Source organism: Phascolarctos cinereus, unplaced genomic scaffold, assembly GCF_003287225.1.
Source record: "Phascolarctos cinereus isolate Bilbo 61053 unplaced genomic scaffold, phaCin_HiC Scaffold_1;HRSCAF=81, whole genome shotgun sequence".
In the NCBI taxonomy this organism is placed as follows: Eukaryota; Metazoa; Chordata; class Mammalia; order Diprotodontia; family Phascolarctidae; genus Phascolarctos; species Phascolarctos cinereus.
Window position 1 is genome coordinate 12,070,593 of NW_027555514.1, and position 144,179 is coordinate 12,214,771.

Sequence of the window (144,179 nt, forward strand, 5' to 3'; positions counted from 1 at the left end):
TCAATCCATACCATGAAAGATCCTCGATTTGTAGTTCATCCTTCATTTTTGTTTGTTTGTTTTTGGTGAGGCAATGGGGGTTAAGTGACTAGCCCAGGATCACACAGATAAGTGTCACTTATCTGAGGCTGGATTGGAACTCAAGTCCTCCTGATTCCAAGGCCAGAGCTTTGTCCACTGTACTATCTAGCTGCCCCCAGCCTTCATTTTTGAAGAGGACCAATGACATCACAGGGTGAGGTCTTGACTTGTTTGTGAATTGGATTTCAATGAGGCTGACTTGGGAGAAGTTGTCTGCCTCGTTCCAAGACAGAAAGGCACTGAATCACAGTTTTAAGTTATACAAGAACAAAATGGCCCATGTTTCCCAACTGACCTGTAAGCAAGACAGGGAACATAACAGAGGCCTAAAATGACAAAATCTCAACTTGGAACACTGAAGGATTCTAACAAATATTGTCATCAATCTTATTATAATTAGGGTGGATGGGTTGGGGTGGTGCTTGCTTTATATCATCCTAAAATGCACAGATTTTAATGGATTTGGGATCTCTTCAATCTGGGTCTCCCTTCAATGGGGCAGATGGAAACCCATCCACATTTTGTTAATCTGAGCGGCTGCTCTCCATATTTTCATATAAATCCTCAATAGTCGTTCCAAAATGAAGGGAACCTTCTTCTGGGTTCATTGACATTATTACAATGAAACAATGGGACTGTCCATACACGATCTCTATATTTATTTACATGTTGGTCCATGACCTTTCCCAACCATATATCACTTTGACATGTTTTATGTTGATTCTTGCAAGCAACTGGTCATTAATAATGTGTTGTAGTTTGTCTACACTGGCCTTTGGATGACCTATAATTTTGTTTCTTTAGAAATGGGGGTATTCCCAAGAAACAACAACATAGGGCAAATTGGTAAATTAAAAGTCAAATCACAGTTTGTAAATTGAAAAAAAATTACCTAATATATCATTGGAATGTATTATTATGAAACCTCAAGGCCCGTGTATACAGCTGTGTTTGGAGGATTTAATTAATTCTTCCACCTCCTTGCCAAGGTGGCAGTGGGGTGAGAATTCAAGGGTGGGGTTTAAGATACTATTGTATTATTAACATCACAGACTATATTTGTTTCCAAGTCTAATTTGTGTAAAACCTAGGTGCAGTGTTCAGTAGATATAATTTTGAGTGCGTACTCATATGTTTATATGTTCTTGGAAAGGGATCATATTCTGGGTGTGTGGCCTACATTCAAAGGCTCCCTACATTCAAAATGCTATGCCAGGCCTGCTGATTTCACTTCTGCAGCGTCTATGGAATATGTCCCTTTCTCCCCTCTGACATATTCCCCCCTCCCTGGCAGGCCCTCGTCACCCTGACCTGGGTTACTATAGTAATTGCTGGAGGGGGAGGTCTGCCTGTTTTCAGTCTCTCCCCACATCAGTCCACCTCCACTCAGCTGTCACAGTGGTCTTCCTAAGTGGCAGGTCTGACCATATCCAGTCCCTTTAGTCAATAAATTACAGTGGCTCCCTACTGCTGCAGGGAACAAATATGGAATGCTTTCTTTGGATTTGCAATCCCTTCAGAACCCAGCCCCTCCTTACCTTCGCAGTCTTCTTGTACCTTCGTCCCCTCCTCACACTCAACATTTCAGTGACCCTGACCAAGTTGCTGTTTCTCACAACAGATACTGCCTTTGCCTGCACTGGGCATCTTTTCTGACTGTCCTCCAAGTTCTTCATCTCACCCCCTGGCTTCCCTGGTTCCTTTCAAGTCTCAAGTGAAGTCCCACTATCTACAAGAAGCCGTTCCTAATCCCCCTCCATGCTAGTGTTTGCCCTCTGTTAATCATCTCCAATTTAGCCCATTATCTGTAACTGGCTAGATCACAGCTGTTGGCTTTTTCGCCTCCAATAGATGGCGAACCATCTGAGGCCTTGATTAGCTTTTTGTTTTGTTTTGTTTTTGCCTTTCCTTGTATCCTCAGTGCTTAACATACTGCCTCCTACACAGGGGGTGCTTAATAAATGCTTGTTGACTTGCCTTGATGAACCCCCTAGAATCTATCCCTCTCTTGTTTGGGTTCCATAGACCCTTGCTTAAGGACTCCTGGGCTAGAAAACATCTGAAGTCCCTTCCAACTCCCAGTCTCTGAGCTTACAGCACATTCCCAAACACCTCCTGACATGGTAAGCTGAAGAGAATCTTTAAACAAAAGGGAGAAGGTCATTAATAACTTGGGAAAATCCAGGAAGACTTCTTGGGGGAGATAATATTTGAGTTAGGCTCTAAAGGATGAGGATTTCAATGGGGGATAGCTTAGGTCGATCCATGAAAGGGATTATCTTGAGCCAAGCTACAGAAATGGCAGGCCTGGTGTAGGTGTGGTATATGGGGGAGAGGAGTTAACAAGGGAAGGCCAGAAAGGTGTCTTTGTGCCAGGTTGAGCAGGGCTCAGGACATCAAACTGAGGTTTGGAATGTCATTCATTTGGCACTAGGGAGCTGTGGAGAGCTTCAGAGCAGAAGAGTGGCATGAGAGGAAAGAGAATTCTTGCCACAGTGCAAAGGGCAGATTGGAAGGAGAAGAGAGGGCATACGAGGTAGAAGGCTACTGCCATAGTTCAGGTGGGTGCCAGATAGTGCAGTGGATAGAGCCCTGGGCTTGCAGTCAGGAAAACTGGAGTCCAGATCAGACCCCAGATACTTACTAGCTGTGTGACCCTAGGCAACTTGTCTAACCTCTGTTTGCCTCAGTTTCCTCATCTGTAAAATGCAAGCATCAATAGCACTTACTTGCCAGGGTTGCTATGAGAAATAAATCAGATAGTGTTCGTAAAGCATTTTGCAAACCTGAAATGCTAGCTGTTATTACTATTACCACATGCCACGTTCTGTGCTACATGCTGGCATACAAACAAACACAGAAGCCAGTCTCTCCTCTCAAGGAACCCACAGTTTAATAAAGAAGACAACATGCAAACAGCTACACACAAAAGAGACATGGACAGGCTAAAATGGAATGAGGCACCAAGATGGACGGGGTCTGGGATGGGCTTCTGCAGAAGATGGGGTTTAGTGGAGACCCAAAGGAAAGCCAAAGATGGGCATGAGGGGGGGAGCATTCCAAGCATGAGGCCAGCCAGTGGCAGTGCAGCCAGTAGAGAGACGGGCTAGTACCCTGTGGGGGGTACTGCAGGGAAGCAGTGTGTGTGTGTGTGTGTGTGTGTGTGTGTGTCTGTGTGTGTTTGGGGGGCAGCGTAGGCTATTATTACAATCCCTCATCCTTCAGGATCCACCTCTGACACATACTGTGTGACCTCGGTCAAGTCACTATGATCTCAGTTCCCCAGAGAAGTTTGTAAGATGATAAGTTGCAGAACAGCTTCCTATCTGAATTAGCAGAGGCTTTGGCTAATTGCTTGTTCTTTACATCAATAAAATCACTGGTTGGGCCTGGAAAAAAAATGACTTGTACTAATCAAGTCCACTTGTGGTGGAGGTCAGCTCACTCCTTGCCTCCTGACAGATGCCAAAAATCAACATTAAAGTAAGTAGCTATAGGAACACAAGTAGGTCACTCCCCCACTCTGGGACTCACTTGCCACATCTGAAAATTGGGAGCATGGGTTTATATCTTCAAGATTCTTTATGACTCTAACATCCTTCCAATCTATAAAAAAAAGAGTCATTTTAAATGTTGCATTCTTCCCCTGACCCTTCCCAAATGTTTATACGTGTTAATCTCTCCCATTAGCCCAAACCTTCAGAACTATTCACTCAATGCACAATCAATTAAGTACCCTGTGCCAAATACCTTTGGATTTATCTGATGATAAATTCAGAACTAAACAAACAAGACCGTTTGGTTGAACAGCAGGGGCCCTGGCATTTGAGCTGCTTTGAAATTGTACTTTGTCACTCCCTTAGGACCTAGATTAGCCTATATGGTCTCTGACACCTCTTCCATGGTAGCTCCAAATCTTGTGATCCTAATTGTTCTTTTCAGTCCCACTGACTGTAACTTACTCCATACACCTCCATGGCACCCTAGTGACCTTGAAAGGTGAGCATACCTGCCCCAGTACTTTCAGTAACTTTCATTTAGGGAGTGACCCAATGGGTTCCCAGGGAGATTCTTTCTTACTAACTTTTCAGCTGATGGTTTGCATCCCAAATATGGAAGTTCCAAAGAAATACTCCAAGAAAACCCCAGTTTTATTCCTGCATCAATTGATGAAAAGCCAGAAAGACCCACTGAGCTTAGAGGAGCTTTGTCTAACAGAGTTTTGGCATACTTGGTGATGTCAAGACCTTTGTCAAAATTCCATTTTAATTCCTCTGAATTATATTTAGAATAAACAGCTAATATACTCAAGGTAATTCATAAATACAGAGTTAATCCACTCTGATTAGGAAAATCCCTTACATGAGGAAGAAAGCATAAAAATCTGGAGTAGAAGTGGTCAGTATGTAAAAAGACAGGCCTAAGTTCCACACACTCATTTCGACATGGTTGAACATTCCTCTGAAAAGATTTGTCGTGAGATTAAAAGTGATCTTTGTCATAGATTAATATTTAGCCGAACTACTGACACTCTCATAGGTGCCACCCCACCCCAGGCCTGCTTTTCTCATTCTTTAACCTAACCGTACCTATAAACGCCCTGGGCACAGAAAGTTACAGCATCCAATGTTGTGGAACCTGAGATGGCTTTAGTTTTTCACAATATCCTGAATCAGCTATCAAGATTGCTTTTCTTCTAACATGCAGAAGCCTGGGGGAAGAAAGAGAAACAAAACAAAACAAAACAAAACAAAAACAAAAATACCACCCTGTGAACTCGGACCTCCTTCCCAGGCTTTCCTAGGTCTCTTGAAATGTGAATAAGATTCAAGAATGTTCTAAAGAAAACAAAATCTCGGCTGGAAAGGACTTGTTTGTGTTCTAAGTTCACAAATCTTCCCCTCAACCCCAACCTTAAAACACTTTCATCTAAAATAAATTCAGTTGCCAAGGCAAGCCATATTCCTTTATCACCAAATATAAATATGGAAAGTTATAAGGAGCTCGCTTAAGCCCTCATCCTGTATTTTGTTCTCCAGCTTCCTACCCACCCAAGACAAGCTTCTTAAAACATCCGAAATACTCTTAAATATACTTTTAAGCCAAATACACATAGTTTATTCAGAAACTAAGAACACAGCCCATACTCAGGGGGGCCATTTTACCTGGGGAAGTGGGTCAAATTTAAAAGAGAGGATTATTGGCAGGCCTAGCACTAGCTCCGAGAAATAAGGTAGCACAGGCTTGATACTCTAGCTCTTGTATTTTTATTACAACGAATATAAAAACCATTCCTAAGTCATGGGACTACAAAATAGGTGGTGGTCCAGATTTGGCCTTCAGGCCACTGTTTGCCAACCTCTGCTCTATTTGAGGTCTAAGTAACTATAGAGTAACTCTTTGTCAACATCAGCATCAGTGGTTAAAATGTTACCTGACTCATATTCCACAATGATTGTGTAGCTCTTCATCTTTGGACTGTGTCTATGTAGTTATCAGAACTTTTGGTGTTCAAAGACTATTCCTTCTATTTCACTAGAGAAGTAGACTGTTGTACAGGCAGCTGCTCACATACAGATCTAGGGTAGTCACCCTTCACATATTCAGCTTCCAAAGACCTGATTTCATGGATTGGGGGGACAGTGGGGAAGTACAGGCAGCTTTAATGAAATCCCCAGACTCTTTAAGGTATCCTCAAAATCACGTGTTCGATGTAGCCAGAACAGAGTTAGCATCTTTCCAACTAAATTCCTCCTCCTGGTATTATGGATGGCTGTGTCAGGTATGCTTAAGATTTTAAAGTCAGCTGTGACTTTTAGTATCATAGATTTAGAAACAAAAGGGACATTCAAGGTTTCCTAGACCAAATCTCTCATTTTGCAGTTGAGGAAAATGAGGCCCAGAAGAATAAGTGGAATCACCTAAGGTCATATGGGGGAAAAGCTAGGACAGCACTCCAAATCTAGAATTCCTTCTACTATACAGACATCACTCCCATTCCCCTCCTTTGTACATCCATTCAGACACTAAGCCTTATCAACTCTATTTCTGTCATAGTTTTCACACCCATTTCCACTTTCTGATTTCCATGGGTGCCACCTTACTACAAACCCTCATCTCAATCATATTGAGAGAAAAAGGAGAATCACAAAACGCATAGGACCTTTTTATTGGGGGGGGGAGGTGGCTGAAATAATAATACATGGTAGATAGATAAAGGATACATAGATAGATAGATAGATAGATAGATAGATAGATAGATAGATATAGATAGATAGATAGATAGATGGTCAGATAGATGATAGATAGACAGATGGGCATATAGACAGAAGAAAGATGGAAGGAAGAAAGAAAGGGAGGAAAAAAGGAAGGAAAGAATGAAGGAAGGAAGGAAGGAAGGAAGGAAGGAAGGAAGGAAGGAAGGAAGGAAGGAAGGAAGGAAGGAAGGAAGGAAGGAAGGAAGGAAGGAAGGAAGGAAGGAAGGAAGGAAGGAAGGAAGGAAGGAAGGAAGGAAGGAAGGAAGGAAGGAAGGAATGTGGTAGAACATATATTATTTACTCTGTTCCAGGTATTATGCTAAGCATTGCATATACAAATATAAGCAAGACAATCTCTATTATGAAAGAACTTATATTCTAAAGGGGAAGATGATAGACAAAAGGGAGCTGGAAATTGAAGAGGGAGGATGTGGGAAGGGTTCTGGAGTGAATGCAAGGAAGTGGGTAGGGAGGAAGAAAAGAAGCCCTGAGAGTCTAGTCATAAGTGAAGTAGAACGTGGATGGTTCTATCATGAAATTGTGGGGAGGAAGGCAATGACCAATCAGGAAAACTACTCACTTCTTAATGTATTTCTGTTTTCTCTGAAAAGGAGAATGACTTTGACACTATAAAATGAAAGAACAAAAATACAAACATGGATTTGATTCTTAAGGAAGAAGATAGTAAGACAGCACACAGCCCTCTCCCCTGACTTGAGGAACTCAGGGCACCTGGCCCAGATGAATATGAGGGATGGCAGATATAACTGCTGAGTCACTAGAAGTGATGCTTGAAAATCACGGCAAATGGGAGAAGTACTCCAATATTGGAGAAGGGCAAATGGTGCCCCTAGTTTCAAAAAAGGAAGAGAGGTAATCAATTATTAAAGAGAGGGTGGTGGATAAAATATCAAGAAGCAAACAGTGACCACAAAGAGCAAGAAGGAATTCATCAGGAACAAGTGAGGCTAGAATACATTCATTTCCTTGGTTAACAGTACGAGTGTTACTAGTGGATGCAGAGGAAAGCTACGCATACTACAGGCTGGTAAGCTCACCTGTGATTCCTGGGGAAGATCTAGAAGTGATCATTAAAGAGATGGATGGGGAGAGCTAAGAAAGGATGCAGGGATTCTCAAAGAGACAGTGTGGCTTCTTCAAGAGCAAGTCACACCAAAGTAACATTTCCTTTTTCTGATGGGATTATTAAACTGGCAGAAGAGAATTCTGTGGATATAGTTTATCTATATTTTAGTGACTTTTGATAAAGTAACTGATGCTGTTCTTATGGAAGAGATGAAAAGACCTGGATTAGATTTTAATAAGTCAGATGGATACAGACTTGGTGGTATGGCTGAACTCAAAGAGCAGTTGCTAATGGGTTAATGTCAATAATGTCAGCATCACAGGTATCCAGTGAAGGATACCTGTCCTTTAACATTATCAGTGACTTAGATAAAGACATATATGGTATTGAATTGACAGGTGGCACCAAGCAAGGAGACATAGTTAATGCAGTGGAGGACAGTATCAGGAACCCAAAGCAGTCTGACAGGCCTGAGCATCAGGCTGAATCTAATAAGTGAACTTCAATGGAAATGAAATCACTTGGGTATTAAAAACCATCTTCACAAATATAAGATGGAGGGAGGTGTGGGTAGACAGCAGTTGTTCTGAAAAGGGTCCAGGGGGATTTTAAGCTCCGTGTGACTTAGCAGTATGATATGGCTGCCAAAAAATCTAATGTGAACTTGAGCTGCATTGAGAGTGTCAGAACTCCCAGGAATAAGAGAGTGCAGCCCCACTGCTCTGCACCGTCACCAGACCTTATCTGGAGTACTGTTAAGTTCTGGGCACCACTGTCTAAGAAGGACATTGATAAGCTGGAAAGTACCCAGAGAAGGGCAATCGGGATGAAGAAGGGCCTTGGTTCCATGATATATAAGTCATTTGAAGGAACTGGCCATGTTTTCCCTGGAGAAGAGCCTACTGGGGTTGGGGGGGACTTACAATAGCTGTATTCAAGTGTTTGAAAAACTGTTATGTGGAGAAAGGATTAACTTGTTTATGTTTGACCCCAGAGGGTTTATATGGAGCTCATGAACAAATGTGTGGAAATCACAAAGTGGCCAGTTTTGTCCTAGGCAGTCTTCCACATGATCTGCAATTTGAAGTCAGGAACTACTTCCTAAGAATCAGAGCTGCCCAAAAAGCAGAATGGGCTGCCTTCAGAGGGGGTAGTTTTTGTCTTGGTGGTCTTCAGTTGGAGGCTAGATAGATATTTATTAGATATGTTATCCTAAGTATGCCTTTGATGTACAGTCTGGACAAGATGGAGCTGCCTTCCCTTCAACTTTAATATTTGGGGTCCCATGGTCATATGATTCTTTCTTGGACTTTTTATTGCAGTTCCTCACCAAATCTGCCTCTTCCACTGTCAGGCCATCCAATGCATCAACTTGATCATCTTAAACATGATGTTGGCATTCAAGACTCTCCACCAACAAGTTCTGTCTTTTCTTTCTAAATTTGTCTTCCATGATTCCTCTTTACACCCTATAAGTATAATGCTTTAAATGAATACACCACTTAAAGGCAAGAGGGCTGAAGTTCAGTTCAAAGGCCAGTGTAGACTCCAAAGGAATGACTTCCTTCCTTCCTTCCTTCCTTCCTTCAATAACTCTTCTTTTTTGCCTTTGTATCTCCAGTACCTAGCACATGGGTGGGTACGTAGCCAGCATTGAATCACTGTCTGTGAATTGATTAAAAATTGCTGTGAAGAAATGGTCAACTATTAAGAGTACTCAATGTATATGTCACAGGACAATGGCGGAGATCTCTGTCTGCTGGAGAACAGGAAGTCTCCATCAACATCCTGTTACAAGTGAAAAGCTTCATGTGTGCCCTGAGTCTCAATAGCTGTGTGCTGAGAGGGGTAGTGGTAAAAGCCACTGTCAATGTATTTGAAATATCATGGAAAATGGGGAAAGGGATCATGGGATTGGAGGAGGTCAAAGGTCCTAATTTTCATAAAAGGGAATAGAACAGAATCTGTTAATATTGAGACAGAGAGCTTGACTTCAATTCTTGGTATAAAAAAAAGAGGTAATCAATTATTAAAGAGATGGTGGTGGATAAAATATCGAGAAGCAAACAGTGACCACAAAGAGCAAGAAGGAATTTATCAGGAACAAGTGAGGCTAGAATACATTCATTTCCTTGGTTAACAGTATGAGTGTTACTAGTGGATGCAGAGGAAAGCTACGCATATAGTTAGGTTAAGTTCTGCTGGCCTTGGAATCAGAATTTCACTTCTGATGTTTTATACCTACAGAAGTGTAACTGGGGGCAAATCACTTGGCCTCTGAATCCTCAATTTCCTCATCTTGAAATCTGGGATGAGAAATGCTACAAACTACTGCTCCCCGAGCTGCCGTGAGAGATGGCGATGAAGGAGATAAAAGGGCCCTAGAAGTAGAGAGGAAAAGAAGCTGGGGACATTGAATGCAAACTCTTTTGGGTAGTTAAAGAAACTGAGGTCTTGAGAGGTGGTGATATGAGTGTGTATAGATGATTGTGTAAATGTATGTATGTGCAGGTATATATACACATACCTCTGCACACACATATATAAATATGTGTAAATGTATGTATATGTATGTATGTGTATATATGTGCATATATAGAAACATCTTAGGGTATAAGAGATGTGCTCATAAATAATTACGTATAGTGTATATATGTGTAACATGTGCATGGATATATTTTTGATGTACACATTATATATAGACAATCCATTACATATGATTCATACATATGGATCACTTTATCCACATATTTTGTTGTTATTCAGTCATTTTTCAGTTGTGTCCACTTCTTCATGATCCCATTAGGAATTTTCTTGGCAAAGGTCCTAAAGGAGATTGCCATTTCCTTCTCTAACTCATTTTATAGATGAGGAAACTGAGGCAAACATTGTTCAGTGACTTGCCCGGGGTGACACAGCTAGTAAGTGTCTGAGACCAAATTTGATCTCACAAAGTTGAGTCTTCCTGACTCCAGGCCCATCACTCTATCCATTACACAGGCACTAGCTCCCCTTATACATATATAGGTGTATATATGTATATGCATAGGAAATTCATTGTTTTTCATTTATGAATCAACATGTGTCTGTATATAAACATATATGTTTTAATTTAATTATATAAGATTAACATATATGAATTATTTCACATGTGTATATATCTATCTCTACATTTATAGAGATTTACTTGATAATTGTTAGCTATCAGACATAGATAGCATTACTTAGCTATTTTAAGTACAACAGGAAGGTTGTATTTTATTGGAAAACCATTTTTCCATACAAATAAAATGCAATAATAAATATGTTTATTGTTCAGAGATAGGAATACCCAGGATATCCCAAATTTGATGCAACATGGAAGTAAGTCATTCCATCAGCCACACAACCTGGGTCCACACTCTTAGCAGGAAGATTAAAAAGTGTGTTTTGTTTTTGTTTTTAAAGGAAATGGGGTCTCTAGAGATTCTTATTTGGAGTGAAAGGAAAAATCTTTTCTATCTAACAATGACAACCAACCATGCATTGGACGGCAAGTAATTAAAATAGTTTTATTTGTCATGTCCTTGTTAAGAGAACAAGATTTTCTCCCAAAAACATGAAAAAAATAAATCAAATATTTGCACACGATCAAGCCCACTCTCCCCTGCCTCAAAAACAAAAGAAGACTACTCTTCCTCTGAGACATGGAAGGACATTTCTCTCAGAACCTCCAAGCAGTTCACCAAGATCAAGGCCCCAGTTAATTCTCGCCAATGCTTGGTCACAGGGTTTTTCATTCTGTCCAAAGCCAGTTGTAAATCTTGCAGCACCTCCCGGTAGCTTTCTCCATAATGTGCTCCCCAAGTATAGAGGAAATCATATGCAGGTTTCCACATCATCTGCAAAGAAAAAATGGAGAAGTTGTTGAACGGAAGCCCAGGTACCAGTGGGAGTAGAAGAAAGCAAGGCCTCTTGGGAGACTTGAGAGATGGAGACAAATTAAAATTCTAGCCAACTGGAAATGTCTTTATCTTCTAAAAATGGATGATTTAGGAGTAAATAGTGGCCTGATACAGCAGAGATACTAGAATTACAGCTTTAAAGAGAGCCTAATATATATACATATATATATATATATTATATATGGAGGCTATTTCTAGCTGATATATCTTTGTGCTTATCCAGAGACGGTAGAAATTCTCCAATCTGAGCGTGGCCCTGTGTTGGAGGGTCCTTTGAGTCAGAATAGCCTGGGCTCCAGTCTTGCTCCTGCTACGTGATCATTGTGTGCTTATGGCCTTACCTGTTAAGGTACTAAGCACTCCTCTGTGATTAGACTTGGATTCAAGTCCTCCTCTGAAGCATAGCAGCTGTGTGAGGCTGGGCAAGTCACCCATCCTCCCACTGCCACTGGCAGGCACATCTCTAGAATATAACAGACATACTGCCAACCTGCTTTTCAGATTGCAGAATCGAAAGGTCTCCACACAGATAGATATGCAGGTCAAGAAATAAAAGAAAAAAAACAGTAATTATGTGCACCTTGCATGTCCATGTTTCACACGTAATAGGGCTTCATAGGGGTAGGTTTGATGGATGTTAAGTGCAGCTTTTATGTTATTCAATCATTGGCTTTTGAAATAGGCTGCTTTTGTGATGTCGTGTCTTGGACTGTCTAGGAGCCCTGCTCTTTCCCTACCAAATCTCTTGAGGGTGCTATGTAAAGGTACTTAATATTTCACATCATTTTATCCAAACACAATTCAATAAATAAAGTAAACATTAAGTTGGATTTGGCCAAATGAAAGCAATTCTCTGATTCCCTGCTAACAAGCGACGGATGCCTGTTATCCCAGAGGGGGATCAAAGGATTGCTTTGAGCCCCCTCCCCCTCCAGGGGGCTCTAGGCCAGCACCTGACCAGGCCAATGACATCATAGTTTCCATAGTGATCTGATGGCGTCAAAGAAGAACCTCTCACACCAACTGAGGATGTCATGGTAACCACGGTAACCAGACTTACAATGAGGAGAGAGACAAAGACGGGCCAAATAAGACAAATTGTAAAATATGAAAGGAAAAATTATTCCAAACGCAAGTTCAAGGGACAAGGGCTGAGTGACAGAAAGATCCCACAAGCCAAGTAATTAGGATGCAAACTTTATTACTGATGCTTCTTTGGGGTCACTCATCTAATTTGCAGATGTTTGTGCCACTTGCAAAATACAGACATTCCAAAACCACAGAAGCCGAACTATGTGAGGCAGCCCCCCCACCCCAGAACAGAGGATCCCTTAACAGAAAAGGAAAACAAAAGACATAAACCATAAACATCACTGAACCCTGGACCCAAGGGTCTTGCAGACAGTCTAGCCCACTAGATCCTCACAGCTGCTTCCATGATTTAGAGGCAAAAAAATAAGCCACTCGGTCTCACTGCTGGTGTAAATGGCAGGACCTGGGTTCTTCAGCTGACTGTTGATGCACCACAGTCAATGGCAGTGTCTCTGCCCCACAGAAAGCACTGATGCCATAGGCCTCGCTCAGAGCCCATTTGGAGAGATGAAGAGAATAGTGGACAGCAATAAAAAGTCATCCCACTAATTGAGACCCCATCTAAACAGGCCATCTTGTAACCATGATCTTCAAAAGAACAGTACATGACCATAATCATTCATTAATGTTAGATGAATTAAATTCAGTGGTTTAAATCAAACTATAGGTATAAAGAAATTATAGTATTACTAAGTATTTTCTGTATTTGCCAGGGGTCAACATTGGGCCATATTTTCTCGTTTGTTGATTTTGCAATTATCCCATTTGACTACAAGAGGATTTGAGAATCTTCCTGTCTCCAACTTGAAGGCAGTGTCCTGAAGAAGTTAGGCCCTTCTCTTTCTTCTTTCTAGATTTTTTTTCTAGAAGTAGCCCTGAGCAATTTGATTAAAGCCACTCATCTGGATAAGGACTTGATGGAATAATTTAGAAGAGAGACACAACTCCCCAGGGCTCAGCACAGTGCCTGGGCACATAGGAGGCACTTAATAAACATTGATTGATGGATGGATGGATGGATGGATGGAGAAATTGCAGATGAGTTGCTCAATTGCATTAGTAAAGGGAATATCCCCAACAGGAGCTCCCCTATTCCAATGAAAATACACAAACAAAAACTGTAGTGATTCTGGGTGTACTGGTGTGGAAGAGAGACATACTACCTTAGCTGGTGTAGGTGGGGGAGTCAATGTTCTGTGATCATGTTATTATTTCAATTTTAATATTCTTGGGCCTAGAGGGGTACAATGGTGGTGAGTTTAGTGCCTGTGGTTTTGTGTTTTCTACATGGATTGTTCAGTGCTCTGTACAATTGGACAGTACAGTGGATTCTGGTAGGAGGAGCTGCCTCTGCAATAATGTGGCAGCAGCGCACATCAAACTGTGCCCCTTGTGTGTTTGGGGGGTGGTATAGTGAGCACTGCATGACAGGAAGCAAGGAGAGATCCTGGGTTCAACCTCTCTGAACCTCAGTTTCCTTATCTTTAAAAAGGGCATAATAGTAGCACTTTCACTGCAGAACTATTGTGAAGACCAAAGGAGAAAATAGAGATAAAACACTTTTGTAAATCTGAAAGAGAGACAGAGAGAGACAGACACAGGGAGAGAAATAGACATCAAGAGAGACAGAGAGACAGAGACAGACAGAGAGACAGAGACAGAGGCAGAGAGAAAGAGGAGAGAGAATGGGAGAGACAGAGACAAGGAGAGAAAGAGAGAGAGAGAGAGAGAGAAACAGAGAAGAGAGAGATTGAGAGACAGACTGAGACACACAGAGACAGAAAGACAGCAAGAGACACAGAGAGATGGAGACAGAGAGAGAAGACACTGAGATATACTGGGGAGATCTGGCTCTGTGATGATATCTGAGTCTATCTTTCTTACTGGATCTTTCCCAGTTTTAGGTGCTGAGGAATACTAAGATGCTTAGTGACTTGCCCGGGACAGCACAGCCAATACATAGCAGCAGCAGGATTAGAATTCAGGTCTTCCTGACTCTGGGGCCAGTCACTGTCCATGGCACCACACTTCCATGCTATATAGCTAGGAGTCATTATCATTATCACTGTTGTATGACACGGATATAGAGATCTTAACTAAGGTTTTCAAATCACAATATTTTCAAGTTGGAAGAGATCTTAGAATCTGTCTGGACCAGAAGTTCATAACCAGAGCTCTGTCAATTTTTAAAAATATACATTTGGATATAGTTTCCTTAGCAATCCTACTTATATATTTTGTTTTGTGCAATTCAAAGTATTGTTTTCTGAAGGGCTTCATAGGCTATATGAGACTGCCAAGGATTCCGTGACACACAAGAAAGTTAAGAATGCTTGCTCTAGCCAAACCCAAGCTAATAAGAGTCCTCTCTACCATCCTGAAGACAAGCAAGCAAACAGCAGCTGTGTGAAGATCTCCAGGGCAGTGGAGGAGCCATGACCACCAAAGAGGCCCATTACACTCACTTCTAGGAGGTCTTGTCATGAGAAGGATTTTTCTCCCATCAAGTACATGTCTCCAGCCTCTCTTTAACTTCCATTCATGATCTTAGTTAAAGGGGACAAATATGCCATCTGTTTGCTTGTAAGATTATGTTTGTTTATTTTCTCAAGAGCACTGTGGGGTAATGTTTGTGATATTATGCCTAGGGAGACAATGTGACTAACGTATCCTCCTAAATGCCTGAAGAGGTTATTTGAAACCCCTTACAGGAAGAGTTCAGTAATAGGAGAGCCAAAGATGGGGATGAGACTGCCTGGTCAGCCTCAAGAATCCCACCTACTGCTCAGAGATGTTGATGAGGAGGAGAAGGAGGAGGAAGAAGAAGGGGAAGAGAAAGAGAAGGGAGGAAGAGGAGAAGTAACATTTATAGTAAGCATAGTAAGGTCTTCAGAGAGCTTTACAAATTTCATCACATTTTATTCTCACAACAAAGCAAGAAAGTAACTATTATTATCATCCCCATTTTATAGATGAGGAAAGTTAGATTGAGAGAAGTGTCTTGCCTAGTGTCACACAGTAAGAAATGCCTAAGGAAGGATTTGAACTCATTTCCAATGCTCTAACCACTGTTCACCCTATCTATCACCAAGAACAACAGGAACACGTAATTTTTAATTCAGGTATCGTCTTATTTCTCTTTTTCTTGTGTCCCCAGTGACGAGTTCAGTGGCTGGTGTACAATAGGTACCTAAAAAGGCTTATTGAATTAAAGGTTGCTAAAGTTCAATGTGATGTAAGAGCTCTCACTGGTCCTGGTCCTTACAAGGTATTGATTTCAAACGTCATCATGTATAACCAGATTACACTTTTTTTTTTAACCTTGGTGCTATATAAACCTAAAGGTAAGAAATCTACTCCAGTAAAAGATTTTGCCTTTCTTCTCTGAGGGCCTCATGCTACTAAGAGATATTCTAAGACCAATGGAGTACTGTAGAGATCAGGCCCACAGCACTGTGCCAAGGTGGCAGCTTCATAATCATGCTTCATCATCTCTGACATGAAAGATCTATGTTGTCCAATTAGTTCCTAGTGTGTGCAGCCAAGATTGCTTCAGTCAGAGGCACAGGAGATGACCACAGGTGACTTCCCATGGGGAGAAGGACTTGACATCCTTCTCATTGCTTCCACAGCTGCTACCGGAGTGGCTGAGTATAGAAAGGCCCTGAGGCTCCTTCCCTCCTGCAATGGCCTGAGCCTCTGGTCCTTCCGTGAAATATACACGGGTGATATAGATGATGAAAATCCTAGATTGGGGAAGATCAGATGGCCATTTCTCGATCTCGCCATTTCCAACAAAGGCAACAGGAGGCTCTCAAACAACATAGCACCCCAGGGGGAAGTGTCTCGACTGGCATCTGGCTGATTCCATGGGTGATAGAGCTGTGTGGACACCAATCTGAGGGACACCCACTGCCCAGACCAGCTCTGGGAAGCCCAAAGGCTGACGGATGGGAAGATCAGATGGAGTCTCTGAGGGGGTCAGAAGCCCAAGAAGGACCCAACCTCTGCCTTACTTTGGGTCATTCAGAGAAGGAATCATCCTCAGCTGAGTGCCTCAGATGATGAACCTCATTATCATTACTCATAATTGCATCAAAGTCAATCACCTCAGTCACAGCATAACCTCCCCCCCCCACCACCTCACCAAATGTACATGTGCTGAAATTAGAATCCTAATAGAATCTCATTATGTTTCAGCTGGAAGAAAACTCAGATGTCTTCTCATTATTAGGAAGTCTTTCTTTACTCCAAGCCTAAGTCTGCTTCATCGTCATTTCCACCCTTGGCTTCTTATTATCCCCCACTAGATACAAGCAGAATAAGTCCAACTCCTCTTCCAAGTAACATCTCTTCAAATACTTGGACACAAATATCACATCCCCACCCCCAAGTCCTCTCTACTTCAAGCCAAACATTCCCCTTCTTTTTCCTAATGCTCCAAGGTCATTATCTTGGGCCCTTCAGCAGCCTACCTGGCCTCTTCTAGACTCTCTACTGCTTATCGTTATTTTAAAAGATAATAATTATAGCTTGCATTGATGCAACACTTACCATGTATCAGGAACTATGTGCTAAGTGTTTTACAACTATTATCTCATTTTATCCTCACAAGAACTCTGCCAAGTAGGTGCTGGAAGGAAACTAAGGCAAACAGAGGTTAAGTGACTCATCCAGTGTTGCACAACTAGAAAATATCTCAGGCTATAGTTGAACTCAGGTCTTCCTGACTCCAGGCCTTGTGCTCTATCTGATGGGCCACCTGGCTAAAATCTAAGGCACAGAACTGAACCCAGTATTCTGGATTACAGCCTCACCAGGGCAGAGCACAATGGCTACCACTTCCCTAGTCCTCGATGTTATGACTCTACCAGTCCAGAACAAATGGCACTGTATCTCTTGGCTGCCACATCTCATTGTTCACTTATATTAAGCTCACAGCCTGTTCTGTTAGCCAAGGAGACAAAGGAGATAAGGTGAGAGAAGCAGGAAACCTAGACTAGCATGGCAGCACAGAAGCCACATGGGGAGTGAATTTCACGAGGAAAGAAAGCCAGTTCCCAATGCTTCAGGGAAATCAGAGAGGAAAAAGCCTGAGAAAAAGCTATGGGGATTAATAATTGGGTTCAAAGAGGAAGCTGGGTAGCACAATGGATAAAGTGCTGGGCTTGGAATAAGGAAGACTCATGTTCATGAATTTGAATCAAACCTCAGACTAGCTGTCTGACCCTGAGCAAGTCACTTACCCCTACTTGCCTCAGTTCCTCATTTGTGAAATGAACTGGAGAAGAAAATGACAAACCACTCCAGTATCTTTGCCAAGAAAGCCCCAAATGGGATCATGGAGAGTCAGACATGACTGAAAAATGACTGAACAAGAACAACAACAATTGGGTTAAAGAGTCTAGAGGTCACAGGTGACCTTCAAGAAGCAGGAGTAAAGCCAGGCCACATATTGAAATAGTTGGGAGGACACAGAGGCAGCAAAGACAGATGCCTCATTATACAAGTCTGGTTATGAAAGGAAGATGGGAAATAAGACAAGCAGGGGCAAAGGGCTTACAGAAAGGCTCTGCTTCCAGCCCAAGGGAACCTGCACATTTGTACACGAAACAGAAGGAAGCAGGGAAAGCACCTTCTTGAGTAGCCAAAGTCCCAGAGATAGTAATGATGGTGATAATAGGTATTATTCTTTAGTAATTTAATGAACAATAATAACTAACAATATTAATAATGTTGTTAATGTTAATTATTGGTAATAATAAAAAATAGTTTCAATAATTTTTCATTGTTGTTATGGACAACATTTCCATATCACTGCACAGAGGAGTGCTAGAGCCAACTCTGATGGGCTTGCTAGAACTGAATGCTAAATTTTCAATGTGAGAATTTATACCTCAGATCAGGGCTTTATTTGTTTTTGATTTATTGTTCTGTTTTTTTATCTAGATGTAAGACAGTATTCCTAATGCTTGCTTGCTAACTATTTACCAGCACATCCCTGAGGTACATGTATTATCTTGCTTCACACAGTGTCTCATATTTAATAATTGCATATCAATGCTCTATTTCATTTGATCCTCCCAACAACCTTGTGAAATAGACCTTATTACCTCATTGTACAGAAGAGGAAACTGCATCTGAGAGGTTAAGTGATGTTCCCAGCATCACACAGGCTCAGATTGCCTCTGAAAGGAGGCCCAGTCCATACTTCTCCTAAACCTCAGGTTTCAAACACATAGCCCTGAGTGCTGCCTGTACTGGATTAAAATATAATTGAGAAATGAACAAAATAAATAAAAATGCACTACAACATAGATAATGTGGTATTTAAAGTCAAATATGTGGCCTGGCAGGGATCATCATATTAGCAAGTCCAATTTCTATTTGAGTTTGCCTTGTTCTAAGCTACATAGCTAAGTCAAAGCCCATGCAGAGGCACTAACCTTGGGGCTGAGATTGGGACAATGAAGCAGGGAAGGGAGATGATGACTCCATCTTCCTCATAACCTTGTGGTCAGAACCAGAGGCAGTGAGGGTGAATTGGAATATACTTTGGAAGACAAGAGTATATAAATGAAGCCATCAGAAACAATACAAGAGAAGCTACTTCGGTGCCAAAGTATGAGGTGGAGATAAGAGCCCCATGTAGGCAGGGTATGCATCGGTGGTAAAACAAAGAACTCCATGAATACCTGCAATTCTTTGGAATCATGGCAAAACACTTGGCTTCCTTCTGTTTAAACAACATTCCTAACAGACAGTTTGGGCGCTGAACTGCATTGGTTTGAGTCATGTCTGAACTAGGAATGAGGAATGTTTACCCTGAAGCAAGATGCAGCCATGTTAACACCTCACTCCCATCGTGTTTTACAACTTAGAAAATACGTCATCCTGAGACATTGGATGCAACATCATTATCACTATTTTATTTATAGTCTTTGGCCCCAGGCTATCTCAGCATTTCTTTCCCAGTTTCTTGGATAAGGACATAGATGGAGTGCTCATCAAATGTCCCTGTGGCACCAAGCTTGGAGGATGAGCTAACATTATTCTAGGACCAGAGATTTAGGGCTGGAAGGAATGTCAGTCTCCAGCTGTTTCAACCCCCTCATTTCATACATTAGGAAATTGAGGCCTAAGGTTTGTCCAAAGTCACACAGAGAGTAGGTGGGCAGAGCTGGGACTCAAACGAAAGTCCCCCAACTCCCAAACTCAGACTATTTTCCATTATGCCATGCTTTCTCCATTGAATGGGATGGAGAATGGAAGCTCTAAATATTGAGATAAGCTTAGACATGGGAACAAATCCAATATAGGAAATTTAAGCAAATACTTACAGATTTGTGATTTCTTCAGAGCAAGGAATTCCAAATGGGAAGCAGGGTGGCCAGATTCCCATCACTAATTCAGAACATGACCTAACTGCAGCTCGGTGAATAAGTCCAAATAGTTTCCTGAGCCAAAGGACGATGAAGTGACTTGCCCAGAGATACTTCCACAGGTACTAAGTATTAGAGGCAGGGTTTAAACTTGTCTTCCAGTCTCTAAGCCCAGATCTCTCTCATGCACTCTGTATTATATTTAGAAATAAATACAAAATTCTACCCTTGTATTTAAAAAAATGAAGAAGGTACAATTGGACATCCATGTGAAAGAAATCTAGGAGTTTCAAGGGACTGTAAGCTTAATGTGAGTCAACAGTGTGAAATGGTCATTGAAAAGCTCAACCCTTTGCACTGGAAAGGACAGAACAAGAGTAATTAACAAATAGTTCATGGCCAAGCTAAGTAAGCAGCTCTTAAGAGTTGATGATTATCTCACCTGGATCTGATGCCCTACATCATCAGGACCTGAAAGAACTGGCAGATGTGATCACCAGGACACCACCAGTAATATTTGAAAAATCATGGAAAACAGGAAAAGTACCACAAGAATGCAGAAGAGAAAATAGTGTCATGATTTACAAAGAAAAAAGAACAGGGTCTACCAACTATAGCCAGAGAGCTTGATTTTGATTCCCAGGAAAATTTTGAAAGGATCATTAGAACAATGGGTTGTTGAACGTCCAAAAAAAGGAAGCAGTGATTGCAAAGAACCAATTGGGCATCATCAAGAGCAGGTCATGGCAGACGAACCTTATTTTCTTAGGGACAGTATTATTCCATTAGTAGATGAAGGCCATGTTGTACGTATAGTTTTCATAATTTTCAGCAGAGCTTTTGATGAAGTATTTCATTCTATTCTCATGGAGAAGATGGAGATGTAGAGGCTAGACAGTACTATCAATCACATTCAGAGCTTGTCCACCATTAGAATGTCATCTCAGAGGGCAGAACTAGGACTGATGGATGGAAGTTGTACTGAGCCAGATTATAACTTGGCACAAGGGAACAGTAAATTCCTAACCATCAGAGCTCTGAGGTGTAGGGAAACTGAGGCTCAGCAAAGTTCAGTGACCCAAGCTCATATAATTTGGTGATCACAGAGTCAAGAGTTGAACCGAAGTCTTTCAATTCAATGTTCAGTGCTCTTTCCACTGAAACATGCTCTCTCTGATGGTAATTTTAGGGCATAGGGAGACTTAAGATGAGTTCTTTGCTCCTTTCCAATGTTCCTATTCCCCATTTCCCTTATTACCAAAAAAGGAAGAATCAAAAGCAAGATATAAGGTTTAAAATGAAGTGGCACTAATTACCTGCATGACTTTGAGTCACTACAACTCTCTAAGCCCTTTGTAAAATGAATGACCTGAGTTCTACAGCCTCTAAAGTCCCTTCTATACGTGATGCTGTCTTGGCAAGTTGGTGGGCTGCAGACAGGAATATGCCAGGGTCAGCTCAAACCATCTCATGAGAGCCCATTTTTCAATGTTTAGTATTGGCATTTATACCTCAGAAATTGGCAAATGTCACAAGTCAAGGCTCAACTTCTTTTGTTGGTTGTCTAGTCTTCAGAAAGCGTTGGGGAAAAAGAATACTGCAGATTAAACTTGAAAACATGTCATGTGCACAAATCCTTCTCCCCTACTCCCTGCCACAAAGATCTGGTATTTAAACATACACCTGCTAGAGAAGTGTGTATGTTGTGGGCAAAGGGGGGATGAGTGGGGAAAGAGGGAAACTTTTTAAGAAATCTAATATTTTATGAAACCCCTTCTAAAGCATGGCTTCTTAGTGTGTGTGTGTGTGTGTGTGTGTGTGTGTGTGTGTGTGTGTGTGTGTGTGTGTGTGTGTGATGTGGGATGCTTTGGTAGTCAGGTGAAGTTTATAGACAATTCTCACAATAATAGTTGTAGCCCTAGAAAATAAAATAACAAATGATTACAAAGTAAGCCAATTATATTGAAACAGTTATTTAAAAAAGCTATTAAAAATATTGATGATCCTTTGCCTAAGTTAGATTAGATATACTAAACTACAATGATTCTGAACATGTTACCAGAAGAAATGTAGAGTCTTCATCTGGAAAAATGTATAAGAATGGAAAAGAAGAAATATTCATTTTTCTATTTGGTTTAAGTTTTGTCCTTCCAGACAGTGGAGACATGGGCTGATGAACTTTGGAGAGCTCATCAATACATATATTAAACTGTAGCCATGGTTCCAAAAAAAAAGTATCTTACTTCCTACCCAATGTTGTGATTAAAGAAAATTATGCACAGGACAGCTAGGTGGCACAGTGGTTAGAGCACTGGTCCTGGAATCAGGAGGACCTCAGTTCAAATCTGACTTCAGACACATAACATTCACTAGCTGCATGGCTCTAGGCAAGCCACTTAACTCCAATTCACACACACACACACACACACACACACACACACACACACACACCCCTATATATACACAAAAAATTATGCAGAAGACAGCTTTGGAGAAGGCTCCCAAAACTGTAAAGGTCCTGGGAGATTGTTTTTTTGTGAAAATTGGTGGGAGACTGGTTTTGTGGTCTTTGTCCTTTGATCAGTAACCATCATGGTGTTTTCTGCCTATATCACAACAGTACTATTGTCAGGAAAGTTTCTTGCTACTTTCTTTTTAAAAGTGATGTAATTATTGTGAGCATTAAATGGAGTTCCTAGGACTTAGCCTTTATTTACTTCATTTTCATATTAGCCACAGCAAAAAAGAAAATAAAACAACCAGTGGAGAAAAAAATAAAAGAAAGTTTAAAAAGTCTTCTTCAAACTGCATCCAGAGGTCATCAGTTTTCCCTCTGGAGGTGGATAGCATTTTCATTATGACTATTTTGGAATTGATGTGGAACATTGATTTGATTATAATATCTAACTCTTTGGAAGTTGAACATCAGTATAATATTGCTATTCCTTTTATGTGATGTTAGCTAATATGATGGATGTGATGTCATATCTCAGAATTGTCATAGTTTGTATTTTTCTAATCAGTAGGGATTTATGGCATTTTTCCATGTGACTATTGATAGCTGTGAGTTCTTCTGGAAACTATCTGTTTCTATCCTTTGACTACTTATCAATTGAGGAATGGCTATTATTTTTATAAATTTGATTCAGTTCTCTATATATTTGAGAAATGAAACTCCACCCCTCAGTTCATGTTTTCATTCTAATTTTAGCTGCATTTGTTTTGTTTGTGAACCTTTTTGATTTCATATAACCAAAATTATTGATTTCACTTCCTGTGATCTTCTGTATCTCTTGTTTGGTTATGAACACTTCCCTATCCATAGATCTGATAGGTAACATTTTCTGTTCCTAATTTATGTCTGATATCACCCTCTATGGCTAAAACAATTATCCATTTTTATCTTATCTTGGTTTTGGTGTGAGATACTGGTCTATGGATAGTTTCTGTTGTTGTTGTTGTTCTGTTTTGTTTTAGTTTTTTTTCTAAACTCATTCCAATTTTCTTAGTAGTGGATAGAGCACAGGCCCTGGAGTAAAGAGGACCTGAGTTCAAATCTGGCCTCAGTGTGACCCTAAGCATATCACTTAAAGATGTTTGCCTCAGTTTCCTCATATGTAAAGCCAGAGAAGGAAATGGCAAACCACTCCAGTATCGACCAAGAAAATCCAAATGGAGTCACTAAGAGCTGAACAAAACTGAAAAAAATAACTGAACTCAGTCATCGCTATATTTTGTCAAAAGCTTTTCCTGCACCTATTGATATAATGATATTTGTTCTTTTTGCTAGTCCTGTGGTCAATTATACTGATATTTTTTCCTAATATTGAATCAGCCCTGCATTCCTTGTTTAAATCCCACCTGGTCATAGCACATGAGCTTTGTGATATATTACTGTAATATTCTTGCTAATATTTTATTTTTAAAATGTGCATTAATATTCATTAAGTAAATTAGCCTATATTTCAGCTTCTCTGTTTTTCCTCTCATTGGATTAGGTGTCAATACCACATTTGTGCTATAAAAGGAATTAAGACTCATTCTTTGCCTATTTTTTTCAAATAGTTTACATAATGTTGTGATTAATTGTTCCTCAAATGTTTAGAAGAATTCACTTACAAATCCCTCTGGATCTGGGGATTTTTTCTTAGGGACTATTTGAAGACTTGTTCAATTTCTTTTTCTGAGATAGGGTGTTTTGAGGATTCTGTTCTATCTTTGGGCAGCTAGGTAGAGTGGTGGATAGAGTGCCAAGCCTGGAGTCAGGAAGACTCAGCTTCCTGAGTTCAAATTTGGCCTCAGACTCTTATTAGCTGTGTGACCCTGGGCAAGTCACTTAACCATGTTGACCTCAGTTTCCTCAGCTGTAAAATGGCCTGGAGAAGGAAATTGCAAGCCACTCCAGTATCTTTGCCAAAAAAACAAATGGGGCCAGAAAAAGTTAGAAACAAATGAACAACAATTTTCTCTTTAGTTGACCTGGGCTGTTTATATTCATAAATTTTACTTAGGTTGTCAGTTTTACTAGCATATAATTAGGTAAAAATGACTCCTAATAATTGCTTTAAATTCATCTGCATTGGTAGTATATTCACCCGTTTAACTTTTGGTACTAGCAATCTGATTTTTTTTTTGCTTTTTCAAAATCATATTAGCCAATGGTTTATGTATTGTAATGTTTATTTCTCATAAACCCAGCTTAGTTTTATTTATTAATTCAATATTTTTTAACTTTCAATTTTGTTAATCTTTCCTTTGATTTTCAAGATTTCTATTCTGGTGTTTAATTGAGAATATTTAATTTGTGATTTTCTAGGGGTTTTTTGTTATTGTTTTTTATTTGTTGCATTCTCAAATTATTGATCTGATCTTTCTTTTATTCATGTACACATTTAGAGATATACAATTTCTCCTAAGAACTTCATTGGCTACATACCACAATTTTTGGAATGTTTTCTAATTGTTGTTACTCTCTTTAATGAAATTATTTTTGTGATTTGTTCTTTGACTCACTCATTCTTTAGGATTATATTATTTAGTTTCCAATTAATTTTAATCTACACTTCTATGGCCCTTTATTGACTGTAATTTTTGTTGTATTATGGTCTCAAAAGGATGCATTTAATATTTCTGTTTTTCTGCATTTAGTTGTGAGGTTTTCATTCTCTCCTGGCTAGGTGGTTCAGTGGATAAAGTACTGGGCTTGGAGTCAGAAAGGCCCGAGTTCAAATCTAGCCTCAGACACCTATTAGCTGTGTGACCTTGGGGGAGTCGCTTAAATAACCTCTGTTTCCCTGATTATCCATTTTAATATTTTTGCTCTTGCTTTGCCTGAGATGACGATTATTATCCCTGCCTTGCTTTTTCAAACTTCAGCTGAGGCATAATAGATTCTTCTCCAGCCCCTTATATTAACTCTGTGTGTGTCTTTATTCAAGTTTTTTTTTCCTTGTAAACAACATATTGTTGAATTCTGTTTTCTAATCCATTCTCTCTGCTTCCATGTTATAGGTGAGTTCATCCAATTTTCATTCACAGTTAAGACTAATAACTGTATGTTTCCATCCATCTTATTTTCTTCTGTTTATCTTCCCCCCTTATCCTGTCCATCCTCTAAAATCTGTTTTGCTTCTGAACACTACCATCTTTTATTTGTCCTCCCTTTTGTCAACCCCTCTTTCTCTGATTCCTTTCCCCTCCTACTTCCCTTTTGCATAACATATATTTCTATACCCAGTTGTGTGTGTATGTATACTCACACACATACATACATACATACATATATACATACATACATACATATATTCCTTCTGTGAACCAATTTGGATGCCAATGAGGTTCAAGTTTTGCACCATACACACACCATTTACCCCTCTACTGTAAAAGCTCTTCTTTGAATGCCTGTCTTATGCAGATAAATTTTTCCTCTCCCTTCCCTCTTTTCCCAGGTCATTACTCTTTCTCTCCCATCATTTTTTTTTAATATCATCCCAACATGAAACCAGCTCTTAGTTTTATTAGTTCAATTTTTTAACTTTCAATTTTGTGAATCTCTCCTTTGATTAACTTTATTTTATTCAGTCTCTTTTGATTTATCTTTCATGCTTACCTCTTGAGTCTTATATTTATAATTCAGATTTTCTGTTCAGCCCTGATCTTTTTATCACGAATGATGATGGTGGTAATGGGCAAATTCCTTTCATTTCTATTTTATCCTGTGGTTCTAGGATATCTGGACAGTTTTCCTTGATAATTTCTTAAAATATGACATCTATGCTCTTTCTTTGGTCACAGCCTTCATGTAACTCTTAAAATTCCTCTCCTCAATCTATTTTCCAGGTTATTTTTCTGATGAGACATTTCATGTTTTCTTCCATTTTTTAAATTCTTTTGATTTTATTTTATTGTTCCTTGATGTCTCATTGAGTCATTAGCTACTATTTGCCCAATTCTAATTTTTGAGGTATGCTTTTCCTCAGTGAGATTTTGTGCTTCTTTTTACATTTGTCAAATTCTGCTTTTTACACTTATTTTCACCAGTGAATTTTTCTTCTTTTTCCTTTTGGCCAATCCTGTTTCTTTTCATTAATATTTTTGTACCTCTTTTGTGAAATTTTTAATTGTCTTTTCATGTGTTTTTTTCCTTTGGAGGCAGAGCCAAAATGGTGAAGAAAAGGTAGGAAGTTGCCTAAGCTCTCCCCACTTTCCCTCAAAACAACTTTAAATATAGGCTCAAAATGAATTTTGGAGCTATAGAACCCACAAAAGGATAGAGTGTTGAGCAGGAGACTTCTATCCCCAGCATGAACCAGCAACCTAACTCAGCAGGCCAGGGGCACATGGACCAGCTCTGAGGCCTAAAGAACACATATAACTGGTAAGCCACCAGCCCCAGAGCTCCAGCACCACAGGTAAGCCACTTGAAGCTAGCCAGTACATGGCCCCTGGCACCTTGTGCAAGAAGCTTGAGACAGTGCCTTAGTGACTCAAGAGCAAACCTCAACTTTAAAAGTCACAAAATAGCCTGGAAAATGACAAATGAAATAAAATAAAAAACCTTGACCATTGAAAGCTAACATGGCAAAAGGGAAGCTCAAAACATAAAATCAAAATAGGACAACAATATCAAAACACCTACATGTGAAGCCTGAAAGGGAAATATGAATTGATCTCAAGCCCCAAGAATCCCCCTGGAAGAGCTCAAATTTAAGAAAAAAATCAAATCAGAGAGGCTGAAGAAAAATTGGGAAAAGAAATGAGAGTTATTCAAAAGAATCATGCAGGGAAGCTAGGTGGTACAGTGGATAGAGCACCAGCCCTAACAGGAGGACTTGAGTTCAAATGCAGCCTCATACCAAAGACTTAACACTTACTAGCTGTGTGACCCTGGAGAAGTCACTTAACCCCAATTGCCAAAAAAAAAATCATGAAAAAGAATCATGAAGTTTGATCTAAATAACTGGGAAAATATCAGTTGCATGGGTAGGCTGAGCTAATATAATAAAAATGACTAGTCTACCTAAATTGATTTACTTATTTAGTACCATACCAATCAAACTTCCAAAAATATTTTATACAGCTAGAAAAAATAATATCAAAATTCATCTGGAAGAATAAAAGGTCCAGAATATCAAGGGAAATAATGAAAAGAAATGCAAGAGAAGGTGGCCTACCTGTTCCAGACCTAAAATTTTATTATGAAGCATCAATCATCAAAACTACTTGGTACTGGCAAAGAAAAAAGAGTGGATCATTGGAATAGGTTAGGTGCATAAGACACAGTAATCAATGACTATAAAAATCTGTTTGATAAATCCAAATACTCTAACTTCTGGGATAAGAACTCACTATTTGACAAAAACTGCTGGGAAAACTGGAAAATACTATGGCAGAAACTAGGCATAGACCAACATCTTATACCACATACCAAAGTAACATCAAAATGAATACACAATTTTGACATAAAGGCTGATGATATAAGCAAACTGGGAGAGCAAGGAATATTTTACCTGTTAGATTTGTATAGAATGGAAGAATTTATGACCAAACAAGGGATAGGGAACACCATGAAATGCAAAATGGATAATTTTGATTACATAAAATTGAAGAGTTTTTGCACAAACAAGGCCAATGCAACCAAGATTAGGAGGGAAGCAGAAAACTGGGAAAGAATTTTTATAACCAGTGTCTCTTATAAAGGTCTCATTTCTAAAATATATACAGAACTGAGACAAATTTATAAGATTACAAGTCATTCCCCAACTGATAGTCAAAGGATATGAAAAGGTAGTTTTCAGATGAAGAAATTAAAGCTATCTATAGTCATATTAAAAAAAAAGTTCTATATCATTACTGATTAGAGAAATGTAAATTAAAACAAATCTGAGGTACCACATCACACCTATCAGATTGGCTAACATGACAAAACAGGAAAACGGTAAATGTTGGAAAAGATGTGGGAAATTTGGAACACTAATGCATTCTTGGTGGAGTTGTGAACTGATCCAACCATTCTGGAGAGCAATTTGGAACTGTGCCCAAAGGGCTATAACTGTACATACCCTGTAATCCAGCAATACCACTTCTAGGTCTGTATCCCAAAGAGATCACTAAAAAGGGAAAACAACTCACATATACAAAAATATAGCAGCTCTTTTTCTGGTTGCAAAGAATTAAAAATTGAGGGGATGCCCATTCATTGGGGAATGGTTGAAGAAGTTGTGGTAAACAACTGTAATGGAATACTATTGTTCCAAAAGAAATGATGAGCAGGCAGACTTCAGAAAACCCTGGAAAACCTTACATGAACTGATGCTGAGTGAAATGAGCAGAACCAGGAGAACACTGCAGAGTAACAGCCACATTGTACAATGACCAACGTTGATAGACTTAGCTCTTCTCTACAATACAAAGATCTAAGACAATTCTAAAAGAGTCATGATGGAAAATGCCATCCACATCCAGAGAAAGAGCTATGGAGTCTGAATGCAGATTGAAGCATACTATTTTCTCTCCTCTTTTGTTTGTTTCTTCTTTCTTGTGGTTGGTTTTTCCCTTTGGTTCTAATTCTTCTGTATAATATTATTAATGTGAAAATATGTTTAATATGATTATACATACAGGTGGAACCTATATCAGATTGTTCACCATCTTGGGGAGTGAAGGGGAGGAAGGGGGAGAACATCTAGAACTCAAAATCCTATAGAAGTGAATGTTGAAAACAAATAAAATTTTAAAAATAAATAAATATTGCTCCCCACCAGCAAAAAAAGAGAACCCTTTTTTAAAAAGAGTTAATAGCTTGGCAAAGGAAGCATAAAAAGTGGCTGAAGAGAACAACTCCTTAAAAAGTAGAATTGGTGGGGGAGATAGGTGGTGCTGTGGATAGAGCACCCGCCCTGAAGTCAGGAGGAACTGAGTTCAAATGTGGCCTCAGACCAAACACTTGACACTTATTAGCTGTGTAACCCTGGGCAAGTCGCTTAACCCAATTGCCTAAAAAAAAAGAAAAGAAAAGAAAGAAAAAGAAAAAGAAATTATCAAGGAAAACTGTCCTGACATCCTAAAATCAGAGGGTAAAATAATAGATGAAAGAAGCCACCAATCACCTCCTGAAAGTGATCGCAAAATGAAAACCCTCAGGAACATTATAGCCAAATTCTAGAACTCTCAGCTCAAGGAGAAAATACTGCAAGAAGCCAGAAAGAAACAATTCAAATATTAAAGAGTCACGGTCCAAATTACACAGGATTTACCAGCTTCTACATAAAAGGACCAGAGAGGTTGAAATATGATATTATCGAAGGCAGAGGAGCTATGGTAACAACAAAGAATCAACTACTCAGCAAAAGTGAGCATGATCTTTCAGTGTAAAATATGGACATTCAATAAAATTGGAGATTTTCAAACATCCCTGGTGAAAAAACAGGAGATGAATAGAAAAACCAGTTTTCAAATACAATACTCAAGAGAAGCATGAAAAGGTAAACAGGACAGAAAAAAAAACCAAGTTATTCAATAGGGTTAAAGTATTTATATCTCTACATAGGAAGATAATACTTATACCTCTTCAGAACTGGATCTCAGAACTTACAGTGTTGGTGGAGTGGGCAAGGAACTCTTTGAAGTCCTCCCAAATTCTGAGCCTATATACCAATAATCATCGAGCCTTTCCTAGAGAATTTACCGCGACTAAAACATTCCATTCTACTGTTAGGCAGCTATCATCATTAGGTTATTTGTCTTCTTTGTATTTGTGTTTTTGGCTTGTTTTTTGTGTTAATGATGTTGTATGTTTTTGTGTGTTCTCAATTGATGTAGCCAAGGTGGTGTGGCAAATAATGTGTCCCATTAGCTCTTTGAGGGAAGGTACTTTTTTCTCTCTCTCTTTATAACCCCAGAATTTAGCACAGTGCCTCACACATAACAGGCCCTTAATAAATACTTATTAACTTAATTAATTTTCTTACCCTCAGTTTCTTCATCTGTAAAATGGGGCTAATATCACTATGCTCTCAGGATTCTTACGTGGATCAATTAAACTAACATATGTAAAGTGCCAAGCAATCCTCAAAACTACCTATTATTATTATTATGTTAAGCCTAAATATATCTCCTAGTAATTTCCATGGATTGTTTCAAACAGTACCTTCTGGAGTAAAGCAGAATGTGTCCAATTTCTTATCCATATTGTAATTCTCCCTCAGACACTTACTAGCTTTGTGACTCTGGGCAAGTCACCTCATCCCACTTGCCTCCATTTCTTCATCTGTAAAATGACCTGGAGAAGGAAATGGCAAACCACTCCAGTATTTCTGCCAAGAAAACCCTAAATGGGGTCATGGAGTGCTGGACATTACTGAAAACAATGAAACAACAACATATTCATTCTTCAGCTACTTTGAGCCCTGCTAGGATGGAAAGTCTACTGGACTGGACTTAAGAAACTGAGTTCCAACCTTGGCTTTGCTACTTACAACCCCTGTGACCTGGAAATTACACTTAACATCTTTGGATCTTTGCTCATCTATAAAATCAGGGGGTAGGAATATATGACCTCTAAGGTAATTTCCAGGTCACTGACTATGATAGCATAATACTATGCCTCCTAAGTGTTCTCTTATCCAGGCCAAACATTCCCAATCCTATCAATCATACAGCATAAAACTCTCTCAATGTCATTCTCTGGATGCTCTATTGATAATTAATATACTTCCCCAAATTCAGGGCCTAGATGTGATCCTGATATTATGGATATAGTCTGACTAGGGTATAGACTTCAGATTCCTCCAATCTACCTTTCTTAATGAAAATCAAGATCGCACTGGACTTTTGATTGTCAAATTATATTGCTGTCTCATTTTGAATTCATTTAGACTTAATCCACACATACTCCAGATTAGAACTCTCTAGCCATGACTTCCTCATCTTATCCTTGTATATGTGGTCTAGCTTAAGAAGTTCCATCTTATTAGAATCATCCCAATATATTAGCCTGGTAAAATCTCTTTAGATCCCTTCTCCATCATTCAGTATGCTAGGTAGCCATCCCTGCTTTGCATCAGTTACAAAATGGAGGAAAATGTCTTTTATGACTTTAAATGTCAAACGGTACAGGGAAAAACTCAGATTGCTGATACCCACTGTAAACCTGCTTCCAAGTCGCCATTGAACTATAAATAATAATTCTTTGGGTTCAGTTAATTCAATCCATTTGAAATCCATCTACCTTCATGTGTTTCTAGCCTATACTTTTCCATCTTGGTCACATGTATAGCATGAGAGACTGACAAAATCTTTGCTGAAATCCATATAAACAATATCTATAGAATTTAGAGAAGTAAATGAGCTCAAACTGTCACGAACAATATTTGCTGATGCCCAATGTGCCATTTTAATCACTGCTTGCATTTCTAGATGCTCATTACCCATCCCTTTAACAACAAGTAAGCAGTTTGTCAGGAATCACAGTCAAACTAACTATATTATACTTCATAGACTCCATCCTTTTCCCTACTTTTTAGTAGGATATTTGCTCTTCTCTACTCTTGCAGCACCTCTCCAGCTCTCTGAAATCTTTCAAGGATCATTGACAATAGCTTGGTCATCATGGCTGCCGATATTTTTAGTATCCTAGATCACAGATCATCCTGACCTAATCACTTGAACTTACAAAGGGGAAGTGAGGTGTTCTCTTATTGTATTCCTACTTATCATGAGTTTCAATTCCTTATTAGCCATTTTTGGTCTGGTCTTCCCAAGTCAAAGAAAATAAAAACTAAATAAATATTTAAGCAACTCTCTGGCATCAGTTACTACAACTCCTCCCACCCAGGTTCCACATGAATATGATGTACGTACAGATGGAATTATTTATCAAAACACATTTAGTCCTTTTCTCTTAAAAATTCAGTGGCAGTGCTAAATGTTTAGCATTGTAGGTTGAATGATTTTCTAAAACCTCCACATTTGCCAAGCACCTATGTTGTCTCTTTGGCATGGCCTATCAGAGGACAAATAAAATATTTTAGGGGTCATTTAAGAGTAATCAATATGGTGCAACACCAGGATTAGACCATCCAGTAACTGCCTGTTAATGCAATTAAGATCAAAGCAAGATACAACAAAAGAGACACTAAAGATTTCCCAGTTTAGAATTCTTTGTCTCAGGTCAGTACAAAATCATTAGATAATGCACCAGATAATGAAGAACACAGTGAATAAAGGAGATTTCAGTTTAAACACTATACTCCTGACTTTTTTTTTTTGCTTTTAAAATAGGAATAGAGGAGCAAATGTTGTTGGTTTTAACTCCTTTTAAATAATTACATTTTGATATATTCAGAGACTAATCCTCCTAAATTCCTCATACAATAAACACAATGAATAAGGTCTTATTTTTTATGTTTCCTCAGTTATAATATTAAGATGACAAATGAGTTTTATTATTACAGTAAGAGCTCACATCTGCATAGCAATTTAGAGTTGACAAAGAGGTTTGCTTCCAATGCACACATGCACTCCCCACCCTCTCTGACACCTCTCGCCTTCAAGTCTTCCTTTAAGATCTCCAGTTCCTCCTATTGGTTATTATGTGGCATGGTCTCCAGGCTTCACATCATCCTAGCTGCCTTCCTTTTGACATATTACTGCTGTTGTTGAGGTTGCTACTACTACTGCATCTACTTCACTAAGTCTGTGGTACAAATAGAACTATCCTGTATTACGGATGATAAAACTGACAGTAAGTAATATGAATTAAAAGCCAGAGCCAGGATTTGAACTCAGGTGTCCTGTTTTCCCAGGGTAGGGATGCTTTCCATAAACCAGAGATTTCAAACTCATGTCCTCCAGGCCATATCCCTCCCTGACTAAGTGAAGCCTGAACCAAATTAAAATGTATTTTGGAAAGGTTTAACAAAATTAATAAGCAATGTAATACAACATAGGTAATGTTAATTTGTGGTTTTTAAGTCAATACGTGGCCCACAGAAGACTGTTTCTATGTGAGTTTGACACCACAACCCTACCATCCATTATACTGGTCATTGGCAGGGTTTATAGAGTACTGTATCACAAAGACAGGTTTAATCATCACTTTGTATAGGCATGCCAATGACTAAATGTGTGTATAATTGGACACACGTAATTGGATTTGATCATTCTTACTCTCTCCAAAGAGAGTCCTGATTAATATCTTCTTGATTTCCCTGGATAATAATTTCATCTTTCAAAAAGTAGAGGAACCCATTGAAAAGAATATATAATGTGGACCTATTTTCCACCACAAGGAAGAAATGCTTATTTGGATAAAAATGATAGCTTGGGAAATGGGGGCAGGGGTAAGTATTCCATCTTAGAATTTGTGATTGAGAGAGGAAGTCTGGGTATAACAGGAAACACATCTTACTTTTGAGAAGAATAGATTTCAAAGTGTTCAGATAAAGGAGAGATAGGGCCCCATGGCCTAAAATTTTAAGGAAGAAGTTAGTCCCAAACAGAGAGAAAATCCATTTTTAAAAATATTATTTAGTTATTCTTAAATTTTTAAAAATGTTGAGTTCCAAATTCTGTACCTTCTTGTAACCCCTTTCTCACCCATTGAGGAGGCAAGCAATATGATATCAACTATATGTGTGAAATTATGCAAAACATTTCCATAATAGCCATGTTGCAAAAAAAATAAAAGCAAGAAAAATAAAGTAATTCACATGTAATCGCTGTACAGTATTGCTGTTAATGTGTACAATGTGGTCCTGGTTCTGTTCGCATCACTTTGCATTAGTTCATATAAGTCTTTACAGGTGTTTCTGAAATCAACCTGCTTGTCAGTTAGTGTAGCACCGTCATATTCCATTACAATCGTATACCACAAGTTGTTCAGTCATTTCCCAACTGATTAGCATCCCCTAATATTTACAATTTTTGCCACTACAAAGAGAGCTGCTATAAATATTTTTGCACAAATAGGTCCTTTCCTCCCTTTTTTAATCATTTTAGGATATGTATCAAAGGACATACACAGTTTTATAACCCTTTGGCGATAGTTCCAAATTGTTCTCCAGAATGGCTGGAATAGTTCACAACTCCACTAACAATGCATCAGTCTCCGTTTTTCCACATCCCCTTCAGCATTCATCATTTTACTTTTCTGTCATGTTAATCAATCATAAGAATGTAAGGGGGTGCTTCAGAGTTGTTTTAATATGCTTTTTCTAATTTGTACGACTAATTAATTTGCACTACTAATCGGTAGTGATTTAGAGCATTTTTTTCATATGAATATAAATACCTTGGATTTCTTCTTTTGAGAATTGTCAGTTCATATCATTTGACCATTTATCAATTGGAGAATGTCCCTTATTTTTATAAATTTCATTCAGTTCCCTATATATGTGAGAAATTGGGCCTTCCTTTATCAGAGAAATTTGCTGTAAAACTTTTTTTCCCCAGTTATCCAATTTCCTTCTCATTTTAGCTACATTGGTTTTGTTTGTGTAAAACCTTTTTTAATTTCTCATAATCAAAAGTATATATTATACTTCCTATTATCCTCTCTATATCCTGTTTGATCATAAACTCTTATCTTATCCATAGATCTAACAAGTAAAATTTCCCATGCTCTCCTAATTTGCTAATGTTATCACCTTTCATGTCTAAATCACATACCCATTTTGACCTTTCCTTGATGTGTGGTATAAGATGTCAGTCTATGTCTTAGTTTCTGCCAAGCTGCTTGCTAATTTAGGAAACGCTTAATATTTAAATTCTGGAGGCACAAAGTAAAACATTTCTGATTAGGATACATCTCAAAGAGGCCAACGTGCATACAGAAAAATCAGCATCCACTTTAGATTTTTAAAAATCATGAATAAAATGTTACAGGAGGAAGCATGAATCATTAGAAAGACCTATACTTGGAGTCAGAGCAATCTGAGCAAGTCCACATTTGTGGGCCTCAATTTCTTCATAAAATATAGGGGGTGAATTACAAGGTCTCTTCCACATCTAGGTCTATGATACTATGATCCCAGGCAAGGTCAGCTAAGGAAGCATGACTATAAGTCAACAACTCATGCAAGAAAGTTCTGCTCTCTGTGAGCAGAAATGGGGTCCAGAAGTCAGCAGAGTGTAAGATAGCAAGGTGCATGGTTCCTTAGTCTATTTTAATCAACTAGATATCAGTAGGGGGGACCTGTAGGTCATATAGGAAAAGCAAATGGTGAGGCATGGAGATGTGGGAGTACTCTTCATCTAGCCAGAAGGAATAGAGCTAGTGGCTCCCTTATTTTTGAAGCTGTGGGAACTGCCAAGAAGCCTGGATAGGTTCTAGGTAGCTCCCACTGGAAAGGGTCCTGGGAGGAAAGCAAAGAGGCAGAGCATGGTAAAGGTAGGTCTTCTCATCTAGCCATGAATGATGGACTCTAGGATAGCCATAGCTAGTGGAAGGGGCAAAGGTGGAAAGGTACCTCCATCGGTGGTGGGATGGCTAGATGATCACAGTGGAGTTAGTTGTGGAGTCCACAAGGCCACATTTGTTTTTGAGTCACGGTCTGAATTTGGGTTTTATTAAGGCTATGATCTCATAGAGCACATCATATCCAGCCTCCTAGATTTCTAGGGCAAGTGCTTCCATATAATTCTGCTCCAATCCTTCTTTATAATGTGGTGATGATCCTGCGTCCTGCTAAAATATGCTAATGAAGCACAAGGTCTGGTGCTGACCATTCAGCAAAGACCTGTTCATGACTTGCAAGACCAGTTTGTAATGTTTGTGGGTGATTATTACCAGGCTGACCAAGTATCAGGAGTTTTTGGCCATAGTAATTCTCAGTATATCTCAGTGAGTCACGGAGATCTTGGATCTGTGCTAGTGAGTGGATGGAATACCCACACAAGCAAAATTAAATTCTGTGCCTGAACTGCAAGTTCTTTTGGAAAATTTGGGAAATATGCTTTCTAGCCATTCTGATCAAGAAATACTATCCTGCTGGGAGCTTGGGATCACTCTTCATGAAAAGGTTAGACTGTCTAAAAGACTTCAGTAACAGTTGCTTCCACTTTCTGTAGGTCTCACCTCACATGGCCCAGTGTCGTCAGAAGAGCAGCTGCTCAAGGCCTTAGTCTTTCCCACGCGAATCAGTAGGGTGTGCTTCAGGGCCACTGAATATTGAAGCTCAGCCCAGTGTTTATCAGTGGTGGTAGTCTAGCTGGAGGTCAAAAAACCATCAGCAGAGGAAACTGGCTAAGGGCAGCTCATATTGTGGAGTAGCTATCCATTTAAAACAACCCAGAAGCAGTAGAATAAATCAATCAATAAGCATTGGTGAGGTGCCTTACAATGAGCCAGGCAGTGGACTAAACCTGGGGGATACAAGGAATAAGAAAGTTATAATACCTACTCACAGGGAGCTTACATCAGTCAAGTGCTCAATAAATTCTGGTTGAATTAAATTGTACCTAGGGAGCTAGGTGCAACAGATGTTGTTACAGAGATAGCTGTGTAAATGGGAAAGAGTGTGGATTTGGAGTCAGGAAGACCTGAGTTTGAATCCTGCCTCAGTCATTTATATTATCTGTATGATGTTGAGAAAAATCACTTAAATTTTCTCTCAGTATTCTCATCTGCAAAATGGGATTAATAAAAAAAGAACTATGTCACAGGGTTGTGAGAATCAAATTTCATATGTGTGCTTATTATGCACACACACACACACACACATATATACATACATATTTGTGTGTGTATATATATATATGTATGTATGTATGTATTTATGTATGTATGTATGTATATATACCCAGTGTTAGCAATTATATCATACCATCCCTTCCCCCCCTCATTTTATGGATGTGGAATGTGAGGCATAGCAAGATCAAATAACTTGCTTGTGATCACACAACTATCAGAGCCAGGGTCTGCAGCCAAGTCTCCTGATGTAAATCCAGTGATCTTTCCACCACATAATTCAGCCTCCCATCAAGAAGATGCCTTCCCTGTTGCATTGTCTTAAATAACTTAATATAGGCTGTGTGTTGCCCAGGTAATACTTCCTAGGATGGATTTCGAGTGTCCACGCAGCACAAGGCACCTTCAAATATCAGAAGACTTTTAAATCTAGAGAAAACACCAGCTTCACATCGCAATGCCCACTTTTATCTGGCCATGGACAAGAGGCCTTGCCCTCTACTGAACTTACAGAAAACCAATCCCAATGCACACTTCTCTTCCGTAGAGGGAGCATACAAGAGGCAAAAATGTTTGCATCGGTAGGTTGGGGTGTGGCCCTATGGGAGCAGTTACAAGGTAATTAGAAAAGGAGAAACTCTCTGAGTTCCCTTCCCCAGCGTCTTTGTACTACAAGGGGAATGAAAGCAGAACCTTGGGGAACAGACTAGATGAGATTCTAGCAGGTGTTGGGGCAAGGAGGAAGCTAATTGCAAAATACAATGATAAGCAAGCTAAAGGAGGATGAAGGAAGTAGGCAGGAATACAGGCATTTATCCCTTTTGGACCGCAGTTACTCTAAATCTCCATCTCTCTCTCTCTTTCTTTCTCTGTCTCTGTCTCTCTCTGTCAATCTGTCTCTCTGTCTCTTTTTGTCTGTCTCTATCTCTGTCTCTCTCTCTCTCTCTCTGTGTCTCTCCCTCTTTCTGTCTCTGTCTCTCTGTCTCTGTATTTCTGTCTCTGTCTCTCTCTCTTTCTCTGTCTTTCTGTCTCTGTCTCTCTTTCTCTGTCTCTATCTCTGTCTGTCTCTGTCTCTCTCTCTCTCTCTCTCTCTCTCTCTCTCTCTCTCTCTCTCTCTCTCTCTCTCTCTCTCTCTCTCATCAGGACCAGGCATTTGCTGTTTGTGAAATCTCTCTCCCTTTCAGTTTGTGATCTTGCTATCTCTGTGCTAACAGATGACTTGAGTTACTAAAAGATTTTGCCCATACTATATTTCCATGGGGATATGTGTTGGGGGAGAAAGAGGAATCTCTGTTCAGGAGGTCAAAGGAAATGACTAATTAAAAAAAGAAAAATCATTCAAGATCCTTCTGCAGGCTTGTGTGAGCTGGGCCAGAGGCTAGGGGCCTGTCCCAGGTAGCCCAAAGACTGTGCAGTAGGCCAGGTGAACTGTCTCAGACAGAACCGCATGCTTTCAGCAGGTGAAGGGATCAAATTCATGTTGAGTTGAAAATCTTTGGGCAGAGAAGAGGAAGAAGTGCCTCTTACCCATAAAGGCCTCAGGCCTGGGCTCCTTGCAGGGCTCTGTGCTCTGACCTGTGACTTTCCTAGGCCAAACACTATCGAGGTCTCCCAGAGAATTTGGGAAGAGGCCTTGTGATCCCAATGGAAAGAGCATTGGGTCTGAAGTCAGACAACAAGGGTTCAAATCCTCCTTCTGACACTCACTGCTTCTGTGATCTTGGGAAAGTCCCATAAACACCTGAGGCCTCAACTTCCTCATTTCAAAAATGAAAAGGTTGACGAGCTGGCATCTGAGGTGTCTGCTAGCTCCAGAAGTATGAGACTCAGTGCATAAGACTTGGCAGTGGTCACTCCGCAAGCAGAGCTCAGAAGAAGCACTTGAACACAGGCCCGGGCTGAGTCTCCATGACCCATAGCCTCACTTCCTAATCTGTGCTCCCTGAGGATAAAATGTGTTTAAAAGCATGCACATACACATATGCATACACGTTTATGTGTTTATATGAACACACATGTGTATGTGCATATATACACACACAAATATGGGTGTATATGGCTAAATATACACGTGTTACATGTCATAAGTATGATTTATTTCACATTTATAATATACTGTATACATGCATATACATGTATTTATACATATGCCATATTTCTGTACCTACATATATGGACACATATAACAGTATATACACACATGCCCATATGAATATTGGTTGGTTGTCATCCTTTATTCTCAAAGAGGACCAAAATGATATCATTATGTTGGGGTCAAGGTACAGTGGGTCTGACTGTGGCTGAGGAGATCAGTATGAGCTCACAAGGCTTTACCACAGGTCAGGCAAAAATAGTCCATGTGAACATCTGGAGTTAAGATTTCTCTAAATTTGTGTATCTCACATTTCTTTTGAGCTACTGCAATTCTGCTTTGCTTCTTATGACCTTGGTGTGAGCAACTGCCTTGTGTGAGTTTTCCATAAAATAATATTTTAAGCAAATGTACATTTGGCATTCCAATAATGTAGCCAGCCTATCTAGGTTTCACTCTCTGCAGTAGAGTTTGAATGCTTAGCAACTCAGCTGGAGAAAGGACCTCAGTATCTGTTATCTTATCCTCCTATGTGACCTTCAGAATCTTCCTGAGACAATTCAGATGGAAGTGATTCAGTTTCCTCGCCTCGTGCTGGTATATGTTCAGGTTTTACAGGCATACAATAGCGAGATTAGCATAAACCTTCAGTCTGATAGGCGGTCTAATACCTCTTCTCTCCTATAGTTCCCTTCAGAGCCTCCCAAACACTGAGCTAGCTCTGCAGTGCATGCATCAATCTCATCCCCTATGTGTACATGCCTGGAAAGTATACTGCCAAGGTAAGTGAACTTATCCACAATATTCAAAAGTCCTCCATTTGCTGTAACAAATGGTTGCTGAATGGCTGATGTGGTGCTGGCTAATGAAAAAACACTGTTTTCTTGGTGGTAATTGTTAGGCCAAAATTAGCACGAGCAGTAAAGAATCAATCCATATTTTGATGCATCTCAGCCTCAAGGGCTACATTGAATGCACAATCATCGGGAAACAAAAAGTCATACACTAATTCTCTCTCCACTTTAGTGTTGGTTTGTACCCTTTTCAAGTTAAAAAATTTGCCGTGAGTGCAGTAATTGACCTTGATTCCATTTTTGTCCTCATTGAAGACATCTGAAAATATCACTGAAAACACTGTGCAAAAAAGCATGAGAGCAAGCACACAGACCTGCTTGACCCCATTGTGACTGGGAAAGTGAGAGAGCATCTCCATCATTCAGAATCCATGCAAACATGCCATCATGAAATCGATGTACAATACTGATGAAATTCTCTTGGCAATAAAATTTCACCAGAATCTTCCACAAGCCCTCATGACTGTATCAAAGGCCTTCATCAGATCAACGAATGTTGGGCACAGACCTCTCTTCTGTTCCTGGCATTCCTCCTGGAGTTGACCATTTCTTGGCCCTTCTGAAGCCACACTGGCTCTCAGAGAGATGACCATCTTCCAGGTGAAGGATCAGACTATTAAAAAGGACTCTGGCAAGAATCTTGCTGACAATAGTAAGAAAGAGAATTTCCTGTGATTGGCACAGGACAACCTATTTTCTTTTCCTTTATAGAGATGGACAATAGAGGCATCCTTGAACTCTTGGGTGATAACTTCCTTCTGCCATAAAACCTGGAATATTTCAGTCAGCTTTTGTATGAGCAGTGGAAATCTCAGCTAGATTAGAACCATCATCAGACACTTTGCCACACAAGAGGTGCTTAATATTACTCAAAACCTCTTATTCAGTTGAACGTTTGGCTAGAGAGGAACTGACTTGAACTGGTTGATGAGGGTCTGTAGGGAACAGTATGTCAGTATTCAGCCCGACGCTCGAGGGTGATAGCCTTATCACTAATCAGTGAGGCTTCATCAGCCTTGAGTCGTGAGGTGCACCATAGGTATTTGGCCTACAGACAGCATATAAGTGCTTTGAGTTGTTACCATCAGTGTAAAACTGAATTTCATCTGCCTTCTAACTGAGCCAAGACTCCTGCACCCAAGCTTCCCTTGCACTTTACTTTTGAAGAAGTTAAATACTGCCTTCTTAGCAAGGACAAACTGTCCTGCTGGTAAACCCTATGGAGTTCTCATTTTTCATTTAGCAGCTTCTGGACTTCCCCATTATTTTTGTCAAACCTGTCTTCATGTTTGTAAGTGTTCTGGCCCAGATAAATTAGTGCAGTGTTGTACACCAGATCTCTGAAAGCTGCCCACACCTTTCTGCTCCGCTGTTGCCAACCACATTTCAACTCAACTTTCCCTTCAAGTTAGCAATGAACCGTTTTCTCTTGGAGAAGTGCTCTAATTTCTTGACATTAAATCTTCTCATCATCTTGCCCTGGGGCCACCACTTTTGTTGAATGTGAATGTTTAGCTTAGAGAGGATAAGTCTATGATTGGTCCAGCACTCTGCACCACACATTACCTTCATCACTCTCACATCCTGTCTCTTCTCCTTACAATGATGAAGTCTATTAAACGTCAGTGTTTGCTGTGAGGGTGCATTCATGAAATTTTATTGCATTCAAGTAAACGGAAGACAGTGTTGATGATGAGAAGATCATGGGACACACAAGTCTTCAGTAATAAGTGAATGTTGCTGTTGCTTTTTCTGACCCCATTCCTCCCAAGGACTCTCAGCCATTTCTAATACTCTGTGCCTATTCTGGCATTAAAGTTACCCAGAATTATAAGCTTGTCCTCTTTTGACACATTGATGAGAAGGATCTCCAGGTCTTCATAATTTATTTTCTGTAACCACATCAGGGTTTGTCATGGTGAGAGTGTATGCATTGATGGTGGTGGCATGACTTTTTACTGCAAAGGCCAATCTCACTGTCTTGAGTCTATTGTTTGCTCCTTTTGGGAGGCATACAAGCTTGTTGACTAGATTTGGAGTTTTTTGTTTGTTTGTTTGTTTGTTTTGGTGAGGCAATTGGGGGTTAAGTAACTTGGCCAGAGTCACACAGTTAGTAAGTGTTATGTGTCTGAGGCTAGATTTGAACTCAGGTCTTCCTGACTCCAGGGCCGGTGCTCTATCCACTGCACCACCTAGCTGCCCCCTAGATTTGTTTTGATTGCAAAACCTATACCAGCTTCATGGCACTCCCCTTCACTGTGGCCACTAGAAAATGTGTGTCCAGTTCTGATTTCACTAAGCTACTCTTCATTTGCTAGTTTCATTTCACTCAGGGCTGCCATTTAGATGCTATACCTACTGAGTTCTCTTGCAGGAAGAGGTGTTCATCTTTCAGTTCTACTGGATTTTTTGTCATCCATAAGTGCGTGTACATTCCTTGTACCATTGGTAGGTGGAAATATCTTTGAAAAAGTTTGTACATTTATTTTTGTTTCAATCATAGAGTAGAATCCCAGCCTGCCATGGCAAGCAGGCCTGGGTTAGCTTAAGTGAAGTAGACAATTTTAGGGCACCTTTTCTAGCCCCTTCCTCACACTAGGAAGTGAACAGTGCAGTCTCTCTAAAAGGCTGTTCAGACACACAGGGGGCTGCTAAATTCCACTGTTGCTTAAGTGCAGTGAGAAGGCAACCTTTTGGCCAACCCATCTGTGTTCAGGACAGTGACTATGGCTCCCAATGTATCTACATCTGCTGCTTCAATGTTTGCCTGTTGCCACAAGACTTTAATGTAGTTAAAAATTGTACAATGGTATGAGTGATGTTTTTTGTCTTACACATAAATTGGATTTAAGTGAGACAGAGTTGTGTGAAGTCTTCAGCCTCATTCTTTCTTCCAGAGACATTGGAGTTTAGTAGCAAGACAAAAGTCAAAATGACTCTCAATGGCTCAGGATGCAGTGAATGATGCTGGTGTCTTCAATGTCTAATCAAGCTCTAAGTGCTCCACAGCATCTACTTCTGCTGCCCTCTTGACCCAAAGGAACAAACTGTTCACATCCCCCCTTTCGGCCAGGGAAAGTCTTCACATGCTGGGGTTAGGACACCCACTAACTCATTGATGGGTTTTAGGCCCTTCAGTTACCTTCAACCTGGTTTAGTCCACCTGCTGGAATTGTTCTCCAGAGTGTGGCCACTATGTATTGCTATAGCTTCTTGGAGCCACAGGTGAGAACTGGGTTGTAAGTAGAAACCAAAGGTGGAAAGCAGCCCTCACACCAGAGATAGTAGTCCTCCCTGTCACCTACACATCCCACATATACTAGAGGAAGTACAAGCCATAACAAGGTTTTTGTAAGTGGATCTGTGGAAAGATCACATATATGTATATATGTGTACAGTAAGATATTAATTTTGGTGACAGTTTTTTTTTTAATTTCAAAGATCTTTTGGAATACGCCAGGGCAATTTTCAGTAACTTTCATAGGAACACGATAACCATTATAGTTTCTCATAGCACAAGTACAACTGTTCAAAGGAAATCATCTGAGAGACATATTTAGCTCAAAGTCATACTCCAAATTTGCGGTTTTACTCTTGCAGAAGAACCCCAATATCATTTTTAAAAAACCTCGAGTAATATCTCATAAAATTTAGCTTGGGGATACAGTTTAAATAGAAAGTGAACACTTAACAACTTTCCAGAGAAACACTGATAAATGCTGCTTAAATGAGCCTCCTTCACCCAGAGTCAGAGAGGGGACATGCCCATGAGACAGCCCTGAGTGGTACCTTCACATACTGCTTCCTTTTCCTTAGCCAGGACAAAGGATGGTGGTGAGCCAGGGTGCAAACGTCCTACATTTAGGGCTTAGTACAGAGCAGGCATTTAAGGAGTGCTTGGTGACTCTTTTGGTATTTTTTTAGGACTGAATATGTCCATTAAGTGAATCTATGCACGTATTTCTACGTGTGTGTGTGTGTGTGTGTGTGTGTGTATGTATACTCATATACATGAACAATAAACCCCACAGGCCAACTCCATTAGAGATTTTGGCTGTGTTTCTCCAAACCCCAAAACCTGACCCAAACACATGTAGAGTCATCCAAGTAACAGAAAGAATCAATATCAGTCAACAAATCTTATAACAGGCACACAATTACTAATAATGATGACAATGATGATGATAGCGAACGTTGTATAGCACTTCCTATGTGCCAATAATCATGTTTAGCACTTCACAAGTATCATCTCATTCAATACTCACAATTATCTCATTAGATTTTTATATCCATTTTAAAGATAGAGAAACTGAAGCAGTGATGAAGTGACTTGCCCAGGGTCACAGAAGCAGTATCTAAGGCAAGATCTGAGTGCAGGTCTTCATGACTCTAGGTCTGGCACTCTATCCACCGAGCCACCAAGCTGTCAGTAATATATTTGCCAGCCAATGCATTTGATGCTACAATGGACTTGAGGCACATGGTCATTAAAAGAAATGTTGAGTCAGGAACAAGGGTTGAGGTGCAGAAAAGGAACTTCCCATTTCTTCCCCATGTTCCCAACTGTAGGCATGTGTGCCAGCCCCCTGTCCATCTACTGGCATTGGCAGATTTAAGGGGATAGAGAAGAGAGAGAAAGAAAAAGGTCGAGCAAGAAAAAAAGGGAGTAAAAGCTGGTCATGAGAAACTTCCAGAACTTCACTTGTCATCTAAGAGAGAATGGGGCCTCTGAGGGAAGTCACCTCTTCTTGCAGTTCTTTACCAGGTCACAAGGGAGTAGTTAAAACATTTGGCAATGTCCGTTGCTGTGTCAGCTCTTCCAAAGCAGGAGAAGAGCCTTAGCCTGGGGCCTCCTTGTGATGTCGACTCAGCAGAGAGGATGGGGAAGAAATAGAGAGAACCAGAGTCCTCCAGGGTGTCTTTGTGCTGACAGACAATGGGCTGGCTGAGCTGCTGACAGGCTTCAGGTCAGCCAGAAATGTGGCAAAAAAATGATGTGAACCACTGCTGCCTACATTGAGGATGACAAAGTTCTCTTTGCTGTGACCTTGATGAGAAGAGAGAAAGGTCAGGGGCTTCCTCAGCTCCAAAATTTACTAGCTAAGCAGCAATGATGTCTAGGCACTCATTTTCTAATTTGTAAAGTAGGGATAAAAACACTTAATAACACATTGAGCAATTCAAAGTGGGCATGATCCAGGCCCAAATTCTAAGTGCTCAAGGAAAGGTTGAGGAGGAAGGAAGAAGACAGTTTCAGCTGGGAAGGAGGAGTGTGAAGAGAGGATCAAAGGAAGTCTCACAGAGGAAGCAGTATGTGATCTGAGCCTCAGGGGAAGAAAAGGATCCAGAAGGTAAAAGATGAGGAGGGAAGACATTCCAGACATGCAGGACATCTTGTAAAAATTTCACGTAGGTCAACAAGGGCAAGGTCAGGGTCATGTGAATTGGCTGGGACGTGGGAGACGTAAACAAGGGCAACATGCAATAAGGTTGAAAAACATTGACTGGAGTAAGTTTTAAGAGCCAGACTGGGAACTTTCTGTTTTATCCCCCAGATAATAGGGAGCCAATGAAGGTTTTTTGAGTAGGAGAATGACATGGACAGATCTGTGCCTTGGGAATATTATTTTTCAACAATGAATGACTTCTAGGAGGGATTAAAGAGTGGAATTAGCTACTAATTAGCAGATCATTTCAATAGCCTAGGTGAGGACTAATGAGGGCCTCTACTTGATTGGTATTTGTCTGAGTGGACAGAAGGAATGGATTTGAAGGAAATTGCAGAGCTAAACTCAGCAGAACATGACAAGTAATTGGGACAGAAGCAGGGGAAAAGAAGAAGTAAGAATGACTCAGGGCAGGGTGGGGGAGGGAGAGGTGCAGGGCATTGCAATGCCACAAGTATGGGAATAAAAATTGGCTGCTACTTACTATTCATATTCTCTTCTAAAAAGTGAGTGTTGGCGTGAGTGAGGTAAGCATCAGGTCAGTGTTTTGTCAACACAGCTATCAAGAATGCTCTTGAAATTCATGATCAAAACAAAGATAGAGAACATTATGAAATGCGAAACAGATATTTTTGATTACATTAAACTGAAAAGTTTTTGCACAAAGTCAATGCAACCAAGATTAGGAGGGAAGCAGAAAGCTGGGAAAGAATTTTTACAACCAGTGTCTCTGACAAAGGTTTCATTTCTAAAATATATAGGGAATTAAGTCAAATTCATAAGAATACAAGTCATTCCCCAATTGCTAAATCGTCAAAGGATATGAACAGGAGGTTTTCAAATGATGAAATTAAAGCTATTCATAGTTATATGACAAAATGCTTTAAATGACTACTGATTAGAGAAATGCAAATAAAAACAACTCTGAGGTGCCACATCGCACCTATCAGATTAGCTATAATGAAAAAACAGGAAAATCATAAATATTGGAGAAGATGTGGGAAAATTGGAACACTAATGCATTGTTGGTGGACTTGTGGACTGACCCAACCATTCTGAAGAGCAGTTTGGAACTCTGCCCAAAGGGCTAAAAAATTTGGATATGTTTTTACCGAGCAATACCACTTCTACGTCTGTATCCCAAAGAGATCATGAACAAAAATTTTTATGGCAGCTCTTTCTGTGGTGGCAAAGAATTGGAAATTGAGGAGATGCCCATCCATTGAGGAATGGTTAAACAAGTTGTGGTATATGAATGTAATGGAATACTATTGTGTTATAAGAAATGATGAGAAGGCAGACTTCAGAAAAAACCTGGAAAGACTTGCATGGATTGATGCTGAGTGAAATAAGCAGAACGAGGAAAATGTTGCACACAGTAATAGCCAGGTTGTGCTATGACTAACTTTGATAGACTTACCTCTTCTCAGCAGTGCAATGATCTGAGACATCTCCAAAAGTCTCATGATGGAAAATCCTCTCCACATCCAGAGAAAGAACTATAAGGTCTGAATGCAGATTTCAGTATACTATTTGCTCTTTTTTCCTCCTGCTTTGTTTTGTTTCTTCTTACTTGTGGTTCCTCCTATTGCTTCTAATTCTTTTTTTACAACATGACTAATGTGAAAATATGTTTAATAGGAATGCATATGTAGAGTCTATATCAGATTGCATGCCATCTTGGGAGGAAGGAGCAGAGGGAGGGGGAGAAAATTTTAAAACTCAAAAGCTTATGGAAGTGAATGTTGAAAACTAAAAATAAATTAATTAATTTTAAAAAAGCATGCTCTTGAAATTCACAAGATAGGTCTGTGGTAATTCCATGCATTCCTGGGGTGCAACGTTCAGAATGTTCAGTTCCCTGTGATCATCATGTTCAGGCTTATAACACTCATCATGAAAGGATACTTGGAAATTGGGAACATTATACTCAAGCATCTGAAAGAAGAACTCAGCTACCTTAGACTTCATTCTGTACCAATCTCAAATACTGTGGCCCAAGATGAACCTAAAGTACATCTAAATATGTAGTGCATGGTGCGCTTCACCATCATTTTCCTCACTGAGAGGAGATGTTTATGGTTTTATTTGGTATACTTTTACACAAGAAGAAACCATGATTTCATTAGCATGTTCAACATCTAGCATGAGAATTCCCTTTACCAATGTCAATCACAGCTCTCCTGTGAATTAGTAGGTAAAGACTAGGGTATTACCTCTGGCTCAGTGAGGTTACTTGGGTATTACAACTCTATAGTGTCAGAGGCAAGATTTTAACTCATGCTCACTTCAAACCTGGAACTTTTCTATTTACTAAGTCATACTGCATCTCTTCTGTTGTGTAGAAGGATAAAGATGAGCAAACATCTCTTTGCTTATACTCAGGGTTGAGGAAAAGATCTCTTAGATGATTGAGGAAGATAGATGTTTATTATGGGACAGAGAGGATGCTTCCTTAGTAGACAATAATCATCACAGTAACAATGAGCATCAAAAGAAGTAAAGCTAGGTGGAGCCCAGACACAGTGCATTGAACAGACATGGAATCTGGGGGCCATAGGTATTATTGTACATAAGAAACTCGAAAACCTACAACAAGAAAACAAAAAAGGTCGGTTTCATGTTGAGATTGACAAAGGGCAGCACACATGCTAAACTGACACCAATGTAGTGTTAAGAGATTCAGAATAAGGGTCTAAGTATATTAGGTGGATGCCTTTTGGAGGATTTATGGAAGGGTATGGACAGGAGCCATGCAAAATGTACAGGGATAGATGTATTGTGATCTGCCCTGTTAAGGGGACGCCTACATGCATGAGATCACAGGTCCATAGCTTAGCATTCAAGAATTCATTATTTAATTATTATAATTAATGAAAAAATAACTAGGTGGTATAGCAGACAGAGCACTGGGCTTGGAATTAGGAAGACTCATCTTCCTGAGTTCAAATCTGGCCTCAGACACTTACTAGTTGTGTGACCCTGTTTTCCTCAGTTTCCTCACCAGTAAAATGAGCTGGAGAAGGAACTGGCAAACCACTCCAGTATCTTTGCCAAGAAAACCCCAAATGGGGCTACAAAGAGTCAGATATGACTGAAAAACAATTGAACAACAACAATTTATGAAAATTTACATTTTATGAATCTTTTTTTCCCAAAAAAATATCTTTTCATGATTTCAATGGTTTTTGTTGAAAGGTACTAAATTGATCATTTTAAAAGAGAATAGTTAATCTACCAAGATACACCTAAGAACAGAATGTCACAGCACTGACCTGAGGCCAACCTCATATTCAGTTCCTTTCCCAAGATGTGGGGGCAAAAGGAAAGGATGATAGGCTATCTGACTGCTCTGTGTTTTCTGTATCTCTTTATGGGTTTCTATGATTCTGACAGTTTATACGATATTCTAAACTCACAGTCCCCCACTTCTGCAATGAAGTGACAAAGATGTATTTTCTCAACTTTTCTCTGGGAGCCAGTTAGATCATTATACATTATAGGTACAAAACATTCTGTTTAAGGAAAAATAAAAACATGTGTATCGATTTCCTGTCCTCAAAAGACAGGCAATTGATGTGAATATAAGAGAACAAAAGCCATTTATTTCTCATTATAAAAATAATCAAGAGAAATAAACTGGCAGTTTTCTAATACCAAAACTATCACCAGCCATGTGAGAGGATGCTCCAAATTACTCACCATGAGAGAAATGTATCTTGACAACTCTGAGGCTTAACTTCAGAACAACCATATCGGCAAAGGTGTGAGAAAATAAAAATGGCAAATGCTGGAGAGGCACAGGAATGCCCTTTTTGTGGAGCTGTGAATTGTCCCAATCATTCTGCATGATAATTTCAAGCTATATTAGAGAAGTCAGTAAATGTCACATGACATTGGGTAGGTGGTATGACTTCAACTCAATAATAGCACAATTGGCCATGCACAGACCAAAAGCAGAGGAAAGATGAGAGAGAGAGAGAGAGAGAGAGACAGAGAGAGAGAGAGAGAGAGAGAGAGAGAGAGAGAGAGAGAGAGAGAGAGATGTATACATACAGAGATCAATCTGTAGGAACATTTTTGTTGTAATAAAAATAAACAAAAGAATACAAGTAGAAACAAAGTAGGTACTGAATAAATTTCAGATTATGAAGATCGAAGGTCATAGGTACGTGTATCTAGAGCCGGAGGTAACCTCAGCTGTCATCTATTCCAACTCCCTCATTTTACGGATGAGGAACTGAGGCATAGGGAGGTTTAAGTTCTTTGGCCAAGGTCATAGCACTGACAGAGGCAGGAAATGGAGTAATAGTGCTCCATAAGACACACTGACTGTAGAGTAACAAATGTAGAGAAAGAGACCTCAGAGTCATTTGGTCCAACCCCTCCATTTTATGAGGAAGAAACTGAGGCCTACACAGTTGAAGAAATTTGCCTAAGGTAACAAAGGTAGAAAGGGTCAGGGGTGGAAAATGGTCCCATGTCCTCTCATACCAGAGCCAGAGTTTTTCCTTGCAGCCTCTTTTTAAAGAAGGAGCAATGTAACCAATTCAGAGAAAACTAGAAAGACTTGTATGAACTGATGCAGATGGAAGCAGAGTCATAATAGTTTAAACAGTAGTCACAATGAGATTAAAAGAGCAAAATGCTGGTCATTGCAATGCTCAACCTTGACTTCAGATGACTGATGATAAAACATGCTTTCCTCTTCTTGGCAGAGGACCAGAAGCCCATTGGTTCAGAATGAGGCATATGTTGTCAGGTGTAGCCAATGTGTTGGGTTTTTTTGTTTAACTAATAATGATATCACCTAGCACTTTATAGATATTATCTCATTTAACTGTCGCAACAGCACTAGGAGATGAGTGATATTGTAATCCCCATTTTCACAGATGAGCAAACAGAGATAAAGAGATATTAAATGACTTGCCGAGGGGGTCACTTACCTACTGTGTAAGACAGGATTTAAACTTAGATTTTCCTGATGCCAGTTCCAATGTTCTATCCACCATACACCTACTTGCCCATTTACTGACCTTTTCATTATATAGGGGAGTTCCACTTGGAAGGAGGAACAAAACAAGAACTTATGAAGCACCTACTATGTGGCAGGCACTATGCTAATTGATGTACAAACGTTATCACATTTCATCCCCATGATGACACTGGGCGGTAAGTGCCATTATCCCCAGGGTAAGTAGCAATAATGGGGGAAAATAGAGCAATAACACATTTCTCTGTGTGGCTGTATGTGCCTCTCTCTTTTCTCTGTCTCTCTCTTTGTCTGTCTCTGTGCGTGTGTGTGTCTCTCTCTCTTATTCTCTTTTTAAGATGCCAAGCATGAATAATTCATGAGCCCTTCCAGATGGCACTCACATTTTAAAGAATGCCTTTCAATATTTCTATCCAAAGAAGTAAGTGACATGGGCATTGTAGACACCACAGGAGGAGTGGTTAAAACATTTGTGGTTTCACCTCCTACTCATCCTGTGCATAAGGTCAGCCTTTTGCATCTTCATGCTTTGGGTGCTTTGGGCATCACTTGCCAAGTGAAATCTTAAACTCTAAAAAATTCAAGTAGATTTTTTTTACCTCCATGACAACTTCTCCTCCTCTTCCTCGGTGGGGGATTTCATACGCCTCAATTTGTTGTTTGGTGAGTCTCACTAACTTTTCCGCCAGCTCCCTCCAGCCTTTCCCTAGTTTGACAGCTGAAGTCAGAATCGCCGTCTCCCGGATAAGATGTGCAACCAACCCTCGGCAGTCTATCTTCAGCAGTGCCTGCAGCAACAGTTACATGGTGAGAATACTGTCATCATTAAAAACTAGTCGCCAGTGCCTGATCTCACAAGTGGAAAACTCTCCCCACAGCTCTAAGGAACTTCTCCTTGTTTTCCACCAAATGTTACTGCAGCTGAGCAGCATTTTGATTTGGGTGTGCTTCCTCACTCTAAGAGATGAGAAATGCATGTATACTGTGCCCTAAGCAAAGTGAACATATAAAACATGCCAGGATGATAAGGCAGATGAAGCTACATTGGGAGTGGGGGGGGGGAAATGAAGGGTGAATCTCGGCTCTCCTCCTAACTATGTGACTTTGATCAATTCACACCCCTTCTCCAAGCAGGATCAGCACCCATAAAACAAGAGAGATGGACTGGATGAGAAGTGACATAGTCAAGGTGAAGAATACTGAGTCTGCAATCAGGAGAGACCTGGGTTACAATCCTGCCTCTGACTCTACCTTTCCGTGTGGCCCTAAACAAGTCACAACCCCTTTGTGCCTCAATTGCTTAATTAGTAGGGTAGAAGGAGTAATACCTGATTTCATATCTCATCTGTTATTGCCAGAATCAAATAAGATATTGTTCTCCCCTTTCTTGTGGCTAAACTCCTTGAGAAGACCAGCTACAATCAATACCTCCACTCAGTCTCCTCTTTTCTCAACCACATGTTATCAGGCTCTTAAACTCTTCATTCAATGGAAGCTGTCAGTCAATTGGCAAGCTTTTACTGAGTGCCTACAACTGAGTGCCTAAAAGGTCATTGATGTAAGCACACACTACAACAAGGTAGGCACACTAATGGAACGTGCCCTGTGCTAAGTGCTAGGGGTACAAAGAATGCCAGTGTGTGCTCTCAAGAGCTCCCAATTTAATGGAGGAGACAGCATGCAAACACCTATGCACACACAAGCTACGTACGGGATAAATTTGGGATACTCTCAGAGGGAAGGCACTAGCATTAAGGAGGACTGAGAGGATTCATGCAGATAGTGGGTTTTTAGCTGGGCCTGGAAGGAAACCAAGGAAGCTAGGAAATAGAGACAAGGAGGAAGAGTCTCAGGTGTGGCTGTCACCAATGAAAATGCTTGGAGTCATGAGCTAAGGGTTTACAGCACAAAGAAGAGCCAAGAGGCTAGTGCATCTGGCTAGCAGGGCAAATGGAAGGGACTAAGGTTTAACAAGACTGGAAAGGTAGGAAGAAGCAGATTATGAAAGACAGAGGATGCTGCATTTGAGCCTGGAAGAAATAGGGAGCTATTTGGAGTTTACTGATTAGCAGGTGACGTGGTAAAATAAGTTAGACAGCAGAGCACACGATGCGTTCTTCTCTGAAAAGTTGCCAATGCCTTCTTAATTGACAAACCTAATGATCTTTTCTCATTTCTCATCCTCTTAACCTCTCTGCTACATTTGGCACTATTAATGAATAGATCTGGACATCCTGAACTGGATGTCTTGTAGGCGTATCAAAGTGACCATGTGCAAACCTCAAACCCTCCCCAATTTTGAACTTTCCTAGCAAGCTTGAGGGCACCACGATCCTCCCAGTCACCCAGGCTCATCACCTCAGTGTCATCCTCATGCATCCATACATCCAGTCTGCTGTCATTTCTACCTTCACATCTCTCATGTATGTGCCCTTGTCTCCACTCACAGATCCCCCACCTTTGTTCAGCCCCTCATTGCTTTACCTAGATTCTCGCCATAGCATTCTGATTGGTATGTCTGCCTCACTGCTCTCTACTCTTTGCTCTCCTTCACTCAGCTGGTATTACCACTAGGATCAAATACATCTTTTGTCATTCAAAGTCCTTCATAACCTAGCCCTTTCATATTTTTCCAATCTTAGACCCTCCTCCCTCTATATTCTCCATGATGCAGCACCACTTGCCTTATTGCTCCTCCTCACTCATGATACTAAGTTCCCCTTTCCACACACTTGCATTTGCTGTCCCTCCTGCGTCAAATGTTCTCTTCCTTTACCTCCTCCTCTTGGTTTACTGGCTTCCTTCAAGATTTCCCAAACTCTGCTGCTGCTCATGCCTTCTCCTCAGATTGTTCTATACGTACCCTGTATCTTCTACATATGCAATAATTTACACGTGTTCTATCCCATTGGAATTTGAGCTTCCTGAGGACAAGGCTATTTTTACCTTTCTTTGGTATATCCAGCATCTGACAGCAAATGCTTGTTGCTTTACTGATAAACTCTCCGACTGTAACATAAAGTGCCTTGTAAACTGGGAAGCAGCGATTCCACTAGTCATTCGTGTTCTGCTGTTCTCGTAGGATTTTTGGCCCAGTGCCAGACATATAGTAAGTGCTTAATAAATGCTTACTGACTGATTACTGCTTCATCATAGACCAAATATCTGATATGCCCCTGAAATTAGGGAATAATTAATCTTTTTTACCAAGGGAGACCCAACATTTCTCAATGAACTGGCCGTGCTGTTTTTCTAACAGCAACCTTCCTCAGTGTGGTGGTGGTTGTTTTCTATGACTCAGATAAGGGCCAAAATGTTACGCCTGAATGACTTTTCAAAGATCTATCTGTTACATAAAGTGAGACATAACTATTATTTTCTAGGAATGATACTAACATGTATTTTTGAAGTTAAACAGGCACACATTTAAGACATGCAACATTGTCTTATGAAATGAATAATCCAATTTATTTCCTGCCCTTACTCTCCCCACTGTTTGCTTTGCTTTGTTACCCAATCCTTCCTTCCCTGTGTACGTGCCTTTGAAAACTCCCCAAATCTCTTTGTTTATCAATGGCTTCAACTATAAAACACAAAAATAAATCCATTCAATTCTGCTGTGTTAAGAAAAAAAATCACCACTCGTCCTTCTATACTCAGAAGCATACACTCAAATACTATAGTCAATATTTGACATAAATACTTAGAAACATTCAGTTAAGTTAATGGAAATCACACTGAAAACAGATCGACAATTTGTCCTTATGAGGACCCATCTTGGCCCTAGAAGAAAGGAGAAAATGTACCTCCCTCTCTTCTTTGCAGAGGTGAGGACTCTAGCACACTATCAGACTGAGCGTGATGTATTGGGTAGCCTTGCCGAACTACATTTGTGTTTGTTTATATTTTTGTCTCTTTTATTTGTTTGCTTGGTTAGTTAGTTCCAAAGGATGGGAGGAATATATCTGGAAGGAAAAAGGAAAGATATATTTTTTTTATTTTATTTAGAAAAGAAAAGGAATGGCTAAGTCATCTTCTGGCAACAATGAATTTGAAGACTCACAAAATGAAGCCTGTTGTCTTGGGATCCAGTTTCCTTCAGTAGAGTCTATGTGTAAGGATGGGATGTAGGAGGTTTGGAGTGTATGGCTTAAAGAGTGCCATTATAAGTCACTGCCATCAACACCTAGTTCCTGGTCTTAGGCAATTATCCAAAAGCTCTACTTCCCCCTCAGTCTTATTCCCCTGGCCCTGTTTAGTGCAGAATCCTCCTCATAACTCTTTGAATCTATTCCTCCTGAACTCAGAGCCCATATTCCTGTGGGTAAGTTCTGCAGGGTACACTAATGTTAAATCCCCGGAACCTGGGCTTACAGAATGAATGCACTTCTTTAAGTTCTCATCCTACCCCACACCTCCCAAGGACGGACACGTTCATTTACCACAGTCTGTAGATAGAGTGTCAGGCCTGGAGAAAGAAAGGCTCATCTTTCTGAGTTCAAATATGGCCTCAGACAGTTACTAACTGTGGGACCCTGGGCAAGTCACTTAACCCTGTTTGCCTCAGTTTCTTCATATGTTAAAAAATGGGCTGGAGGAGATGGCAAACCACCCCACTATCTTTGCCAAGAAAACCCCAAATGAGGTCGCAAAGTGTTGGACATGACTGAACAATTGAACAAAAAGCCCTGAAGCCAAACTCCTGCAGTAATTACACAAATCCAATATATTATAGTTATTAAGTCTTAAAATCCAGAGATGTGACAGCTGTGTTCACGTAAACATTTTGAGGCCAACAAAAGAAGGGAGACAAATTTTCAATTTAAGCTTCAATGGGCACATTGTGAGGGGCCACAAAGCTAATGAGTTATTGCATATATAGTTATGATTTCTACCACGTAATTGAATCCTTATTATTCTGTCTTTTAGAGCTCAGATGTACATTTGTTTCTTCTTTGGTAGGGCATATTCTAGTCAAAATCCTTCTGAAACTAGCAGATCATCCTTATCAAAGCTGGAGGTAGAGTGTGTGTAGGTAGGGCTGGGGCTAGAGGTTGGATTCCATGAGAGGCACTTTTCATATTACTTTGAATAAATACCCAATTTTAATGCGAAACATTTTCACTCTCCATTGCCCGCAGATATTTAGTTTCTGGAATCATTTAAAGTACATGGATTTTAGTGTCAGCTGCAAACCTCTCATCAGCAGTAAAACACACAGGATATAATTTCCAAACTCAAGAGAGTACAATTTTCAAACCTTGCCTAGGGCAGACCAGTGCCTTGTATCAGTACTGATACTTATCTGGTTGTCGTAATTTCTTCACTGTGGTTCCAAAACCAAGTTCTATTTTTATTATCTTTGCCATGATATTAAGCAATACACATCCTCATTAAAATGAACAGAGAATACACTTGTGTAGTACAACTCAAAATACTGATTCAACGCATTGGGAGAATTGTAATGAGAACACAGCTTGTTTGCGTGATGTTGAAATTTTTACCTTGTTTACCTTGTTGGCTAAACAGCTCTGTAACAATAAGTCCTATCGATTTAGCAATAGCCAGGTAACGGAGCAAGCAATGGGCATGGATGGGCACAGGGAAAGAGCTCAGTTTTTCTTTCCAGAAGCTCACCAATATTTCTATGCCTGTGAAACAGTGAGGAAGTTATTTCTGTGTATATTAAGGGAAGAAGGAGTAGGGATACATTGTTAAGACCAGACCTATTAGTTGGACACTGAAGAGAGATTTGGAGAGAGCAAGCAGAATGGGAAAGGATGCTAGCCTTGTCCATGACCACTCGGGACTGCTAGGTATCTCTCTAGTCTCCATCTATGTACCCGCAAGTGTACTCCACTTCCAAAGAAGGCTTCTGGAGGATTCCTTTACATATTTCTTCAGTTAAGCCTTATGCATCCATTTCCACATGAACAAATGCTTGGGGATTCCTGCCTAAGACCCTAAGGAGTCTGGTGGTGGATTATCAATACTCTAAGTTCCCAGAGGCTCCACTCTTGTAGGCTGCCTTCCAGAAGCAGTTGTCATGCCCTTGGGACGTGCCTATGACAGAGGTAAAGACTTCTATCATACCATAGTCTGCCAAAGCCAGGATAGGGTCACCTCAATGAGGCTGGACAGCCTGGTCAGACTTTCCCCAAAGGGTAAACGCTAGAGTGAACAGATTAATCCATTTGTGTGACCATTACATGCCAACGACATCGTACAAAGTCTGGTCTGCATTCTATCTAGCTCACATATGCCTGATCTCTTCTTAGCTACATAGGATCTGGAGGGGAAAGGGACTGCCAGGCCTCAGAGCTAGTGCCCCCAGCTACTATTTGACGGCTTAAGCTCAGGCTCCCTGACTGAGGTCACGCCCACTGCTTATGGCATCTCCTCTTTGAATCCTCTCCTCATTGACATCACCCTCTGCCTCTTAAGAGCCTAGTACTTACATAGTCAATTAGGGATCACTGAGCACTTTCTGTCTGTCAAGCCCTGGGTTTGGCCCGAGCATTACTCCTGTTTTACAGGAGCTCACTTTCTACCGGGACAGAAAACACATAACTAGGTCCCCACATATATTCCATGTGTTACCTTCAGAGGCAATTACATATATGATATACAAAGACCACACTAACATTAATTGAGTTCTGGATTTTGAGTTGAAAGGGACCTTAGAGTCCAGATTATCCAAGTCCTTCCTTTTGCAAGTGAGGAAACGGAAGCCTGGAGAGGTCGGGTGATTTGCCCAAGTTTGAACTGGAAGCAAAGACCAATGTAATTCTTTGTATGTATTTTGGGCCTAAAATCACCCTCTTCAGGCTTTGAATGACATGGAGATGACTTGGCTTCTCAATGCCTTTGCCAGTTGAGCTCCGAAAGGCACAACTAAGCTGGGAGGTTTTCCAATATGGGTACAGGGATGAACCAGCCTACTTATGTTAGGATGGACTCAATACCACGTTTTCTACAGCCAGGTTGGCTTTGAATTTTCCAGCTGGAACAATTCTTGAAAACCTTCTACTGAGCCAGAGAGGAGTAGAGATCTGCATCTGCAGGGAGCATGCTAACAGGAACCCAAGTGATGTAAGCATAGAATTCCACACACGTATATTGCTAGTCCTTATGTTCTTAGGATTTTTTTCTCTTATATTAGTTTTGAATCCCTTTTTTGAGGATGGGACGAGGATATCCTACTTCTTTGGACCTGACTCTAAGCCATACTCCAACAGTCTGCTGCAAATCCTTGAGATTTACTGGATGGATTGTTGACCTGGAGAGTCCTATTTAGAGAATATAAGTTAAACTAAGTCAAGGTCTCCTGTGTTCACAGAAAACTTCATTTACTTAAAGGGTTCAGGGATCCTCCACTTTCTGCTGTTCTTCACACAAGACCCTCTATCCATCATGCTACTGACATTAGATGATCCAGTGGATAGAGGATGGGACTTAGAGTGAGGATGGATTTGAGTATGAATCCTTCCTCAAACACTCACTAGCTGTGTAACCTCAGGCAAGTCTTTAAAGCTTCAGTTTCTTCATCTGGAAAATGGGATTAATCATGAACCTACTACTTCCCAGGACTGTTGTGAGGATCAAATGAATCTACACAGGCAAAGTGCTTTGCAAGCCTTAAACACTGTACAAATGCGAGCTTTTACCATTGGCATGCCTTTACACTGGCTGTCCCTTATGCCTGGAATGCATTCTTTCATTACTCCAACTTCATCTTGCTTCAAGACCAAGTTCAACCACCACTTGGGCCTAAGTCCTTCTCTGATTTCCCCAACTCCTTGTTCTTCCCCCTTAAAAATTGCCTAGTATCTGTGTGTAAATACCTATATATGTATACTTAGATCCCAATGGGTGCTAGTAATAAATCCAATAAAATTATCAAATGTATATGAATTCACACTTTTCAAAATTATATTTATGTAACATATGGCCAGAGGACAACTAAGTGCCATAGTAGATAGAGTGCCCGGCCTGAATTTAGGAAGACTCATTTGCCTGAATTCAAATCCAGCCTCAGACACTTACTAGGTAGGTGATCCTGGTTAAGTAACTTAACCCTGTTTGCCTCAGTTTCCTTATCTATAAAATTAGCTAGAAAAGGAAGTGACAAACCATTCCAGTTCCTCTGCCAAGAAAACCCCAAATGGGGTCATGGAGAGTCAGACATGATTGAAACAACAAAACAACAAAAACAACAAAATATGATGATTGGTTCTAGCCAATGGAAATATGCAGTATGACTCTGAATAATGTGACCTCTTCACAGGATAATTTATTATCACTAGTTAGGACTTCCCCTGATGTAGATTAAGCTCCTTAAGGGCAGGGACCATTTTATTTTTATCTTTGTATCCTCAGCACCTAGCACAGTGAGGGCACATATGGTAGGCATTTAATAAATTTGTGTTGATTTATCGATCTATCCGTCCATGGTTTCCTTGATGGGAATACTTTCCCCACTGATGATTTAAGAGAAAGTTGTCTTGGATTGCTCTGCCTAAAAAGTGACCCCCTAAAAAAATAAAAATAAAAAGTGATCCCCCGGAGCCAATCTGGTAATGAGCCCACCCAGAAGTAGCTAGACTGGTCCTATATATAGAACAGACACATATGGCCCTTAAAAAAACCTTTTCATCTTGGTGGAAATTAGTAAAGCATATTTTCGACTGGCAAGAATTTTGAGAACACAGAATGCCCTCTGTGCCAAGATGAAGACTTGGACAGTAGCACTTTAACAGAAGAAGTCCATGGAACCCCCTTGTGGTTTGGAATACAGTTCTGTGATTTAACTGCTGTGGGCAACTCCCAAGGCTCCCAACTCTCCATAATGCAGCTCAGTATCCCATTTGTAACTTCTAGTCTTAGAGACTAGAGAGGTTATGTGGTCACAGAGAGGTAGAACTGTAACTTAGGTCTGCTCAATTCCAAGGCCAACATTCTAGCTCCCACCCATTTTCTCATATCTATAGACTTTAAGGATTTTAATTTGTCAAATCATAAGATCAGAGATAAAGGGAGGGACTTTAGAATGCATCGAGGCTGACCTATTTATTTTACAAATGAGGAAAGTAAGGAACAAAGAGGTCAAATAATTTCCTCAGGGTTCCATAACTTTTGGATCCCAGGTATTTCTTGAGTACAAATCCAGGATTTCACGTATTTCAAAATCCAAAATCAAATAGCACGTACACACACAGAAAAGCATCTCCAATGAATTAAAAGGTTAAGTGGTTAAATTGTGCTTTCCATGGCCCTGTTGTTATTTAATTTCATGAAATGAATTTACTTTAAGGTAATAGAAAATTACTAAATATTTGAGAAAAGAGAAGAGCAAATCTTTTAAGTGCTATGTCATACCACACAGAGAATCTTTGTTCTTCCTTCAAAAGAGAATAGAATGCTTGGGGGAGGGGGATTTTTATGAGAATCAAACTGAATATTAAATTTAAGGAATAGCTTTGGATCCAGACCTTATTGGCATTTAATGATTTAATTTGCTGACTTCTGGAAGTAAATTCACCTGTTCTTATCATTATTTTGAAATTAATTTGTTATGTTATAAAGTCTGTTTAAAAAAAGCACCTAAGCAATACTTACAACCACAAGTTCATAAAGAAAGCTCCTCCTAGTTCTGTCCACATGACAATCTTCCTTCAACTTCTTGACAACATAAGACACTCTTTCTGTCTCTTTGTCAACTTGCATCTGATCAAAATCTTCTGCCGTCAGCTGTGAATAGCCCAGTGCCTCAGCTAAAGCTTTCCAGTTTAAAATTTTTTCAGATACCAAGGTCAGCACAGTTGAATAGATGTAGGTCATCTTCTTAAAGGGCAGGGCAGCCTGTTCTATAAGTTTCTGGGTTGTAAATGCATTCTCTGACATGTCAATTACTTGTTCCCTAGAAATCACTTTGACATTTTTGCAATGCACAAGACCAAGCTTCCCCCGGAGGACTCCTACATACCATTCCTTGACTTTGCTCTGACCAACAGCTTTCACCTTGCCTCCTTCAAGAAGGGCAATGGTGTCCCCTTTGAAATATTCTAAGAGGTAATCAATCTTGTTCTGCCTTAACACTGTTTTCATGGTTACACCATAATTGATAAAGCACAGTGTTTTATCTTGAAACTTGGAATATTTAGTAGCTGGTTCTGGGGACAAAGGGTAGCACTTGATCTCTTCCATTTTCAATGCGTTTGACTGACTGAGAATCCTACTGAAGTTGGGAGCTGGGTCAGGTGTCCTTACATAAAACTGTGCTACTGGGTTTTCATTGGGAATATGGATCTGAACCAGGAACACAAATGCATGTAAGGTCTTGCTGTCCATTGCAGAAAACAGAAATTGTTGGTGGATAACTTCTCCAGCTTTCAGTTGCTCTTGTTTAATTGCTTTCCTTTGGCCATCTTCTTTCACTTCAAAATCTAGATCATCTGAGAGGACTGAAATGCATAGATCATGGGGCTGGTCAAGCAAAAAGGAATGTTTCCCCCAGAGTTGAAATACAACTGGAGACACGTTTTTCCCACTCCTATTAATATCAGTAATGGTGAGCTTGCTTGGCATGTAGCTATGTCCCCATAAAGCAAAGATGGCAGTGAAACTGGGATGGATGTATTTGGGTCCATAAATTCCAACATAAACAGTTTTGTGGATATAATCCCACACACTTGTGGCTGGTGCCTGAATGGTTTTCGCTTGAGCTGTGACCACTATGTACATCACACGACTTAGTTCTAATAATTTCACTTGGATTGTGTCATTGTAAACATAGCAGCTACTGAGTTCTTTGAAGGGCCCCCCTCTATTAGAGCTATGCAAACAAGTCATCATCCCCATGACTTGGCTAAAAGGGTCCTGCCTCACTTCAGCTGAGACTTTCATTTCTAACAAAATGGTTTCCATTGTATCAAGGTTGCTTAATCTAATTTCCAAAAGTGGACTCACAGTACATGACAGATCATGATTCAGCTTTTCTGGAGGGTCTATGAAAGCTCTCATTGCAACTTCTTGGAACTCTCCAGTCCTTACATGGCCTTGAGGCACATGCACAGTGATGTGTGATCCCGGGAGTTGTACTGAGCCTCCTTCGTGGTCCAATTTACAAATGATAACAGTATCTGGCACTTGTGTCTGAGCCCAGCCTGGACTTTGACTCATTGTGTTCAAATCCAGACATGATCGAGCCAGTTGACGTTGACTTAACCAGGCCATTTTATAAGCCTCCCGGTCATGTTGAAGCCATTCTCTGTCATGAGGTAAAATCTGGTCGGACATCTCTGTATTCAGTGTCCCATCAATAATGTCCAAAAGTTCTGAAACACTCTTGGATTTCCCAGATTTCTTTGATGAAGACTTCCTGAGCAATTGATGGACATTTAATTCATCACCAGAAGAACTATCTTCTTCCACTTCTCGAAAGAAGAGAAAGGGGTCTTCTTTTAAAATGGACATGTTTGTACTCTTCCCAATATTTCTTAACTGAGCTATGTCATCCAAGAATGGGTTAGAAGCAGAGAGTTCATTCCAGAATGGATTAGTTGTCTTGGAAATAGGACTGGCATGCTGGGAGCTAACATCAGGCCAATCAGGAGGCACATCATTGTCTTGGCAATCTGGTTTTGAAAACCCATAAAATAAAGGTGAGTCAACATTCTCAAATCAATCTATCACCCAATCATTATCATATCTCAACAATGAGAGCCTATTTTTTTTTAAGCTTGCTATTTACCCTCCAGGATCTGACCATGAATTTCAAACACAGTTTTAGATTTGGTCAATTTTTAAGTCTTTGAGAAAGAAGGGGGAAAAAATTATCCCATTGACTTCTGATATAACAAATAATGTCACAGTTTTAAAATCCCATTTAATCTTGAGATTCTCATATCTGAATCTAACCAAATGTCATTTATAAGGAAGAAGGAATTATTTTTAGTTTAAAGAGGAATAGATTTAAGGTGTTTCCTCTTGATCAATGGAATAATCAGAATTTTTATCTTTTCTTGGTTTTTAGAGGCAGCATGGTAGAGCAAACATAGATCTAGGCTTGCAGAAAAAACCTGGATTTAAGCCTTGCCTTTGACACATACTAGCTTTGTGATCCTGAATAAATCACTTAACTTTTCAGTGCCTAGGAAACCCTCTAAGAATCTCAGTTTCAGCAAAAGTGGCAGCATGTTTTAGTAGAGGGAGTTCCCAATACCAATGGAATCACACAGCTAGAACCTATCCCAATTTAATTTTATATTTCTATTATTTAGGCTGCTCTTCCATGCTAGTAATCTTCTGTATTAAAACCCATAAATGTTTTTAGTGGTCAGATGTTTCCAAAGATCTGTATGTTTTGGCATCATTTCATTTTTCCCATGAATGGTAATATTGTTAGGATAGAATGAGATGAAGGTTGTAAAAACATTGCAAACCTTAAATATTAACTAATCTTTTGTTTTTCAGAGCCCTAAACACAATATGCCTCCAGTCTTGGTCCCCAGACTTTGTTCTTCTCTGCTATAACCTTTGAAAAGACAGGGCTACCCCATATTGATGAACTTCCGGAGAAAAGCTTTGAGTAGAGGTTGAATGATCCATATGTCCATAAAATCATCATACTGGTCTACTTGAAATAAGCAACATCTTGAGGCACTGGGTGCCTTGTATACAGTCAGAACTTAATAAATGCAGTAACTCAGTTTTCAGATAGATTTAAAGCTGTTACCACTTGAGAGGTAAGGGAAAGGCTATAGATTGATTAGCTAATTGAATAACTGGTTAGGCTGCCAGGGAAATGTCAGTAACCCAGCAGACCATCGGAATGCCATTAACATGGACTTAACTCACACCTGAACTCTAATAATGTGTTAAAAATCAAAATTTGCATTATGGAAAATTGCAGACCTAAAGCAACACCTCTCCTCTGAGCCTTTGGCTGTGTGGTCATACCTCCCTTTCAGATTCCACTGATCCTTTAGGTACCTTCTCCTCCTGGCAGCTTCTTCAGACTACTCTTATCCTAAAACATTTTAATCCATTATATACTCATAAGCTTTTCTATTTAGAATTTTTAAGAAGAATTTTAAAATATTCCTTACAACTTGTTTAAGTGCTTTCTTTTATTAGTATTTCAGTTGAATTCATCAAGCATTTATTAAGCAATGTGGCAGGCACTGTGGTAAGTGAGAAGGATATGCAGACAAAGTGAAAGATTGTTTGCTCTCAAAGAGCTTATATTCTACTGGTAGAGGGGAGAGGATCTGACATGTATTGGGGTAATCAAGCATAGATGGGTCAAATCCTACCTTTGATACTTTCTGGCTGTGTGACCTGAGGCAAGCCTCTTGCTTTTCTGGGCCACAGTTTCCTCATCTGCAAAGTGAGGGAATTGGACTATATGGATTCTGAGCTTCTTTATTACTTGAATTCTATGACACACTCATCGTAAAGTACCACAAAGCTATCCAAAACAGCTTCAAATGGGAGAGAGGCTCCTATGAACTGAGGGGAATTCCCTTTGTTCGGGCATCCTCCGATCTGTGATTTGAAGAAAACTAGGAATTCTAAGAGGTAGCAGTGAAGAAGGAGTACATTCTAGACATGAGGGAACAGGCTTGTAAGGTCGCAGATGTAATGACATGAAAGAGCTCGGTGGAGCCAAGATGGCAGAGTAAAGAAAACACTCAGCTGAGGTCCCCCAATATCCTCCTCCAAAAAACTTCAAAATAACGTGTCAAGTTGAAATCCAGAGTGACAGAGTCAACAAAAGGTTGGGGTAAGATGTTCTTCCAACCCATGACAATTCAGGAGGTCAGAAAGAAGGATCTGTGATGCTGGGGCAGGGGCCAGTCTGGAGTACATGTGGATGCAATGCCAGTGGCGGACTAGGTAGTGGTGACAGAAACAGCAGAAGCTTTGGATGTTCTCAAGTTAGAGACAGTAAGGGTACAGGGCAACAGGTCAGAAAGAGATTGTAGAGGACCCCTGTGCTAGCACTGGATGTAGGAACAGATAATGTTTGGCAACTCCATTGCCTATACCAACTTCTCAGTCACCGTTAAAGCTCAGAGAAGAATACCTTCAACCAAAAGGAGCAGGGACCCTGAGGAAGAGTATCACTTCCAGCCACAAAGATGAAGGAACCCTAAAGAGCAGTATCAATTGAAATCCCAAGGGATCAGGAGCCATTCCTTAGTAAGGACAAGAGAGTGGCCCAGGGAGGTGAGCGGTGACCACCACTCTTCACAGATCACAGCACTTTGAAAGCACCAAAAACTTGCAAACCCCTAGAACTAGCTCTGAAAACAGCAGTATGAAAAAAGCCTGAAGGTTGAGACAGTGTCTTTGCCCTCCTACCCCTATGCCAGGAAAAGAGTCCAACTTTAACATAAAATTAAAATCAAGAAATGGGCTAATAAAAATGAGCAAACCAAAAAAAGAATAACCTAACCATAGAAAGCAACTATTGTGACAGGGAAGATTAAAACAAACTCAGAAGACAATGAAATGAAAATATTTACAAGCAAAGCCTAAAAGAAAATTAAATTAGACACAACAAAAAATCCTGGAAGAGATCTAAAAAATATTTTCAAAATCAAATAAGAGTAGTAGAGAAAATTTTAGGTGAGGAAATGAGAGGAAGGTAAATAAATGATGAAAAGATAATTAGCACCTTGGTAAAAAGGGGGTGGGGAAGACAGTAAAGAAAATAAAGCCAAAATAAATTGACCAAAAAAATTAAAAAAGAAGTACAAAGGATCACTGAAGAAAAGCATGTCTTAAAAATTAGAATTGGGTAAGTGGAAGCTAATGATTCCATGACACATAAAGAAACAATAAAATAAAATCAAAAAATAATATAGACAGACAGAGAGAGAGAGAGAGAGAGAGAGAGAGAGAGAGAGAGAGAGAGAGAGAGAGAGAAGAAAATGTGAATTATCCCATCAGAAAAATAACTGACTTGGAAAATAGATTGAGGAGAGATATTTTAAGAATTATTGTGCATCCAGAGAAAGAAGTGATAAATAGAAGTAGGTATGAAATAATTTTACATATATATGTGTATATATATGCATAAATATACACATACACATATATTATACATATACCTATTTTCATCTCTAGGACAGAGGGGAGGGAAGAAAAAATGAAATTTACATGATAGTTTTATTGTATATTTTAAAGGAATAGTAAGTTCTACATAGAAGATTTGTACTTTCATGTACAACCATCTTTTTATTGCATTATGCTATGGACATATATGTTTTATTCCATAAATTAAAAATAATATTTAAAAATAAAATTTAAAAATAAATTTTAAACAAAGGATTATTGAACTACCTGAAAGCCATGATTAAAGGAAAAGCCTGAACCTCGTATTTCAAGAAATTATGAAGGAAAACAGCCCCGATATCATAGAAGCAGAATAATACAGAAATTGAAAAAAAATTACCCATCACCACATGAGAAAAATCCCAATATAAAAACTCCCAGGAATATTATACCCAAATTCCAGAGTTCCTGGATCAAAGAGAAAATACTTCAAACAGCCAGAAAGAAACAATTCAAATATTATGGAGCCATAGGGCAGGATCATACAAGATTTAACAGCTACAACATTAAAGGAGTGGAGGGTTTTGAATACAATGTTCCAGAAAGCAAAAGAGTTAGGATTATAACAAAGAATAAAATACACAGCAAAAATATATGTATGTATATACATATATATAATATATATATGCATGTTTGTGTGTGTATGTGTATACTCTCTCTCTCTGTCTTTCTCTCTCTCTCTCTCTCTCTATATATATATATATATATGTATATATATATATATGTATATATATATATATATATATATACATATATATATATATACATGTGTGTGTGTGTATAAAATTTTTAAATTTAAAGTAAGGGGTTGGAGCAGAATCTATTATGCCTCAGCTGAGGCTAAAAAAATAAAAGGTAGGGGCAGCAATTACGATCTCAGACAAAACGAAAGCAAAAATAAACCTAACCAAAAGAGATAAGTAGGTAAACTACATCTTTCTAAAAAGGCACTGCAGTCAATAAAACAATGTCAGAACTAAGTCTATATGCACAAAATGACAGCATCCAAATTCTCAAAGGTAAATTTAAATAAATTACAGGAGGAAATAGATAATTAAATTGTAGAAGCTGGATACCTCAATGTTTCCCTTTCAGAGCTAGATAATTCTAACCCTAAAATAAATAAGAAATAAGTTGAGATGAATAGAATTTTAGAAAAGTCAGATATAGACATCTGAAGACAACTGAATAGGAATAGAAAGGAGTATACTTTTTTCTCAGCTATACATGGCACCTTCACAAAGAGTGATCATGAATTAGGATGCAAAACCTCACAACCGAATGCAGAAAAGCAAAATGTTAAGTGCACTCTTTCCAGAATATAATGCAATATAAATACATTTAATGAAGGGCCATGTTAGCATAGATTAAAAATTAAGTAGAAACTAAATAATTTAATTCTAAAAAAATAAGTAGGTCAAAAAATAATCATAGAAACAATCAATTATTTTATTAAAGAGGACAATGGAAGAAAATAATAAAATTTGTGAGTTGCAGGCAAATCATTAATTAAAGGAAAATTCATACCTCTAAAGGGGTACATCAATAATAGAAAGGAAAAGTAGATCAATGAATTTGCCTGCAATTAATAGTAAAAGAACAAGTTAAAAATCCCAATCAAACACCAAAGTTGAAATCCTGATTATCAAAGGTGAGATTAATAAAATTGAAAGTTTAGAAAAAATCTTTTGAACTAATAAATAAAACTAGGGGCCAGTCTTACAAAAAAAAAATAGATAATTGATTGGTTCATTTGATTTAAAAAAAAAGAAAGAAGAAAGCTAAATTACCAATTTCTAAAATGAAAGGGGTGAATGCACCACCCATGAAGATGAAAATTAAAGCAATTATTAGCAGTTCTTTTGACCAACAAAACTTTAAGTAAAACTGACAATATAAGTGAAATGGATGAATAGCTACAAAAATATAAATTGCCAAGAATAACAGAAGAAGAAATGGAAATCCTTAAATACCCCTATCTTAGAAAAAGACATTGAACAAGCCGTCAGTGAGCTTCTTAAGAAAAAAATTCCCAGAGGCAGCTAGGTGATGCAATGAATAGAGCCCCAGCTCTGAAGTCAGAAGCACCTGAGTCCAAATCCAGCCTCAGACCAACCACTTGACACTTACTAGCTGTGTGACCCTGGACAAGTCACTTAACCCCAATTGTCTAAAAAAGAAGAAGAAGAAGAAGAAGAAAAAGAAAAAAAAGAAAAAAAATTCCCAGGACCAGATGGATTTACAAGTGAATTCTGCCAAATATTTAAAGAACAATTAATTCCAATGCCATATAAACTATTTGGAAAAAAATGGTAAAGAAGTTCTACCAAATTCCTTTTTATGATATAAATATGGTTTTGATACCTAGGGATTTTGATTTCAATTTTGAGGGTTTTGTTACTAGGGAGAGGAAAAACAGAGAAAGAAAAATATGGACTAATTTCCTTTGAGAAAATTTATGCAAAAAAAATTCAATCAAATATTAGCAAGAAGATTGCAGCAATCTGTCACAAAGATCATACACTATGACCAGGTGAAGCTTATCTCAGGAATGCAGGGTTGGTTCAATATTGGGGAAACTATGTGCATACCTGACCATAGAAATAATAAAAAAATAATTTGGTTATATGAATAGATGCAGAGAAAGCCTTCAACAAAATACAACATCCATTCCTATGAAATACATTAGAAAGCATAGGAATCAATGAAACCTTCTTTCAAATGATAAGTAGCTCCAACTAAAATCAAAAGCAAGCATTATCTGTAACAGGGATAAACTTGAAGTCCTTCCGGTAAGATCAGGATGAAGAAAGGGTGTCCATTATCACCACTAGTATTCAACATCACACTAGAAATGCTAGCTATAGCAATAAGAAAAAGTAATTGGAGGAATAAAAACAGACAGTGAAGAAAGAAAACTATCCATCTTTCCATATGATATGATCATATACTTAGAGACCCCTAGAAAATCAACTAAAAAACTAGTTGAAACAATAACTTTAGTAATGTTGCAAGGTATGAAACAAACATATAAATCATCAGAATTTCTATATACTACCAACAAAGTCCAGAAGGAAGAGATAGAAAAAGAAATTCCATTTAAATAACTGCACACAATATAAAATAAGTGGGAGTCTACGTGACAAGACAAACTTAGGAACTATATGAACACAATTATAGAACACTTTTTACATAGAGTCAGATCTAAATAATGGGAAAGATATTAATTGCTCATGAGTAGGCCATGCCAATATAATAAAAGATTACAATTCTACCTAAGTAAATGTATTCAATGCCACACCAGTCAAACTACCAAAGAATCATTTTATAAAGCTAGAAAAAATAATAAAATTCACCTGGAAGAACAAAATGTCAAGAATATTAAGGATATTTTTTAAATGTGAAGGAAGGTTGCCTAGCAGTACCAGATTTCAAACTGTATTACAAAGTGATGATCATGAAAATAATCTGGTACTTGTTAAGAAATAGAATGATGGATAAGTGGAATAAAAGAGGTACACAATACGTAGTAGTGAATGACTTCACATGTATAATCTACATCATATTTCTTGCCCTCCCAACAGGGCTAGGATGAGGAAGGAGAAAATTTGGAACCCATTTTTAACAAAATAAATAAAAATTAATTTTAAAATAATGTTAAAGGGAAAACCAAATGGCAGACCAGTTGGACAAAGAAAAGTCTGCCAAGGTCTTTGATCAGATTCTGCCACAGACAATTCCAATGTGCTGGCCTGGAGCAAGCTTTATCACCATGCAGACCTTCAGTTTCTTTTTTCTGTACAACAGAACAAAAATTGCTACAGTGTCTAACTCACAATGTCGTGAGTATCAAATGAGTTAATGCATTTGAACTTTGTGAATCTTGAATGCTATATCAGTGTGAGCTATAATAATGTTTTCTCTAAATAACTTTACTTATACTTTGTAAGCCATCAGTAAATATTTGTTGGTTTCATTGATTCATGAATGTAATCTCTCACATTAGAAAAAAATTAAGAAATTTTACCTTCTGTATCATGGTTTGTGGAGGAGTTTTGCTCCTCCAACAAGTTTCCTTCAGACCTTCTCCGTGGAACCCCTTCAGACTTCAAGGGAGCTTGTCCACTGGCTGCCATTTTTCTACCTGTGGTAAGTAGGGGGAGAAGACAAATGCCCATATAAAAATGTTAGAAATGTTAGAAAGTAGATGAAGATGGAAAAACCAAAAGTGTTGCATGCATCTAAGTAGGAAAGTGCATAAAAGCATCCTACTTGTCCATGGATTTCCCTACGCATGATGACAACCTTGTATCCTGGGCAAGTCTAGAGACCCCTTCCCAGAATCACTTTTTTCAAGACATAAAATAAAATGCACATGGTTAAAAAAGAACTTCATTATATTCAAATACAAATAGCAATTTTTTTTAAATTGATGGATTCCACCTTAAGAAGCCAGAGGGTAGAGTTCAATGATGCAAACTGCAAAATGAGTTTATTTGAAAACCGCCATCAGGAGGCAATGGCACGAGGGAGTTATTAAAAGCCAAAGATGTCCAAGGTAGGTGACAGGATTTTGAGCTGAAGGAAACCTCAGAGGCCACACACTACAACCTCTTCAATTTACAGATGAGGCTACTGAAGCCAAGAGAAGGAAAAATGGCTTCCCAAAGACAACACAGCTAGGAACTAGCAGAGGTAGCATTGTAATTTGGATCCTGTAACTTCAAGTTTATAAGTCTTTATACTATACTATAAAGATCATCACTATAGGAAAATGAGCTTGTTTTCCCCCAAACACACTCTGAATTTATACCAATTCACTGTAGCTTCCCCACATACCTAAATGTTGCTATATTTCTTCTCCAAAATGGTAATTTCTTCTTTTACCCTGTAACCCAAACAAATAACAAAGTCGTGCTAGTGACAGTGATGGAAACTCCCAAAATCTCAGAGTTGGAAGACGTTTCAATAGCCATATAATCTAAAATGACAAGGGGTCACCATTCTCTGAAGAATCCCAGTACAGTGGCCACCTACCACCTACTAAGGGAGCCCATTCCACTTTGAAACAGCTGTAACTAGTAGGAAATGTTTCCTTACATCAAACTGAAATGTTTTCCATATTGTTCACCAAACTAAATTAAAATCCAGTTTCCAAGATTTATTAAAATATCAACAAATGATATGTGTAGCATTCCCTTGATGTAGCCACCTGGTTTCCCTGTGAAAAAGGGAGAGCAGATAGCCTGGTAAAACTTGTTGAGACCCTGATGGCTCTTTGTAATCACTGTTTCCTTTTCTGTATGTTCCTAACCAACCCTTCATTTAAAAGAAATATTTTCATTGGCCTCTTTGTTACATCATTTAGACTCCCCAATCTATCCATCACCGTTATCCCTCCCAAAGAGCTACTCCTTACTTACAAAGATTAAAAAAAACGATTGGAGAGGTGGGGGAAGTGCAACAAAGTACCCACCATCACTAACCAACCGTTCTGCTGTAGCGCGTAATGGGCCCCACCTGCAGTGTCTCAGCTCCTCAAGAAAACAGGGTAAGGTGCCTTCTCGTGTCTTTCCCTTGGGGCCACGCGTGGTCCATACGATTTTGCAGAATGCAGTTTCAATTGTTTTACCCTTTGAATTGTATCTCTATACCCCACCATAATAGAATGTTAGCTCTTTGAGGGAGGGGGAGGCTCTAAGACAATTTCTATTGATATCTCCAGCCCCTAACCCAATGTTTAGCAGGTGTTTAAGAGATAATTGTTGACATGATTGGACACATTCTGGAATTTTCCAAAGGAATTCAAGTCAAGTTCTCTGGCCTTCAGTTTCAGGCTCTATCCCCTTAAAAATCAGGACCCCTAACCCCTTCTCTAGTCCTGCTGAGCTTGGTCATTTCTCCAGGTTCTTTAAAAGATCACTTACAGTGGTTTGGCAGCTGTACCACCGCTTATTCTGGGGTGTCCATTTATATTTGCAAAATTTTAGATCATTTGTATGGCACTTTAAAGCTTGCAAAAATACATTTTTCGTAACAGTCCTGTGAGATTGATAACACAAATTGTATTGGTTCAATGTCAGGGATGGGGAGAATGAGGTTCAGGGTCTCCCTACTGTTCCACACTGACTTTGAAACACTGAAAGGGTGTCCATGTCCTCTGGGTATCTTAAATCACATCATATCTTCTCTATAGAGAAGATGTAAACCATAATAATAATAAAACATTTATATAGCACTGACTATGTGCCAGGCACTATGCTAAGCTCTTCATAGTTATTATCTTATTTGAACTTCATAACCCTGGGAGTCAAGTGTTGTTACTATCCTCATTTTACATATGAGGAAACTAAGGCAAACAGAGGGTAAGTGACTTACCCAGAGTCACACAGCTAATATGCCAGATTTTAATGCAGGTCTTCCTGACTCCAGGCCTGATGCTATATCTACACCACCTAAATGATAGAATGGGCCTGACACCACCTCAGTTCTGGTCATCTGTTTTTGACAATCAAAGCCCTTTCCTGTGAGCCAAAGTTTGGCTTTAGCTCTTTCTCCACATCCCCTTCTCAGATTTGTCTCAATCATCATCCCTTGTGTTAGCATGGCCTGGGATTCTGGAGCTAAAAATCTGTTCTCATGAACTAAAGGCAGCTTTTTGAATTTGAACCATGCTCAAGAGCTCATCTTCAGTGAGTCCAAAGAAAGTCCGTAGGATACATCAGTTTGTTTCTAATACTCTTTATTTCCTTACAGGGTTTAGGGCAAGTGGCACTCATTTGAAGTCCATCAAAGGAAAATCAACTCACAAAACATCTCAGAGAAGTTGAGACTTTCTCCATTGATTAATGCTAAAACACTCTAACATTGGGAGCCAAGACTGGCTGTTTCTTAGTAATCATCCACTTAGTAAAGGAAGAACCATTGAAATGTGTGACATACTTAGAGGGCTTCTAGGTTGTGCCAATTGCTTTATTTCTCTTAGCTCATTTGAACTTTCCAACATTTCTATGAGACTTTGACTATTAGTCACCTCTTACAGAGGAGAAAACTGAGAAACTGAGAACTTGAATAACCTATCCAAGGTCATATGGCCAGTAAATGTCTTAGGTTGCATTTGAACCCATATCTTCCTGACTCCAACATCAATGTCTACCTAGTATCCCATACAACCTCTAAATAAGTGATATAAGCAAGACACCTATAAGAATATGAAAATATGAAAGTTGTGTCTTATATTCTCTGTTTCTATAGATCAGGTCAACTTGCCCAACTTTAAAAAGAAGCAATTAAAATGACTAAATGCCAGTTTAGATTCAGACTCTCTTGGTGATTAGGGAGTTGGCCTCAGAGTTGGGAAGACATCAGTGAGAATCCTGCCTCTAGCACATACACTGAAAACCTCTCACTATACCCAGGCAAGTCTCAAAAAATAACAGCATTGCAAAAGGATTTTGTCTAGCCCAGCCAGATAAATTTGCATGGATATGCCTGTCACATGCCAGGCAGCTCTAAGAGCAAATGATGCTGGGTTCCAGATGGTTCTGAAGAGCAAACTGATCCAAGTATTTGATGGCTTTACTGTGAATATATTTATGAATGACCTTTTAAAGCCTAATCAAGTCAACAGACACCTATTGATTGTGTACTCTGGGCAAGGCCCTTCTCTACAGTACTTGGGAATTCCCAAATCATTGCTAAATGTTCTCAAATAGATTTTACACATAGGGAAAAAATCACAGAGTTTTTTCAATGTCAAATCAAGTCTATGGAACAGTCAAAAAAGAAGCACCCTCTTGGTCTCAAAGTACACGTCCTGAATGCATCAATTCTATCAGCCAGCTTGGTTGGGATGATGGCTCTTTCCATGGTGACCTGTCTCAATATTCTTCATTAGCTTCCTTCACTCTAGTGCAACAACTTCAATAACCCATCTGGTGAAACATAAGTTGCATGACAGCAGGAGTCGTGCCATATTGAAATTTAGCATCTCCAAGACTGTCTACTCCAGTGATCTGTACGTACAAATGCATTTTGAGAGCCTCCACACAAATGCCAAAGTCTGCTTTAAAGGATCATAGATTTAAGTCTAGAAGTATATGCCAGAAGCCAAACCCTCCAATTTATATATGAGGAAACTGAGGCCCAGGAAAGTTGAGCAATTTGCTTAAAATGCCATGGGTATGAAAAATCAAAAGTTACCTCCTGAAAGAGATCCCCAAAGTAAAACTCCTAGGAATATTGATGCCAAATTCCAGAGTTCCCAGGTCAAGGAGAAAATATTACAAGCAGCCAGAAAGAAGCAATTCAAGCATTGTGGAGACACAATCAGGATAATACAAGATTTAGCATCTTCTACATTTAGGGACCGCAGGGCTTAGAATATAATATTCTAGAAGGCAAAGGAGATAGGATTACAACCAAGAATCACCTACCTAGCAAAACTGAGCATAATCCTTCAGGGATAAAAATGGAAATTCAGTGAAATAAAGGACTTTCAAGCATTCTTAATGAAAAGACCAGAGCTGAATAGAAAATTTGACTTTCAGATACAGGACTCAAGAGAAAAATGAAGAGGTAAACAGGAAAGAGAAATCATAAGAGACTTGTTAAGTTTGAACTGCTTGCATTCTTCATGGAAAGATGATATTTGTAACTCATGAGTCCTTTGTCAATATTAGAGAGATTGGAGGGAAAAAATTATAGATAGATGATAGATAGATAGATGATAGATAGATAGATAGATAGATAGATAGATAGATAGATAGATAGATAGATAGATAGATAAAGGGCACAGGGTGAGTTGAAGATGAAAGGTTGATATCTGGAGAATAAAATTAAGGGGTGCAAGAAGATTATATGGGAGAAGGAGAAAGGGAGAGGTAGAATGGGGTAAATTATCTCACATAAAACAGACAAGAAAAGGCTTATACAGTGGAGTGGAAATGGAGGAAGGTAAGAGGGAATAAGTGAATCTCATTCTCATTGGATCTGGGTTAAGGAGAGAATAACATGTACATTCAATTGGGTATGGAAATCTATCTTACCCTACAGAAAATAGGGGGATAAGGGGACAAGAGAGCAGGAGGACAATAGAGGGGAGGGCAGATTGGGGGAGGGGGAATCAGAAGCAAACACTTCTAAGGAGGGACAGAGTCAAAAGAGAGAATAGAATAAATGGGGGGCGAGATACGATGAAGGGAAATATACTTAGTTTTTCACAATATTACCACTATGGAAATGTTTTGCATGACTACACGTGTATCACCTGTATCGAGTTGCTTGCCTTCTCAATGAGGGTATAAGGGAGAAAATTTGGAACCCAAAATTTTAAAAACAAAAGTTTAAAAAATTGTTTTCATATGCAACTGGGAAATAAGATATATAGGAAATGAGTTCTAGAAATCTATCCTTCCCTACAGGAAAATTGAAGGGAAAGGGGATAATAGAAGGGGGGGAGAGATAGAAGGGAGGGCAGATTAGGGGTATTCAGAATGCATGCCATCTTGGGATGGGGGGAGGGATGAGATGGGGAGAAAATTTGGAACTCAAAAATCTTGTGGAAGTGAATGTTAAAAAGTAAAAATAAATTCATTAATTTAAAAAAAAAGAATGAAAAGTTAGATTTGAACCCAGATACTCTGACTCCAGAGTCAGTGTTGTTTTTACTTAACCACCCTCCTCTCCTTGGTTGGCTATAAAAGAGGTGTCAAATACACAGCCAGAGGGCCACATAAAGCCCACAACCCTTCTAAGCTCAGTTCAAATCAGAACAAAATGTAATATGAAAATTTTAACAAGATAAACAAAAATCCAATAAAACATAGATAATATTACATTTTAAAGCCAAGTCGCTACTTGGCATGCAGGAATCCATGTGTATGGTTTCGTGGGCCCCATTTCTATTTGAGTTTGACACCCCTGGATTGGAGAATCTCTCTCTCTCTCTCTCTCTCTCTCTCTCTCTCTCTCTCTCTCTCTCTCTCTCTCTCTCTCTCTCTCTCTTCTCATACTTTAACTTAGACTCATTAATAGCCTGGGTAAGTTGATTCTTAGGCTAGAAATTTTCAGACCTGCCAAACAAAAAGCCATGAAAGTTTGACTCTACCCTCCTCCTTAGTAATTAGGACACTGACTTGCCTCAAATCACTTTGTGAATATATTCTGTCCCTCTGTCTCTGTCTCTCTCTCTGTCTGTCTCTCTCACTCTGTTTTTGTGTCTCTGTCTCTCTGTCTCTACCTGCCTCTCTCTCTCTCTCTCTCTTTCTCTCTCTCTCTCTCTCTCTCTCTCTCTCTCTCTCTCTCTCTCTCTCTCTCTCTCTCTCTCTCCACACAGACACACACACACAAACATACACCCACACCCATATCCTATATTGAGAGAGAGAGAGAGAGAGAGAGAGAGAGAGAGAGAGAGAGAGAGAGAGAGGCAAGGAGACAGAGACAGAGTATTGCAAGGTAATTTCTTACAATGCCCTCTGTATCAGAAGGCCTGAATACCCTCATGGTCCCAGCAAAAAAATCTCCTTTCCCATCATGTTAAATTATAGCTTACTCATGGAGTAACTGGTAATTCACCAGGAAAAAGTAATACAAGCTCCCTGAGGATGCAAATAATTACCTTTCAATAACATCCAAAATACGAAATTGAATTATAGACATAGATTTACAACTGGATAGAACTTTAAAGGCCATTGAGTTCAATCCCATCATGTTATAAATGAGGAAACTGAAGCTGCCATCAGTGAAATGATTTGCCTAACTTCCCACAGCAGAATCCTGGAGTCAAGGAATTTGATAAATAGAATAAGAAACAATCTCAGAGTCTATCTAGGCCAAGCCATACACAGAAGGAAACCCACTGTATTATCCAGGACAAGAAGTCATTCAGTCTCTGCTTGAAGACCTCCAAGACAGGAAAATCCACAGCCTCTACTTTCTATTAGAATTCCCTAAAATCAAACAGGCTCTTTCCAGAGGTCATAGCTCTCTCTGCTTGGAGAAGCCCATCTGACTTTGAGACAACTTGAATGGCTAGGATGTTTTTCCTGACACTGAGTCTACATTGGCCCCTTTGCAACTTCTACCCACTGCTTCCACCCATTCCTATAGAGGAATGATACAGTCTTTCCTGGCAGAAAAAAAGCTATTTCCAAATATTGTCAGGGAATTAAAGAAGTGTCTCATAAACTTGAGAATGCAGAAGTATATTTAAAAATCAAAGGTTTCCTCTAATGTTTGCTTACTCTGGCAGATCTTGTGTAGAACTATTTTAGAAAGGTCTGTGGAAGCCTGAATTCTACAATATGTAAATTGCATTGACCCCTCAAGACTCTAGTGAGTCTTCAAAATCCTGTGGTTTATTTCATTTGCCCTAGATCATCAGGAGAGGTCTAAAATTAAAGTTCTCTTGGGTCTCCAGGATGGTTGAGGTGTTTGCATGCTACAAGGCAAGGGACAGAATGAGAAAATCATTTTCTATGCATCATTACCAAGAAGGGTCAGCAAGCCAAGACAATGGAGGTGTAAGCTCAAAGCAAAATTAAGTAATGAAATTGAACAGAGAATATAGGTAAATGCATAAACTTTACAAAGTTAAAGTACATTTAAAAGGAGGAAAATCAACTAAGAGAGGGAGCAAATTTATCTACCCACTATTTTCTTCCTGGGAAGGCAGAAAACAGCAGCAGCAGCAGCAGCAGCAGCAGAAGCAGCAACAAAGATAGAGTTCTACTTAAGTACATGGAAAACGATAAATGTCCCAATTTTCCAAAAACAGGGTAGTTTCTGCAGACTATAAACCAATATCCTGGCAAAATTCTGAAGCAAATCAATGAATTGGAAGAAGGTCTTAGGAGAATCCTCCCCGGAACCTGTTTTTGACCATATATCACTCAACATTTTTATCAATGATTTGGATAATTTAGCTTGCTTTCTCTATGCTGCTACCTTCTTCAATAGTTTTTTTTAATTATCTCTATGCTATGCTGTTTGATCTAATCATTATTGGAATATCATTACTTATTCTTCACTTGAGTGCCTTCAGAGATATTTTAGTACAAACCCTCAATGTATAGGAGAGAACCTGGAGCTAGGAAGTTCACTTACCTAAGGTAACATAGGTAATAAGCATCAGAGGCAAGAGTTGAACCTAAATCCTCTGATTCCAGGGCTAATGCTGTATTGCTTTAACCACTGTACCATACTTTTATGGTAGGTAAAAAAACATTTCAACTGTCTGCATTTTCATGTATTTATCAGTTCTGCATGGCTTGTAGTATTCATTATACTTGTAGTACCATGTGAGACACAACTTAGCTTGTGATCCTGGGCCAGGCATGATTTGTCTCTCAAAGTTCTCATCTGTAAGATGTCATGTCTCTCAAAGCTGTATGACGTACTTTGAAGTTTTTTAGGAAAGCACCTAAAGTGTTACACAAAGGTTGATTAGCATTAGCAGTAGGAGTGAAAGGGATCAAACCTGAGATTTCATAGGTATAGATAATTTCCAGGTAAGGAAAATCCCTCTACCAATGTAGGTTGGCACCTTCTTTCCAACTTAAGTGTTAGAGAATTCTCTGGACACTGAGAGATTAAATAATTTATCCAGGGTCACATGGCCAGGATGTGTCAGAGGCAGGACCTGGGTTCAAGAACTAGAGGCTGGTTTTCTGTCTATTATACTAGAACACTTATTGTTATTGTTGATGATTATGTTAATAACAATACAGAAATTAATTCTTGGTAAGTTATAGATGGCATCATCTAAACAGCAGAAGAATTCAAAATGATCAGAAGAGAATAGAATCTGATAACATGAAATTCCACTAGAATGAATGAAAACTCTCCCTTTTTAGTTTTTAGAATATCAACTTCAAAATTTCAAGAGGAGGGAGCCACAGCTATATTGAAAAAAACAGATCAATAACCCATTAGCTGATTTGATTCAAAAAAAAAGGAAGACAAAAGTTGGCAGAATAGGTACTGATAATGGTTAATTCACAATAAGGAAATGATCAGAAACCACAGCACATAATTGTTTGAGACCTGCGAGGTCACTGCTGTGGCAAACTCCCAATAAGGAAACTGCATCTAAAATGTGTAGATCAATGACTATTCTCAATTAGCTGCTAGGAAATAGATTTAAAGTAAATGGATCTATGAAATACATCAAAAAGTATGAAATATTCAGGCCAACAAAAATAATAAAGAAACCTAACAGAACTCTCTATCAGAGAGAAAAACAAACAAACCATCAATGAACTTTCAGCAGAAGGAAGAGAGAAGCAGCACTGGGCCAGATGAATTTACAAGTAAATTCTATGAAACATTTAAAGCCTGATTATTTCCTATGCTATGTAAATTGTTTTCAAATATAGACAAAGAAGGCCTTCTACTAGGCCCACTTCTCTTTATGAGACATATATGTTTCTGATAGATTTAATAGCCTGGGTAGGGTTAAGAAGAGAAGGACAATTATCAATAAAGAGTTTTGGATCTAGTGTCAAGGGATCAGAGTTTAAATCCTGAATTTGCTATTTACTACCTGTATGACCCCAGGCAAATAATTTATTCACTTAAGCCTCTTCTGCCTCTTTTATGAAATGAGGAGTTGGGATTACATGACCGTTAAAGTAGCTTCTAACTCTAAATAGATGATCCAATGATTATATTTGGTGAATGAATTTGTGATTTCATCAGAGTGAGGAAACCCTGCCTTAGAAATTCCCTTCACCAGGTGTGGAGCCAAGATGGTGGAGTAAAAGCAGTGAATTGCTTGAGGTCTCCCCTCAAACCCCTCCAAATACCTGTAAAAATGCTTCTAAACAAATTCTAGAGCAGCAGAACCCACAAAAAGACAGAGTGAAACAAATTTCCAGCCTAAGACAACCTGAATAGTTGAAGGGAAAGGTCTGTTGTGCCAGGCTGGGAGAGGAGCATAGTTCAGCATGGGCCGTGTAAAGACAGGGCCTCAGTAAACCCAGAGCAGGCCTCAGGAGACTGAATCACAGGCAGCTATGGTGGTTTCCAGACTTCTCAACTCACAAACACCAAAGACAACTTAGAAGGTCAGTGGGAAAAGTCTGTCAGACCTGGGTGAGAGAGGAGCGTGGTCCAGCCCTGGCCCTTGCACAGCCTTTGGGCAGCCACCACAGCAGCAGTGTCTGCTTCCAGAGCTCTCAGCCCACAGACAGAGGGAGGATCCAGTTACTGATCAGAGAGAGATTAAAGGTATCACTTTGCTGGTGCTGAGGCAGGATTCTTTTGCTTTGCCCATGCTTGGATCTGGGTCATAGTTATAAGTAGCAATCCTAGGCTGAGGAGGAGTGCTGGCATGGAGGAGCTTGTGATGGCTGTGGAGAGGGAATCCTAATTAGAGTTCCAAGGCAGAAAAGAGTGCTTATGGTCACTCACAGACCAGAGCACAGGCCAGTAAAGGAATAAATACCTCTCCCTTGATCATACCATTTTGGAAGAACTGAAAATTTGCAGGTCCCTAGAAGAATCTCTGATAACAGCTGCACAAAACCCCTGAAGCATGGGACAATACATTTTCCACATTGGAGGCAGGCCTCCTACCTTAACAAAGTGTTTAAAAAAATCAAGTAATTTTCTGGGAACATGAGCAAACAGTGGTGGTGGGAGGGGAGCCTCCAACTATAGAATATTACTTTGGTAACAAAGAAGATCAAAACATACAACCAGAAGACAATAAATTCAAAGCTCCTACATCCAAAGCCTCCAAGAAAAATCTGAATATAGTGTAGTTGTAGGGAATATATAAAGGGGTGAGAGAGGATTGTACTGGGAGAAGGAAAAATGGAAAGGTAGAATGGAGTAAATTATCTCACACAAAAGAAGCAAGAAAAAGCTTTTATAATGGAGAGGAAGAGGGAGGAGTGAACCTTACTCTCATCAAATCTGACTTAAGGAGGCAATAACATATACACTCAATTGAGTATGGACATCTATATTACCCTACAGGAAAATAAGGCAGAAGGGGATAAGAAGGGGAGGATGATAGAAGGGAAGGCAGATTGGGAGAGGGGATAATCAGAAGCAAACACTTTTGAGGAGGGACAGGGTCAAGAGAAAGAACAGAATAAACAGGGGACAGGATAGGATGGAGGGAAATATAGTTAGTCTTTCACAATATGAGTATTATGGAAGTGTTTTACATGACTATACATATGTAACCTATATCAAATTGCTTGCCTTCTCAATGAGGGTGGGTGGGGAGGGAGGAAGGGAGAGAATTTGGAACTCAAAATTTGTCCAAGGCACACATAGATTAAGTGACTTGCCCAAGATCATTGAGTTAGTAAATGTTACAGAGACTAAACCTAGATCTCCATGAGTCAAAAAACTAGCCTATTACCCATGATATAATGCTCCTTCCTCATCTGAATGGATGTTATTGCAAAAAAATGCAAAATAAATTCAACAGTAAGACTATAGCAATATATTTGAAAAATATTCATTATGATAAAGTTTGGTTATACTAGGATTGTAAAAATATGTTTCTGAATTTGGAAAGTAAATGAAATTATTTAAGTAACAAGCACAAAACCCCACATGATTATGTTAATGGTGACAGAAAAAAAGTCTTTTATAAAATATTGCACTAATTTATAATGTTTTAAATCACAGGAATGGGATGGTTTTTCTTTAAAAATATAATAATCATTTATTAAAAGTAAGAGCTAGCTTTACTTCTAACAGGGAAACACTGTAAGCTTTCCTGACACAATTCAATGAAGCAAGGATGACCCCAGCCTCCATTCTGCTCTTTCAAAAGGCCTAAAAGGGATACTTATGAGTGCTAAGACAACAAGCAGAAATTAAAATAAGGGCAAGGAGGTAGAGAAGATCATCCAGTTTTCAGGTGATAAGATCTCCTTAGAAAACTTTAGAGAATAAGCAAAGAAAACAAATGAAGACAGTTAATAGTTTCATTGAATTGGCAAGACATAATCCAAATGCAAATAAATCATCAGCATGTTGGGATGTTACTAACAAAAGACCAAAAAAAAAGATAGAAAGAGAAGTTTCACTTAAAATAATTGGAAAATGCTTAAAATGTCAGATTATTAACTTACCAATACCCACAGAGAACTTGTATAAATACAACTGTAATATGATACTTACAAGAGAAATAAAAAGGCAACCCTAAATGGCTGGAAGATAATTTTCGTGTTTGGGCTATGCCCTATTACTGACTAAATTAAAATGCATATAGTGTTACATTTCTCATATGTTATTGTCTATATCTATGTGCACGTCTCCATTGCCCTACATCTGATGTTAATTTTTAGTAATTCTGAGGTTCTTGTGTTTTATGATCCACAGTCATACAACAATGTGAATTGAATATTGGTATAACAAAATATATTTTGTTTCTAGGAGAACTTTGGGGGCAATTAAAAGATATTTGAAATTTTCCGAGGGCAGCCATCTGTCAATTTTTTGTATTTATATCACTAATGCAACATAGTGTTTGGTATTCATGAGTTCCTAAAAGTTGCTTTTTCATTCATTCATTCATTCATTCATTCACAAGTGTAGTTAGGGGAAAACTTCATAATCAGATAAGTCATAGAAGAGATCATAAAAAACAAAATAGATGATTTTGATTACATAATATTAAAATGTTTATATGAATAAAAACAGTATAGAAGAAATATGGATCAAATATCTATAGTAAAAGCCTACCATTCACAATTTATTAGAAAGATTCATTCTCCAAATAATAATCCATCAAAGGATAGAAATACTTTGCAAAAGAAGAAATATGAAACATTAACAACTCTATGGAAACATGTTCTGAATCACTCATACAAAAAGCAATACAAATTAAAACAACCCAGGAGGGTCATCTGACCCCCATCCAGTTGCCTGGGATTCTTTCTACAAGGCTTTGCTCATCATTGCAGGAAAAACAGTAAGCTGTAGGCTTTCCTCACCATGAAGGCTATTAGCTCACTGCTGTTGGATAGAAATGAATATTCAGGTTCTGGATATTCTCTGGAAAAATAAAAAAAAAGCCCCCTGAAATCTGCCAATAAGCATTCCCTCAACACCCACAGGGCTAGGTTCATCTGCTTGAGATTAACACACTTGAGTGAACAATTTCCATATTGTGTCCTCCCTGACAGAAAATAAATCTTAATGCTCAGTAGCTGTGAAGTCAGAACTGTCTGGTGTGGCATTTTTAGAAATGCATTAACATTTGCTGGGCAAAAAGCACATACCAGATGAAATGTAGAAGACTATATTTCACTTGTCAGTCACAGTATAGAGCTGATCATGAAGCTGAGCAAAGCTAAGGAAAACATTCTTCTCTACCCCCAATCAACCCCCCAAAAAAGGAGACTGAGAAACCAGGCTTTGAGACACCAGGGGGAAAGCACCCTGAAATCATACAAAAAGTTATATCAGAAACAAATCCAGGTATCCCAAGAGAGTCACTCAAATGGGTGGCAGACATGCTGAATTAAAGGAGATGAAAGACTGAAAAGGAATTCAGCTCTGGGAGGAAAAGATTATTTCATTTTTGTCCATCTCCCTGGTGCACAACATACAGTACCTTAATAAATATCTATTCTTTGCTTTGTTGAATCAAACATTAAAAATCATGAGAAACTAATGTAAGAACAATGCAGCTAAGCCATCTCAAGGCCATTCCACATACTGGCTGTCCTCCTCTAGATGCTCACAAGCTTATCAGACCTTCCATGGGAAGTGAGGGTAATGATGTACCCACGAAACACTTTGAAGTTAAATCTGCTTGTAATCAATTTTGCCATCAGTGCCTAAGAGCTAACGATGTTGAAGTGGGGGCAGGCACAAAGCTACTATCAAGACATTATCACAACCTCACCTTCAGCTTTCTGGATGACAAAAATCTTGAGAATCAACTGCATCCATGTGGAAGGGCCTCAAGTTGCCTCCTTCTGAGGGAGACAAGCCTTCTGAGATATTTTGGACTTTATTTGGTGACTATATAGAAGCTGGCTATATGTCTTTGAAAAAAAGTTCTAACATTATTGCTTTCTTTTTCCTCCCCTCATCCTGGAAGTACACACAAACTAGAATGGAGCCAGTGAAAGCGGAAGGAGATATGATCCCAGATTGGCTGCCATGTAGAAAAGCTACTCCACAATTGGGCCATGATCAAAGGTCTCAAGTCTATCAAAGTTGTCTGACTTTACAATTTGTATTATAGAGATTGTCCCCCAGTTCATTTCACCCTGTATCAGTTCATCCAAGTCTTCCCAGGTTTCTTTCAAACCATCCTTCTCCTCATTCTTATGACACCATGGCATTCTGTTATATTCATGTACCACCATTTGTTCAGCCATTTCCAAAGTGATGGGCTTCCCCTTACTATCTAGATCTTTGCCACCATAAAAAAAAAGATGATTACCCACTTCCTGACAGAGAAGTGATGGACTCATTAAACAGAATGAGATAGATTTTTGGCATGCTCAGTGGGAATTTCTTTTGACTCATTACAAGGGTTTTCTTTTCCTTTTTTTTTTAGAGGAGAGTAGTGGAAGTGGGGTGGGGAAGGAATAAGAGGAAGAAAAAATAAATGCTTCTTAAATAAAAATAAACAATGAAGTCCCAGGGAGGACTTGGTGGAATTAACATTAAGGGAAGCTTGCAAAGTTTTACATATCGCCACAATCACATCTCTTCTAGGGACAGGTAAGAAGGTGCATGTGTGAGGAGATAAACTTAGGCAGGCAATGGTCTGCTCATCTCTTAAGACAAATTTACCATTGTGGTAAATGTAGTTACGTGTGGAATAATCAATTATCTTTTGAATGTTTCCAGGACAATAGCTGGCAGTGTAGCAGAACTGGTCAGACAGAGAACTGCCCAGAACCAAATCTTTGGCCAGTCTGTATTCTCTACAATGACATGAAAATATGCTGTTTTGTCCAAGGTTTCTCTTCTTACCACTGCAGGGCAATGGAATGAACACCTGCTGAAGAGTCAAAGGTTCTGGGTAGGAATCCTAGCACAGCCATTACTACCTGGCTCTCATTGGGTGTCACCCCACCTTTTAGCACCTCAGTTACCTCACTTGAAAAAAAGGAGTTTGATCAGATGACTTCCAAAATCCCTCCTAGCTCTTTTCAGGGTCTGTGTTACAGATTACTGTTAAAATGCATTGGTGCTCTTCAGTTGCGTCCACCTCTTCTTGACCCTGTGGACTGTATTGTCCATGGCATTTGCTTGGCAAAGATACTGGAGGGGTTTGCCATTTCCTCCTCCTGTGGATTAAGACAAACAAAGGTTAAGTGGCTTGGCCAGGGTCACACGGCTAGTGAGTGTCTGAGGCTAGATTTGAACTCAGGTTTTCCTGACTCCAGACCCACTGTTCTATCCACCAAGCCACCTAGTGGCCTCCTAAAATGTATTAGATAGCCTCTATTCAGATGGAGCTGAAATGGTTTGACACATTATAAAGAGTGGGACTTATTTGCACCCTGTTCTCCAAAATGGGATGGAAAATTTTCTTTTTAAGTTCTAATAGCTAGTTTGTTGTTGTTGTCGTCATTATAGTTACAGCTGGCATTTACGTTTGTTGTTGTTCTTGTTCAGTCTTCAGTCCTGTCCAAATCTTTGTGACCTCATGGACCGTCATATGCCAAGCATGCCAAGCCCTTCTATCCTCCACTCTCTATAGAAGTCTGTCCAAGTTCACAGTTTATTGTTTCCATGACATTATCTATCCACCTCATCCTCTGCCCTCCCCTTTTCCTTTTGCCTTCATTCTTTCCCACCATCAGGGTCTTTTCCAATGAGCCCTGCCTTCTCATTTTGTGGCATTTGACCTTCTGCTGAATAGCCTGAGGTAATTTCTTTAAGCATTGACTGATTTGATCTCCTTGCTCTCCAAGGGACTCTCAAAAGTCTTCTCCAGCACCACCATTGGAAAGCATGGATTCTGTGGCACTCAGCATTCCTTCTAGTCCTACACTCAGTGTCATACATTCTTACTGAAAAGTCATATTTTGGGCTAACCAGATCTTTCCTGGCAAGGTGATGTCTCTGCTTTTTAGTATGCTGTCCACATTTGCTATAGCTTTCCTTCCAACGAGCAAGTGTCTTTTAATTTCATGGTTGCAGTCACTGTCTACAGTGATCTTTGAGCCCAAGAGTATAAAATCTGTTTTCAATTCTCCTCCCTCTGGTTTCCAGGAAGTGATAGGACCAGTTGCCCAGAACTTATCTGTTTGTTTGTCTTGATGTTAGGCTTCAAGAAGCCTTTATACTCTTCTCTTTCACCTTCGTCAAGAGGCTTCTTAATTCCTCTTGACTTTCTGCCTGAAGAGTGGTACCATCTGTGCATCTGAGATTGATATTTCTCCTCCAACCTGAATTCTGGCTTTTGATTCATCGAGCCTGGCATCTCACATAATGTTCTCTGAATATAAGTTAATTAAATAAGGCAACAATCTACAGCCTTGTTGCATTGCTTTTCCATTCTTAAACTAATCAATTGTTCCATGTTTGGTTGAAAGTACTGCTTCTTGGCCCACATACAGATTCTTGAGGAGACAAGTAAGATGATCTCATATTGCCATCTTTTTGAGGACTCGTCACATTTTGTCATGATCCACACAGTCAAACACTTTAGTGTAGTCAATGAAGCAGAAGTAGATGCTCTCTGGAACTCCCTTGCTTTCTCCATAATCCAGCGAATGCTGACAATTTGGCCTTTAGTTCCTCTGCCTCTTCAAACAGCAGACTGCACTTCTGATAATTCTTGGTTCCCATGTGGTTGAAGGCTAGCTTGCAGAATCCTAAACATAACCTTGCTTGTATGTGAAATAAGTGTAATTGTCCAGTAATTTAAACATTCCTGACCATTGTCCTTCTTTAGGATTGGGATTGAACTGACCTTTTCCAATCCAGTGGCCCCTGTTAACTTTTCCAAATTTCTAGCATATTGAGTGTAGTACATTAACAGCATCATTTTTTAGAATTTTAAATAGAACAGCCAGAATCCCATTACCTCCACCCACCTTGTTGTTAGCAATGCTTCCTAAGGCCCACTGGGCTTCATTCTCCAGGATGTCTGACCCTCGATCAGTAAGCACACCATCACAGTTATCAGTGATGTTAAGACCTTTCTTGCATAGCTCTTTTGTATATTCTTGCTACTTCTTAATCTCTGTTTCTCCTGTGAAGTCCCAACCAGTTATGTCTTTTATCGGGCTTGATTTTGCATAAAACATTCTCTTGATGTCTCTAACTTTCTTGAAGTGCTCTCTTGTCTTGTCCATTCTCTGGATTTCTTCTATTTCTATACTTTGCTCATTGAATTTAAGAAAACCTTTTATAGAGCTTACTACATACCAAGCACTGGACTAAACACTCTGTAGATGTTATCCCATTTGATGCTCACAGACCTAGGAGGAAGCATGTAATACTAGCACTCCCATTTTACAGTTGAGGAAACTGAGGCAAGCAAAGGTTAAGTGATCTGCCTAAGTTCACCCAGCTAGTAAGAGTCTAAGGCTGCATTTGAACATAAGTTTTCTTGACTCCAGGTCCAGAGCCCTATCAACTGAACTTAGGTACCTCAATAAATAAGAATTAACTAGAAGTGATTATGGAAATCTGGTTCTGCTGCATTTGCAAAAAAAAAGCATTTGATATGAACGAAAACATTGTTTTCTTAATAAAATCATAAAGTATGGGGTTGTTTTAATTATGCCTTCTTTTTATCCCTCAGAAATTGTAGGCAGCTCTGTATTATGGGGCACAAGACTTACAGTAAGGAAGATCAGAGCTCAATTCCTTCCTCAGACATATCCTCAGGGTATGACCCTAAGCAGGTCACTTCCCTCCCTCAAACTCAGTTTCCTCATCTGTAAAATGAGGGTGAAAATAGCACCTACCTCAGAGGGCTGTTGTAAAAATTAAAGGGGCTAGATGAGTGAACCTGGGCAAGTCACTTAACCCCGATTGCCTCACCAATAATGAATAAATCAATTAAAGGATAATAAGGGTGAAATGCTTTGTAAATCTTAAAGTGCTATGTACATGTTAAGTGTTATAAAAACTTAGGCAGTTCAAGGCACAGAAAGGGGAAGGAAAGGGTGAGGAAGGAGAACTGTCTCAGTCAAAGTCAAAAGCGCTGTCAAAGGCACACGTTCTGGCTTTGCAGTGCTTGACTACCCTCTTCGGACCCTGAACGAGGCCCTCAAAGCCTTGACTCCTCAACCTGACCCTGGTAACTCCAAAGGTTCCAGCCTCCCTCAGGTTACCCCACCATAAATCACTTAGTTTGGACCTCCATTGGAATCAGTTGCCAATAGAATTTCAAAAGACAAAACTGCCTTAGAAGTTAATTTTGTGGGTCAACTTCAAGTCCCCAAAATAAATAAATAAATAAGTTAGCATTGGAAAATGAATTTCACTGGACTTCAATCAGGCCTTTGGTCCCAAAAGAACTCATGGCTGGAAACAAATGTCAATACATGACAAAGCAGTCCAGGATGTGGAAGGAAAGCCAGTAAATGACCTGCTGAGAGGAGAAATGATCTACATAAAACCTCAAAACACAAACTGCTTTTGTGACCAGGGCTAGGTAATTTTGTCTCTTTGGCCTCAATTTCCTCAAATGTAAGATGAATAGATTGGACTAGATTATCCCTAAGGATATTTTTTCCTCATCTCCTTCACCGCTCTTTAGAAACCAAGTCTAAAAGATATGGAAATGAACCAAAACCATTTACAAGATGGAGGCAGCCAACGAACAGCAACATTATCATCTCATCAGATCCAGCTGAGGATTATTAGATAATGGGAATGATGTCAAAGGATTCAAAAGATTTCCTTTCTTTTTTTTAAAATAAATTATTCCTTTTGGCTTCCAATATTCAAGTGTTCTTATATATCATCATATGTTAATTATTAATTTAATGTTTGCCTAATATTTTACATCCTCTCAGAGTAACTCATAATATTGAAAGAGTTGGAACAGTATGTATTGAAAGGAATTTTTTTCTTGCCAATGATTCTATAGTTTTAATTGATTTGTAAGAATTAAGATGGATGACTAAGTCAGGAATCATTCCTCTTTCTTTTTTCTAGGTCTTCCCCATCCAGGCTCCTCTAGGCTTCATCTCACAATGTTTCTAAATATCAAAAATTCAAGGATCTAAGACATCCTTAATGTGGTATCTTGCTCCTCCAAAACAGGTTACCTCCTCAAAAAAAAAAAACCCTTGCCTCAGTTTCCTCAACTGTAAAATGGGAGTAATAGTGGGTGTGAAGTGTAACAAAAAATTGGTTAATGACCACAAACAAATGGAGCACAGACTTGGAGATCAATTCAGGGCTATCTGGTCTGATTTCTTCATTTTGCAGATGAGACAACAGCCAGTGAGGTTTAATTGACTGACCCAAGATTAGGTAGCTAGCAAAGGAGGTTCAAAATATAGTTTCTTATTTCAATAACCTGATGCCAGTTATCTCCATTATTTCATCTTAAAAGAGATCATAGATTTAGAAGTGGAAGGGATGCTAGCAGTCATCCAGCCCACCCCACTAATTCTATGGATGTAGAAAGTAAGGCCAAGATAGCTTACATAATGTGGTCCAGCTCACCCAGCTAGCAGGTACCTAAACTGCCATTTGACCTCTCCAGCTTAAGAATTTCTGTGGCCAAAAAAAAAAAATCCATTGTCCTGTGACAAAGTTGGTGATGATCCTCTCCCAAATAAGCAAAATTCATTCTCTTTTTTCCCTTTAAAAATAAGGTTTTATTTTTTAATTAACAAAAATATATTTTCTCAAGCTCTAACCTGAGCCCATTGGGTAGAGGGTAGGGAATTACTGGTAATAAATATGCATAGCCAAGCTAAAAAATTTTCTCATTTTCCATGAAAAATAAAGAAAGAAATTAATAGAAAGATAGATGAATAAATGAATGAAGAAAGTAGGTAGGTAGGTAGGTAGATAGACACATAGATACATACATAGACATACATGTTTCATCTTATAACCCAAATCTATTGTCATGTCTCTGAAAGGAGATACCATGTTTCATCATTGGTCCTCTGGAATCACAAATAGTCATTGTATTGATCAGAGTTCTTACAGTTATCAAAGTGGTTTGTCTTCACAATGTTGCTGTTATTATATAAATTATGCTCCCGGTTCTGCTCATTTCATTCCTTCAGTTTGTAAAAGTCTTCAAATTAGTTCATTTTATATTTTGATATTATAATGTAAATTGTTCTGATTCTACTCACTTCACTCTGCATCAGTTCATACAAGTCTTTGCATGTCTCCTTGAAATCAATTACTTCCTCTTTTCCTACAGCACAATATATTCCACCATTTATACACAATATTTTGTTCACCCACTTCCTAAGTGATGGGTATCCCTTTAACTTCCAGTTTTTACCACCACAAAAAGAGATGCAATAAATATTTTTATGCATATAGGAGCTTTCCTTTTTCCTTGATTACTTGTGAATATAGTCCTAAAAGCAGTATATCTGGGTGAAAGGATATACAACACTGTATAATTTTTTTTATATGTAATTCCATATTAGCTTCTGGAATGCTTTATTAATCCACAGTTCCAACATTGTGCCTTTCCCCCGCTACAGTTCCTACAACATTTGTCATTTTCCTTTTCATAGTCTTCTTAACCAATCTTATGGGTGTAAGGTATAATCTCAGAATTGCTTTCATTGACATTTCTATAACTGGTGGTGATATGAATAATTGTTAATGTGGCTAGACATAGCTTGGTTTACTTCTCTTAAACTGTCTGTGCATATCCTTAAATCACCTACCAGCTGGTAGAGTGGTTCTTATTCCTATAAATTAGAATAATATATAAATATATGATTACATATAACTATTACATATGCCTTACATAGTATATTACATTCACATATTTACATTATATATAATCCATATATATTTAACAGACAGAGAAACAGAGAGAGAGAGAAGGGGGAGGGAGCTTTATCACAGAAAGATGCTGCAAGCAAGGAACATCTTGGAACAAGATATCAGTCACTGGGCTTACCTTGGTAGAATCTGACAGAGTTTGTTTTCCACTGGCATAATTTCCAAGAATACAAAGCCACCTCCACATTGTATCAAGCACCATACTGTCACTACAGTAGAGGCATAAAACTCTGACAGTTACTCCAAATTATCAACCCCTCACCTCATGTCAAAGGAGGACAGGGAGCAGAGATGCACAGGGTGGGCAGCCAGGGATGGGCCATGATCTGCATCTTTGGAAGGAGGACTCATATTAGTAACGCAACAGACTCATTGGAGGATTTGAGCAAACATGAACGTTGCAAAAAGAAGTGGGCTCGAGATTTTATCGATACTCCCAAATGAGGAAGCTCCCTCCAATTAATCCAGGTAAGCACATTTTCTGCAGCACCTCGTCTCCATTCCCGAGAATACTGAAAGTTTAATTCACTTGCCCAGGGCCACATAGGCAGTATACAACAGAAGCAGGACTTGAACTGAGTTCAAGGCTGACTCTCTGTCCAGTAGAGCAGATGTGTCAAACTCCTCAGTCTTTGAACACTGCAAAACTCCCCAGTGCTGTCAATCAAATTAAAATGTCATTGGGGGGAGGAGAGAAGCTAGATGGCACAATGGATAGAACACTGGCTCTGGATTCAGGAGGACCTGAGTTCAAATCCAACCTCAGACACTTGACACTTACTAGCTGTGTGACCCTGGGCAAGTCATTTAACCCTGATTGCCTCACCAAAAAAAGAAATGTAATTGAGAGATATTTAACAAAATAAATAAAAATATAATATAACATAAATTTTGTTCACTTGTGATTGTCTATGTGAATATCTAGCCAAGAACAAAATAGAAAAAAATAAGCAAATAAAAAGCCAATGAAAGAGGATGTAGGAACAAGAAATGCATGATCAAGGCATCATTTAATGGTGTTTACCAGAGGGTCCTTGCAAAAGCCTAGGAAGTAATAAATTATGAAAGCAGATTCTATATTTAACAGGAGATTATACAAGTTATGAAACAGAATCTATCTTTAATAAGTGCCAGGAACCACTTTCAATCTTGGTTAACAATCTCAAGTGTTCTGTCTCAGTGTCTGTTCAAAACAGAATGTTCTATGTGAAAAAAAATGTTTTAGAAATCAGTTGTTGATGGTCTGGTTTATGGAGTCAGATTATAAACCTTTGAGACTGCTGAGGAAATTACTGGTATGAAGGCCCAAGTGTGCTTAGGGAGGTTTTCTCACTCTTATGTCTCATAGCTCCCACCTTAAAGACATGGACTAATTTAGGCATGGTCTACTCTCACCCACCAGGATGCTGACTGAATGCCTTCTGATTTGTGAGTACACCATTCACAGTATGATGAAAAAAAATGATTAAATGAGGAAAACAAAACTGAAATCTCAAAGATACACATAAACGTCTGTTGCTGCTGTTGCTGTTCAGTTGTGTCTGACTCTTGGTAACCGCACTTGGGGTTTTCTTGGCAAAGATGCCAGAGTGGTTTGCCATTTCATTCTCCAGCTCATTGTACAGATGAAGAAACTGAGGGAAAGAGAGTTAAGTAATTTGCCCAGGGTCACACATCTTGTGTCTCAGGTCAGATTTGAACTCAGGAAGATGAATCTTCCAGACTCCAGGTTTGGCACTCTATCCACTGCCCTTATATAAACATTAAATCATTTTTATTCCTGAGAATGAGGAGTCCTAATTTATTCCTAATGTGAATTTTGTTGTTATTTTGTCTAGTGTTATAAAGTAATCCCTTGGTAATTTGAGTGGCATAGCACAGAACTGGCAATTAAGTTAGGTAATATCATCATTTTTAATTATATTGGCAAGGCCCATTCATGAACAGTGAATGTCTCTCCAATTATTTGCCTTCCTTTATTTCTATAAAAAAATGGTTTTGTAGTTGTAGTTACATTAAATCAATGAAGATTATTTGAGCTCTTTCACCTTGTCTCCCTTTCCCCTCTCTCTTCTACTTATCACGCCCATCCTACACCATGCTTACCTTGGAACAACCAAAAGAGGAGGAAGGCAATGAAATACTACAGCATTCCCTAATTACAAAGTCAGAAAGCCAGGGAAAGGAGGGTAAGACTCATCTATTATTGGGCAAAGATAATCCTGTGGTTTTATGCTTGGTGTGGAAATCCAGTTATGTGAATTCTCTCTTTTTGCTTGTGTTACATGGATTAAAAGCTAGGATCAGTAAATGGTAACTTGTTCTTCCTTCAAGTAGTTGACTGTAAAGAAAATGACTATTATTGAACTGTGTAGGGTATGATGGTGTGATGCAATAAAGAGTACTTTGTGAGTCAAAAGACGCAGAGGATAGCCCCAGGTTTGTCATTAACTTATTATGTAACTGAGAAATGAAACATCAGTTCAATTTCCTAATCATTGAAGTGCATACCTACTACTTGACAGGAACTGAGTGCTATACAAAGATGAGTATGACTTAACCTCTGAACCTCCTAGAGTTTAAAGCATAGTAAATTGCTTACTTGATTTGGCCTTCTTCTATAAAATGTGAAGATAAAATTAGATAACCTCTCAGATGTCTTTTACCTATCAAATGAGATAAAAGCAAAATTCACATCAGGAACTAAAAAAGACTCTTCATTCTCAGGAATGAAAGTGACAATGTTTATATACATCTTTGGGGGGGGGGAGTGCTGAAAGGCCCAGATATGGAATCAAGAGAGTTTGAATCTCATCTCTGACACTCTCAAGCTAGGTGGCCATTAGCAAGTTACTGGAAGTCCTCAAACCTCAGTTTCCTTGCCTGTAAAAGCAGAGTAAATATCCCTTACACTTCTTCTTTCACAACAGGGAAAAAGACAAACTTTAAATTACAACTTAAATATGAGCCATGTTACTTGTAGGCATCTTCTTTAGGAAACAGGTTCATTCAAGAAAGACAACTGCTAACCACTGCTTCCTTTGTCTGCTGAGTCAGAGGGATGGGGGAAAGGGTTGAGGAGGGAGAGGAGCTTCAGAGGAGAACTACAAAAGATATTCCAAGGACAACTCATATCAGAAAGCAAAAAACTTCAGATTTCTTTCTTTCTTTACTCCCAGAGCAGTAGTCTTTCACAGGATAAGGAGACTAGACAGGCATTTTATTCTTCTCTTCCCTTTTTTTAACTACTGTTGAACAACCAGAGAGAAATATGTCATCTGCTCACACTGCTGTGTCTTGGCTAGCGAAAGAGGGGCTAATTATCTTAATAATTTAGAGTAAAGGTTGTAACAACTAACCTGCACAGGAAAGCACCTAGGAACTTCAAAGTGAATTTAAGTGAATTGTAAGTTTAAGCTGTTATATACCTATGGCAGCCAATCAAATGATACAGATTCAGAGTCAAAAGAAGGGCTAACATTTCATTAAACACCCCTCCTTTTCAAAATAAAGAAACTAGGAACTCAGAGGCCATTGAATCCAATCCATTTTTTTAAGAGATGAGGAAGCTGAGGCTGAGAGAGATTAAGTGGCTAATCTAGGATGACAGAGTTATTATTTGTCTAAGGCAAGATTTAAACCTAGGTCTTCCTGACTCCAACTCTAGAGTTCTTTACTCTATTCTGCACTCTCTTAAAAGAGAACTTTATAAACCTAACAAAGCTGAAGAAAATTGTTGCCTAATAATGATTGTGTCTAGACTCAAACCTTTGCATACCAAACTGACTTTGGAGTCATCTCACAACCTACTCTTCTAGGGAGATTTACCCTAGCTTCTTTCCTCCCCTCTGAGGTACCCCCTCTACTCTTAAGTCCTGAATGTATATGTGTGTGAGCATGTATACATATGTATATAGACACACATGCACGCGCACATACACACAAGTATATGTCTATGTGTATACATATGTATATATACATAATTGCATCGTGTACATGCATATACATATATACACACATGCATACATAAATGCACACACATATATGTGTGTATGTATCTCTGTGTATATATACATACATATGTATATGTATGCATAAGTGTATTGTGTACATATATACACTTGGATGTATACACACACACCTACATGCACATGTGTTTATATGCATGCATGTGTATATATACATAAATGTGTTGTGTACATATATGTACATATGTACATGCCTGCATACACACAGACACACACGTATGTCCTCTTCCTGAGTTTAATTCTGGCCTCAGACACTTATTAGCTACATGACCCTGGGCAAGTCACTTAATCCTGTTTGCTTTAGTTTCTTCATCTTTAAAATGAGCTAGAGAAGGAAATGGCAAACCACTTCACTATCTCTGCCAAGAAGATCCCAAAAGGGGTCACAATGACTGCGACATGACTAAAAATCAACAAAATAACAATAACTATATGTGTGTGTGTTTGTGTACGTGTGTGTGTATATGCATATGTGTGTATATAATATATACACACATACATACACACATTCATTCACTTGTGTGTATATATATATTTGAATAAGTATATATAAATTTTAAAAGTAAGTAAAAATGTAAATGGATGCAATTATTGAATTGTGAAGTAAGTGAAAGAAGATAGCAAAAGCTTGCCCCACTGGGGCAATCAAGCTTGATCGGGAGATGGTGAGATTTCCCCTTGACCTGGCAGCTAGAGGGAGAAAGGCAGGGGCACGTCCTGAGCTCATTACAAGGGAAGCTCAGGGCTGAGTAAGCTTGACTTCTACCCAAGAAGTGAACATGGGTCTGAGGCAGAAAGGAATCAGGGTGGAGAGTGGAGGGACTGAGGACTGGAACAGCTACAACAGCCAATGAGAGCCAAGCCCACGTGGTCAGATTGATATTCGCCCCACAACCTCCAATGTCGATTGGGAAAACCACTACCCTGTGAGGCTATTTGTGACAGTGGATAGAGTAATAGTTTTGGAGCCACAGAACCTGGGTTCCAATCCCCCTGAAGACATCGACCTTCGGCAAGCCACAACCAATGGCCTCAATTCCCTAAACAATAAAATGAGGAGGTTAGACTATATGACCTCCAATGTCCCCTACAGTTCAAAATGCATGACCCTATGATCATTTATGTGACTTTATATCATTTCACAAGGGTTCCCTGGAAGATTTAAGAAGGTATTGGTGAAGATCACAGGATCATACATTCAGAAGTAGAAAGGAACTTACAGTCTGTCACATCCAACCCCTTCAATTCATAAATCGAGAAACTGAGGCACAATAGGGTTAAGTGACTTGGCCAAGGTCAAACTAGTAGTAATGATCAGAAGCAGCATTTGGACCAAGGGGCTCTGACTCAAGAGCCAGTATTCTTTCCGCTACACCATCTTTCATTCCCTGAGCTTCTGAGAAGAATAAGAGATATGAAATACGAAGTCAGTAAATGGAAAAATGAGACACAAAGCACTGAGAGGGTGCCTGGAGCATGCCAAAGCTGAGAGCTGAGGAACAAGGAGGACAGTCAGGACAGGGAGGATGGAGAAGAATGGTCACCCACAAGTAAATTGGATCTGATAATGTTCTAAGGGTGCAGCAAACTCCCGAAGTCGTTGGTGATTCTTATCCCTCTTCCTCAGCACCCCCATCACAAGTGCCACGGATTCAGCCTCCACAAGATCTCAAGCATCCATTCCCTCTCTCTACTAACACTACTGTCACTTCAGTACACGCCCTCATCACATCTCCCCTGAAACTCTTAAAGTCTCTAAGCACCTTCCTCTCTTTCCAATTCACTTTCCACACAGCTACTCACAACAACCTCCTGGGAAAAGGATCCACATGTACAAAAATATTTCCAGCAGCTCTTTTTGTGGTAGCAAAGAATTGGAAATTGAGAGGATGCCCATCGATTGGGGAATGGCTGAACAAGTTGTGATATATGAATGTAATGGAATACTATTGTGCTATAAGAAATGATGAGCAGGCAGACTTCAGAAAAACCTGGAAAGACTTGTATGGACTGATGCTGAGTGAAGTGAGCAGAACCAAGAGAACATTGTACACAGCAACAGCCATGTTGTACAATGACTAATATTGATAGACTTAACCCTTCTCAGCAATACAAAGGATCTAAGATATCTCCAAAGGCCTCATGATGGAAAATGCTATCCACAGCCAGAGAAAGAACTATGGAGCTTGAATGTAGATCAAAGCATACTATTTGCTTTTTTTTTCTTCTGTTATGTTTTATTTCCTCTTTCTGGTGGTTCCTCCTATTGGTTCTAATTCTTACCTACAACATCACTAATGTGAAAACACATTTAATAGGAATGTATATGTATAGCCTATATCAGATTGTGTGCTGTCTTGGAGAGAGAAATGGGGAGGGAGGTGGAGAAAAATTTAAAACTCAAAAGCCTTTGCTGGTTCCCTGTTCAAGTTTTTGTCATTATTCAATCATTTTTCAGTCATGTCCAAATCTTTGTGACCCTATTACAGGTTTTCTTGGCAAAGATACTGCAGTAGTTTGCCATTTCCTTCTCCAGCTCATATCTACAGTTAAGGAAACTGAGACAAACAGAGTTAAGTGACTTGCCCTCAGTCACACAGTAAGCGTCTATGACCAGATTTGAACTCCTGACTCCAGGCCTGGTGCTGTATGCACTATGATGCCACCTAGCAGCTGAATCCTGGTTTATTACTCTACATAAAAGCTACTTGTCCATATTACAGCCTCCAGAACTCTTCTCTCATTAATCTGAGCATCTCCAGACCTTGTGAAGGCCCATCAGAGTCAAAGTCATTCAGTGTCATGTCCATTCCACTTTCCCCCTTTGAGTCTTCATCCCTCTGTTCTCAACAATCTCCCCTGAATCCACAAACTTTTCAACCAATACTCCTCTTTAACTCCTCCCTTTAACTAAAGCCTGTCTTTCCCCTTAAAACTCCACATTCTTGCCACCCACTCTGACAGGTGCCTCTCTTCCCATTCACAGAGAGCATGAGGAAACGTTACAGTCCTTGCCCCACTGTTACCGTCGCACTATTTTCTGACTCTCCTGTCTCTTGGATTTTTGGCAAGAAGTATTGTTGTTGATTTTGATGTTGTTATTTAGCATAAATGATCCTTTACCTTGGAGGTTTTTGAGCAGAGGCTGGATCACCTCTCATTGGATAGTTTACAGGAAGGAGGCCTTTGGCATATGTGTTGGACTAGAAAGCTGATGCGGACCATTTTCACTCTGAAATTCTATAATTCTTTCATGTGTTTTGTCTTTTTACCTAATTAGCTAGCACATGACATTCCAGTTCTTCCTCATAAGATTGATGGAAGTGACCCTTGGCTACCAAATGCTATGCCAAATGAGCTTAAGCTCTGACACATCCTATTACATGGGGAAGGCATCAAGTATGCTTCCAATCATGGCCTGTGTCTACTATCGAAGGCCCAGCCTCATTATATTAGGAAATGCTCATCACCGCATTGTTGCTAATTATTTAGCCTAAGGGGAGAAATTCGAACTAAGCCAGAGACAGGAAATCACTTAAAAGCTAAAACAGATGGATTTGATCATATAAGATACCCAATAAATGGTGATCCAGCCTTTACTTGAAAACCTCCAGTGAGGGGGCACTTGAGATAGCATGTTCCATTTCTGGATATTTGATGTGTTCTCAACACGATTTTACTGCCCTAACTCCATGCTTCTGCACTCCCTATTGCCTAAGCCTGGAAAGTCTTCCTTCTCCCTCCTTTAACTCTTCAATTTCTACCTGAAAGCCCAATTCAAATGTTTCCTTTTCTGTAAGTCTTCCCTATTTCCCTTTTGCTCTTCCTATCATAAGATATCAAAAATTCTAAGGATGTGATTGCAAGAAATCTTTTCAAAAAGTTGTAATTATTTGAAATCATTCTACTTGTGCCAAGAAGGCAGAACCAGGAGCAGTAGGGTTTACAAAGTTACAAACAAGCAAATTTCAGACTGTTGTTAGGCAATCCTTCCTCACCATTACAGACGTCCAAAAGTGAAATGAGCTGCCTAGAGAAATCATGCTTTGCATCTCATTGGATGTCCTCAAGCAGAGGCTAGATGACAATTTGTTGGGGTTGTCATCCTTTGGATTATTTAGACATAGGGAAAGAGGCTGGATTTAGCTGGCTGTGGAAATTCCTTCTGACTCTTAAATTCTATGACTCTGAGTTTCATGAGTATTCCTAAATACTCAAGGGTAATAAATTCTTAGCTAACTAACATTCCCTTAAAGCCTCACTTGAATGTATCATTCTGGAATTGGTGGGAGAAATGGACCATGGACTCCCCAATGTGATTCCAGGAAAGCCCAAGTCCTACCACATAAACCAAGTTGAAATGCCCAGATGTAATATTCCAAATGAAGTGAGAAATCATCATGAATGACTTGATGAATGAATGAACACTTATTAAGTGCTTATCATGTTTCAAGTACTCTCTTTCGGATTCATGGAGAGTATATCTGCTGTCCAAAAACTGAAAAATTGCCTAGAAAAGTTTGGAGAGGCTAATCACCAGCTTAGTCGTAGCATGTTGAAATCTGCAGCTTTGGAAACTCTCCAAGACCATCTGAAGTTACCTTAGCAGCATGGAGGAAGTACTCACATTGATGAAATCATAGACTTGAGATATTGAAATATTAAACAATATTGGTAATGTTAACAAAGTATTCAATTTAGATAGCTAGCTTAAAACAAATGCCATTGCTTATCTAATTTGATAAGTCTTTACCATTAGAATTATTCAATTAATTTGAAGTGTGGATAATAACTAACCGTGGGCACAAAGTTATTTGAAAGCTTAGCATTCTTGAATGACTAAGTTAAATGAAACATGGTCCAGAAAACCCTGGAGCCCTTTATAAGGAGGATGATTTTATCCCAACCTTACCAACCAATTCAGTATGGCTTCCTGTGAAGAGACATTGAATGTAAAAAGAAAAACAGAGCATCCAGCCAAAGTGCCTCATCTGACAAAAATGAAGGGAACAGCTAGAGAGAATTGACTTTCCAACTCTAAGCCTGCCCAACTTTGCCTGACTTGCCAGAGATCCAACCTCAAAGACAAAAGAATCTGGGTTCAAATCTCACCTCTAACACATAATGGCTATGTGACTCTGGGAAAGTCACTCTAACACCATAAGTCGCAGACCTGGTGCTGATCTACACTCATAAAAGAAGTTTCCTCGCCTGGGAGTCCCTAATATTAATGACAACACTGATTCACACCTACCCCAGGGTTTGAAAGGCTTATAGAGAGCTTATCCAACCCTCTCTTTTTTTTTTTAATAGATAAGCACTCATCTATTACTAGATTACACTTGGTGAAATGAATCTGAAGCAGCCAAGTTAAATAATGTTTTGATCTCACCTTTCCTGAGTGAGTTGGCCATGAAGCAGGTATAATCATTTGGTCTCTTTAATGTTCATCACTTTCTTCTCCTCAATGCAATGCTGTGCCTACAGACGGAAGTAGTTGGAACCATATCAGACACTCACTCTCTTCAATTAACCCTGTAATCCAAGTGTTAGATTATCGTGACTTTATCTGATCAGGAACTGACCTTGGACACCTGAAATGACACATATTAATGACTCTGATTTGGAGACTGGACACGAATGTAAATGATCTAAGATTGCTCTGAACCTTAGACTCGCTTTTTAAGTGGGAAGTTCCTGAAAAAAAAAAAAACGGAAAAGGAGGCATGAGTCACATGGGGTAGCCACTAACACTAATCTCTACTACCCTCCTTTGCCTGTCATTAATGCAAAAATCCAAATGAATTGGGATAAACACCAGCTGAGCTGGAGTCCTCAAGACCCTGCTCCTGCAGCAAGCCTGAAAACTCCCAGTTTCCTCTGGGTTTCCTAAAGTAAATCCAGAGAAAGAAGCCCCATGAGCCATGCCTGCACTCAACCTCTCATGTCACACACCTTCCCTTAGCTAAAACATTCAGGATTCATTTCCTAGAGGCTTCCTTGAAGATGACTTTCCATTCTGCCTGTGGAAGGGAAAAAAAAACACCATGGAGAAGGTTCAGGGATTGTCTGGAAATGATTCCATTCTCCCCAGGGTGCCAGCTTAAGATCAGAGCAGAGAAGCAGGGCATTTTCAAGTCAAACAAGACACACTTACAGGTATGGAAACAAGCCCCAGCTGCTGTTCCAGGCACCAATCAGGACATGATTGTAGGGGACAGAGATCTGGAGCCTGCTCGCTTTTCCGTGCTAGCCAAGGGTGGGAAAATGAGCCACTCTAGCCAGAGCAGGCAGTAATCTCCTCCTCAAACACACCTTGTCCTGTGGCTGCCAGGGGCAGCTCACGGTGCTGTATGGGACTGGAAGTCCTCCTGCTCCTGCTTCAGTCCTGGCCAACCCGAAGTCATCAAAGGAGGATGAACTACACTACCCACAATCCCAGCCTGCTACCTGAAACCAGGAGAGAAGGGTGTGGACCCGAAGTTTCACCCAGGGGAGGAGGGGACACTTAACACTTGGGAAGGCCAAAAGGAAAAGAAAAAGAACAAAATGACTGGGCTAGCTGGCGTTCCTTCTCTGCCTAGAGCTCTGCAGGAAGATTTCCTGAACCATCATTTTAATGCTTACAAAGGAGTACCCCTCGTCCCCCACTCTACACCCACACTCCCCCATTCCTACAAACACACACACACACACACACACACACACACACACACACACACACACACACACTTCAATCACTGACATGGACCAATAAATCTTTAAAATAATAAACTTCCCTGCAGACAATAATCCCAAGCCACCAGTTTCTTACTGGGTGAAATTTCTATGAAGGTGACATGCTGTGACTTTGCCACTGGAGAAGGTCTTCTCTAGAGGTGTGTTGAGGGGTGGGGTGGGAGGGGAAAGTTAAAATGCTGTAGGGATCAGATGCCATCACAGACATTTGGAAAAAGTAGTCTCTCCCACCTCTCCTGCAACATCACCAAGGGAGTGAACTTGAAAGGAATCAAAGGTTGATGCACAGGGAGAAAATCACACTGATTTTTTTCCACTTTTTTTTTCTTTTGCTTATTGGTGGTCTTTTTTATACTACTCACTTCTCGACAGTGTCACTCCCCCCCTTCCCATCCCCCAAGCATTTCCTTGAAACAAGGAACTACAGTTAAGCACAACAAACACATTGACTCCACCTGACAAAGCGTGAGTCAGTAGGCATTTGGAGCTCCCCTCCACCCTATCCCTCCCTTCCCCCTTTCCCTCCTTCCCCCCCCCCCCTCCTCCCCTCTCCCCACCCTTTCCAAACTCACACGTGGCTCCGACATTGATCAGACTTCTGAAGTCTCAAAGTGTTAGTGTACATTCCATTGTCTTAATGGTGTTTTCTCCAATTTCTCTGGGCGTTTCTGTCCTGTCTCTATCTCTGTCTGATGAAAAAGCAAAGAAAACCCCAATTGGATTCCCAGGTGCTTGGAAAAGTCTGGGAGGGGGCAAGCGATAGAGAGGAAAGGCACAGGGCCCAATGCACCCTGAATCCAATGGGAACAAGGGAGTGTCACTTTCTTCTGGTCAATGGTACTTGGAAAGAACTAGGACCCTCCGGAGAGTACAGGTCAAAGGATATCTCCATTGGAAAGAACACTGGATTTCGGAGTCACTGACTTGTGACCTTAGGCAAAGAGCTAACACCTGAGACTCTTTTTCCCGATGTGTAAAATGGGGGCAATCACATTTCTAATGGGATCTTATAGGGTTGTTGTGAAGAAAGTGCTTTGTAAATCATATAGCTGATAGAAGTGGGTTATGTTATTCTCTTCATCATTATTATTACTAATACTTCTATTTACTAGTACTGCTGCCACTGCTAATATCATTACCATTACAACTACTGCCACCACCACTACTATTATTACCACCACTTCTACCATTGCTACCACAACCACTACTAATACCACTTCTCCTAGGATTACTACTAGTACTAATACCACCACCACTAGTAGTAGTATTATCACTACTACTACTACCACCACAGCTATTACTACCACTATTACCACCACAACCACCACTATTACTACCACTATTGTAATCACTACTATCATCACCCCTCACCACCACCACTCCTCCTCCTCCTCCTTTTCCTCCTCCTCCTCCTCCTCCTCCTACTGCTACTACTACTACTACCACTACTACTACTACTACTACTACTACTACTACTACTGCTACTGCTACCACCACCACCACCACCATTACCATTACTATTACAGGTACTACTATCATTATTACTCCTGCTATAGAACAGATGCAGATCCTCTTTGTTAGAGGAAGCTTCCTGTTGGGATTTCCCTAGATCAATGAAATCATAGGTCTGGTCTAAAACCAAGTCCTTGTTTTGTTTGTTTCTTTTGTTTTTGTTGGTTTTTTCTCAAGTCAGCTAAGGGTGCCACAGTGCACAGAGCACTAGCATTGAGTCAGGAAGACCTGAGTTTAAATCCAGCCTTTACTGATTGTGTGACCCTAGACAAGTCACTTAATCTCTGTTTATCTCAGTTTCTTCAACTGTAAAATGGGGTTAACAGTACTTATCCACCCAGAGGGATTGAGAGGATCAAAGGTGATGTGTGTAATGTGCTTAGCATAGTACCTGCACACAGTAGGTGATAATAAATACTTATTCCTTTCAAGTAGCAGTAGTAGCAGCAGCAGCAACATTAGTGGTAATAGTGGTGGTAATAGTAATTAATGGTAACTTTTCCTGGATCCCTTTATAACACAGAGGAACAGCTGACTACTCTGCTTAAATACCTCATTTGCTTAAATATGTGTCCCTAGTGCTTAGCACAGTCTCTCTGTCTGTCTGTGTCTCTCTCTCTTCCCCCCATCTCACTCCTGCCTGCCTCTGTCTCTGTCTTCCTCTGTCTCTGTCTTTCAATCGCTCCCCCTCAAACAAACAAACAACAACAAAAAACCAACTTGTCTTCCAGGGTGAATGCCTCCAAGACCCGTAGAGCAGATCCCTTCTCTTCTCCACCAGAGGTGCATAGCTCCTGCCTTCCTGATTCCTAAGAAGGAAAAGGAGGCTCCCGAAGAAAACAAGGCCATGCCTAGAATTCTGTTATAAAGTATTTGGGCATCTTTCCACTAGATGTTCAGAATGTCATCCAGTCCTGTCCTGTCAAGAGCATCCCTGAAAGGATCCATCCCAGGCCCCACCCTTCAGGCTGATTTCCTCAGAATGAGACTCAACAGAAGTAGACAAATCCAAATATTTGCACTCCGCCCCCAACACCCCACCACATAAATCAGCCTTCCTAGAATTCCCCTCCCCCTTTCAAGGCTGATTGATTTTTTTTTCAGATACTCAGCACTGCTGGGCACATGGATTTCCTGGACCACCTTGTCCTTGAGTCATGATTACCCAGTAAATTTCCAGACATAGTACCCACCTGTCCTGTGCCAGCCAATTCTGAGGAGCAATTCACATCAAGATCAAGTGCTTGGGACAGCTGTTACTGGTGGCAGAATGATCCTGTTTCCATTAGGAAAGCAATTGGGTTGGTTGGTTGGCACTATGATGCATCCCTGCCCCCAGTGACATCCATCTCACTCCCCATGCAATTCTAGTCAGGGGCATGAGTCAATGGGCTCCATCAAACTCCTGTGTATAAATCTGTTGTTTTTTTAAAAATGTCATTTTCAAGATAATAAATACCAGGAAATAGCCTCCAAAGGTACACACATAATCGTCACATTTTTCACCCTGTAGCTCATGATATTTATCATCATCAGCTAAGACTATGGTATAGCATCTTCTTTGGAATCTCCAAGGAGGATTTCTGTTGTTCACAATTGTCCAAAAGGGATTACATCCAGGCGAAGATTTTCAAAAATGGTGTCCAAGGGAAAAAAGAAAACAAGAAACATGCTGACTTCCTCACTGGGTTTTTTAGAGACAAGGATGATGACCCATCAGTTAGGAACCCTGAGAAGACTGCAGGCTCTTCAAAGGGTCTTTAACCCCTTTGCTGGGAGCACAAACACAAAAGGAAGACGGTTGTTCCCCTATTCATTTGGTTCACACTTTGGTTCATTTGACGTCCGTAACCAGAACTCTTTTAAATGCCTTTTACTCTCAAATATTTAAATACTCTTTTAAATAACTTGCCCAAATAACTAACTCACTGCTAAAAGCAATTTACTGCTATTTGAAGCATCTTTGGATTCTGTTTGAAGAGCTCAGTCTTATTGTAACCCTATCTAATTAAAGATATTTCACAATTCCAAGGACATATGCCATGAATGAATGAATGGATGAATGGAAAAATCTTTTTTAAAAACATACTCTATTCTAAGCACTGAAGATACTAATAGAAAAATGAGACATTCCTTGTTCTCAAGGAGCTCAGGCTCTGATTGAGAGATGGAATACGTAAAAGGAGGTTCAGTTGCACAGTATATGGAAAAGCCAGGAAACCCCAAGGAAGCAACATGAAAGTAGAAGGCAAAGACCAGGAGTCTATTCTTTTTATCAGTAGGTCAGAAGATAATGCCATGAGTCTAGAGGGCTAAGAAGTAGATTATATGGCAAGGTTTAATGGTCCTCCATCTTACCAGAAGGAATAAAGTTGATGACTCCCATTTCATCCCAACAGTGTGAGTAGTCCAACAGCCTGACCCATAGTCAGGGAAGTAGATGAGAATTCAAGCAGAGAAGGCCACCCCCCAAGAGCAGCAGGTTTCCATCTGGACGGCCTAGAAGGTTTGGAGCAGTCCAATAATACTGCATATTCTGCCAATACCTACTTCATATTAAACCATAATGAAACTTATTTTCAGCATTTGTAAGCAGAAATAAGATTCATAGAAAGTTCTAGAGAGACTAAACTAAGTGGACTGAGTATAATGGAATATCAGTATGCAGTTACAAATAAGAAATGTGAGGGATTTGAAGAAACATGGGAAGACTTTTATGTACTGATGCAGAGTGAATTAAGTAGAAGGATAGGATACACATTCACTACAACAACCTAAATGAAGCAACTCTAAATAATTGTTAAAATCAATTAAGGATCCCAAGGAACAGATAATGAAACATAATTGCCTCCTTCCAAGAAAGAGGAGGGGTACCTCTCCTGGTACCAGGTACCAGGATAGCAGAAGGTCACACCATTTATCAGAGGGGTCACTTTCTTATTCCTCTTGACTATTTTTCTTTATAACATGGGTGGGTTAAATTGTGGGCTCTGGGGTAGAGCTTTGGGGTTGGAAGCCTAGGTATAAAATCACCTTTGTAAAAACCCAACACCGTAGCCACCTACAAGCATTCATATAATTTATTTAAGATACATATAAATTAAAATCAAAAACAGGCAGCCATATGGTTAGATCTGAGAGAGATCTTAGAGATCATTTTAGTCAACTAACATCATGTCACAGATGAGGAAACCAAAGCTCAGAAAGTAAAATGACTTATCAAAGGTCATATAGCTAGTAAGTAGCCAAGCACAGGTTCCAAGCTCGCACTTTTGACTTTCCTCAGCTGGTGGTTGTCTATATTGTTAACCACAGTAGACTTACATATCTTTTGGCAGGAGCAGGGAGCATACCTTACCAGAAGGTATAATTATCAGCCATTCATAACATCACCTTCAAATGGTTTAGGATGATAAGCGAATATGCTCTATTTTGTCCAGTGATGTCAGGGTGGTATAGTGTAAGTACGAGGCTTGTATCATACCTCACATACTTTCTAATTATAAGACAGTAGGCCGATCACTTAATCTCTCCCTCATCTGTGAAATGGGAATAAGAAGTGGACCTATACAAATAAAGTCAGATCTAAATAATTGGAAAAACATTGGTTGCTCATGGGTAGGCTGAGCTAATATAATAAAAATGACAACTCTGCCTAAATTAATGTACTTATTCAGTGCCTAAATTAATTTACTTATTCGGTGTCAAACTACCAAAATTGTTTTATAGAGCTAGAAAAAAATAATCAAATTCATCTGGAAGAACAAAAGGTCCAAAATATCAAGAGATTTAATGAAAAGAAATGCTAGGGAAGGTGGCCTAGCCATACCAAATCTTAAATTGTATTATAAAGCAGTAATCATCAAAACTATTTGGTACTGGCTATATATACAGTGGCAAATCAGTGGGATAGGTTAAGTACACAAGACACAGTGGTCAATGACTATAATAATTTATTATTTGATAAATCCAAATACTCTAGCTTCTGGGATAAGAACTCAGTATTTGACAAAAACTGCTGGGAAAATTGGAAAATAGCATGGCAGAAACTAGGCATAGACCTATATCTCATATCATATACCAAAATAAAGTAAAAATGAGTACACAATTTAGATATAAAGGCTGATACTAAAAGCAAACTGGGAGAGCAAGGAATAGTTTACCTGTCAGATTTATAGAGAATGGAAGAATTTATGACCAAACAAGAGATAGTGAACACTGTGAAATGCAAAATGGATAATTGATTACATTACATTGAAACATTTTTGAATAAACAAAGCCAATGCAACCAAGATTAGGAGGGAAGCAGAACACTGGGAAAGAATTTTTACAATCAGTGTCTCTAATAAGCGTCTCATTTCTAAAATATATAGAGAACTGAGTCAAATTTATAAGATTACAAATCATTCCCCAGTTGCTAAATGGTCAAAAGATATGAACAGGTAGTTTTCAGATGAAGAAATTAAAGCTATCTATAGTCATATTGAAAAATGTTCTGAATCACTGTTGATTAGAGAAATGCAAATCAAAACAACTCTGAGGTACCACATCACACCTATCTGATTGGCCAACATGACAAAACAGGAAAATGATAAATGCTGGAGAAGAAGTGGGAAAATTGGAACACTAATGCATTGCTGGTGGAGTTGTGAAATGATCCAATCATTCTGGAGAACAATTTGGAACTATGCCCAGAGGGCTGCAAAACTGTACATATCCTCTGACCCAGAAATACCACTTCTAGGTCTGTATCCCAAAGAGATCATACAAATGGGAAAAGGACCCACATGTACAAAAATATTTATGCCAGCTCTTTTAGTGGTGCCAAGAATTGGAAATTGAGGGGATGCTCATCAGTTTGGGAATAGCTGAACAAGTTGTGGCATATAAATGTAATGGAATACTATTGTGCTATAATAAATGATGAGCAGGCAGGCTTCAGAAAAAAACCTGGAAAGACTTGTGTGAACTGATGCTAAGTGAAATGAACAGAACTAGGAGAACAGTGTAAATAGTAACAGCCACACTGTGTGATGACTGATTTTAATAGACTTATCTCTTCTTAGCAATGCAAGGATCTAAGATAACTCCAAAAGACTCATTATGGAAAATGCTATCCACATCCAGAAAAAGAACTTTGGAGTCTGAATACAGATCAAAGCATGCTATTTACTCTCTCAGTTTTTTTTCTTTTTTTGTTTGTTTCTTATTTCTCATGGTTCCCCGTGTTGGTTCTAATGATTCCTTTAAAACATGACTAATGTAAAATAATATAATAACAATATTATATATATATATATATATATATACACACACACACACACACACATATATATTATATAATGTAAAATAATGTTCAATTTGAATGTATATATAGAGCCTATATCAAAATGCAGGCTATCTTAAGGTAGGGGGAGGGGAGAGATGGAGAGAAAATATGGAACTCAAAATCTTCTGGAAGTGACTGTTGAAAACTATGAATAAACAAATAAATAAATAAAAGAAATGTACCTACCTCACATGTTTATTATTTGGAGCAAATGAGGCAATGTATATAGAGTCATGGCCACCCCATAACTCCTCCACCCAAAAGGCCCTACCATGGCCACCACTCAGCTTGATGTGAAGTCTTCCTCAGGAAAATATATACTTATTAAGGACAGGGTCTTTTTTCACTTTCGTATTTGTATCCTGAGTGCCTAACACATAGTAGGGACTTAATAAATGGTTCATTCATTCATTTCATAAAATGGTTGGCAAGCTTTCGAGTCCTCTAGAAATTTGAGTCATTATTATTATCATTGGGACTCTTACCATCTCATGGATAATTTATTTGCCAACTGATTGATTTATTGATTGATTGATTCATAATTGGGTGGTCATCCTAGACTTCCAGATATTACCTACAAGTGTCAGCTTGATATTCCTTCATTCATCTAACAAACATAATTTTGCCTCTCTCTGCATCGGACATGATGCTTTGCACTAAAGATAAAAAATCCCAAAGGAAATAGCACATGATGCCAAAAAACTTTGAATCTATTGGGGGGGGGGCAGACAACATGTACATATACAAATACATACAAAGTCCATACAAAAGTAATGGAGGTGGTGCCAGCAAGTGGAATGATCAGGAGAGATTTTGGGTAGGAAAAGATTCTTGAGCTTTGAAGGAAGCCTAGGATTCTAAAAATTTCAAATCGCAAGACACAATGTTGAATGAAATACATCTGCTAAGGGTTACACCCACAATTCCACCAACTAAGGAAACTGAGGGACAGAACTATGACTTAATCTTGCCCTCAGAAATAGCAGCAGAACTTGGAACCAGCTTTGTAAACTGCATTCTAACTTTAAAGTCAAATGAAGAAATGCATCATACTAGCAAGAAGTAAGTAATTACTTTCATTCAAGAGATGCCCTCTCTCTCTCTCTCTCTCTCTCTCTCTCTCTCTCTCTCTCTCTCTCTCTCTCTCTCTCCTTTTAAGATTTGTCTAAAACATCCTGAAAAGCTATTTACAAACCATGACCCAATTTTTCTTCCTTAAGAGGCTGAAATTGCCTCTCAGAAGTGAGAGGCTAATTCCTTAATTCCTTAATAATTGGATATTTTAAAAATTGTAATCATTTTTTTTAAAAGTCTAGAGATGTCTCCAAAGCTATGTTTAACAGGGTCATATGTCATCATGCGCTTGGAAAATTCTCTTTGATTGCATTGATGATGATGTCTCTTCCACTTCCAGGATTTTTAAATAAAGGACTAGAGCCAGGGTTCTTCACATGGGGTCTATCAACTTGTATATAGATAGATAAATACATACATACATACATACATATATAGATACATAAATAGAGATGGATAGATGGATGGTGGGTGAGTAGAGAAAAATATGTGAAAGAATAGATAGAGAAATAGATGGATAGATAGCTAGATGATGGACAGATAGATAAATGCTTAGATAAATAGATACATAGAGATAGATATAGGCAGATGGATAGATGGATGGATAGATGGATGGATAGATAGAAATAGGTATATACATAAATTAAAAGGCAGATAAATAGGTGGATAGAGAGATACATGATAGATAGATAGATAGATAGATAGATAGATAGATAGATAGATAGAAAAGAAGGAATGAAAATAAGGGAAGAGAACAAGCATTTATTAAGCACCTACTATGTGTCAGGCACTCCTAAGTATTTTACAAATATCTCATTTGATAGACAAATAACATAGGCAAGGGCGAGAGAGAGAGAGAGAGAGAGAGAGAGAGAGAGAGAGAGAGAGAGAGAGAGAGAGAGAGAGAGAGATCTTGGTTCTGGAGAACTGATGATGAAACACACCTAGGTAGAGGATGAGGGAGAGTAGCCTATGGAGATAGAGCATTACATCCATTATCCACTAGGGTTGTCTGTTGAATGTTTTTCACTTAACTGTTTTTTTCTCTGGGACAAGGGAAGGTCCAAGTGTGTAAAAGTAGTTGGGGAATAAATGAGATGTAGAAAACAAGAAACATCAGTTTTGTGTGGGGTTTTTGGTCTCCTTTTTTGTCTGGAGGAAGCAGATTATGATCTGAAAATGGTCACACACACCCAGTGCCTCTGTGGCTCTAAAGCAATGACAACATTAAAATCATATTTGAAACCTTTTCCTTTAGACCAGGAATCTGCACCTTAGTCATATGGTACAACCCTTTGGTGATCTAGTGAAGTCCCTGGAGCCATCTCAGAATTCTAAATGCATAAAATAAAATGCACAGGATTAGTATGGAAATCAATTGTGTTAAAATACTAGTATCATGACATTTTTAAAAAATGAGTTTACACATCTCAGATTAAGAACTCCTGTTTTAAACTTTTGGTAACCTTGAATTCTATTGTCCCTTCTTTTGACTATTTTCAGGAAAGGGATTCCACTTTGTTAGAAGGAATTCATACAAGAAGGAGCTATTAAGCCATGTTCACAGACATGCATTTTTGACAATGTGGTATAGTATAGAGGATGTTGCACCTACAGAAGGTTTGGGTTCAAATTCTGCCCCTGACATCAGCTTTGTGTCCCCAAGCAAGTCACGAAACCCCTCTGTGCCTCAGGCAACTCTAGAATTTGTCTAGTGCATCGTAAATGGGTGTCAAGCTGCATCAATAAAAAGAAGTCTCACCCTAGGAGTACCTTATGCTATATATTATCACATTGCTACACATCCTCATTGCTACATATAATAATATATTTACAGTGCATTGCCTGAGCAAGTGCCACAGAGTTTTACATGCACTGGGTCATAACAGCTAGTATTTGTATAGTACCTGCTACGTGCCAGAGACTATGCTAAGTATTTATTTAAAATAAATAGTACCTCATTGTATCCTGACAATGACTCTGGGAGGCAGGTGCAATTATCATTCTACCTATATTACAGTTGAGAAATCTAAGACAAACAGAGGTTAAGTAACTTGCCCACGGTCACACAGCTAGTAAATTTGTGAAACTGGATTGAAACTCAGATCTCTTGGAGTCCAGTTACACAATGTGCCACCTCATTGCCCCAATGACACTTAAGCTATGACTATTGAATGAATGAATAAATCAACATTTTCTTTCACATTTTTAAAACAATGCCTTCTGAAACTCTGCTATATTTCATTTTTTCTTCTGATATCTCCCTAACAAGAAAAGAGGGAGGGTAGAGAAGTGAGCAAGGGACTGGAAAGGCTTCAGCCTTCCAAAGCAGAAACTAAACTGAGAAATAATTCTTTGTTTTCCCTAGCTCAATGGTAAAATTCCCAAAGATGAAAATGAGAGCCAGGGGTAATATCTTCCAAAAGTAAACCACAAAGTCACCAAGGGCACATGACTCACTGAGCCCTATTTCAAGTAGCCCCAGTTCCAAATAAGGAACCGTACCTTCACCTCTCAAATCTGAACCAGACAAACATTTGTCAGCTCAGACCAATAACCATCAGTTCTCTCCTCCCCCAGGAAATATCTGGAGAATAACTTGCCTGAGTCTTAGTCTCCTCATGTGTAGAATGGGCCTCAAAAATACCCGTGTCCCTACACCTGAGGGTTGTTGGGAGGATCACTTGAGATCTAGCCCACTGGCCAAATCATGCAACACTAGGCCTGGCAGCCTTCCCCGAGCAGTCTTTGACTGGCTTTGCTGGTTTGTCCTCAATTGGTCACTCCTCAAAATCTGGGGATCCAATTCAACCCCACCTCAAGTCCCCGAAGATCACTTCTATTTTTGACTCTAATGTAAAGAGAACCAACCCCCTTCTCCCCCAATCCCACCCCAGAGGGAGGAAGGAAAAAGATATTCAGACAATGAACATGAATCAAGAGTATTATTCCTAACAGAATGTTTAGAATCATTTAAGAGTCTAGTGTGTAAGCTCCTTGAGAGCAAGGACTTTGCTTTGCCTTTCTCTGCATGCCTAGTGCTTAGCCCAGTATGTGAGGCTTTAGAAATGCTAGTTGATTGACTCAATGACCTTTGGAACACTTGCTGCGGGGGTGTTCCCTAACTTTCCTAGATTCATCTCTACTGAGGATGCCCTGGTGACACTAGGTGGGCTCTTTTCTTTCTGATGGTCCCTCCTTCTCAGTGGGTGACTCCTTCTCAGATGTTCTTTCACTGTTCATGTTGTCAATGCAACTGATCCGGTAGCCAATATTCCATGGCCTGGCTGCCTGGGAAGGGGAAAGGCACCAGCTGCCTTTCTAGATCTTACAAGACCCTGTACCAAAGGAAAGAATACAGAAATAAAAGGTGGCCTCATCCCTGACAATGAATTGCCTGTTTGCTCACAAGTTGTCCTGGTGGGGAGAAAAGAATCTCCCACGGACTTCCCAGAGTTCAGAGTCATTCACACTCCTCACACTTTGAGGACAGCAGAACATCACAACAGGATGCTACAGAGAAAATTTTTGCACTCATACCTAGACACTGGAACGGGTGTGCTGCCATACTGTGAGCGATTTTTCCAATCGGCCTTTCGCTGGGGGAATAAGGGGAATATTTCAAATGGGAATATTCTCCCCCAGTGTGCAAGTTGAGTAAATCCAGGCTCTACAAAATGGAAGTCAACATGGCTTTTGTATGTAAATGACAGCTACAATGATGAGGAAGGGGGTGATGAAATGGTAATGATGAGGATGGCCAGTGAAATCTCCAAAACAGGAAAACATCTGCATTCCAAAGAAAAAAAAAGAAAGAGAGAGATAGAAGAGAAGAGAAAAGCAAAAAGCAATGAAATATGAGTTTGAAGTTTCATGAGTCTAGTAGCAGAATTAGGCTAGTCTATGATGTTAAAGGCAGGCCCTGGCTTTGACCCTGTCTATATCATGCATGTACGTGGCTGTTTGTATGTTATATCCCCTCCTTAGACTGCACCAAGATTTTATCAATTTTTCTATCCATAGAATTTAGCAGAGTACCTAGCACACAGAAAGCACTTAATAAATGCTTGTTGGCTTGATTTAGAAATAATCCATCCAAGGGGCAGCTAGGTGGTATAGTGGATAGAGCACCAGCCCTGAATTCAGGAGGACCTGAGTTTAAATCCAGCCTCAGACCAAACACTTGACATTTACTAGCTGTGTGACCCTGGGCAAGTCACTTAACCCCCAATTGCCTAAAAAAAAATTATCCATCCTGATGTCAACAGGGCAGGTAGCATCCAGAACCCCACCTCTTCCTACCTTGTTCTATAATTCAGAAATCCCGAACCTGGTTCCCCCAATCATTCACTGGTCCCTTGGGCAGATGTTTAGCCAAATTCCATTCAAAGTTAGTTTGTCATATCACAGATTCAGATTTTCTAGTCCAATCCCCTCATTTTTCATGTGAGGAAAGTAATGAATCCCAAGCCTCCTTATCATACCTCCCATTCCTCCCAGCCAAGCCTCAGCCTTAGACCAAACTCACCATCCAGTGCTTTCATTCCTGGACATGTGATGCCAAATGAAGGTGGAGAAAATCTGGATGGGGTTGACTCCAAATTTTATGTTCTATAACCTCAGCTGGATCCTGGATGCTATTAGGCAATCCTATTATATCTCACTTATCAGCTTACTCTCACACTCTCCACAGAAGCTCTCCCAAACCTTCTCAACCTTCTTCAGACCTCCATGGCTCTTCCTCCCCACCCCCACTCTCCAAGCTGAGAGCTTTTCTATTTTACAGAAGAAAAAAAGAATTAAGGTCAGTCTCCTTGAAGTCCTTCTCCCCTCTTCCAGACCTCCTATCACTCAGATGTCTTTGGCCATTCTCTCCTCCTTCACCCCTATCTCACATGAAAAAGTGGCCTTACTCCTTACCAAGGCCAAGCCCCCTACCTGCTCAATCTGATCCCTTGTCACCCCCTCTCTAGCAGACTACCCCCTCGTTTATCTCCCTCCCTCACTTAACTTTAATCTCTTCCTCTCTAATGGCTCATTCTCAACAGCCTATAAACATGCTTATGTCTCCCTCAACCTGAAAAATACCCTCACTTGATCCTTCCATCTCTACTAACTATTGTCTCATTTCTCTTCTGCCTCTTGTAGATAAACTCCTCGAAAAGTGGCCTACAACAAGGCCCTCCACTTTCCTCTCACTCTCTTCTAAACCCCTTAGAAACCAGCTTCTGACCTCATTCTACTAAAACTGCTCTCGCCAAAGTTATGAATGATCTCTTTTCTCCATCCTCATGCCCCTTGACATCCCTGCAGCCTTTGACACAGCTGATCATGCTCTCCTTCTTGACATTCTCTTCTCTCTGTGTTTTCCAGACCCTCCCCCTGGTACTCCTCCTATCTCTCTGAACACTTCTTCTTTGCCATCTTTGCTGGAACCTCCTCCAGATCATACCCTCTAACCATAGGTGTCCCTCAGGGCTCTGTCCTGGGTCCTCTTCTCTTCTCCCTCTAGAGTGCTTCACTGGGTGACCTCATCAGCTCGCAGGGATTTAATTGTTGCTTCTATACTGGTGACTCTCAAATCGGTCTATCCAGATCCAATCTCTCTGCTGACCTCTAATCTCATATCTCCAATAACCTTTCAGAAATTTCAAACAGCATATCTAGTAGATATCTTAAGCTCAGCATACACAAAATTGAATTCATTGCCTTCCCCCCTAAATTCTCCCTTATACACCCTCCCTATTACTGTAGAGTGCAACCACCGTCCTCCCAGTCCCTCAGACTTGCAACCAGTTGGGAGTCATCCTGGATTCCTCACTATATCTCACTCCCAACTATATCCACTATGGTGGCAATGCCTGCCAATTTCACCTTTGCTACATCTCCCGAATGCATCTCCTTCTGTCCTCTGACACTGCCCCCATTATAGTAGAGCTCATCACCTCACGCCTCGATTACTGCAATCGCTGCCAGTGGATCCGCCTCAAGTCTCTCCCCGCTCCAGTACTTTCTCCATTCAGCTACTAACGCGATTTTTCTGTAGTACCAGTCTGACCATGTCACCCCCTCCCCCACTCAATACGCTCCAGTGGCTCCCTATTGCCTCTGGGATTAAATAAAAAATGCTGTGGCATTCAAAGCCTTTCATAAGCTAGCCTTCTCTATCTTTCCAGTCTTCTTATGCCTGACTTCCCAACACCGATTCTCTGGTCCGGTGACACTGGACTCCTGGCTATTTCGTAAACAAGATAATACTTCTCCTACTCTTGGCATTCTATCTGCCCACCCTCATGGATGGAATGCTGCCTACTCTCCCTCCTCCATTCCGATGCTCAGATCCTTGGCTTCCTTTAAGCCCCACCTAAAAACCTCATCTTTTACTGGAAGCCTTCTCCAATGCTTCTTAATTCCGGGGCCTCCCCTTCCCCTCATTATTCCCTATTTATTCTCTAGGTAGCTTGCTTTGTACAAACTCTCGTGTACATTTTCTCCTCCATTAGGCTCTAAGTTGCTTAAGGGCAGATACTGTTTTGTGCCCCCTTTTTCATTCCCAATGCTTTGCACATAGTCAGCACTTGATAAATGCTTTTGATTGATTTTTCATATTAGGAAATTGAGATCATGGAAGGTTAAGCAATATGCCCATGGTCTCACAACTAGGAGTCTTGGCACCTATGACACATTTATTAACTGCAGGTATTTGTGTATTTGGCGGGGGCAGGGTAAGGCAATAGCTGGTCTCACTTGTAGATTCAGTTCTGCCAGGAGAGGGGGCTGTCTCTCCATTTCTTCTACTTCCCCGACTTCTGCTGGCCTGTGATTCTGTTCCCTCACCCTCTGCCAAAGGTTCCTCCGTTTCTCAATCCCACCTTGCCACTAGCCCTGTCAGAGTGCAGCCAGTGTACGTCTAGAAGATGGTCCCCAGATGGTCCTCCCCACCATGTCAGCACCTGGGGAAAAGTCCTGGTTGGTACCACCTCCTTGTAGCCCTAGCAGCTGAGAGCAAGCCTGAATTCCCTGCCTTCCAATCCAGCACTGTGAGCAGCTCTCTAAAGACTACACAGCTGGGCACATTGGATCAGGCAGAGCAAAAATGTAGGGGACAATAGGGGGAAATAAATGTGTTCATGTTCTTCCAGAGCCCTGCCTTACAAAGGGTGGACCTGTCCCTTTAAGGATGGGATAAATAAAAGAGGACATTGAAAGAAAGACTGCAGAATGTCCTGAGGATGACCACCAAGACAGCATGGAGTTTTGAACACATTCCTCGTATGAGAATCAGTGAGGCAGCTGGAGGTGTGTAGCATGGAGAAGAGGACACTGGAGTGACGTGATTATCATGTATCTGAAGAGTGGGGCAACAAGGGAGTACAATGGTTAGACTGGTGGACCTGCAGTCAGGAAGACCTGAATTCAGGCTCAGATACTTCCTAGCTGTGTGACATTGGGCAAATAAGTAGCAGCCTTTATCTGCCTCAGTTTCCTTATATGCAAAATGGGGATAAAAATAGCACTTAGTAAACACGGTGATTGTGAAGGTAAATGAGATATTTGTTAAGTGTTGTGTCAACCTTCGGCAGCTAGGTGGCACAGTGGATAGAATGCTCGTCCTGGAGTGAGGAAGACCTGAGCTCAAATCCGACCTCAGACACTTATTAGCTATAAGAAATTTAACCTTGGGCAAAAAACTTTACTTTGTTTGCCTCAGTTTCCTCATCTGTTAAAATGGACTGGAGAAGGAAATGGCAATCCACTCCAGTATCTTTGCCAAGAAAACCCCAAATGGGGTCACAAAGAGTCAGACATGACTGAAAAACACCTGAACACAACACAACATGTAAACCTTAAAGGGTTATATAAGTTGCAGTTATTCATTAGCTGACAGGTAGAAGAGGAATTCACTTCTTCTTCACATGAGAAGGAAGAACCAGGAGAGATAGGTAAAAGCTGCCAAGAGGCAAACCTGGGCTTAACCTGGGTCTGTTAATTGAATACTTTTCTTGAGCACCTACTGTGTACAAGGCACCATAGTAGGCACTGGGAATATAGAGATAAATATGAAATATCTGTAACCTCAAAAAGTTTACATAAGAAAAAAAGAAGGCCTGAGAGTTGTCCAAAAGGGGAAGATGGGTTTGCCAGGGTACCAGTAGGCTCCTTCTCCCTGAGTCTTTAAGCAATGCTTACTTTCAGGCATGCTGCCAAAGGAATCCTGGCTCGGGATTGGCTTTCACAAGCTGGTGTCTGAGGTCCCTTCCCACTGGGAGATTCTGTGTCACATTTTGCCTGTGGGTTTTTTTTTCCTTTTTTTTCTGGAGGACTCCTGGTATTATCTCAGGATATACCAGCACTAGGCCCTGGTACAAGTTCAAATATGAGCAGCAGATAGCCTGGGAATACCCCCAAGTCACAGGAAATCACCCTGGCCTCATCCATAGAGTCCTAGGGAAAAGTTATTGACAGAGATTCTCCAAGTCACCAGGAACCTCAAGGGTCATTTTGTACAACGTGGTGCTGACCAGAAATTTCCCCAGCAATGTCCCAAACACGGCTTATCTAGATTCTCCTGGAAGGCTTCCCAGGAGGAGGAACAGCTTTCCTCTCCAGGCATTCCTTTACACTTTTGGACAGCTCTACCCACAGCAAGTTGAAATCCTCTATTCTGCAACTTCCTCCATTGTTTATGGTTCTGCCTTCTTTGAGTCAGGTCATCTCAGGTCATGAGGCCAAGGTCACATTTCTGGCTCTAACATCATCCACCCCCATATTTGGCTAGTTTGTGTTTAGAGAGGAAATATAGACTAGTGGAAAGAGTGCTAGCCTTGGAGACAGACAACCTGAGTTCTGTTTCTGACTCAGCCACAGAAGAGGTGTGACAATGACAAATCCCTCAACCCCTCTGAGTCTCAGTTTCCTCTTTTGTAAACTGAAGGGGCTGGTCTAGCTTACTTCTACTGTTGTAATCACCACCCTCCTTTCCCTACACGTAAAAATGTGCTTGTCAATGACATCATTTGCCACTAGAGGTAGTGTGGTGCTGGCTGAACTACTTCCTCAATGTGCAATGTTGGGCAAGTCATTCAGCCCAGATTATGAGACAGCATTGTAATGTTTGACCCTCTTAGGGACAAAGTGGAGAGACTGGAGGGTAATCGCTCATAGGTTTGAGTTCAGAGAATGGAGAAAACAACATAGGTCTATGAGAGGATTGGGAATTGAGCTGATATGGGGGGGGAGGTTGGTTGGTTCAGGAGTCAGGAGATTCAGGTTCAAATCCAGCATCTACCATGGAGTTCCTGGGTGACTTTTAGGCAATGGATCTTTCTTGGTTCTCATTTTTCTCATTTATAAAATGATGGGGCTGAACTAAATGGCCTTCAAGGTCATTTCCACCTCTAACTCTATGATTCTAAGAATCATAGAAAGAAAAATAAAAGAAAGAATGAAAGATGAAAGAAAATTAAAGATGAAAGAAAGAAAGCTTTGGAAGAAAGATCTGTGAGGGAATGAGGAGAGGGTAGCACAGTCAGGAATGAATGCAGGCAGCATGGCACTGAGGAAAAACCATGAGTTTGGAGCTTAAGACCCTAGGTTTGAATCTCACCTCTGCCACTTTCTGTGTCACCTTGGGTAAGTCACTTCTTTTTTGGTCAAATTTAACTCAGTCACCTTACAAGACGAGGGGGTCCAACTAAATGATGCCTAATGGCTCCAGTTCTTTAATTCTCAGTTCCCTTGAGTGAAGTGATAGTGGTGGGGATGAACCTACCTCTCCACACTCTTCTTTTGACTTTCCAAACTTCTCCCTTGTGTGGGTACCTGCTCCCAAATGCCTCCTTTCCCCCATTTTTCAGCTCCTTTTTATGCATTCTTTTTCCCAATTAGAATACAAGCTCCAGCAGCCTCTTGGTTGGTTTGTATGTTTTTAGTATTCACATTCTCAGAGGTTAGCACACTGTCTGAAACACGGAAAGCAGTTTACAAAATATGTGTTGACTTTGTTGACTTCACTTGATTTATCCAAGCCGGAGCAGTGGGACAATAGTGAATAATTGGACTGGACAGATTAGGGTAGAGCTAGATAAAGCATGGGAAACCACATACTGGGAAGGAGGGGTGGGGATGGCAAAGTTTCATTGGATGTTGTGGGCAATTGGCAACTATTCTTAGCTATTAAGTGAATGAGTCCTCTCAGGAATGCCTGGATGAAAGAAGAGTTTTACGAAGATTTAAGGAGTGGCAATGAGAAGGCCAGATTGGGGAACTAGGAGAGTGGAGATCAAGAACAATAACAGTGACTGGAATGGATGCATTGTCTTCATGTTTGCAAAGGGTTCTACCCGTGTTATCTCATTTTACATTCACCCAAAAAATCCCTATGCAGAAAGTAATACAGATGAGATTGTCCCCATTTACACTTTGAGAGGAGAACAAAAAAAACTTTGCAAGGAAGTTAACTTAGTTCTTATTGGTATTGAAGATGTTAACAATAATAATAGCTAACATTTACATAATGGTGTAACATTTGAGAAGTGCTTTACAAGCATGGACTCATTGTAATCCTCAAAAGAACCTTGGGAAATATGGACTGCTATTATCTCCAGTTTACAGAAGAGGAAACTGAGGTTAAGTGATTTGATCAGGGTCACCTAGCTAGCACATATGTGAAGCTACATTTGGATTCAAGTCTTCCTGACTCCTAGTACAGAGCTCTATTCACTGAGACACCTAACCACCTTTTAGCACCCAGGTTTTCCAGACTCCAAGTACTAGCCAGGTTACTGTAGTAATCTCTGCTTGATGTGATGGATGTGGAGCTAAGGCAGTACCAGCTATTGTGCAGTAGGAAAGGTGGAAACAAGGCCCAACCTCAGATCTCAAGCCAGAATCTCTCCCCTCAAACTAAAAATCACCTCAAAATGTAAACTTCAAAACCTCTCCTTCCTGGCAGGCAGTGAGCTGCTGAGGCATGACTAGGTCAGGATTAGAGGACCACAGAGCTGAAGCTGGAAGGGACCTCACAGGATATCTGGCCCAACCTCCTCATTTTACAGAGCAGGAAACTGAGTCAGGAAGGTGACATTCCCAACATCACTCAGTTCCCAAACATAAGAAGTAGGATTTGAACCTAGGACCTATGGCTCTAGTTCTTATCCCACTTCACCACGAATTGTCTTCCTCTCTTATCTTTCAGATGGGAAGCCAACGATAGACTCAGAGCCAATTAGCAGAGCTCTCTCTCCAGAAAGGGAGCCATCTTTCTGTCTATAGATTCACCATCATCTCATGAAGGATTATCCCTCCCTTGAGCCTCCCACAGTATTCTGTGGCTCCATCTGTTCCCTTTAGTTGCCTAGTATCATTTCACCCTTAAACCACTGGAGGTATGTGGAAGTTAGGGAACAGGTTTTAGTGATCCATAGATCAATCTCAGCACTTCAGATAATTCCTAGAAATGGAAGGCAACCTCACAAATGTTATTCATCGCTTGAATGGCTTAAACTGAAGACAAGACCTATAGGTGCCACACTGGCAAGTTGGCCAAAGTCATTGGCCTGGTGACAATATTAGGCAGTGGCTTCCTCCTCTCTCTCACCTCCTTGTGACTCTTCTGCCCTCCCCCCCAACACCACCCTCTCCTCTGTAGGGGGTTTCTCCAAATGAGAAACTTTTTTTTGTCTGAACAACTTCCTAAGAGAGAAGAGGAAACAGGAATAAAAACAATCCTGGGGAAGAAGGACTGAGATTCCACTCACCACATAAGCTTCAGAGTCTGGTTACACGGGGAAGTAAGGATGCCTGGCCAACACATGTCTGAAAACCCAAATCTGCTTTCTGTTCTCTAGCTTGGTCACTACTGGGGCTTGCCCCACGTCTCTCCCCTTGCTTTTTTTCAGACTGAGGTTTCTCCCTTGGATTAGACATTTAGGTGCTACTCATAGACCCATCCCAATACTGATAAACAGGTATGGGATCATCAATCTGATCGATTTCTGACCTGGGCCAGTTTGCCCTCCCCTCCCCCCCCCATTTTTTTAGGCAATGACTTGCCCAGGGTCACACAGCTAGTAAGCATTAAGTGATTGGTCTGAGGCCAGATTTGAACCCAGGTCCTCCTGACTTCAGGGCTGGTGCTCTATCCACTATGCCACCTAGCTGCCCCCCTTTTGTTTCTTAAACTTTTATTGTGCCTTATTTTTTTAAATTTCAGTAGTTCCTGGGTACTTATTACCACTGCTAACCCATCTACTGAGCTTGACCTACAGCAAATGAAAGCATTTAAGCAAAAACCAAGCAAGACAGTGACTAACCTTGGATTACAATGTAAAGAACATCCAGTACCCACAAGGAAAGGAAAGAGCTACATTTTCTCCTCTCTTCTCTTTGGCCAAGATTGGACATCATAACGCCACAGCATTGGATGGGCTTTACCATTCGTCTTTATTATAATTATATCATTATTGGGCAGTCTTTGGGTCTGACACATTTGTCTCTATCAGTACATGCAGTCTTCCCTTGTTTCATCAGTCATCATTTTTTATCATACAAGAATATTTTATCACATCCACATCCTATAGTTTGTTCAATTATTTCCCAGTGGATGGGGACTCACTTTGTTTCTAGTTCTTTGCTACCATGAAAATGGCTACTATGAATAATTTGCTAATTATGGGACCTTTCTCTCTTTGATGTTTTTACCAGTGAGATCTTCAAGGATGGTTTTATGGGTAAGTGAAATAACATCATAGAATCATTATGCTGGAATAAAGGGACAACCCAACCCCAAACCCATTTTGCAGATGAAAGTAGTGAGCCCCAAGAATACTAAGAGGTACTGGTGGGATTGCTTTCCACACCTACTAGGTTCAAATTCAATGTCCTTTCTTCACAGGCAGCATTATGTAGACAAGAGAACCCTAGGTTTGGAGAAACCTGGCTACCTCTGTTACTCACTGTGTCATATGGGAAAGTCACTTGAAATCTATCAGCCTCAATTTCCTCATTTATAAAATGGAGATGAATGAATGAATTTAAAAAAAACCATTTCTTAAGTGTTTATTATGAGTGACTGTGCTAAAGACTGAAAATACAAATATAAAAAAGCTAAGTACTCCCTGGCCTCAAGGAGTTTACATTTTAACAGGAGAAGGCAACATATATTGGGAAGTGGTGGCCTCAGAAAGGAATCTGGATCTGAAGAGTCCCAGGATAGGAAGTTGATGTACATGACCCACCCATTTATAGAAATCATGGTACTGCTGTAGGAAGTCAAGGAAAGGTTGTGTAGGGGAAGATAGACAGATGGTGAAATGGACTAAGTGAACATTTGAATGTTATATGAGGTTAAGCTTGGTCTGGTGTCTAGGGTTATTGATAGGTAGAGTGGGTTCTGAGCACAGAAGCCAGCCTATCACTTCTTATGTATGTCATAGAGGGAAGCCCTTTCATGTATAAGTTGAATGAAGTGAGTGCTGAGGTACCTTGCAACTCTCGTGAATTTGGAGTTCTGTGACGCAAATGTCTAGGTTTTGTTTCGAACATGGGGCCTGGCACAGACAGTCTCAGGGACATAACAAATGTTCATTGAAGGAATGAATGAACAAAGTAACTAACAAATGAACAAATCCAAATGAGTTAGTGAATGTTGGACCTTACAATTTCTATGACATTCAGAAGTCAGCAGCTACCTGCATAAGATGATTAGAGAGGGCCCCCCCTTGCTTTAACAGCCTGTCACTGATCCACAGTGGATATTTGTTGCTTTGAGTTGAGGCTTTGTCTCCTGTTTAGCTTGGTTTTGCTTGGCTCTGTTTGAGGATGGGGTGTGTGTGTGTGTGTGTGTGTGTGTGTGTGTGTGTGTGTGTGTGTGCTAGAATTTCTTCTCAGTTTATTATTTTAATTTTCTTTATTATTAAGCATTTATTTTTACTGACCCCTCCATTTCCTATGGACTATTGGGGTGGGGGGACAAAACCCTTTCAACAAAAGCAAATCAAATAAAACAAATCCCCATATTGATGATGCCAAAAACATTTTTGCCTTAAAAAATAGCACGCACATTCAACCATCATTTTCTATGACCAACCCAAGAACACCCCAGTGAGCTCAGCTCGCTTGAATCATCTCTAAAGAAACAAGATTCTGGATATCCCCTGAGAGCAATACAGGAATGAACAGTGAGCAATGACAGAGGACCAATGCTAACTTGTGTAGAAGAAGGACAAAAAATAAAGCATCCATGAAAAACAAAAGACATGTGGCCTGGTCAGTAACAAATCAACTGCCCAAAGGCTAATGGCTCCCCACCAAGTGTTAGCAAAACTAGAAAATGGTCTCCAGCACATTAGGTAGATTGTCTTTGCAATATTTGTGATGAAAGGTAGCTAGGTGGGGCAGTGGATAGAGTACTGAACTTGGAATCAGTCCAAATCTGAGGCTCTGACACTTACTATCTGGGTGACCCAGGATAAATCTATGAACCTCTGCCTGCCTCAGTTTTCCCATCTGTTAAATGGGATAATAATAATGATGATACCTGCTTCCTAGAGTTCTTGTAAGGATTTGGTGGTAGTGGTGGTGGTGTTCAGTCTTTTCAGTTGTGTCTGACTCTTCATGACCCCACTTTGGTGTTTTCATGGCAAAGATATTGGAGGGGTTTGCCATTTCCTTCTCCAGCTCATTTTATAGATGGGGAAACTGAGATAAACAGGGTTAAATGACTTGCCCAGGGTCACACAGCTAGTAAGTACCTAAGGCCAGATTTGAACTCATGAAGATGAGTGTTTCTGATTCCAAGCTCAGTGCTCTATCCACTGTACCTCCCAGCTGCTGTTGTAAGGATAAAGTGAGATAACATTTGTAAAGTCATTTGCAAACTTTAAAGTGCTACATAAATGCTAGATATTGTTATTACTATTACATGAGTAGGAATCACATAGGATGAGAAGATATGGATAGAATTTCTCCTGACTCCTCCTGGCCATCTGACTATTCATTCTCAGTCTCCTTCACTAGATCATAATCTCTGCCCCAACCCTATGCGCCATTATCTATGGGGGCCCATTATGCCCTACTATGTGACATCTCTGGATCCCTAGTTCTAATCTATCCCCTGGACTCCATAAGTATCACCAACTACCTGTTGCTATCTCTACCTGGATGTCTCACGGGCATCTCAAGCTTGGCTTATCAAAAATGGAACTCATTTTTCCTCCCCAGGCCTTAGTTTTCATCCTAACTTTCCTAGTCTGTTCAAAATGCCACTAAACTTCCAATTACTTAGACTCATGACCTAAGTATCATTGAGTCTTCTTTGACATTACCTCTCATCCCCCTCACCCCCTACACATGCAAACACTTGTAAAGTCTTGTTGTTTCTATTTCCAGAACTTCTCTAGCATCCACTCCATTTCTGGGCTCAGATAATCACAAGGCTTCATTGCCTCTTGCCTGGACAAAAGACTCAATTTGCCTTCTTACCTCCAGTTCCTCCCCTCTCCAATCTCTCTTTCACGCGGTTACCGAATTGATAGGTCTGGTCATGTTACTGTACTACTCAACACGTTTCAGAATTTTTATTGTCTTTAAGATAAAACATAAACTTCATTGTTTGTTGCTTAAAAACCATCAGGCTCTGTCTCAAAGCTATGTTTCCAGACTGAGTACCCATCACTCACCTTCACACACTCTACGTTGCAAGCCAACTGGCCTATTCACTATTCCAAGTGTACAGAATTCCATTTCCCCATGCCTCCACTTTTGCACGGCCTAGTACCCCTCCCTCTGCTCCTCTCTCTTCTTAGAATCCTTGTCTTCCTTCAAAAACCAGCTTAAACATAACCTTTTTTTGTAAGGTCTTCCCTGATCGCCAAGTTATTATCCTGTCCCCCCACCCTGAAATTATTTTGTATGTATTTTCCATTGACTAATCTGTGTACAAGTTGCCTCTTCCTAATTGAATGTAAACTCCTGTGAGCCCAGAGACTATTTTTCATTTTGAATTTATATTATCAGTAACTTGGACATCTTTACATATGCTATACATATGTGTATGTATACATATATATACACATATACACATACACACATATATACATATGTACATGTATACATACATACATATACATACATACATATATACATACATACATATATATATATATATATATATATATATATGCTTAATCCATACCTATTGAAGGAAGTCATGAGTTCTAGCTCCATAGCATCTCTGGCATCTGTAGCCATTACCACCATTTGAGACCACATCTCCTCTCCCCTTGATATTGCTATAACTTCCTAATTATTCTCCCTGCCTCAGTCTCCCCATTCTCCAAACTAGCCTCCAAGGTGGCTGTCAACTATTCCTCCTTCACTGTACAATAACGATTGAAGACCCGCCTCTGTCTCCTTTCCCCCCATCTTCTTCCGCTTGGAATTCTCTGAGTCTGGAGCCATAAAAAGATTTATCTCCCTCCCAGCCCCCTTATTCAGGTAATGAGACAATGCATCTTTCCATGGTGCTGAGAAGACATGAACTCTGTTTTCTCCTAGATTGAGCAATATTTGCAGCTTTGTGTTTACTCATAGCTATCACCTGATGTGCCAAGCACATTTAGCTCCCTTGTCACTATGGGGTGACAATATCAGTGCAATGAACCACAGAGAGGTCTGTGACATGCAGACAATGACAAGTGTGGAATCCATTTAAACTGCCGTAATAGTTCATTAGAGAAATTAGATTTGGGGGCAATCTTCTTCATTGAATTGTCAGGATTTTCTTTTTCTTTTGTTTTTCCTTTCACCTCATTTTTTAAAGACTATTAAGATCCAAGATACAGGGAGAAAAATCTTTTCTAGTATTGTCCCTGTAAGGCTGCAGGCTCTTTTCCAGCCATGAAGACTGTCCTACCAGTATATAAGCATTTATTTCCGGGCTTTGGCATCAGCAAAAATATCATCAAAGCTGACTCAGGCTCACCCAGAATCTTGAGAAATCATCTGGGTCAAATCCTAGCAGGGACATTGACCCGGCATACTCATGAGGGCAAGTCTATAAATCAACCCAACAGTCATTGTCTCAGTTAGGTGATGCAAGTGGATAGAGTGTTGAGCCTGGAGTCAGGAAGTCCTGAGTTCAAATCTAACCTTTAACACTTACTAGCTCTGTGACCCTGGGTAAGCCACTTAATTTCTCTCAGCCTCAGTTTCCACAACTGTAAAATAGGGATAAGAACATATACCTCATAGAGCTATTATGAGGATCAAATGAGTAACCTTAAAGAATTATATAGATCTAGATATAGTCAGTCTAAATATAGTTATATTATATGGTTCTAGATATAGAACCCAAACTCTAGACCAGTATAGTTCTATGCTCTAAAGCTGGAAGGAAACAGCGGCCATTCACTCCAACCCTCCAACTTACAGATGAGGAAAATGAGACCCCCTAGGGGTTAAGCAACAAGGTCCACAGGCAGTCAGTGGCAGAGCTGAAATTCGAACCCTGGTCCTTTGACTCCAAATCCAATATACATCCCAATGTCTAGATGCGGGACTCTGAGAAAGTCATTACTCTTCTCTGAGACTCTGTCTCCTTGATTGGAGAAGGAGGAAGCTGCCCTTTTGATCTCTAGGGAGCCTTACAGCTCTGGAATTCTATGGCTCTGTAGTTCTTGGCTGTAGACATCATCTGCATACACACCCATCTGTCTCCTTCTGCCTCTGATCTTGAGAATCCTTTCTTTAGAAACAGCTCCTGGAGCCCCAAACCCACATTTAACATGGAATATCTGTCTTCTTGATGGGGAAAAGAGGGGGGAAAAGCACCAAATATTTTTAACCAACCTGTTTAATTCATTTACTGTGAATGAGAAAGGAATAGGAAACAAGACGTTTGCAACTCATTTCCTGTTCTGCTATTACTGGCCAGAAAGTCTGGCTGGAGAGAGAGAGAGTGGGATTTCCCCTGACTTGAAGTCTCCAAGCAAAGACTGAAAGATGACCTCTCATGGATTCTAGAGAGGGAATTCCTGTTCAGGTAGTGCTTGGACTCTCTGGCTGCTGAGGTTCCTTCTAAACCTGAGATGTTCCAGTCCCAGAAAAGTGATTTTCTGTCCTGGTCCTTTGTTGTCCACACTCTGAAAAGCTTAGATTCAAAAAAAAAAAAAAAAGAAGCCATCACTAATTAAGAGGCTTTCTCTTCCAATTGTGCATCTCTTATGTTCTGCTGTTCATTTTTACCACAAGTGAACTGTGGTTCATTTATGCCCCTTTACTGACACAGGAAGGTATAAAAGGAACAAACCAAAATTCTTGCTTTAAAAAAAAAACATTAATCAGTCTATTAGCAGTAATTATCTTTGGCTTGAGACACATATGCTTAAAAGTCAAAACAATTCCATTTTGTGCCTGAGGAAGGTACAAACCAGTGGCATGGTGCAACTGTCCTGAAATGGAACCTCAGGCTAGGAAGGAACTGTTCCTGGTGAAAGAGAAGGGGAGGAGCAGGGTAGGGCAGATTTGGGCAAAAGAGAAATACACCTTGGGTACAGCTACCAGAGGGGAAGGAAGCAGCTCATCTGGGAGTTGCCCACTTTAAGTCATTCTTCTTGTTAATCAGTTGATAAACTCTATTGATTTCTCTTGGTTTTAATGGCCCATTAAAATCAGGCACACAGAAGCAAAGCTCTCTTCACCCCGCCTTGGTTTCAGCTCTGGTGCTAGTCATTCCTGTCTGACCTCCAGCTGTAGCTCCCAGTTAAAAAAAAAAACAAGCATATCCCACAATTCCCATGTTATATCCATGTGTTTCCAAAGATTTCAGCATCCTGGCCCCTATAACAGAAAGGCCTTTCCTCTAACTTGGCCCTCCTAATTTTGTTTGAAGTAATGGAAATGATGATGATGATGATGAGAATGATGAGAACAACAACATTTACATAGCACCTACTATGTCCCAGGCATTGTGCTAAGTGCTTTCTAATTATTATGTCATGTGATCCTCATAATAACCTTGAAAGGTGAGTGTTACTATTACCCCTGCCTTACAGATGAGGAAACTAAGGCAGACAGAGATTAAATGGCTTATCCAGAATTTAAAGCAGGTAGGAGGCTCAGTGGATAGAGTACTTGGGCCTAGAGTCAGAATGACCTGAATTAAATTCCGAACCCCGACATGACTCTAGGCAAGTCATTTAACCTCTATTTGCCTTAATCCAATAAAAATGAAAATGGAAAACCATTCCAGTATCTTTGCCAAGAAAATCCCATGGGGTATTGGTATACTATTGTCAACAGGGTCACGAGAGTCAGACGTGACCAAATAACTAAATAGCGACCAGGATCACAAAGCTAGTGAATGTCTGAGGCTAGATTTGAACACAGGTCTTCCTGACTCCAGGCCTGGTGCTGTTTATGATGAAGCGTCCATGATCCACAGGCTGATATTTTTTGACTGCTTTGTGCCCTGGTGTGATGACACTGATCCAGATAGGAAGAGTGGAAATCAGGGAGAGCAAGTCAGCCTTTGTAAACGAGGATTCACTTTTTTACAGGCTTCTGCTAATGAAATCCTAGTGACTCATAGTTCTAAAAGCCTTCCAATAAAACTAGAAATTTTAAAGTCTATTTCAAATTTAAAGAAGAAAAAGAAGGATGAGGAGGAGAAAGAAGAAGGAGGAGGAGACTATTTCTTCAGCATCTCATGTTTTGCAAAATTATATATATTTATATATATATACATATATATATACATATTTATCCTTACATTTATCATTTATCCTTACAACAATTCAATAAAATTACTATTGCCTTGGTTTTACATATTAAGAAACTAAGACTCAAAGAGGTTTACGAGAGTTACCCAGGATCACACAGCAATTCCACATTTGAGATGAAATTCCAAACCAGGTCTTTCAGATTTTGTGTCCATTGTTATAAGCAGGACACATGTGTTACAAGCATCTAATTTTTCAACTAATGGACTGGAAGAATTTTTTTTTCTGGTCCAGACATAGTCAATGTGGGGAATTGCTGGTAGTTCCAGAGTTTCTCAGCCAGGTGCAACTACCCAATTCCTTTTCTATTCTCAGGGCATCACCTGGGGTTTAAGTGACAGGCCCCGGGTCATGCACCCAGCCGGTCTGTGGCAAGACTTCAACCCAAGTTTTTTGACCCCAAACCTTGGCTCCTTTCATTCCATTTGGCAATGTATGTTTGTTTCATTGCCGGGGTGAACTTTTTTTTTTATCTGCAATATTAATAGTCTGAAGAAATTTTACCCATGTTTTCTCCTTGAAGAGTAGGATTGAGTCAGTGTTCTCAGACATCGGAATGATCACACACACACACAACTGAGATCCATCTGAACCACTCTTGTCCAAGCACCTTTGCAAAACTGTAATGCTAATAAACAAAGTGAAAATTACTTACTCTTCAAGTAGCAGTGTGGTGTCTGGTATAAATAACCAACCTGAGAGTACTGGAAGTCCCCCATCTGACAAGTGCTGACTGTGAGACCCTAGTGAATTCACTGAGACTCTTCAGGGGCCCAGGGATAAGGTCCAAGGAGGGGCTAACCCACATTGATAGGAGGAAGCCAACAACAGGAGCTCTAGCCTACAGGGATGGTACTACAGGTTATTTTTTTTTTAATCTTCCGAAACAAAAAGGTAATGTTTCCTTTCCTAACATGAGGTTGTCCTCAGCAGCCACTATATTTGTTGGATTTTCTTTTCTTTTCTTTTTTGAGCCTTTGTAGAGGAATGTAATGTACAGTGAATATCAGCTGCTCCTAAAAGAAGAAATTAAAAATGGCTGCTCAGGTCCAACTGTCTACAATAGCATCCAGTCAGCGAGTATAAGCTAAGATGTGAGTAATTGGAATGAAATGTGACTCTCATATGTCCTGCCTGAATGGAAGGAAACAAGGCGGATTTCTCCAACAGCGTATTTCTCCTCTGAATTCTGGCTACAATTCTCATACTTGTCCCTTTCAACAGCCGTGCCTCTTACTCCAACAGGAGGCAGTGTGACGTGCAGGAGTGTTAGCTGGAGTCAGGAAGACCCGGGCTCAAATCCTGCCTCTGACAATTACTAGCTGTGTGATCAAGGACATGGAAGAGCCTCTCTGAGCCTGTTTCCTCACTTCATAAATGGCAAGATAATCCATGAATTGTCTAGCACAAAGGTTATATTAAGGCTCAAATGACATAATATATGTAAAGCTCCTTGAAAAATTATAAATGATTTACAAACAGCTCTCTTCCCTGTTGTTGCCTCTAAGATCAAAGAGATAATCCTTAGTTTTTCAGTTCAAACCTGAGTCCAGCCTTCCCCTCCCCGTGTGCTCTGGATTCAGACAAACTGGCTTCCTTGCCTTTCTTCAAGCTCAGCCCTCCTAGTTTTGTATTTGAAGTAAGGTACCCTGGAAATAAAAATTATAACGATAACAACATTAATATAGCACTTATTATGTGCCAGGCTCTATATTAAGTGCTTTAGAATTATTATCTCAGGGGCAGCTAGGTGGCACAGTGAATAGAGCTCTGGCCTTGGAGTCAGGAGGACATGAGTTGAAATCCAGCCTCAGACATTTAACACTTACTACTGTGTGACTCTGGGCAAGTCACTTAACCTTGATTGCCTCACAAAAAAGCAAATAAACAGACAGACAGACAGACAGACAGACAGACAGACAGACAGACAGACAGATAGATAGATAGATAGATAGATAGATAGATAGATAGATAGATAGATAGATAGATAGATAGATGGATGGATGGATAGATAGATAGATGAGTGAGTAAATAATTAAATGAATGAATAAATAAATAAATAAATAAATGAATGAATGAATGAATACATAAATAAATAAGTGAATGAATGAATAAATAAATAAAAGGATGAATGAATGAATGAATAAATAAATAAATGAATAAGTAGATAAATAAGTGAGTAAATAAATTAAATAAATGAATAAATAAATAAATAAGAAAGAAAGAATTATTATCTCATTTGATCCCCACAATAACCCCATGAGGTAGGTGCTACTCTTATCCCCATTCTACAGAGCAGGAAACTGAGGCAAATAAGTTAAATGGCTTACCCAGGGACACAGAGCTAGTAAGTATCTTACTATCTTAGGCTGGATTTGAACTTAGATCTTCCTGACTCCAGCCCCAGTGCTCTTATCTACTGTATCCCCTAGCTGGAAGGCATACATCTGAATTCAAATCCAACCTCGACCATCACCCATGTGCCTTTAAACACATCGTTTAATGAGGTCATTAAATGACCTCATTTTTCTCATTTGTAAAAATAGGGGAGTTGAGGGTGGGGAACCTGCAGTCGTAAGGCCTTCTCAATTCTTAAGTGTGGCATTTTAACTGAATCCAAGTGCACAAGGCCACCCTTCAGGACCTAGAAGGCCACGTGTGGCCTCAAGGCCACAGGTTCCCCACCCCAAGACTAGATATTCTCTAAGGTCCCTTCCACCTGTACGTGTATGACCCTTTGATCATCCTTTTTTCCCTCTGCATTATCTCCCCCAGTAGAATATAAGGTTCTTGAGGGCAAGGACTGTCTTGCTTTTCTCTTTGTATCCACAACACTTGACCCAATGCTAGGACATAATATTGCGCTAAATAAATGTTTATTGTATCAGAATGAATTGATTTTACGATGGGGATGAGTGGATGAAATTCTCACCTGAGGCTTGGACTGTAATATGACCTATAAACTTAGCTGTGACTTCTGTGGACACTCTCTCCGTGGAATAGATCCGTCTTGTGGGCAGCCCCAAAGACAGAGAAGAGCCAACTCCAGCCAAGGATTTGGTGGCACCGTTAAGGGAAGGCCAGTCTCCTTCGGTCTTGAGAGCCCGAAGTGTGATCCCTCCGCTTCCCCAAAGCAATCAATGGAGAAGAGAGGAAAGAATGGGGAAGCAGCTGCCTCCCGAGTCAGGAAGAAGTCAAGCGCGTCCCCACTGACCATCCTGGCGCTGGTGATGCGATTGTATGGATGGGCAAAGGCTGGACGCAGTTAGTTCATTTGGGGGGGGGGAAGTGACCTACTTTTTTTTACAGATAGGCTCACCATGAGAAACAGCTGAACTCGATTCTGCAAGCGCAGCCTTTTGGGTCCTCTTTCATTTGTTTGCAAATCTTATTGCTCCTGACAAAAGGAGCTTATTCCCACAGTACAGTTTCGGAAAAGTGAGGAGTCAGGATTCTGGCAACGTACACTTTTTTCCTAGTAATTTGGACCGAAGACTTGCTTTATACATCAATCAGCATGGTTTCAAAGAAAGGATTCTGAAAAGGCCTCACTTTTCAGTTTATTTTTTAAATTAAATTTTACTTTCCGTAGTAAGCATTCATTTTTCTCTTCCAAATCCCACCCCCAAAGGAAAAGAAAAGTAAAAACAAAACTCATAACAAATGTGCATAGTGAAGCAAAACAAATTTCTGTCTTGGCTGTCTCCAATAATGTATATCTCATTTTAATTATTTAGGTCATCATTTCTGACTAGTAATCTTCATCACTGTGTTGAACTGAAATCTTTCCTGTCTTTCAAAATTGCTCACTTTTAACATGTTGTTATTGTACAAATAACAGTAATACTGTAACACTTCTTGAATCTACATCACCAAATCTAGACAGCTTGGTGAATCATTGGACTTAGAGCCAGGAAGACCTGAATTTGAATCATGCCTAAGATATTTACCAGCTATGTGATTCTGGGCAAGTCACTTATTCTCCGCCTCAGTTTCCTTATTTGTAAAGTGAGGCAATAATAAGAGCTACTTCAGGATTGTTGTAAGAATTAAATGAGATAATCTATGTATTTTATAAAGTTTAAAATGCTACATATATACCAACTATTATTATACACATCTTCCCAAATTTCTCTGAAATAGTCCTTTTCATAATTTCCTGTGACACAATAATATTGCATTACACACATATACCATACTTTGTTCAGTAATTCCCCAACTGAGGCATATCCCACTACTTTCCCAGTTTGTCGCCACTTGAAAAAAGAAATGGTGTGTGTATGCATATCTGTGTGTGTGTGTGTGTGTGTGTCACACACACACAAAAAATAAGGGTCCTTGTACATAAAATAAAAGACCTTTTGCTTTTTCTTTCTAGAATACAAGTTAGTTCTCTGCTTTCTGTGTCAAAAGCCATGAAGAACCGAAAGCATAGCACTAAATGGTATTCTAGACTGTCTGTACTGATTCACAGCTCCACAAATGTGCATCAGTGTGCCTACTTTCTGGCAGCCCTAACAACATGCTCCATTTTTTGGTCAGTTATGCCGATCTGGTGAAACCCCAGAGTTGCTTTAATTTTCCTTTTTCTAATTTCTAATTTGGAGCATTCTTCTCTCATGTGGCAAAAAAAAATAGACTGGATTTCTTTTCTTGAAAACTCCCTGTCCATGTCTTTAAACCATTTATCTGTTAAGGAATTAGTCTTACTCTTAGAAATTTGAATCAGTTCTTGGAAATGAAACCTTTATGACAGAAACTCACTTCAAAGATTCTTTCCCAGTTAACTCTCCCTTCTAATCTTAGCTGTATTAAGTTTGTGTAATAATAATAATACACACACACTCTCACACGTATAGTACACATATGTGTACATATATATACACATACTATTTTATGTGCCAGCTGTTGTTCACGTTACACTTTTTATCCTTTGTTTAGTCATAAACTCTTCTCTACTCCATAGAGCCAAAAGGTATTTTTTTCCTATTTCTTCTAATTTTTTTTATGATTATGATATGACTTTTGATATCTAGGGCATCAATCGATTTGGAATTTCTCTTTGTATATGGTGTGAGGTATTAGTCTAACCCTAATTTCTACCATACTCCTGTCAAATTTTCCCACCAGTTTATCATATAGTAAGTTTGTACTACAATAGCTGGAATATTCAGGTTGATCAAATACTGGGTGAGTGAGTTCAGTTGCTTTAGTATTTTGTGTACCTAATCTGCCCCCCTGACTAACTTCCCTATATTTTAAGCACAACTTTTTTGTTGTTGCTGCTTTGTATATACTTTAAGATCTGCTACTCCTCAGCCCTTTTCTTCCTCCTTCTTTTTTTGTTATTTTCCTTGAGTTTCTTGACCTTTTATTCTTTCAGATGAATTTTGTCATTTTTTTTTAGTTCTATAAAAATCCTTTGGTAGTTTGATTATGCTAACTGGCAATTTAAGAAAGAAAGAAAAGAAATTGAGGATCTAAGCAGAGGAAAAGAAGAAGCAAAATCATCAGTTTTTGAAGAAATTATAGTATACTCAGAGAAACCTAGAGAATCAACTAAAAGATTGAATGAATTAAATAATAACTTCAGAAAATTAGTAGGACATAAAATAAATCAACATAAATCATCATACATATTACCAGCAAAACCCAGCAGGAAGGGCTGGAAAGGGAAATTCCATTTAAAATTACTACAGAATGTACAAAATATTCAGGACTCTTTCTACCAAGATATAAACAGAAATTCTATGAATACAACTACAAAATATTGTTATATAAATAAAGACAGACCTAAATAATCATTAATTACTAATGAATCATTATTAATAATTAATTATAATAATTACTATATAACTGTATATTAATAATAATTATATAATTATAAATATAACAATTACTAATGACACTAATTATTGATAGATAGGCAAAGTAAATATAGTAAAAATAACAATACCGCCTAAATTACAAAATGAAATACTACCTAAATTTGTGCAGGAGAGTTGGACAAGTTGACCCCTTCATTTCCCACCAAGACCCTAATTCTTCACTCAACGTATTTGTAATAGGAGCAGACTGACCTACAGACAAGCAAGCCCTTAAAGTATAAGCAGGTCTACCCTGCTTGGTTTTGATCCAAGCAACCACGTAGAAACTTGGAGGATCCCTGTTTCAAGCTATGTGCTTGAAATATGTGATCTCATTTGATCCTCCCAATAACCCTGGGAGGTAGGTGCTGTTATTATCCCCATTTTACAGTTGAGGAAGCTGAGACAAATAGAGGTTAAATGACTTGCCCAGGGTCACACAGTTAGTTGATATCTGAGGCTGGATTTGAACTTGGGTCTTCCTGCCTCCAGTCCCAGCACTGTACCCATTGTACCATCTAGTTGCCTATGGAATATGAATTCTTGTTTCTTTATCTTTATTCTTTATACTATATACACTGTATGTAGTAGCCCAGACCAGCAGCAGATAGAATAGGCCAGCAGAGATGACACTTCATGAAAGGAATAGTGGAGGATTCATCTGTCATCAATGCCACCATTGCCAGAGTGCCTCATGAGGATCAGGAGTTAGGACGAACCTTATTGTCACCCATGTTCTCTATAAAGTCTCCCTCATCCCTGTTCTTCAGTTGTATCCAATTCTCAGGACCCCATTTGGGCAAAGGCACTGGAGGAGTTGGCCATTTCCTTCTCCAGCTCATTTTACAGATGAGGAAGCTGAGACAAACAGGGTGAAGTGACTTGTCCAGGGTCACACAGCTAGGAAGTGTCTGAGGCTGGATTTGAACCAGCACTCTATCCATTGCACCAGCTAGCTGCCCTTCTGCCTCATGCTACCTTTTTAGTTTCTTTTAGTTTAGTCCTTCTCTGGATGCTATGTGTATTTGTATAAAATATGCATCCCAAACTTTTGGGGGAGATGTTTTGTACCAACTGTGCTTACTATATAATTTTAATGAATACTTGTTTTAAAATCTAATTGAGTCAGACTGGCCAGTTGTCAATGGGAAGGACATTAGTATCAATTTAAATACCAGAAATCCAGTCGCTCAGTTTTATGCCTAGAAACCTGAAAACAGTAATCAGCCACCCTTGGGGGACACAGATTAACAAGACTGTGGGTTTGACAAAGAGCTCTAGAGAGGGTATTACACATTTTTGTCTGGGGTTCGGTAGATAGAATTACAAACTGTAAGATTAAACAATATTTATACATATGTAGATTTTCTATCTAATTAGCCACATCCTGTTATAATGATGAGTAGACTTTTAACTTAGTGGCACTATAATGGCCCGTAAGACCATGTAGCCCTTTTTTCTGCTGTTTTCTTGAGTTGATGGCATATGGAAAGTTATTAATACAATCCTGATAGCTCAGAGCTCCCAATCAAGAGAATTCCGAACCATCAGGCAGAGGTGTGGTCAGCCAGCAGAATTCGGTTTTGTTTATCTCTAGCTAATCCCTGATCTTTTCATGTTTGAGGTAAAATTTATTTACAACAAAATATTCAGGTGAAAGAAAACAGCTGGATATGTTGCAGGGCCTATCACAACACAGTTAGAAGAAGGAAAAGTTGGAGGAAAAACAGACTTCTTGGAGAACTTCCTTCCTGCAGACATGGAAGAGGTAAGTATCAGTGACAGCCTCAGCAGGAGTACACTGTTCTGGGATGCTGGCAGAGCCTGGTGACTCACCTCAATTTCCCCTTTCTCGCCGCAGCTCAGATCTCTTCTCTGGTTCTCCTTTTGCTTCCTGCCCTTGTGCTACTAAGAATTTCAAGTCTGGCCCATTAGGTGGGCCTGAAGATCCATCTCCCCACAGCTTAGCTCTTGTGATCTCCACTCTTTGTCTTCAATCTTTCTCTCCCAGACTGAGTGTGATGTCATTCTAAGCATTCCCAGGCATCACTCAAATTCACCTTTCTGGTTCAAAGATCACACTCCTCTCAAATTGAGAAGTAATGCTTGACTTGTAATCCCCTGAACTATAACTGCCAGAATTCCAGTCAGTTCTCAAACCACTATTCCATTTTTCTCCTGGGATTTGGAATGTTGAAGTCTCTTGTAAAATCATCTGTGGTTCCCCCAACATATGGAATTATACAATATAGCCTCAGATTACATCACATTTAACAGACCAATGATTAGCCCAATGCTAATGTTCCTCCCCCCCCCCCAGTGGTTGTATAAGGCAAAACCAAGGTATCTAAGAATGAGTATTTCAGAAGCCAAATTTCTCCTGAGGGTCCTTGCAAGTGCAAGGGGCCCAAGAGTTAACCCAAAAAAAGCCTTCATAGTGCAGCACCCACTCAGGGGTTACTTCCCCAACTCCCACTCCAATTGACAGACTGAGTCCTCTAATGGAGGCCCACTACTTACTCTCAATGTTCTATTGAGTAACCCTGAGGAGTTAGATTTCTAATACTGTCACAAAATCCCTAACCAGCAACTCCCTTTCTCAGCTAACTGGACTTAAGTTCAAGAAAAGATATTTACTAGGATGGTATAGCAAAAAGAGTTGATAGAAAATGTTTCCTCTGAAAGCTAAAGCACACTCTCCCATGAATGCCCACATTTTGAGGGGAAGACTGCTCTTGAACATAGAGACTTGCATCTCACAGCTCCTTGTGCCCCGAAGCCCTTTTCCCTCCCCAACATAGTACCCTAATGAAATTTCCCTGTGAGGGGCAGCTAGGTGGCACAGTGGATAGAGCACTGGCCCTGGATTCAGGAGGACTTGAGTTCAAATCCAGCCTCAGACATATAACACTTGGGAAAGTCACTTAACCCCATTGCCTAGCCAAAAAAAAAATAAATTTCCCCGTGGTGTCATTCTCTGCAGGTCTTTCAGAGTTGACCCAAGGCTGCATAGTTTATTTTGTTTGTTTTCTTTTCTTTTCTGTCATGAGGGGCCTCACTCCCTGAAACTATTTCACTGCTTGGGCATCTTCTCACATCTGTCTGCTGGTGTTTCCTCTGCCGTTATCCACAACTGTCCATCACCCACTGCTCCTACCTCTACTTCCTTGGGGAACCTCTCAGGGGATCTCTGGGTCTCCTAACTTAACTGGTCCCCTGGAAACTCCCATCTTAGCATGCTCATTCACCTAAATCTGGAAAGAAGAAACACACAAAACATAAGGATGCCATCTGCTCTCAGACACATGGTGTCAGGGGTGAGATACCATCAGCCCTAACACTTGACATCTTCATGACCAAATACCAAAGACCACATGGCTTCTTCTTTGCTCTAGAAACATATTTTTGCCCTCTGCTCATGACTGGATATGTTTTCTCTTCCTGATCCAGTGTTTCCAAAAAGATGGTGGGATAGAGTGCATGGTGAGGAGAAGGAGACAGAAAGAAACTCTCCTCCCACCCAACTCCCCAAAGCAATTTCCTCTTAGGGCCTTGGCCCAATCCCTAGCTAACCATGTGACTAATTCACTGCTAAACTGACTAACTGTTTTGAGAAGTAGCCCAAAGGTGTTTCTGATGCTTTTTTTTTCCAGCATAAGCTATATCCTGTGATCATCTTTGGTCTTCATTCAATAAGTCAACACTTTGGTCCTCTCCAGCTGGTAAAGGACTGATTCGTGCTCAGTGTCAACCTTGATTGATTCAACTGAGTTGTTAGAGCCTTCTGTGATGACACTGTACTCCTAAACTCTCAAAGGAAAAGCTCTAGGAAGGTTATGGGACAGCTCTCAGTCACTTTGGCGGGACCTGAGAATGCTTGAAAATAAACAATTGAAAATAAGGCTAAAGATCTAGGATTTAAATTATAGAGGTCAATAAGTGCAAGGATGAGGAGTTTGTATTTAATCTGGGAAGTACTATTGTTGTTCAGTCATTTCAGTCATGTTAAACTCTTAGTGATCCCATTTGGGGTTTTCCTGGAAAAGATGCTGCAGTGGTTTGTCATTTCCTTCTCCAACTCATTTTACAGATGAGGAAACTGAGGCAAATAGGGTCAAGTGACTGGCCTAGGGCCATGCAGCTAGTAACTATCTGAGGCCACATTTGAACTCAGGAATGGAGTGTTCCTGGTGCACTATGCACTAAGGCGCCACCTAGTGGCCCCCTTGTCAATAATAAAGAGCCACTATAAAGCTTTCAGCTCAGGAATGACTTCATAAAACCTCTCCATTGGAAAATTATCTTAGAATCCTCTGCAGCATATGGTAAAATGCTTTGAACTGAGTAGGGCTGTCAGTAGATGCTATAGGCTTGTCTCTAACCAGGACTTTGTAGACACATTTGACTGACCACGTCTTTATCCATTTAACCCACAGCAATCCTTAAATCCAGTGTGTCTGGTGTAGTGGTAGACTCTTGGCTATTGAGTTCTTCAGACATCTGACCCATGAGAAGGGATTAGTGGACACATTGAATGGATTATATCTGGGCCTTGTGATTTATAATGAAATTCTTCATCACTGACCAAGGAATACAAACAAATTCTATGAAGTTGTATTCACCCCCATCTACATCTCAGACCAGAGACTAAGTCAAGTCAATAAGTTCCTATTATGTACCAGGCACTGAGCAAAAAGGTCTGGGTCCATTGATCACGGCAAAGCCAGTATCTGTTTGACCTTGGACAAGTCACTTAAGTTCTTTGGGCCTCATTTTCCTTATTTGTAAAATCATAGGTGGAACCACATTCTTTCTGAGGTCCCTTCTGGCTTCCACACTCTCTGAGGATTTACCTTTTGCCTCTGAGAATTATTGGACCAAGATTCCTAACATTTACACTTTAAAATACATTAGTGATTGATGGTCTCTTGAAAAAAATGCTGTTAATCATCACATACGAGCCTGGGAGACCGGGAGCCATGAGGAATCAACCTTTTGCTAATCATATGCTTTTCAGAAAGTTGATATAAATCATGCCAACCTGAAAGAAACAGAATTCAAGGGTAATATCTGCCCTTTATTAGAAACACCTGCAAAAGAGTCCATTTCTGGTAACTCAGAATGAAAATGAAAATGTTATATAATTGGTGTTATGCAATGCCGCCTAAAAATCATTATTGAAGTCATCGAAGACACATATACCTACACACCACACACTTACACACACACATACACACACACACACACACACACACACACACACACACTCACACACACCCTATATGGCTTGGGTATATCTCTTCTATCAGTTACTAGGACCAAGCCCTTCTCATTCCCCACACCACCTCAATTACTCGCCTATCTTCAAAATAAGATAGGAAGGCTTCCCTGAGATTTGGATCAGCTCTGTGTCTTCTCCCACCATGGATGGCTAGCCTTCACCATATGGTATTTTGACAACAAGGCTTTTAATATGCATGGACTGAGTCCAAACTAGGAGTTTCTCCACAGTAATCCAGCAGAAAGAAGGCTGGGCCAGACCCAGAGGTCCTGGTTTCAGATTCTGGCTACAATTGTCTATCAATGTAACCTTGAGTAAATGATTGTCCCTCTTTGCACCTAAGTTTCCTTGCTTGTAAAATGGCAGGTTTGGACTAGATAAACTTTGAAGTCATTCCTAGAAACAGGAGAAACCTGGGTTCAAATTCTGCCTCCTACATCAACTTCCTTCCTTTTCCCAGGCAAATCATTTGACCTTTTTTAGCTTCAGTTTGCTTATCTGTAAAAGGAAGATAATTCCATCACCTACATCAAGGGGGTCATTGGAAGGATGCCAGAGTATAAAGTGTTTCACACAAACATTAAATCACTAATTCAGTTTCTGCTATTAGTCTCCCCAGAACCCAACACTGGGCCTGGTACCATGTAAGTATCTTTATAAATTCTGAATGCTGATGGGTATAGGTAGATAAAGAGCAAAGGCTATGAAGAGATTAGATAAAGACGTTAGCAGCAAGCTTATCCAGAGGTAGATTTCAAGTCTTTTATTTTTCAAATTCTCACTAAATCATGATTGAGTTAGATGGTGGACCTAATCCCCTCTGTCTGGTCTAAGTCTCTGGTCCTCATCCTATCCCACATGCTACAGCTAATAGAGTATCTTGAATTTGCTGTGTCAATGTCAACCGAAGCTAGAGATGGCAAACACAAACTCTTTCATCATCATTTCTATAGCCAAACCTCTCTGCACACCAAGCCTGTGACCTCAAAGAAACGGCCAGTTCAATACTCTTCTATTTTCACAGGCAGCATTTTAGGAAAAGTAGCTATTTCTTTTTTTTATTTGTATTTCCCAGACCTCTTCCTTCCTCAGCATCTTATTTTCACTCATTCATTCATTTGCCCGTTGCCTTTTGCAAACAAACATTTCCGAGCATAAACTATGTGAAAACTCAGGAGATTATTACCTTTATCTAGACCTGGGGAGATATTTTTAATACATTTAATAAATGTATTTCAATAACATTGGTACCCTTGGTTACCAATGTGTGTGTGTGTGTGTGTGTGTGTGTGTGTGTGTGTGTGTGTGTGTGCATTCCCCTCTGGCCTCCATTTCTGACCCTCTCACTTCTTTCTGCACTAAACATCTATGAAGTTATCTTCCAGGGGCCACTTGCTCCTTTTTCAGCTTCTTTTTATGTGCTATTCGAGTATAATCTCCCTGAGGTCAGAGACCAGCTTTCTTTTTTGCTTCTACGTGCTTCTAGGTGTTTAGCACAATTCCAGAAGATAGTAAACATTTAATAAGTATCTATTAATTTAACTTGAACTAAGTCATTTAAATGATCATTCAAAATCCTAAGGTATCTCTTCCCAACATGTGAAATCATTGGGCTATTTATAGATTTTATAATTCTAGGTACAATTGCATACTTAAAGACCCAACTGGGCTGGCAGATTAAACCTTTCATATATTGAGGATCTTGTCTCATTAAGAATATCCTATTTGGTCATTTCACTTGCTGTTAAACTCCCATCATAAACTTATTAGCAATGACTCATTTAAGGGACAAACTCATGCAAAATGTAAATTGTTTCAGTGAGACTATGCATGAGTATGGCCAATTAAGCTGCTGGATAGATTCTGAATTTGGATGAAAAAGAAATTATATTATGAATATAAATTTTCAATTTTCAAAGTGAAAGACTCATAATAGTCTCATTTAAATGAGGACAACTAGCACTGGATTAGCCTTGACAGTCAACATCCTAGAACAGAAAAAATGAGTTCCTGCTAGAATAAATTTCTGCCTCAATTATTCCCTCTATGGATTTTTTCCCAATGAGGGGAAAATCTTTCTTCACAATTCTTTAATCATGTAAAATTTTCACAGATTTATTTGCCTTAGCAACTTTGATCTCTGCTGTGGTCACCTTCATACTATTAATGGATAAGATTCACTGCTATTCTAATAGTATGGTAGCCTTCACAGAGTGCTTCAAAAAGAAAGAAAGGAAAGAAGGAAGGAAGGAAGGAAGGAAGGAAGGAAGGAAGGAAGGAAGGAAGGAAGGAAGGAAGGAAGGAAGGAAGGAAGGAAGGAAGGAAGGAAGGAAGGAAGGAAGAGAAAAGCACTTATTAGGCATTGTGTTAAGTGCTGGGGATGCAACTAGAAAAACAAGATAGACTTGCCCTCAAGGAGCTTCTACCCATGAAGGATGATTTAGTGGCAGGTCACATGGGAAAATCCAGGGGTCTTTAGGACACAGCAGCAAAGCAAAGAGTCATGTATTTTCCACAGTGTCATTTTCATTGATAAAACCATTTCGGTGTCAAGCCTAAAGGTTTTTGTGGTGAGAGCTTTTTTTTGTCCTTAGGTTTTCAGGAACTGTGGCTGCCCAGGAGGAAAGCGTTGAAGCACCTGCAAGGGTAGATATTAGGTTACATGTACATAGAAGTTTATCTCTCTTCAATGCCTAAAAAGGTGTTGAAGGTGCCTGGTGGAAGCAGGGTCAGTGGTCTGGGGGTTGCTGCTATTCTTGGGTGGTTGAGCTTTCCTCTCTCTCAGGGGTTGATGGTCAACATTTGCATTATGCTGGCCCTTTCTCCACAAGATTTGATCCCTTCTGTTATGGCTGTAGGGGACGGACTGGAATGATCTATGGTGGGCTAGGGAACGTTGCTATTTTGAAAGGTTTTTGGGCTCAAGATCCCAAGCTTTCTCCACTTGGGAATGCAAGGAGGTGGTGCTAGGAATGGTTGTCATAGATTGACATTCCTGGCACATGGCAACTTCTTCCTCACTCTCAGAACACTTTATTCACTGCTTCAATCAAGTTGGCTTACCTATCCACCCCTCTCTGTCCTACTGCCTTTCTAACAGATACATAGCCCTATGTTGTATGTCGTATGTATTTGTGTGTGTATGTGACATGTGAGGGCCTGTTTATATGAAGACAGTAAAGGTGTAAATGAATACTAATCAATTTGCTGGATGCCTAGAGATAGACATCAATATATGTGTAGGCAGGTGGGATATCTCCAATGATTTGTCTTTAGGCCCCATGCCACAAAACAATGGCCAGAGGTCACCAATCTGGGCAAAATCATACTCACTGCATTGGGGTCTTTGAGGACCTCCTGCTGCCTCCCACCTTGACCGGGTCATGTGTTGTCATTTCCATGTCCACCTCCCTAGAAAAATTGGCTGGATAAGGTTTCTATTTTGCTTTCAGAGGGGATCCAAAATGTCCAGGATAATCATGTTCCCCTTGACCCATTGTAACCCTCAAGGAGTAATAACTCATAAAAAAAATTTGTTCAAATATCATTTCCATTTGTGCTTTGAATAATGTCATGGGGCTGAAGTCATGGGAGTTGAAAATTCAGGCTTGTTTTGACATCTGCTTAATTCATTGAATATCAAAGATAATCAAGTTCTGGGGAAACAGCTGTTGTCTGTCAAAAGAAACAGTCAGTCCTGCACTATTCTTAGTTTCCATACCTTCTGCTTCAAGCATTCAACCCTCTCAGAAAATCTATATCATGGAAATACAAACAGCCAATCCACACATACAGTCAGATAGCAACTTATCCACAGGTATTTGCTCAGGATATCAAAGGTTTGGCTCAAAGCTGAAATATTCAGTAAGTAGCCTGTGGAAGGCTCTTTGAGCCATTGATCATTTCTCTATCATCTTCTCCCTCACCATCATTAATCAACCAGTCAACAAGCATTCTTTAAGGACCTACTATGTTCCAGATTGTGAGCTAGGTCCTGAAGAGGCAAGTCAGTGAAAGAAACCACACACACACCCATTCACCAAGAGCTTACAGTCTCATGGGGGAGACAACCAGG

At 39.8% G+C, this 144,179-nt stretch overlaps 1 protein-coding gene across 3 annotated transcripts; it reads right to left on the reverse strand.

Annotated features, from left to right (window-relative positions):
- Positions 1–10,950: 10,950 nt before the first annotated feature.
- Positions 10,951–100,827, reverse strand: MACC1 (MET transcriptional regulator MACC1). Of its 3 annotated transcripts, XM_078154499.1 has the most exons (7): positions 100,680–100,827; positions 100,108–100,219; positions 99,915–100,003; positions 69,568–69,684; positions 60,036–62,053; positions 51,017–51,205; positions 10,951–11,306 (listed from the first exon to the last, which is right to left on the reverse strand). In XM_078154499.1, the coding sequence occupies exons 3-7, from the start codon at positions 99,934–99,936 to the stop codon at positions 11,094–11,096; spliced, it is 2,559 nt and encodes an 852-aa protein (XP_078010625.1). In that variant the 5' UTR covers positions 99,937–100,003; positions 100,108–100,219; positions 100,680–100,827; the 3' UTR covers positions 10,951–11,093. The 3 variants fall into 3 exon arrangements, with proteins under 3 accessions (XP_078010625.1, XP_020849069.1, XP_020849071.1); XM_020993410.2 differs by lacking the exon at positions 100,108–100,219; XM_020993412.2 differs by lacking the exons at positions 100,108–100,219; positions 100,680–100,827 and adding an exon at positions 70,380–70,428 and having other exon boundaries at positions 99,915–99,996.
- Positions 100,828–144,179: the final 43,352 nt, after the last annotated feature.

Excerpts from the sequence above, each read along its gene's own strand:
- MACC1 (XM_020993410.2), bottom strand. The coding sequence starts at position 99,936 with ATGGCCAACTCACTCAGGAAAG. Across the intron at positions 69,685-99,914 it reads GGCCAACTCACTCAGGAAAG|GTAGAAAAATGGCAGCCAGT; the intron begins GTGAGATCAAAA and ends TACTTACCACAG. Across the intron at positions 62,054-69,567 it reads CACAAACCATGATACAGAAG|ATTGCCAAGACAATGATGTG; the intron begins GTAAAATTTCTT and ends TTTCAAAACCAG.